This window comes from Neovison vison, chromosome 6 (genome assembly GCF_020171115.1).
Source record: "Neovison vison isolate M4711 chromosome 6, ASM_NN_V1, whole genome shotgun sequence".
Taxonomy (NCBI): Eukaryota; Metazoa; Chordata; class Mammalia; order Carnivora; family Mustelidae; genus Neogale; species Neogale vison.
In genome coordinates this window covers 156,709,015-156,837,614 of record NC_058096.1, presented here as the reverse complement: position 1 = coordinate 156,837,614, position 128,600 = coordinate 156,709,015, and the positions used below count along the sequence as shown (strand labels likewise).

Below are 128,600 nucleotides of genomic sequence, written 5' to 3'. Positions count from 1 at the left end.
GCCTCTCACCCACCACCGGATCAAGGGGACCAGTGATGGAGCGACCGTGGGCCTGTTGCGGCGGGGGAGGGTGCGGGGGAGGGTGCGGGGGAAGGCGGTTAGAGATTCACCTGCGCCTCCTCATTCGTCACCAGGGGGCTCCCGAGGCCCTCAGCGGGGTGGGTGTGCGCCTTCGTTCTGCACATCCTGTGGCTCCACAGAGGCTTGGTGCCCGGCGACTCCAGGTTGCGCATGCGTGTCTCGGTTGCGATTCGCTTCAGGCGTCAGAGCTGGTGTGCGCACGCGCGACTGCAAAAGGTAAGGTGCGCTGGTTAAGATGGCTGCCAAAAGTTTTGCTTCCCGCCTCAGAGGCTCTGGGCGCTTTTTGAGTGTCTTCGTGGCGGGAGGTGTGGTGGGCGTCGCGGGAGGCGGGTTCACGGCCATGCAGTTGTTCCGGAGTCAGGGCGCTGAGGCAGCGTTGGCAGCGAGGGAGCCCGACGGTAAGTCCGTAGGCCTCTTCCCTGGCCCGGGTTTTGGGCAGGATTCCTGCCTTCGGCATGAATCGTAATCCTCTGTCCGCGCTTTTCTCCCTTTGCGGGCCCCGAGCCGGGGGTCTCGGGTTTTCAGCCTTTCTAGTCTTCCCAGCCGGCCACCCCGCTCCACCGGAGGCCTCGCCTGCCTCTTTCGCATACTTCTCCATCTTCATTTTCTTTTCTACCCCCGAAGCAACTTACCACAGGTACGTCTTAATGTCTGTGACCTCCTTTAGGTCGTTAGCTTCGTAACAGCTCGGACTATGTTTTGTTCTCCACCATATATACAGTCCAGCACCTGGTGCTTAGTTGACAGTAAGCGTGGAAGAGTGAATACATTAACACCTGGTTTTAGCAGATTAGCTAATTGTCCTCGTTTTGTCTTCATTCAAACGAAGGGTGCCCGCATTAACGCTAAGAAGAAATCTGTCAGGCTATCCTATCAGCAGAAAAGTGGGCTTCTTTCGGAAGAGTAGTGAATTAGTAATCCAGAACAGGCAAGCCATGGCAAAACCGTAGGCAAGTCCAGCAGCCAAAGGAGAGGAACTTCACGGAGAAGACGGAGGAACTTGGGAGGGTTGTTTTGGAAGGTCCATTGGACAAAAGCCACGGTTCAGGGTGTTGAGTTTCTCATTAGCTGAGTTGCATGGGCAGTCAACTTCTTGTAGAGGTTGCACTGTCGGGCTTTCCCTGTTGGGGGCCTGTCGTTGACGGTTCTTTCCTCTTGACAGTTCTTCTGTCAGGGTCTGTAATTGACAGTTTTCCTGTAATTGAGATGGGGTTGAATGGCTCTCCCTTCCAGCCTCCCCTTCTAGCAACAGAGTCCACTTTCCTGAGGTTTCCCTTTATTAATTTTCACACCTGCAAGCCCTTCTTCGAAGGATATAAATCCTCAAGCTACCAGGGGTACCTCATATTTAACAGTGGAAGTGATCTCATGCTCATTTTTTACACTTTCCCTGATCTGCTGATTTAACTTGCTCCTTGTGGTACTTGGCATTTTAGCAAGAGAGCTATTCTGGTAGGTCCAAGACCTGGAGAAGGCATCAAGAGAGGGTTATTTTGAAACAGAGTCCTTGTTAAATGTGTGCTTAGTTTCTCTCAGTAGGAGAAATAAGACAAGTTTTACCACTGTCTGGCTGCAGTGCACATCTCTGCTTCAGTTCCAGAACAATGGATGATAGTCTTTTAAAACGTTTATAAAAGGCTGTTTTTGTCCTCATGCTAACTCTTAATGTGTAATGAGGAAGTAGGCTTTCCCCCATTAAATCATATCAGTGGCTAGTAATGACTTGTTTTTCCTTTGCTGCTTTTGTATACATGGTACTTTATGGGGCAGAGATTTGGACATTTGATGTGAAAGACCAGTAAGATCAGGTCCTTATTTAAAAGTTAGTGAGGGGGCGCCTGGGTGGTTCAGTGGGTTAAAGCTTCTGCCTTTGGCTTAGGTCATGGTCCCAGGGTCCTGGGGTCCAGCCCCGCGTCGGGCTCTCTGCTCAGCAGGGAGCTTGCTTCCTCCTCTCTCTCTGCCTGCCTCTCTGCCTACTTGTGATCTCTGTCTGTCAAATAAATAAATAAAATCTTTAAAAGTTAGTGAGATAGCTGCAGTTTATCTTGTTAAAACTATAGGACTGATTATAGGCAAAGCCTACTGTCTCTTTTCTCTGCGTTGGAAATAATTGCAAAATGAGATCTGGTTGATTAGACGTTTGAGTCAGTCCTTTGTAAGTCTCACCCCTCTCTCTTATAATTTACTGTTCCTAGTAAGAATTACTAATTATTTGTTATCCCCCCCCCTTTTGCATTTTTAGGTTCTGCAGAAAAGGCTCTCTTGGAACAATATGGAGTCCCTTTAACTGGAACAGAGACTAGGCATTACACTAATCATGCCTTGTCTTATGATCAGTCAAAGCGGGTGCCTCGATGGGTTCTTGAACATATATCCAAAAGCAAGATAATGGGTAGGTGGTTAGAAGTAAAGGCATTGATGAAAGGTACTTCCAAATTTAGAACAAGGAGGATTATTGATTCAACCTTTTTCACATTACAACACATTTAGAAAATGATGATGTTTGTATGAAGCACTTAGATAATTGGACCTACCTGGTCTCCAGTGAGCTCCAGACCCTTCCCAGCTTTCTAAGGGGCTGAGAGGATCAGTATCTTGACATATGAGTTGGAGGCTCTGTCAGTATTGCTACAACTAGCACTATTCATGCATTATCTCCACAAATACTTTTAAAGTGCCACATGTCTGGCACTGTGCTGAGCCTTGGTATCAGAGCATATGGTCTCTCATTCTTGGCACTTTGAGTTAATGTTGGGGAATGAACTGGCCTATCAAACAAATAATCGTGAATGTGTAATTATTATTGGTAATAACTGTTCTGAAGGACAAGTGATTGTAGGTTGGGTTAGTATAAACAAGGAACAGTAAAGAATGTGATGAGCAGTGATGTAGGAGAACCTGATTTTGATTAGCAAGGTTTCTCTAAGATAAAGTGGCTTGGAGGTAGATGCTGTTACCTAGACAGTGGAGTGGAATGGTCCATGGATTGTGGACAGGTGCATTCCAGACAGAAAGAAAAGCACAGGTGCATCTTTGAAGGCCCCAGTGTGAAGATTTTGTTCCTTTAGGGAACTAAAAGGCCAGAGTAGCTGGGGCAAGGGAGAATATATGAAATGAGATTGAAGAGGTAGGTGGGCATGTAAGTCTGCTCATGGTTTTTAAAAAAAAAATTTTTTTTTAAATGTCTTGGTGGATTCCTATAATTAAGATGACCAGACCTTGATATTTAACGTTAAATTGGTTTCTGTGTAGATTATTCTAGTTTATACTATCCACTGTTAACTACTTGTCCTGTCTTCCGCTCATAATGAACATTACCAATTTAATAGCTGATTTTATTTCCATTTATTGGATACCAGTGAAGATTAATATTTTCTGAATTATTCTTTCTTTGTGAGTTATTTTTACCATTTTCAGTTGGGATATTGTTTTTTAAATTGATTTAGGGAGTTCTTTATGTGTTAGGGTATTACCTTTTGTCATAGTTGTCTTATTCATATTTTATTTGCCTTTTAATTTGTTGTAAGGCCCACACATTATTTCTCCTTGCTTTAAGTACCTGCTCTGTTTATGTATATTAAAATGCTGATGTTTAAATGAGTATGTGCCTTCCTAGGGTCAAACCACCAGCAGAATAGCAGGAGCCTTGGGCTTTGCTTGCTGCTAGGAGACTGATGTAGTTGGAAACTTTATCATAGTAGTTGAGAGTTGATTATAAATGTATATCAAGGGAAACTCATTTGATATAGTTTCAAGCCAGTGAATCTCCTTTAAATGCAGAACTTTTCCCAAGATGTAAGGGATTTTGGCTTTACTAATTTTATCCTGCTCTTTAGAAAAGCATATAAGAAAAGTACCACATTTCACTTTGTAATGTGTTATTTGAGGAGGTAAAATAATACTATTTGAAAACAGGAAGCAGTATACTTATGATTTACTGGATATTAGTCTAAAGAGACTTCTGTTTTCAGTAATGATAGACTAGATTACTCAGACTGACTCTCTGCTAAAAACAAGAAATGTTATTAGCAGACTGAGTGTCTGCTAAAAACAATAAGAGATATGTAGGGAGAAAAAAAAAAATCACTTAAAAAAAAAAAAAAGTTAGCATGATAGTGATGAGTTGCCAAGCCACTATCTGGGGGAAAGCCAGAATCCAGAGAGATAAGGGCAGTCTTGGTAAACCATAGCAACATACATTGCTTTTGATTCCACCTTTGTAGGGTGAGGGAGACTGAAGGGGAGACTTAGGGCTCACCCAGAGTAGATTGTTTTACAGGACCCTCCCCATATTAGCCTGAAACCTCCAGAGGACTGAGCCCTGGGGGAGGACAGGGGAAGCGGAACTAACCTGCCTGCTCACTGTAGGGGACCATATGGAAGGTTATCTTGGCACTGAGCAGAAAAGGGTCAAAAGGAAAATAAAAAGCTTGTTCCAGAAAAGTGGAGGCCACAGACTGACTATCATGCAGACTTAACAGCTGGAGTCATGGATCCTGTGTAGATCAAGCAAGGAAGCCCTGATCTTGGTTTAACACAGTTCTCCACTGGCAGTTCCGCCAGGTAACCTGATAGAAACAAATTTATATCCATCTCAAGGAAGGCATATTTATCCTAGGCCTTTGGAAATTCCCACAGATGAATTTTCAAGGGTGGTGAGCACCAGGCAAAGACAACCAGGCATGTAAGGAAGTGATTCCAGTGGTAATGACATGCAAGAGAAGCTTACTAATAATTCTTTTGTTTTTTTCTTTATGAAGTAGCTCTGAAAAACTCAGTATCCAATAATCTATTCCGAGTTTTGGGGTCTGATCATTTAAAATTTTCTGGCCGAATGAGATGACACTGGAATTGGTAACTTTATGGGTCTCTATTTTAAACGTTATTGAGTAGCAGTCTGAATATGTTCCATTTATCTCTATTATTTTTGTAATTTAACAAGATCTGGCCTAATGACAGTGGAAAATATAGTATTAGGGTTTGCTGATTGGTGTGGCCAAACTTTTCTAAGGTGGGAAAATAAAAGCGTTTTTTTTTCTCTCCCATGTGGTACACAGATATTTTGTTTCAGTAATTTCTGGATTGAGCTCATAACCTAAATGTTTGTTTTGTCATGGCTTAAGAGGCAGCAAGCAAGATACCAGAGACATTCTCCCCCTCCTCTAGGCTGTCTCTGCCCAGAACAAATAGTTTTGTGTCTATATATATCCATTATTTCAGTACATACAAACTTGTCAAATATAGTCGCACAAAATACAATACATGAGGGTTTTTTTTTTTTTTTTAAAGCAAGAGTTTATTTAGTAGGTAAGCTTTTTATATAGTTCAGCTATTTGGTTATTATTTCACTTAAATACTACCTGGGGGATTATTTGCCTTTAATTTCAGAGACTAGGAACAGAAGTATATGAGATAGCTACCCCATATGAAAAGCATTCTTTCCTAGACTAGTCCTTGCTAAATTCAGATGAGGCATCTGAACTATCCCAGGAACTTGAGACATGCACGCAATCACTAAATACTAGCTGCTCAGAGAGGTAGTAGCCAGCCCGAAACAGCTTGCCTTGCTTAGAGAATTTTGAGGGATATTTGTCCACTGATAACTTACCCATTTTGTGTGTTTTTCTTCAGGTGATGCTGACAGAAAACATTGTAAATTCAAGCCTGATCCCAACATTCCTCCAACCTTCAGTGCTTTCAACGAAGACTATGTTGGGAGTGGGTGGTCACGAGGACACATGGCTCCAGCAGGAAATAACAAATTTTCATCTGTAGGCATATTTTTTGGGTGGGATGAGAATACGGGACTGGATGTCTGTATACCATGGGACTTGGGTATTAAAAATATAGGAGGCAAACCTTAATATTTGAGAATTTCTGCACTTGTATTTTGTATTTCCTTCCTGACTTGAATTCCTTTGTTTGCTCAGATAGTGAGAAATTTCTTAAACAGGTTGAAAAAGTAAAACTAAATGCTTTGTAAAAGAGAACCAGAGAGCTCTTAGGAGCTATTCATTTCATTCATTCATATTTTGAAAAATTTTAGGTATGTAGAAAAGTTGATAGTATAGCAAAAACATTTTTAACTGCAGAAAAATTGAAAAAAACATTTTTTTTTTTTTTAAGAGAGCGGGAGGGGCAGAGGGAGAGAAGGAATCTTAAGTAGACTTCACGGTCCATGGTGTTCAGTATTGCTCAGGATATTGTATCATCTAAGAATGAGGATATTTGTATATATGACAGGAGTATCATACTAAGAAGTGTGTATGTATATGTATTTTTGAAAATTTGTCCAATAACATACAGTTCATACTCAGATTTGCCTCATTGTTGCAGTTGTGATCTTTACAGCTTTTTTTGATCCAGTGTTCAGTCATGAATCACATATTGTCTTTCTAGCCTCCTTTACCTTAGGTTAAGTTCTCTGCCAAAAAAGGAGAGAAATGTCTTTTATGACATTTATTGCATCAGTTGTTGGTGATTATTGTCATTAAGATAGTGGTTTAAGAAAAAAAAAGATAGTGGTTTTTAACCTTAGACACTCACTATAATCACCTGGGGATGTTTTAAAAAAAATCCCGATGCCCAAATCCGGAGTAGTTAAATCAGAAACTCTAGGGGGTAGAACCCAGGCACCAATATTTTTTAAAGGTCCCTTGGTTATTCCAGTGTGTATTCAAGGTTGAGAACCACTGCTTGAAGAGAAGTTTATTGATAGCATTCGTGGTTAATACAGGTCAGTGGAGGGGCGCCAGGATGGCTCAGTTGGTCAAGCGACGGCCCTCAGCTCAGGCCATGATTCTGGAGTCCCAGGAAAGAGTCCTGCATCGGGCTCCCTGCTCAGCAGGGAGTCTGCTTCTCCCTCTGACCCTCTCCCCCTCATGCGGTCTCTCTTCTCAAGTAAATAAATCTTCAAAAAAAAAAAAAAATACAGGTCAGTGGAAGGAAATAATAATGATAGCCTTTCAGGAATATGAAATGAATGAACACCTAGTGGCCAGAAATTCAGAAGAACAAGGAATTCTCTGCCACTTCTTTTTTTTTTTTTTAAAGATTTTATTTATTTATTTGACAGAGATCACAAGTAGGCAGAGAGGCTGGCGGCGGGGTGATGGGGGGGGGGGGAGCAGGCTCCCCGCTGAGCAGACAGCCTGATGCAGGGCTCAATCCCAGAACCCTGAGATCATGACCTGAGCCGAAGGCAGAGGCTTAACCCACTGAGCCACCCAGGCACCCATCTTCTCTACCACTTTGAACCAATATGTTTGTACTGTATTCCTTACATAAAATTTCTGAAAGTTGACCTTTATGGAGAAACTCTTTGCTAGAGGCTAAACACCAGAATTTATCCTTTAGCTTTATATTGGAAACTTTGCTCTTAGAGTCTGCATCACTGGTTTGAATTTTAGGAAGTACAAAGAAAGCTAGCACACCAGACTACTTATTTTGTTATACCCCTGTTATGAATAATCATTATTGAGCTTTCTGACCTGGAATAGCTATGGCTTTCATTTATTTGAACAAGTAGTCACTGTAATTGCCTTGAGCTAACATGGAAGGAACTGGCTTTCAGAGTTTCTTTGTAAAATCTCAAAGGAGGCATTTCATTGCAAGTTACTATTTTTATTTCTTTTCACAGAAAGCCATGGCTGAAACCTTTTACCTTTCTAATATTGTGCCTCAGAATTTTGATAATAATGCTGGATATTGGAACAGGTGAGGGGTGAGAATTTTAAAATACGATTCTATGGGAGAGGAATGATGTGCCAGGAGAATGTACTAGTGCACCCATCAATTGTTTCTCTGTTTAGCAAAAGCTAGCACTACTGAAGGTAAGTACTTTGGACTAGTTGTCTTTGCTATATGCCAGGAGTACGGTTTTCTGTGGCAGTACTGACTTCAAAACCACCAGCCATTTTGATCATACTTGCCACTGGTCAGACGTCAAGTTTTGGAAGAAACTATTCAAAATATTATTACTGAAGCAGTAAGAGATTTTTGAGTATGTCCAGAGGACACTGTATTTTTTTCTAGTTGTATTTCAAGAGTTGCTGAGCTTTTTAAAAAAGTTTTGGTACAATTAAACATAACCAGTTTTTCATAGAACCTAACAATAAAATCATGGGATTTTTGCGGGTTTTTGATACTTCTGAGGAGTTCTGTTGGGGGATCTCTTTAAGCATCTAAAGCTAGCACTGACTGAGGGTGTTTCAGGCCCTTGCATTTTCCTTAAACAGTACTTATGGTTTAAAATAATTAAGAGAGTACCCCACATTGAAGACTTGAGCAGTTATCAGTCATGACTCCATATTTGTTCTGTCTGCATACCCTCCCTTACCCAACTCATTATTTTAAGCAGGGGACAGCTGTATTGTTCTATCTATAAATGCTTCAATATATATTTTTAGAAGATAAGGATTTTTAAAAAACAGAGCATGATTAAAATTAAACAGTAATTCCTTATTGTCAATTTTATGATTAATGTTCAGATTTCTGTTATTGTCCTTAATTTTTTATTTCTGGTTGATTAGTTTGAATCAGAATTTGAACAAGGTCCACATATAGATATGTTCTTTTAATACTCTTACTAATCTATAGGTTTCCTTTTTTTTTTTTTTTTAAGGCCTTGCAGATTATGTATTGAAGATCTGGGATATTTGTCTTATGGAGTTTCCTTTTTATTTTGGCTGGTAGCATTCCTGTGGAAGCATTTAACATTTCCTTTCCCAAGGGATATATCTTTGGGAGAATAATTTACCTGATAGTTAGGCATATATGCTGTGAGGTGTAATACTGCTGATTTTACTTTTTAGATAAGGAAGCAGAGTGATGATGACTTGCATTGTTATCGCTCGTAAATCTTTCCCAACTGCAGTATAAGTGCATATTAAACCTACTTGCCATTTTTAGCTAGTAAATTAGCAAAACCATTTTTAATTGATAAATCCCAGTGTTATAAAGATTGCTATGAAACTGTGGTGTCATATTTTGTAGCTTATATAGTAAATTGGTACAATACCATTAAAATATTACTTTTACATATAACCAAGTGTTACTGAAATATGTTTATAAAGCAGTTCTGGCCCTTGAAATTTATCCTAAGGAATGTTGCATTATATAATAATTGTTAGGATAAACCCAATTACCCCACAATAGGAATGGTTAAATAAATAACCATGTATCAGCTTGTTGAAATGATATCTAACACTTCAGAAAAGATTGAGAACTACAACATAGAAAGAGAAGGGAGAAGACAAAACAAAATTCGAGTTCTAAAATGTACACTGAATGCACACACAGGAAAATGTAGGTAGTTGTGTGAGTGCCTGTAATTTTTATGTATTCTTGTATAGCGAAGAATTTGGGAGATAATTACTTATATGCTACTAGTGTTTTGTGTAATATTCGCTTGTTCACATTCATTTGTCAAATTCAGCATTCCTAGGTATCTTTCCTAGGGATTTGATATGGTTTTCTTCTTTTTTATATATTTATGTCTGTGTGAATATCACACCTCTTTTGCTTTGCTTTTCAGAATGGAAATGTACTGTCGAGAACTGACAGAAAGGTTTGAAGATGTTTGGATAGTATCTGGACCGTTGACCTTACCTCAGACTGGAAGTGATGGAAAGAAAACAGTTAGTTACCAGGTAGGGACATGTTTTAACATTCAGGCTTATGTTATTTGTATGAGATTATAATTTCATTGTGTATTTTTCTTTTTACTTATTTATTAAACGCCTGTTGGAATGATAGGCACAGGGACTATAATTAATGATGGATTAAAAAGTAGCTACTGACTCTAGGGAGCTCACAGTTTAGAAAGGGAGAAAAGGAAACAAAAAAAGGGAGACAGATGTGTTACTAGTTAATCACTAATATTAAATTCTGATGTGCTGCACTAGAGATAAATACACAGATGCAGGGCTCTCACTAGAGCACTGACCAACTCTGTTGGTGTGGTTTCGGAAGACTTAACAGAGGAAGTGATTTTTGAGCTAGATCTTGACAGATGAGTAAGAGTAAACAGTCGGTGAGTCACTGTGTTGTATACCTGAAATTAATTTAACACTACATGTTAACTATACTGGACTTAAAATTTTTAAAAATGGGAAAAAAGAGTGAACTGAGTCAGGAGGGGAGCATGGGAATTTCAAAAGCTGGAGCAGTGTCAGCAGAGGACATTTGTGATTGACGGCATAGTTCTGGAATACAGGTATCATTGATAAAGATTGGAGCTTAGATTGGGTACAAAAGAGTATGGCTGGCCCACAGGGGATGAGGATTTCTACAACAACAGGACAGGGGCCAGATAGTAGAGGGCTTTGTACTCCATGAAGGCTTGGATTTTACTTTTTAGACAGTGAGAAGTCATAGATTTAAGCATGGGAGACGTGATTTGTTTGGGGTTTTATGAAGACTATTCTGACAGCACTCTGTAGAGAGGTGGGTGAGAAAGGAGTGTTTGAAAGAGAAGTCAGAGATGAGGTGAATGGGACATTGCTTCCGTGGTTCATATGAGAACAGACACAGGACCCAACTCAAGCAGCTGACTGAGGATGATAGAGGAATAGAGGAAAGTGTAATAATGAATTCGCTTTTTGGCTGAGGAAAAAGGAAAATTTCAGGATCACATTTAGATGGCAGTGAGTGGAAAAGAGGGAGGACCAGCTTTTCTTTTAGATGCTTGTTTTTAAAAAGGTGAATGTTTTTCATGCAAGATATTTAAGAAATTTATAGACTGAAGGAAGGAGGTTAAACTAGAAGAGTATAATGAGTGGCGTGAGGGCTTATGCATCTGGTGTTGATGTGGAAGACAGGTTTGCGCCTGAAGGGTAGCTGAATTGATACAGTGATATTGTGAGATCTGTACAGGGTGGGGGGGGGGACTGGGTGGAGTGTGGAAGACGTGATGGAGTAAGTTCAGAGGGATTGAAGGACTTACCTCCAGATCAGAGAACACCTGGAAGGAACACCTAGTTAGCTCTAGGAATAAAGCAGATACTTAATAAATACTGGCTAGGTTATATGATTACTTCAGAGAGTCTGTGATATAATTAAATGACCTGAGAAACAGATTTAGGGGGAAAAAAACCCTCACAAAACTGTAGGGTATGTTCTGTCCCTCTTCACTTATTTTTTATCATCCTGTCTGAATCAGATGCACAGTGATGTGTAAGTAGCCAGGGTGTTCACACAGGCGCTCTCACCCTCAGAGTATTCCAGGAGTTCTTACGGGAGGCCAGAAGTAACAAAGGAGTTAGTATTTTAAGCAGATTAATTTCTCTCCTCTGATCAATTTGCTAAATTAATTCTAGTATTTTTTTTGTCACATTAGAAAGAACAAATGGCTTAAAGCTACTTATATTCTCTTATTTTTAAAATATTAATTATTATTATTATTTTAAGTTTTTTTTTATTTTTTGACAGAGACACAGTGAGTGAGGGAACATAAGCAGGGGGCATGGGAGAGGGGGAACAGGCTTCCTGTGGAGCAGGGAGCCCGATCTGGGGTTTGAACCCTGGGATCATGACCTGAGCTGAAGGTCAGACACCTAACAACTAAGCCACCCAGGCGCCCCTAAGTATTAATTATTCTTGAGCTTTGTAAATCCTCTTTAATTTTCCCACTAGAAAAGAGGTTCTCCTGACTTTTAAACCTTAAGTGATCAAGTTAGTTTTATGTGTGCTTTGTTTTCATAAAATTGAGAGACTTATATGCTAGCTTACTGTGTAGTGGACAGAAAATTTATCCAAAGTTTAAAAGGAAAGATTAACCAGTAAATAAGAAAGAGCATTTCACTAACAGTTTTTTTCGGGTGGATATTTTTGTTAGGTATGTGTTCGCCAAATGCTATAGTGGAAAGTATACTGCTTTTCTTAAATTGGATAGAATTTTAAAAAATATAACTTACACAAAATATTATGTATTTGGCAGGTCTTTCTGCTAAATGGGCCTAGAAGCAGTGATATGCAGTTAGCAGTGAACATACCTTGACACCAGATCTCATCTCTAAAATACCATCTCCTACTGGAAGAACTTGGCACATGGGGAAGTAGCTGATTCCAGGGCTGGTTCAGGGAAAGTACAGAATAGAGGGTATGTGTCAAAAAGACATAGACATCAGCTTGCAGGAGTTCCACCTTACCATGTCTGGGGCTATTTGATATCAAAATATAATGGGCTATAGACCTACTGAGTTGGATAAGAATCCTTACTTCTAACACATAAGGAAATACATGAATGTAGGGAAAAAATTCTGCTTACTATAGAATGTCAACTAACAAATTTATAAGAATCACAGAGAAAAATCATTTTGTAGCCATCATGGTAATAAGTGATTCACACAGGAATCATCAGTGGATGCTAAAACTAGTGAGTGAAAGTTTTGTGGGAAAGAGGAAGTTTATATAGTTAAAAGAGTCTCTCACAAATTATTAATAACAAAGCAAGAAATGGTTAACTGTACAGTGGAGAAACTTCCCCTTAATCAAGTGATCAAGGTTAATATTGTCAGTAACAGGATTACTGATAAGCTGTGCTTCATGGTGTGATGCATTGAGAAGAATACAGGATCATTTCTCTGGTATTTTTGCCAAAATGCATAGTAGTGAATCTTACCATGCAGAAATAGGCAAACCCCACCAGGGGCCATTCTATGAAACAGCTGCCTTGTACTCTTCAAACATGTTAGGGTCATAAAAGACAAAGGGTGAGAAACTATTCCAGATTAATATAGTCTTAAGAGTCCTGAAAACAAGATCTGAGTTCAGGTCAGATCTCAAGTCAGCATAGAAATATTACTAAAAAGGACGTTATTGGGACAGTTGGCAACATTTGAGGTCTGTAGGTTAGATCATCATATGATATCAATGTTAAATTTCCTGATTTTGATAATCATACTACAATTTATATAAACAGATGTCTTTGCTCTTAGGAAATACATCCTGAAGGATGTGCCTATGACTTATTTTCATAGGGTTTAGAGACGGAGTCCTGTTGGGACCCCTCGCACTCTTTTTCTGTATCTTCACTTAAAACTCTTATCACTTTGGGGTGCCTGGATGGCTCAGTTGGTTAAGTGACTGCCTTCGGCTCAGGTCATGATCCTGGAGCCCCAGGATTGAGTCTTGCATTGGGCTCCCTGCTCAGCAGTAGTCTGCTTTTCCCTCTGATCTTCCCCAGTCCCGTGCTTACTCTCTTTCATTCTCTCTCTCAAATAAAGAAATGAAATTGTAAAAAACAAAACAAAACAAAAACAAAAAAAACCCTCTATCACTTTAGTTGCAAAAACAATGAAGCAATAAACAAAAACACAAAGGATTTAGGGAAAAGAAAAATACAGAGGAAGAAAGAATAATCAAGGAAGTTGGGCAAAATGTTAACAGTTGATGAATCTATGAAGGGCACACAGGTGTTCTTTGTGCTCATCTTGTAAGCTCTGTATTTGAAATTAATTGAGAATGAAACTTACATAATGTACATATACTTTAATATATCTTTTCTATACCGGAATTCTTCATTACACTGGAATATATAAAAATAACCAATAAAAAGACTTACCTTGCTTCTCCTAAATAGCTTATCAGTGACTGCTATTCAAGGCTTAAAGAGTTTCAAAAGAGACCTGTCAGCTTTCCTTACCCGAATTAGTGTCAGGGTGATGAAATGTGGGAGAACAGGCAAGATCAGCTTCCTGAAGAGTAGACTCTGAATAATAGTCTTGTTTTCTGGTTTTTCTGTGAAAACCGCATTGGTCTTAGGTCTTTATTTTCAAGTTCTGGGTCTCTGAACCTGTAGTGTTAGTTTCCCATATCTATAGTAATTTCTAGGACGGGTACATGCTTACTGGCCACTCTTGAATCCAGCAAATCTTCCAGTGCCTGTCATGTGGGAGGAGGAATGTATACAGAATTGTAGATGACATGCCTTAAAGCATACTCTTGATTACTTTCTCCCTTTCTTCCTGGAATTCACATCCACAAGTCATCTCTCCTAATTTCTTTGAGTCAACAACTGTTATCAGATCTCTTTCTTAATAACTTTTACTCAGATTTTGCTGAAGCTCTGAACACTGCAGTATAGTAGAGGCTTCCAGTGATTTTCTCTGCTTCCACTTCTGTTGGTGTCAATTTGCCTGGAGTCCAGAAGTCATGACAGAGAAAATGTACATTTTTGCTTTTTTCATCCTCAGAAGCATCAGAAATGAGTAATACCAAAAGAACAGAAAAGGAAACTTAATTTATACTGAAATCAGGAAATGTCCATAGTCATATCAAGAATTTCAAATTTCAGTATCTGAAAGATACAGTATATTTAGACTATAAATTATATAAGGTTATTTTTTTGAGAGTTTATTTATTAGAACAAGTATGAGCAGGGAGGGGGGCAGAGGGAGAGAGAAAGAGAAGCAGACTCCCTGCTGAGCAGGGATCCTGACATGGTACTTGACCCTAGGACCTGGAGATTATGAACTGGGCTGAAGGCAGACACTTAAGCAACTGAGCCACCCAGGCTCCCCAGGTTATTAATTTGACATGTGTTCTTCTATCAAAGCATGGGGCAGGGTACTGGAATTAGAAAGATTCTGGTAAGGAAGAATTTCTTAGATTCTTTTTTTTTTTTTTCCTTTCTCTTACACAGAACTTTAGAGAGCAGATGCCTTTCTGTTAGTTTGAAAACCAGTGAATCTATTCTTCATTAATTATGTATTAGAAGTTAGAAGTTATGATATTAAATACTTATATTAAACGTAGTTTAATTTTGATGCTTTTGTCCATGCCTTCTCTCCATGGCATTGAAGCCATGATTGCCAGTCTTTTTATTTGTTTTTTTAAAGACTTTTTTTATTTGAGAAAGAGAGAGACAGAGTGAGAGCATGTGAGCAGGGGGAGGAGCAGAGGTAAAAGGATAAGCAGACTCCATGCTGAGCACGGAGCCCCATATGGGGCTCGATCTCAGGACCTCAAGATCATGACCTCAGCTGAAATCAGGGGTTGGATGCTTAACTGACTGAGCTACCCAGGCACCACTTTAGTTGCCAGGTTTTTTTTGTATTTTTTTTTTTTTTTTATTTGAGAGAGCATGAGAGAGAGAGAACATGAGCAGGGGGAAGGGGCAAAGGGAGAGGGAGAAACAGACTCCCTGCTGACCTAGGAGCCTGATGTGGGACTTGATACTAGAGCCCTGGGATCATGACCTAGGCAGACATTTAGCTGACAGAGCCACCCTGGTGCCCTAATTGCTGGTCTTTTAATGAGCCTTGTATTTAAACTTTAAAAATATGTTATGGAACTCTATGTACATAGTAATGAAAATGTTAAACCTTAAACCCTAAAGTATATGACATCATAATGAAATTCAAATAGTGTAAGGTATGAGAGGGATAGTTAGCTCCTGGTCCTAGTCCCACTGTGTAGTTTCCTAGTTATGCTGATTATCTCTCTATCTGGGAATAATGGGTGCTAAACTGTATTTCTTAATTTTGATTTTGCCCATTTTAAATAGGCTCTGTTGGTGCTATCACACAAAATAATGAGATTTCTTCAGTTCACACATTGTTCCATTATCTGTCATTCATGTTAGTTTTAGTTCTTCTATTGGTAAACTTTACATCATAAATTTTATATAATATACTTAAACCTTTACTTGTTGATCTGTCACTTACGTATTATTGAGGTTCATAGCATTTACATTTGTTTGCTAGCTATAATTTGGTCTGAGTTTCGCCTGTAGCTGACATCTAAGGCAGAGGCCTCCTGTGGCACATCCAGCCCATAGATGCTTTGACTTGCTTCAGATAGTATGTTGTTTTTGAATTATGTATGTTGAGTATGAGTATGTTGGTAATTTTTTCATACTTGGGAGATTTCACATAAAAGTCCAGATATTAGCTTCTCTTAAAAACAGAAGACTCAAAACACTTGGCACAGATTCCTGTAGGTGTATTCACTAGCTACAGTAGCAGCTTTCCCCTTCAGTGGAGCACATGTTCTTCCATTCCTCATGTCTTCTCCTGGCCCAGTCCATCCATTCACATTTCCTGTCTAGCTCTTATTGGTCTTTGAGTTTTATAATCCTGGCTCTGTTGAAAATACAAAAGCAATATGTATAGTACCATTAATGTTTAAGTAGAACATTTGGATCTGTAAAGCAGTAGGTATAATCCATATTAAGTCTGTGCCATTGGAGAAATAAATGTTACCACAAACAACAAAAGTCTGAGAAGGGGAGGAAAGTAAAGGCGGCATGGTATTATAATTGCTACTTTAAAATGTAGTAATTGCTTTCACTTTCTATTTCGGACCATTTAACCTTACTATCATACTATTTTTTAAAAAGAGAAATCAGTTTCTTCTTGAAGACATCATTCTTGGAGCCCTCTGACTTCTGTTCTAATATGAACCTTTTGTTTCCTCCCTGCCATCCCTTCTTCTCTCCCACCCTCCCTTCTCTCCTTCCTTTTATTCAGCAAATATGTATTAAGCTCCTCCTGTATACCTGGCCCTGTTCTAGGCATCTCTGATAACAGCAGTAAACAAGGCTGTATGTTTTAGGGAGCTCAGGTTATAGTGGAGGAGATGCATAATAAACAAAATGCCATAATTAGAAGAAGAGAACACGGGGGTGGGAAAGAAAGACAGGATAGGCTGCTAAGGGGTAGTGAGACTAAACAGACACCTGAGTAAAGTGAGAGAGTAACCTCTATGAGGAGTTCTCCAGCAAGTGCAAAGACACGGGGGTGAGATTAGCTTGGTGTATTCAAGGAGTTGCAAGAAAGCCAGTGTAACAAGGGCAGAGAGAGCACTGAAGGAGGGCAGTTAGGGGGAGGCAATGGAGAGAAGTCCAGATCGCAGATCATGTTCAGGAGCTGTGACACTGATCAGGAGAGTGGCACAATCTGGTTTAGATCTGCAAAGCCCAGTCTGGCTGCTCTATGTGAGGAATAGAAGAGTAGCCAGTCCACTTAAGAGGCTGACGGAGTAGTCTAATGAGAAGTAACAATGGCTTGACTAGGGGGTGGTAGTAGAAATGGGGAGAAATGCTCTGATTTAGGATGTGCCTTGCAATAGAACGGATGGTACTTTCTAAAGGGTAAGTTGTAGACTAAGAGGGAAAGTGTCAGGATAACACTTAGGCTTTCAGTCTGAGGTCATGAAGACCAGAGAGAAGCAGGTGTGGAAGCTGCAAGGTGGGTGGTTTTGGCTATGGGAGTGGGAGATAATTTGATGTCCAGGGCAGTCTGTGAGTTTGGTTGTCAGAGAGGAGAGGTTGAAGTGGCGATCTGCTTGGGAGTAGTCAGCCCTAGAGGTGGTATTTAACACTAGGATGAGATCATGTAAGTGAGCACAGGCAGGAGAGAACAGATCTGTGTTGAACCTTGGGGGGGTTCAGACATTTCGAAAGTCAAGAAGAGGAGGGTCCAGCAAAGGAGACAAAAGGGACAATTTTTGAGGCAGGAGAAAAATCCAGGGAAAGTGGTGTCCCAGAAGGTAAGTGAAGAAAGCATTTCAAGAAGGGAACGATGAGTGGAACGTTGAGGGAATAATGAGGTTGGCAACCTCCGTAAGCTGTTGTAGTTTTCAGTCAGCTACACATCTGTCTTTCCTTAACAGTACCCTCCTGGCTTAGGTCCCTTTTATCTTGGGCTCCCTCTTACCCCTTCTTGGATTCCTTTTTTGTTTTGTTTTGTTGGAGTACATCCTCAGATTCTGGAAGAGTCATTGGATGGTAAACTTCCTAAAATGTCCTAAAATCCTGGCCATGGGACTCAGGAATCTGCAGGTGTGACGGGCTATCCTGGGCAGTTTTACATATACTGTAAGGTTTGAGAAGCATCCCTTTAGAGAATATTTTTCTAGCTTCATCCTGGAGGCAAGACAAAGGCGTGCTGCTTTTTGTTGGTTGCACAATAATTCTGTAGATGGATTCTTCAGTCTCACACCTTGATTTGACACCCTTTACTTACTGGATGGAGCACAGTGTAAGGGGCTGTGACAATCCAAACTTTGACTTCTCAAGTTTTATCTAATTTGTCAGCTCCTCCATCTTACAGAAATTAATGGCACTTCTTAGTCCACTAATACATGACTCTGCCGTTCTCTGCACTTGCATGAGTTGGTTTTGTGTCAGACCTTTTTGCTGCCATTGTGTGTGTATGTGTGTATTTTCTAAATGGGGGGTAGGGGGGAGAGAAGCAGAAGCCTGGGTCCAGGTTGCCATCTTGAACTGGAAACCTTTATTCATGAATTTTTGCACATCCTTGGCAAAGCACGTTGATAACTTTTTAACATTTCACATTGAAATAATTTCAAATTTGTAGAAAGGTTGTCAGAGTGGAGAACCCCCTAATGTGTTTTGCCTAGACTCACAAGTCCTTAGCATTCTGCAGGTCTTGTTCCTTCTGCTCCATGTGCACACCTCGTTCTCAGTACTTTCTCAGCCATTCAAGCCTTTGTCTTGATACTTTGCCTTTGCAGATACTTTGTCTCTTTTCCCCTAGATGCTCCGTTCTCTCACGTAACCACTGTATAGTTGTCAAGTTCATGAAATTCAACACATAAGAATATTAGCCGTAGTACGGTCCATATTCACATTTTGCCAGTTGCTCCAGTAACGTTCTTCATGCAGTTTTTCCCCCCGATTTGGAATGAAGTCCAGGACCACACATTGCATTTAGCTGTCATGTCTCCTTAGTCTTCTTTAATCTCAGCCTTTTTGTCTTTAATGATGTTGACATTGTTGACAAATATAGGCCAGTTGTTTTGTAGTATGTTCTTCAAATTGGGTTTGTCTGTTGTTCTTCTGATTAGATTCAGTGATGTTTCGGGCAGAACACTGTGAGCCTGTTTGCCCTCGGTGTATCGCATTGGCTTGCGTACGCTGTCAGGTTTTCCTGTTACTGGCGATACTAACTTAGATTCCTTGATAAAGGTGTGGTATCCTTTAGATTTCTTCACTGCTGCTATCATTTCCCCTTTGAAATTAATCTGATATCTGTGGTCGCCCTTTGAGACCCTGTAGGTATTCTTTTTCTCTTCAAATTGTCACTTGCGAGTTTTAGCAGCCACTGAAGATTCTGGCCTGAATCAGTTATTACTATAATTGTTGCCAAGTAATGCTTTTCTAATTCTTACGTCTTCTGCTGTTAGTAATTGACATTCTACTGTAAGAAAGAGCTTCTCCTATTTTTTTTTTTTTTTTTTTGAGAGATACAACAAGAGAGGAACACTGGCAGGGGGAGTGTGAGAGGGGGAAGCAATCTTACCACTGAGCAGGGAGCCCGATGTGGGGCTCGATCCCAGGACTCTGGGATCATGACCTGAGCCAAAGGCAGATGTTTAATGACTGAGCCTCCCAGGTGCCCTGGAAAGAGCTTTTCCTTCTTATTATATCAGTATGAACTGATGGATTCTTATTTCATTCAGTTTTTAATCAATCTGCTGTGTATTCATTTTGATGCTCAAATTGTCTTCGATTTGGCCAGTGGGAGCCCTTTCAAGGCTATCTCCCATGTGCTTTGACACATCCTCATCATGTTCTTAGCACTTCTGCTTTATGGCATAACGTGATATTCCAAGCTCATCTTGGCCAGACTCTGGGATCAGCCGTCTCTCCAAGGAGCCCTGGTTCCTTTTAATGGGAATTGGTATTTAGAAACCAGGATCTGGATGACAAGTTGATTCTTGAGTGCTCGGTCTGTTGTTGGCGTGTCATGTGTGTTCACCACATTTATTTTTAGCCTTTTATAGTGGGTGGAGAGAGCCCCAAAGAACATAGTATACAAATTCTGTTGCCTTTAGTGGCTCACCATTTTTTCTTCATCTTTATTGTTCCTTTGTGTTTTTTTGAGATTGATAGACTCTCGTCATAAAGGAAACACTTACCTGTGAGTGTGTTTTATGTGTGTGTGTATGCAAAGGTGAATGTTGATAGGAATGTATCTTCCTGGAGAGGGATATTGTTTTTTATTCTTATTTTTTAGAATTGCATCAAAGTGGTTTACTTTTTTATATTTATGTTTTTCATGAACACCTTCTCTGTAGTAATGCAGCTTTTGTTAGATGTGATGTTATTTTTTCAGATCAAATGCTTTCAGGTGGAATTTTAAAGTTAAAAATCTGTAGTGTATCTTTTAGCATGAAAGCAAAATATCCTTTGGTAAATTAAATTGGAAAAATGGTTTCAGCCTGCCATATATATATTTTTTTTTTAAAGATTTTATTTATTTAGTTGAGAGAGAGAGAGACAGTGAGAGAGAGCACTAGCGAGGAGAAGGTCAGAGAGCGAAGCAGACTCCCCATGGAGCTGGGAGCCCGATGCGGGACTCGATCCCGGGACTCCAGGATCATGCCCTGAGCCGAAGGCAGTCGTCCAACCAACTGAGCCACCCAGGCGTCCCCAGCCTGCCATATTAAGAATTTAGTTGGGCCAAACATTTTATACATAATGTGTATACACACATACATGCACGTAAACTTGGGAAAATTTGGTTAAGGAAAACAGACATGGGAGACAAAACCAAGAGAGGAAAATGTAGGATTTGTGCTGAAAAACAGTAAGTTCCTCAGACAGCTGGGTTAGAGCCCCATATAGGGAGGAAGACAAAAATAAAAGGAAAGGTTAGGGCTGGGTGGGTGAAACCTTAAATGCCCAGCTCTAAAGCATTCAGGCTGTTCTCTAGCTATTCATAATAAAACAGTTGTGGATAAAACCATGTCCTTTAGTGATGCTGAGAAAGGGGACACAGCATGGCCAAGCCCTAGAAACCATTCTGTTCCTCTCAAGGAATAAATATTTGAATTGTGAATTCCTGTTTTCAAGGGAATGTCTTGCAATTATGTATGGCAGTTCAGAAGGCCGGGGGAAGTGTTTTATCAGATCCAGCCATTTAATATTTGTTGCTTGTTTACAACTATATTCTGTTGTTACAACTATATTCTGAACCTGATTTTAGGAGAATATAAAAACAAGGATGTTTATTTAGTTTTCTTTCTGGGCAATGAAACATGTATGTGTATACTGTGGAGAAGGTGAAGCAAGTGAACTGGTGTTAATGGAGGGCTGTATCTACCATCCAACAGACAAGCAGTTTTAGACATGCTGTCTCATTCAGTCCTCACAGGCAGTTCTTACAAGGAAGTAGTGGCTATCTTTTATAGGTAAGAAAGTTGAGGTTTATAAGGGTCAAGGCGAAGTCACATAGCTGGTCAATATCAAAGGGGAGATCCAAACATGAGTCTGTCTACTTGTACGAGAGCCACCAATTCTTCTGTAGCATTATTCTTCAAAGCTCTCGAAAGTCTGCAGGAGAGGGGTTCTGTGCTCTTCCCGTACATCAGCTTAAGGCCAGGAGGTAGAAGATGGTGAAGAGGGAGAGCATTTGCAAGTGGTATCTGCTAGCATGCAAAAATAAGAAGGGAAAATGGGCCAAAAGGAGGATCCCTTATAGGCAGGCAGAAATGTCTGTTAGAATATGCAGGAAAGGATCACCGCTTCATAGGACTTGCGTGAATGCGAGCCCAGGGGAAGATAAGTAGTAGTGATTTTATCAGAAGTGAGTCTTCTGACAGCTCTAATCAGAGTCACCCCCTTTATTATAGCTGAGGTCATCCATGTGCTTTCCCTGATGGGCCTGTTTCAAGAAGAGATTGATTCCAGACAAGTGAACATACCTGAAGATTCTGGCCTGAACATTTTAATTGACCTGACAAGAAAGTGAGCTTTAAATTTTTCAACTCGGTGGTGGTGGTGGTAATGTTAGAAGTGCTTAACAGTCTGTGTTTTCATTTCGCAGCATACTCTCCAAACTAATTCCAAACTGTTCCTAGAGGGGGAGGAAATTAAAAACATGCCTCCAGGAATCATGAGGCATTACCTGAAGTGATCGGGAGTAATTTTTTTTTTTTAAATCTCCTGTTTTCTCTTTAGGCAGAGCTTTTGTTCATTTCTGTGTTTGTTCTATTGAAAAAAATAAATGATTTTACTGGCTAAGTATCTCCTTACTCCCACCCTCCATCTCCAGGTAGAATCGACAGTCTGAGAGGGTGGTGCTTCTTATCCTGTGACTAGGCAGTCAGTCTCCAGCCTCCTTACCTGGCGTGGACGCCCCCTGTGAGCAGCACAGTTTCCCTTGGTCTCTGCTGCTGCACAAGCTCCTCCAGAGGCTTGTGCCACACAGGGTTGACCACCTGCCTACCAGCTTGCCCACATGTCCTGACTCCCTTCTTCCCTTGTTCCTCTGTCCCCTCAGGTGTGGAGACTCTGTTTATCACACTGTCATGATTTCTTTCACTTGATTGGCTTGACTTTTTAAGGGCTTGGTCTCTTGATGTGTCCAACAGTTTTTTATTTTTGGATTTTCTTTTTTGGTCCTACCAGGGGAATGTAACCAAATATATCTATCTGATTGTAGCAGGTACATGTATTTTCCTTGTGCTGCTGGTTAATTTTATTTACATAACAGTTGCTCTGTGTATATGACCGGCACACCTAGCCTGAATGTCCTTTGTTGCCAGGCTCTTTTGGCACTGAGTCAGTGTGAAGGCCCAGTCCTGTGTGTGTGGCGCTGGGGCGGGGGAGAGCAAATTGTTGCTTCTGTCTCTTGGACAGAAAGAAACCTCAGGCCAGCTGGTATGCAGACTAACTATAGGTGGTGAGTGCATGCCACCTTTATGGCTCTTGTGTATATTGTGTTTCCTAGTTACACACAGTTGATTTCCAGTTTTTTGTTACAATCCTGACAAGAGTTCTGTACTTTTTGCTACTTTAACAGCAGTGAGGATTTCCTCTATAAAGTACTTTTATATCTACATCTTCTATGACAAAGATTGTTGCTGATTTACTGATACTGAAGACTTGGTATGTGTTCAGCCCCCAAGTCCTTTGCTGAGGGTGTCATTTGTGTCCATTCTGCTTCCTCTTGAAACCTGTTGTCCACCTTTAACTTGTCTAATTTTGCTTGATGCTGTGTTTCCCCAGAGTCCCTCAGCAGAACCATCTGTTGTACCGAATGCAATTACATCTTATCTTTTGAATGACATCCACTACAAAAATTGCTTTTTTCATAGGTCTTGTGGATTTTAAAACCTTTTTTTTTTTTTTTTTGAAACTAAAGTGTCTTTGTTTCATCATAACTGTTTTGTGAGACGGGGAGCATGAAGGTAGTTATTACCTATTTTATGAATGAAGAAGGAAGATAGTGGACATGACTTGCAGCCTTGTGGTAAAGCCAGGACTTGACCAGGTCTCTGGGGTTCCAGTCCCTAGCAGTTTCTAGAAACATTTTATGAAAGACTTCTAGTTTTCCCAGAATTGGGAGAATTTTATTACATAGGTTGAGTTGTCTACGAAGAAGATAGATTGAAAATTAGGATTTTGTTTAAGTCATAAATTGAAGGAAAAAACAGTGGCTTTTCTGAATTTCCAAATGTTGCCGGTTCCTATTTAACAGGTTACAGATGTTTACTTCCTAAGAACAAAGCAAATTGAATCAGAGAAGATAGGGGCTAAGTTTTCATCTTTCTCTTTATTTTTAGGGATAGTATTTTGCAGCTCCTTGTTGAAATACTGTAAGGTCATAGGTGAAATGATCCTGCCTTCTGGTTCTTAGTAGGAATTTTTGTGTCCCATGAGAATTCTTAAAAGTAGTACTGGGCATCCTCTAGCTATTGTGTGGGTTTTTGAAAACCTCATAGAAATGATTTATTTTTATAAATCTTAAAATGTCAAACTTCTATACTTCTGGCTAGAGTTTAATTACTCTGATTAGAAGCCCTGGTTGGCAGCCAATGGGCGTGACCATTAATTATTCTTGAATATGTAATTTATTTGTAGGCAGAGAGTCCAGAAGGAGAGAAAACAATCAAGTGAATGGTTTGGAGGGCTCCTCATACTTGGGAATCTGAGGCTGTGATGCAGTGATGAAGGATGTCCACCAGGTGGCATCAAGGATTTGCTTAACTGTTGGCTCCCCAGCTAACCCTGGAAGCCCAACTAAACTTCTTTCCCCCTGTGAACTATGGCTTAGCTGTAGCTGTGCCCTCAGGTCCGGTCCCTTGCTTCCCTTAGTGCTGTCTTGTGCCCTGTATTGGCATCTGACCACATTCTGCCTCCCGTGAAAGCAGCGGGGATTGACTCCTCTAGATGGGAAACTTCTTGAGACACTAGGGCATTCACTGTAAATCTTTCTCCTTTCTGTGTTTCCAGCAGTGCCAGCCATAGCCCCTCTGAGTTGTATTGTTGCAGTAACATCTGTTGGTGACCTGTGGCCTAACTGTGGACCTCCATAGAATTCACCTTCAGTATTTTTCTTGGAAGAGTATGTTCATTTTCCTAGCTGCGTAAATGACTTGTTGGAGGACTGTAGGGTTTCATGCTTATAGATTGTGTATGTTCATAAGCTTTACTCTCAAGTGAGCCCTGACCAGCTGCTTCCACTAACTTGAGAGATAGTATTTGGAGAAATCAGTCCTGTAGATGGGGCTTCCCTGCAGTCCCACAGTTGGTCTTGGCAATGGAACCTTCATGCGTGCCAGACAGCAGATAGCCATGGCATTCTTGGGCTGTGTGCCATGTAGGTAGAAGCTGGAAAAAAGCAGGAAAGAATCCTTGTAGCTCTCATCCCTCTGCCTTATCTGGGCTCCCAGCACAGCCTCTGGCAGCAGTCAGGTTTGATCAGGAGTGAATGCCCATGCAGACCGAGGAAGGGCCTGGGAGGGGTAGTAGTACATATGCTTATTGTAGTTGGATTGTATCATTTTATTGGAGACCATTAAGGAAATGGATATTCAGTTTTCTTTTTTCAGAAAACAGATACGGCTTTTAAGCCAATTGGAAGGAAATTTGAAAAGGTTCCATAATAATGTTATTTCATCATTAGAGCCAACCTACATAGGCAAGCAAGTTGTTTGCAGGCCTGACCCTGGCTTCTCTGTTGTCTGGATATCTTTCCAAAGTATTTGGTTTGAGGGCACATTCAGAAGTTCTATGTTTGATAATAGGCCCAAGAGTGTGCAAAACTCTTGAGCAAGCAACATTTACATTTACTTAATTTAATTTAAAATGAGCCAGTCTAGGCGAAACTGGAGCTAGTGATACCGATGTAGTATGTCTGGCTGCTTTTCTGAGAGCTATTTGTTTAGCTCCCTAGCGAATTTGATAAACTAAGGCCATATTTTTATATCTCAAGCTGGGAGTTTTGACCTTTGAATGTTGAGAGCACCAGAAGTTGTGATTATGTGATGAAACAGCTTTTCTTGCCTATTCTTTTGGGCATTCTTTTGCCCTTTGTCTTACAGTCAGAGCAGAGGATGTGACCTCTACTCTTTGGGGTGGCATTATTTTGAAGATTTTATTTATTTATTTGACAGACAAGTAGGCAGAGAGGCAGGCGGAGACAGAGAGAGGAGGAAGCAGGCTCCCAGCTGAGCAGAGAGCCTGATGAGGGGCTCAATCCCAGGACCCTGGGATCATGACCTGAGCCAAAGGCAGAGGCTTTAACCCACTGAGGCACCCAGGCGCCCCTGGGGTGGCATTATTTTAAAGATTGTAATCAGAATCTACCTGTTAGATTCTCATCTTCTCTGTGAATCTGTATTTTGGTTTATTATTACTTTTGACAGTTGAATTTAAATTCATTGGTGGGGTAATTTATAAATGGTCTTTACAGAAATGTGTTGAAAATCTTTTTAGGAGAAATTTGGGAACTGCCAGCATTAGTTAGCATTGCTAACACAGCTGCTTTGTTTTTAGGTGATTGGTGAGGACAATGTGGCTGTTCCCTCACACCTTTATAAGGTGATCCTGGCTCGCAGAAGCCCAGTGTCTACTGAACCGCTGGCACTAGGGGCCTTCGTGGTTCCCAATGAAGCCATTGGCTTCCAACCCCAGTTAAGTGAATTCCAAGTGAGCCTTCAGGACCTGGAGAAGTTATCAGGACTGGTGTTTTTCCCTCGTTTGGATAGAACTCGTGCTATCAGGAATATCTGCTCTGTGGACACCTGTAAGCTCCTGGATTTCCAGGAGTTCACTCTGTACCTGAGCACAAGAAAAGTTGAGGGAGCCCGATCAGTCTTCAGACTGGAAAAGGTCATGGAAAATTTGAAGAATGCAGGGATTGAACCAGATGATTACTTCATGAACTGCTATAAGAAGAAACTAGAAGAACTCAAAGCTAAGGAGCAGTCAGGAATCCTGGAGGGAAAGCAATCTTAGTCTTTTTCTCCGAAGATGTGTCCTCTTCAGGCTCATGTATTTTAGTGGCTTTGCTTTATAGAAATGATGAAATCCTAAACTTCAGACTAAATTTCTCCCCAAAAGATGAAAGATCTAAAAAATTCTGTCAGTTTTTTATTTGACACAAGAACTAATTATTAAGGAAACTGTAAGACCTACAGACTGGATGCCGATCTTGTATCAGGTTCACAGAGGACTCTGACCACAGGACAACGCTGTTTTTGTCTCTCTTTGGATGTTCGCACCTGAAGGCATTTTGTTTTCGTGCCACTGAATCATGCATTATCTTTGATGTATCTCCTCAGCTTTCTTGGAGCCCAGTGTTATATGTTTTCTTTCTCTAGGACCCGAGTTGGTCTTGGAGGTGGCTTTTAGATATCCTCTGTGGCTGTCCTATCCACATGTATTACTGTGTTATGTATTCATTTCTTGCTCCTCTGACAGACCTGCTGGTCCTCCATTTCTGCCCTGTAGAAGCCCTCAGTGACCTTTTCTGCTCACCTAGTGTGTTTTGTATATTAAGCTCAGTGCTTTACATGGATTATCTTACAGCAACTCTCTGAGGTAAATACCACTGTCCTCATTTTACATGTGAGGAAATTGAGCTTAAGTATTTTGTCCAAGGTTCACCTTTCCAAAGAAGTAACCCACAGAGGTAGGCATGTGGGCCAAGAAGAAAGACAGCATGACATAGACTGAAGTAATCCAGACACAGAGGTTTTGACTTAGAAATGTATACACATGGGTTTGTTGATTCTGGGCCCACTTGCTAAGAGGGGTTTGGTTTCTTGTCTGCCATTGAGCCAAAAGGTCTTGAATGTTCTCTGACTTGAACACTCTGTACGTAGCTCTTTGGGAAGAAACAATCAAAGATGTTTGAAGATTAGAGGGCATTGCTTTGTGGGGTTTACCAGAGCTCCTACTTGCCTCCAGGGATGCAGTTCTTTTAGTGACCAGATGGTGCCCAGTTGCTAAGTTCTCTGCTTTCCAGGTGAGCAGTTTGTTCCAAAGACTACGGGGCCTAAGAAGGGCCTGTGTCCACAGATTCATGAGCTCATGGTTTGCTTCCCTTGGCCACGCTTGCCTACTTGGGTAGCACCGGGAAGGTGGTGCTTTGGGCCAAAGACTCAAAGACAATTCTGATTATCTTTAAGGGAAACTGGCTATTTTTCTGAGTCAGATCTCTAGGTTTGGGTTTACATTGAATTGTTTCAAGGGCTACCATAAGTATAGACCGCAAAATACCTTAAAATAAGGCCCAGGAGCTTGTCTAAATGTATCCTAGCTCTGCCATCTTTCCAAATGGTGTTACCAGAACAGTTTTTGTGGTGTATTGTGTGTTTGTCTCTAATAGAAATGCCAAGGTTTTAAGATAAAGGTAAGTTGATAATGATTGACCTTGTTTTGCTCCTTTATTTGGATAAAAAAGAAACAAGTTGGGGGCTCAGAACATAGTAGCCTGCTTAATACTAGTCTGTTTTATCACACTGTTTGCCATTAGCTTATGCCAGTCCTTTTGTTCCCAGGGATAAAGAGCCAAAATGTCACTGTGACCAAAAAAATCTGTTACTTTCTCTCCTCATTGGAGATGGAATGGTGGGGCCTCCCGGTCTGGTGTTTCTCCCAGAGCCTGAGGGGGCAACTCGGGGAGAAGTCCTGGGTGCTTGGCATTCATTCATCTCTAGAGGTGAGCCACCATCGCCTTTCCCTCGCGTCTTGCTCCATGCCCTGATCTGGCATGAATTTTCTTCAGCCTTGAACTTATTTCCCATGCTCTTCGCACTCCTGCGAAGAATCTTGATTTTTGGATCAGTGAATTGAAGTGCCTTAGGTTTTTAGTATGAAAAGTGCTGCCTGGTCATTGTGAAAAATAGAGTTCCGTGCTTATAATAAAACATGCGGTTTCCCAGTTTTCATTTTCACATGGAAGAGTTGTGTTGGTCTACAGGAGTGATCTTGACTTGTCTGAACACTTCCATTAAGAGTCCCTCTAGAATATACTGAAATATAAATACTCAGTGGAGCTTGGAATTTTCTCCAGGATCAAATCACTTCAACCTCCCCTGGTAGGACTGCTGATTATTTGGACTTGGATGCAGGAGATCCCTAAGCCACTCCCCAGCACTGTCTGTCCCCCGATGGAATTATCTTCTCATTACCCACCTGAACCAGGCAGCCTCCAGTGGGTCCTACCTTGGAGCCAGCCAAATTCTCAGGTCGGGCCTGGGACTCTGCTTTCTGTCCAGTGTTGCTCAGGGAGTATCTTGGCCAAGGGGAAGGCTGCAGCCATCTTCATGGGCTCTGCTGCCAGAAGCCCAACTGCAGGTGAGGGTTATTCCCCGATCTCCCTGCCCCCAGTCACATCTTTATTTGAGACTCCAGGCTCTTTGGTCTCTGGATTGAGAACATTTGACCAGTGTCATATGCGGCTAAGGTAGGACAGGTGTCCCAGCCTGTTACTGCAGGCCAGCATTGCTATTTTGCACTGGGACCTTCAAACAACTGACAAACAGCTGAAAAACTCTGCCCCTCGGTCAGGCCTTAGAAGCACCCGGAGGGGAGGCATAGTGGGATCTTGAAGGAACATCCCTGCGGGGCTAGGCTCAGCCTAGAGCAGCCCCCACTCTCTTAATGACCCTGCCTCATTCCTGTGAACATGTCGCTGTCTCTCACATCAGCAGCACATCCCTGAAGCTATCCCTGCTCAGTCCTTCATGGCTGCACCCGTGTGCCCTTATGTCTTCTGGGCACACTCCATTATCCTCCTTGGTCTTTCTGTTCATTCTGCCGGAACTGGTCAGGGGGGCCTCATATCTGCTGTGGCACTCCTGCTCATTCCTCCCTCCACTCCCCACCTCATTCCGGCCTGCCTTCCTGGATGTCACTCACGGAGGTTATCCGTCAGGGGGTCCGGTGCTGCCTTTTCCAGTCCAGCCTCTCCTCCAGGAACTGACTTGTCGGTCATTAGTGCAGGTCAGGTGCATGAACCGATCTTTGATGTGGACCCTGTGTAATCTGGGGTGTGCAGTGGGGATGTGTGGATGGACTTCTCTTAGTGTTCCTGGACTTGGCATTATGACTTAGGGGCTGGTGTGCTCCTGTGTGCAGAATACCTCTAGGGGTCACTGTGGCCTAGTGCCACATGGAGGACTCAAGAGTCAGCTGTGACACTGTCCAACACAGAACCTCTAGCTGTGTAAGCCACAGAGGGTGCAGTCTGTTTTGAACTCCAGGCTCTCAGGCCAGATGGAACAGTAGAGGCTGTGTTGTCCAGTGAGCCTCATGTTTGGCTCGTCAGAGGGGCCTAGCTAGCTTAATTTTTCCCAACTTTATTTTGAAAAATGTCTTTCCAGGCAAGTTGAAGGTAGAGTTAAGAATGCCCTCTCCCCTCAATATTTTGTCCCATTTCCTTTCTGTTCTTGAGCCATTTAAAAGTAATTCATTGATTTTTTTAAAAAAGTAGTAGACACACTTTATTCTTTAATACTTTGATCTTTATTATCTAAGAATAAAGACATTCCCCTGTATTGTCAGAATACTGTTATCTAAGAAATTTGTCAAGAATTCAGTATCATTTAATGAACAAAGTCTTAAAAGTTTGCCTTTTAAACTTTTTTTTTTTTTTAATATCCAGGTCTCAGCCACAGTTTGTGTCTTGTATCTTGTCATGTCTAGTCTCTGCTAATCTAGAGCAGTTTGCCTGGTAAGCTTCAAAAATATAGAGATTCTTCAACCCCACCCTTGAAGATTTTGACTCAGTAGGTCAGAAGTGAAGCTGAAACCTGTATTTTTTAACACAAGCCACACTGCTGATTCTGATGACTCTCCAGGGTTTGGAACTGGACCAAGCCCCAATTTGCTGCCACTCCACTGACACACACATTCCCTAGACAGGAGTCCTCTCAGAAGGTGGGCTTTGAGCTCCTGACTATCAAAGAAGAACTTTCTTCCATTGCTTTGGGTGCCCAGGTACCCACTTTCCTTTATTATTGAGCTTCATAACATTAAGCTGAAACTTTCCCTGCAACTTACTCATCAGTGACAGGCCCTAAATGGCCATCCCAGGTACACAGAGCTGGCTGGCACCCGCTTTCACCTGATAGTCCTTTAGAGATAGGAACCTCATAAAGACATCTGGGCATCATGCTTAATGCCCGGGGCATTTGTGGATTTCCAACCTGCCACCATCATGATGTTATGTGGCCTTTATGGTGTGGCATCCACATCTGGGAGAAGCATCAGACACAGTGATGGCAGTGCTGAATTGAGTGCTCCCTTAGTAGGGACGCTCCACTATTCTCACGGTACTGTTGGTCCATGTGGAACTTGGTCTATCTGACAGCTCCAGGTCATTTTCCCGTGGTCTGTTGTTAAGTCGCTTTCCCATCATGCACTCACAGAGTCAATATTTGGAACACAAATATGGGGTTATGTGTATGCCCTACTGTTAAGATTTCATTTCATTATAGTTTCTCCTCATCTTATGTGAGTTTGCATTCTTGATGATCCTGATTTGGCCATCTGACATGTTAGTCTGCCTCCCAGCTTTGAGATTGCAGATCAGATAAACAAGCCTTCAACGTGTCTGTTAAAAACATTGAATGAGACAGAGCCACGGAAGATCCCATTGGTAAAAAAATTCATTTTATATGGCAACCTGCTTCACACACTCACCCAACAAGATTCATGTGACAATAATGTGCTCTGATATTTTCTAAGTTCAATTCTTTTCTAGTTCTTTTTAAAAAGGGAAACAACACTGAATTGATTGCACAATGCAAAAATAAGTCTCTGTCACAATTTGCTTGTGAGTCACCCCAGGACAGTAAGAGTGCTTACTGTATCTCTGGGTGTGCACAGCATGCCTGGACCAGCACTTTGGATACCTCCCTACGTACAGAGGTGCACTTGGGTCCCCATCCCAGCTTCCCACCTACCGCAGCCTCCTGCAACGGACCTCACTTGTCCAGAATCAGGTTCCTCATATGGGAACAGGTTGAAAATGACTGGCAGGATCGTTTGAGAATTGAATAAGCTAAGTCCTCAGTAAGTGTAGCCAGTTACTATGAATTCCTGTTACCAGCGACTACCAGAGACAACGTGTGGCCCCAAGACTCATACCTTGAAATCTAACCCCCTCCTAAAGGTATGAGGAAGTAGAGCCTTTGGCAGGGGAATAGCTCCACCCTCATGAATTAGATTAGTGCCCTTATAAAAGATCTCAGAGACCCCAGACTCCTTTGCCCCTCTGTCATTTGAGGATACTGCACAATGATTGGCCCAACCAGAAGATGGGCTCTCATCAGACACTGAACCTGCTGGCACCTTGATCTTGGACTCCCCAGCCTCCAGAACTGTGAGAAATAAATTTCTTTTGTTTATAAGTCACCCAGTCTGTGGTATTTTGTTATAACAGCCTGAACTGACCAAGACAATGACAGATGAAGGTCATCATGTCCTGAGGAGGTGAAGGACAGAGCCTGATCTTAATATGGTGTTAGGCTCTGGGCCAGGTGGAAGCAATCCCGTCTCCCGAGTCCTGAGACCATTAGATGTGCTGCTACCAAACTTTCAACTCTCACTGCTCTGCAGTTTGCAAAGTGCTTTCATATCAGAGCTTATTCAGCCCACCATTTCACACGTGAGGAAACAAGCTCCAGGAATGCGTGACTTAGGACAGCTTTCGGGCTCTCGCTCTAACATTTGCCCTCCCCTCAACAAAGCTGTTGGAGTTATTTTAATTTGCTTTGTAATCCAGTCATTCATGCTCATCTTGGCCCTGTCAGTCCCGCTAACTTCCTAGAAGCAGACAAATAATGGAGTTGACTCCTTTCTGGGGCCTCCAGAGGGGTCTGGAAATAGTTCATGCTCAAGAATGTTTTGGAGTTTGGGGTGCCTGGGTGGCTTCGCTAAGTGTCTGCCTTTGGCTCAGGTCATGATCTTGGGGTCCTGGGACTGAGCCCCACTGTCGGGCTCCCTGCTCAGAGGGGAGTCTGCTTTTCCCTTTCCCTCTGCCCCTCCCCCTACTTGTGTTTTTTTTCTCTCTCTCTCAAATAAATAAAGCTTTAAAAAATGTTTTGGAGTTACCAACAAGTCTGAAAAGTTGAGATGATCCTGCTCAAGTCCCAGTGTATGCACTGTCTTGGTGAGAGACCTAGGAAACTTGGACACTAGGGTATGGCTGTGAGTCAGTTCTCCAGCAGGGACCCGTGAGACCAGATGAGGACAGTGAGGACAGCTGCGGGGAAGGTGTCTCAGAGGAGGCAGGAAGGCAGGTGCACTGGTCTCCCGCCAAGGCCCAGGTTCTGTGCTTGGGGGCCAGCCGGCTGCGTGAGTAGAGCAGGGCAGGGGCCTGTGTCTCATAACAGCCGCGTGCTGGGCACTGCTTCCAGTAGGCTGGGGTTCCCAGGGCATTTCCCCAGCGGCACCCTTACTCAGGCTCTGCGGGGGCCCGGTGTCTGGTCTGAAGCAGCTCACCCTGCTGGGAAGATGGGAGCAAGGAGGTGACTGTCAGATAGGAGAAGGGGTTTCATGTGCTGGGTCCTGGGGAAGCAGAGCTAAAATTAGGTCTTCCAGCTGCGGGGAATCCCACACTTTCCTCTCCCCGGAACCAGGATCTTGGAATTACCTCCCATCCCCCTCCCCTCTTAGCTCCGGCTCCTCCTGAGGCAGGTGTTGAACTGTCCCACCTCTGGTCATGCCAGGGGCCTTTTCACCCAAATGATCTCTAAGGCTATGAGTGAGGAGATAGTGGCAGGCTGTGGCTTGGCTTCCCTGAGTTTCCCCAGCTTGTCTGAGGCCTCAGCACAGCTGGGGCTCCAGGCCACCTAGGGGAACAGAGGTTTTCCTTTCCTACCACCTCCCAAGCTGGCCTCTCGCTTTTTGCGCTCCAGGCCCCCCTCTCCTCTCCTCTCCACCCCTGTCTGCCCACCAACTCCGAGGGAGCCTTGAATCCCTTGCCATCCACTGCCGGTCCAGCACAGGTGTTGGCGCCTGGGCTTCCAGGTCCAGTATGGCCAGTATGACGTGTGCTCCCTCTCCCTATGTGAGGCTGAAGCTTGAGAAGCACAGCGCTCCTCAGGAAGAATGTCCCTCTCACTCCCACTTCACTATGGCCCTGGGCCCTGCCTTGTGGGTCCCCAGGGTAAGGCTCAGGCCCATCTGTGCTCCGGTCTAGGGCCTACTTCTGGCTCCTGTGTGTACTTCTCAATCTGATTTTAGGTGAGTGGCATCTCCTTAGTCCTGGTTTCCCTATCGGCCAAGTGAGGGGTGGGCGGGACTCTGCCAGATCCCTCCCTGTTTGGGGTTTCTTCACGGTCCAGGACGGAGTCCATGCCTACAGGGGCTGCCTGCTTGAGGCAAGCTGAGGGAGGCTGGAGGCTGCAGCGGGTAAGTGGGCTGAGGGGCCTCTGAGGAGGTGTGAATGAGGGAGGCAGAGCAGGCCGGTGTGGACAGCCCTGTCCCAGCCCTATCTCCCGTCCCCAACACCCTCTCCACACCCCAGCCCTGATAAGCAGGTGTGAGCCACGGCCGCCTTGTGACAGGCCCTTCAGCAGGGAGGGGATGGCGGGGGTCCACTCCACTTCTGAGTTCAGACGTCAGTGTCTTCCTCCCCCACCCCCATTTCCCTGCCAGACTGCCATCCTCCTGACGCTCAGCCCGGCTCAGGCTCTGGAACTCTGCCCTTGCCTGTGAGGCCTCAGCCTCCTCGGGCGGTAGGGGACAGGCCACCGTCAGTCCTTTCTGGAGAAGTGCCTAGAAGGCTGGCCACCCCTAGCCAATCCCGGTCCGACAGTGACTGTGGGGCTGGGGTCTGGTAACCCCCTGCTTCTTGCAGACTGCCCCTCAGGGCTGGTCCTTCTCTGTCTTCTTCTCCTCCCGTCTCCTCCAGTCCCTGTGGCCATCAGCTTTCAGCTATCTTCCTCAACCTTGGCTTTGGGTTTACTGCTCCAGCTGGGCCCGCCTTCTTCTCTCCTCCAAGGTCCCAGCCAGGGTCCAGAAGGCCGAGGCCAGAAACCCCTAATTTTTGCATTTGTGGGCATTGGGGCTGGGGGAGGAGACGCAGGGCCTGGAGCTCTAGGACGGGGAAGATGGGGTGCCTGTGTGGCTCAGCCAGTTAGGCGTCTGCCTTCGGCTCAGGTCATGATCCCAGGGTCTTGGGATCGAGCCCCGAATTGAGCCCTACATCGAGCCCCGCATCAGGCTCCCTGCTTGGCGGGAAGCCTGCTTCTCCCTCTCCCACTCTCCCTGCTTGTGTTCCCTCTCTCTCTGTGTCTTTCTCTGCCAAATAAATAAATAAAAATAAAATCATTAAAAAAAAAAAAGACAGGTAAAGCGTTTAAACAGTGCCCAGCACAGGGTAAGTAGCACGTAACTATTGGCCAGTGTCACGAATTATGTAAATTTTAGTGCATTTCAAATTGACAGAAAAGTTGCAAGCAATGCCTCCATGTCCTTTATGGAGATTTGCCAATTATTCATATTTGGCCCATTTATTTTATAATTCTTTTTCTGCATTGTGTATATATAATGTATTCTATGTTCAGTATCATATATATACTATATATCACATATACACATACACACGCACACTTTTTTTTTTCGAATCACTTGAGAATAAGTTGAAGACACCATACCTTTTTATCCCTAAATAGTTCAGTGTGCATCGGTAAGGAAAAGAATTTTACAAAACGACAGCCCAGTTATCGAAAGCAGAAAATTTAATACTGATATAATGCTGTTACTAATTCACAGTCCATATTCACATTGGATCAGTTGTCTCAATCACATCTCCTTTTTGTCTCTTTTTTTCCTCTTCCAGGGTCACCCACTGCATTTAGCTGTCATGTTAATCGGGGTAAATTCCTCATCCTCTCTTTGTGTTTCTTGAACTTGGCATTTTTGACAAGTCTTGGCCAGTTATTTTGTGGAATGATGTGGCTCAAATTCTGTTCTGCTGCTGTTTCCTCCTTGCCAGTTTCAGGTGATCATTTTTGGCAAGATCACACAAAGAGTGATGCTGTGTCTTCCTCTGAGTATCACATGGGGAGGCTCCCAATATCCAGTCTCCCACTGTGAGGGACACTTTTCCCCACTGGTCTTCATCCATTGGTGGGTTTTTGACTTCATCATTCCATTCAAGCTCCATCAATTGGCCCAGTCACACTGGCTCCCATGTCTCTTGGTGCCTGCTATTCTTTGAGCAGTCTCTTCCTTTCTGGCGCTACATACTCTGTGTTCTTCTCATATTTTCTCTCCTCTAGCAATGAATCAGCCACCTCACCAAGGAGTCTGTTTCCTTTTAATCGAGAATGGTATTTAGAAACCAAGATTTGGGTGCTGCGTGTGCTCATTGACCCAGTGTATTATTATTGGATGGGATGGTGGGGAGAGTGCTGAGGAAGCTGCAGATTAGAGATGGAAGGGGGAAAGGGGCGACATAACCCGGAGAGAGTCCTCTCTCCCTGTCTAGCTCTCTGGGTCTTGTCCGGCTTCTCTTTCCTTCTTTCCCTCTTCATCATGACCTCATCTGCCCTTTCCTGGTCAGAATTCCTCTGGAGATTCCAGCTGTGGGAACCTCTGAAACTGTTTCCCCAGCTACGTGTGTGATATCAGAGGCAGACAACTATGTGACCTTTGTGTGTGAACAGCCTAAGGCAAAGATAATTTATGAGAAAGTTTTTGCTTAGAACAGTCTGGTGACAAGGTGATTGGGGAAGACACATTTGGAAGATTTCCACCTGGAAACTTTCCTTTTTCCTGCGTGAAAAGCACTTAGACCCAAGCCTGTGCTGAGGTTGGGTTGGAGCACTGTTGGAGATCTGCTCTTTAAATAAGCCTCCTCAAGGTTCTGGGGCCTGCAGGGAAGATTAACAGCCCAGTACAGCCTACTTGCTGTGTCTGCAGGTAGCAGGTACAGTTAGAGTTTAAAGGAAAATGCCTGGAGTCCACTTGATTGGCTTTCTCAGTCATGCAAATGTAGGGTGAGTAGGTAGCCTTGGTGCCCCACTTAGAGTTAGTTAACTATTTTGAAACTAGATCCAGGGCGCCTGGGTGGCTCAGCGGGTTAAGCCACCTTTGGCTCAGGTCATGATCTCAGGGTCCTGGGATCGAGGCCCGCATCGGGCTCTCTGCTCAGCAGGGAGCCTGCTTCCTCCTCTCTCTCTCTGCCTGCCTCTCTGCCTGCTTGTGATCTCGCTCTGTCAAATAAATAAATAAAATCTTAAAAAAAAAAAAAAAAAAAAAAACTAGATCCAAGTCTTCTCCTCCCTGAGATCCCTGGTATGCAAAGCTGGTCCCTGGAGGAAGTGCATCAATTTACAGAAGGGGCCCAAGCTTCAGGAAGGGAAGAAAATACCCAGCTGCTACTTCTTGAGATGGCAAGGGAAGGAGGAGATCTGTTGGGGTAGAGTGGGGGACACACCATAAGGGCCTTGGGCCACAGCCTTCTACAATGAAATTAGCCCAAGAGAAACAGAAGTCTGGGGTGGCGGCTGAGGTTTCCAGCAAGGGCCTGCCTCTGTGTCATGGGGTAGGGCTGACTTCAGCATGCAGGGAAGCAGCTGTGGGGAGTTCTAGAGGCTTCACCATGCTGAGAGTTGGCTGGGGCCTGGAGTTTTTTATCCGCAGAACCATCACCTAGAGAGGAGTCAAAGTAGGGGCTCCCACCAGGCTGCCCTTGACTTTGAAGAATGGTACTGTCTTCTGGTAGCCTGGGCTGGACCCCGTGAGGTGTCTGGGTGTCCTCAACAGTGATGTGGTGGTAGACCCCAAATCCTGTTTTTGTTTTTAAGAAATTCAAGCTGAAGGCAAAGTCCCCTCAAGAGGGGGTATGTCATGTAAATTCTTAATTGGTTAATGGGAAAAATTCAAAGCAGCCCGAGGCCACCTTTGTGCTCTGTGCTGTGAGGCAGTTCACGCACAGGGGGGCTGTTCATACAGGTGCGTTCACAGTGACCAGAGAAGCAGACATTGTCCTGTCACCGGCAATGCATGATTGCCTCAAGCAGGTACCAGGAGCTTGTGGTCTTTTTGAGCTCATGCTGCTTATGGTAGACACAGGACAGGATTAGGAAGGATAAGGCCTAGAATTAATTCCTAAATACAATAAGCCCCCAACAAATCATCCATCAATGGAGCAGAAGGAAGAGGACTGAGTGGCAGCCCAGGAGGGGACCCAAAGAGACCCCTTGTGGCTTCTTCCCCACTGTCCTAGCCAGAGCCCAGAGGAGCCTCCTCACCTACTCTTGGGTGCTCAGTCTTCCAATTTTGCATCCGAAATAGCTCCCACGTTTCTCACTCTCCACAGTCCCCATTCTGGTTCAAGTCACTATCACCTCTCCTGACAAAGGCCCCCTGACCTATTTTCCCTGTTCATTCTTGTCTCCCACAAATCTTGTCCTCAGAGCAGGAGGCAGAGTCTTACCAACATCCAACCCATTCAGCAATCCTGTCCTTGCCCAAACAGCACAAAGGAAGATAGTAAACCCAGTCTATAGTCCCGCAGGGCCCCAGGCTCATGTCAGATCCTTCCCCGGGAAGGGCTCCCTGGATCCAACCCCAGGCGCCAACTTTCCTTCTGCAATGGGTCCCTTCCTTCTACATCAAGACCTTCACCTTTGCTCTTCTCTCTGCTTGGAAACATCTGTCTCAGGAAAACAAAAATGCCGTGTCTTCAGGAGATCCTTATTCCCCTGGACTCCACCACCTGGACATTCTTGCTCATGGCCCTTGGTGCTCCCCACTGCTGCCCCCAATCCCCTGTCCCATTTGGGGGGGCTAGAAGCAGCTCTTGTTTGTAGATCTTAAGGTAAACATCTGCCTTGCCAGCATGACTGCGAGTTGCACACGGGCAGGGGCCTTGTCTGCTTTTGCGCATTATTAGAACTCCAGAAGCTGGAAGATGCGTGGTACGTGTTTGCTGAAGGAAGGATGGACAGATGCCACCATTTCCCCAGCTGGTCCTCTGTGTGGGCTGGCATCATTCAGTGGGAGTGAGTGAGGAAGGGGACCCCCTTGGCTCGGAGGCCTCCTGCCACTTTCTCCTGGCGTGAGTCACTGGCATCGGCCTTGCTGGCAGGGCCTTGGCCGCTGCTCAGTTTTTGTTTATCCTGCAAACACGGTGGTCTCCACAGGAGAAAGTGGGGGCGGCTTGGCCATGTCCCAGGTGGAGCTGGCATGGGGCTTCCTGGCGAGGCTGTCCTTGGGCTGAGTGATTTTCGGCTGCGACCTGGGAGCAGAGAAATGAGATGAGGGGTGGGGATCGGGACATGTGCTGGGGCCTGACAGCAGGCGCGTGGTGAGGGAGACTCTGAGGTGGTGACTCACCCTGGGGAGAGGAGGGCAGGGGCGGGCCAGGGCAGTCTTGGGAGGCCGGTGGCTGGGGAGACTGGGTGGGACTGCCTACGACTGAGGTGACAATGAGCGTGAAGAGCTTGCCTAGTGGAAGTGAAGGACTGGGGTGGTGTGGGAGTGGGTGTGGGGGCAGGTAGAGCTTCCTGTCCTCCCCTGCTCTGGCCTCCAGAACCCCCAGCTTGCAGCCCCTAAGCCCTCACAGCTTCCCCAAGTCACCGCCCTGGCAGGCAGTCCCTGGGCCTGCTGGACTGTCCTCTCACCACCTCCTCCTCACTCCGCATGGCGCCCTGGCTCCGGCCCCAGACCTGTGCAGGCTGCCTTCCCCCTACTCCCTCCCCTTCCCCACTCCCTCCCTCAGGAGGGGGCCCAGTTCTCCTCCAGAGGTCACTTGGGGCCAGAGTGGGGCTCAGAAAGGCCTGGCAGCCCACCTATGGTACTGAGCTAGGGAGAGGGCAGGGACGGGAAGCAGGGGTGCGGGGGGAGCTTGTGAGCCACTGTGGGGTACGGGTGGTGTCCTGGCAAGGCCACATCACTTTCTCCAGACTCTCAGGTTCTCTTGGTCCTGTCTGGTGTCATCTGCCTTCCAACGACTCTTCAGACTCCTTCCTGTTTCTCATGGTCCCTCTCACTGTGTGGCGGAGGAGCTGGCCCTAGGGCATGGTGCAGTGTTGTGTGTGTGATGAGGTCCCAGGGCTGCATGGCTGTCAGGGGTACCCCTGGGTGGAGGAAGGGACCTGAGAGAGGTGGGTCAGTAAATGGAACAACTCATGAAACCAGAGGACGTTACTGCAGAAGGTGGGGCCAACCACTCAGAAAACGCAGGGCTGTGAGGAGGGGAATGGGATCGACAGGAGCAAGTCACCCAGGGGTTAGTGACCACACTCGTCTTCACCACACTGGACATTTACGAAGTGCTTACTGTGTACTGGGGATTGCTGTAAACTCTTCCCCTGTCTTAATTTACCCCATCCTTTGCGTTCCTGTTACACCTGTCTCGCCGATGGGGAAAGGGAGACCAGACTCCAGACCACACAGCAGGCCCACGCAGAGCAATGAGATGTGATCACCCTGCGCGGGCCCTTTGCTCCTTCAGATGGCGACGTCAGCATATAAAGCAGTGGTTGAGAGCTTCTTCCCTACAATGGCAGACATTCCACCAAAGAAGAGAACAGGGGCCAATAAGCACATGAAAAGAGGCTCAACATCATCAGTCAACAGGGACATGCAAATTAAAATTATGGGTACACCCACTCCACTGGCCACAGTTGAAGAAAAAAATAAAAAGAGTGAGTGTTCCAAATGCTGGCATGGAGATGGAGGCACCAGAGCTCTCCTTGCTGGTGGGGATGAGCACCAAGCAGGCACGTTGGGAAACATTTGCTAACTAGTAGAGTTAAATGTGCACTAATCATAGGACCCTGACATTCAATTTCTAGGTATTTACCCAAGAGATTAAAAAAAAATGGGTCCACACGAACACCTGTATACAGACATTCTTAGCAACCTCATTCATGGTAACAAGACGCTGTGAGCATCCCAAATGTCCTTCAGCCACTGCAAGCACAATGAACTGTAATGCAATATATTCAGCGGCAAGAAACTAACACTCCAACTAAGGCACAGATGAGGCTCAAATTTATTATGCTGAGCGATGGCCAGACGGGACGGGCTACGTACAGTATTACTCCTTTTATATGACCTTGCTGGAAAAAGCGGATCCACAGGCACAGGAAAAGGCTCAGCCGTTGCCAGACGCGAGGGTGGGGGACCTCCCTGGTGTGATGGGAATGTCTAATATATTGATGTTGGTGGTGGCCCTACTGCTTGTGCATTTGTCAAACTCATCAAGCCACGTTTGTAAAGGGGTGAATTTCGTGGTATGGAAATGATACCTCGCTGAACCCTGATTCAAGTGTAGAAGCAGTGGGCTGCAGAGGGTAGACAATAGGATGATCTTGGCAGCTTCGATGTAAAAGTGACAGAAGAAATCTGAAGAAAGGGGGAGCTGCGCTAGTCTCTAGGGGAAGAGGGTGACCAGCAGAGGACAGCCAGTGCTGAGGTCCCACAGTGAGGAGTGCTCAGCCCGAGATGAAGCAGCAGGGAGTGGGGATGGCTGAAACAGGGCTGTGGGGGGCTCAGGCTGTTGTCTGAGTGCAAGGGGGCCTTGGGGGCCTCTGTGCTGAGCATTCATGGGGTCCGACTGGCTGCCGTGATGGTCTGCAGTGGGGACCAGCTGGGAGGCACTTGTAAGAATCCAGGCAAGAGGGGACAGTGCTCAGCCCAGGGGTGGCCGTGGAAGCTGAGAAGTGGTTGGATTGGGATATATTTTCCAGGTAGAGCCAACAGGATTTCCTACTGGATTGGGTGTTGGATGTGTGTATGTGTGTGTGTGTGTGTGTGTGTGTGAGAGAGAGAGAGAGAGAGAGAGAGAGAGACTGAGAGAAGAGGCAGGGATGACACCAAGATTTTGGCCTGAGCAGCTGGAAATCCAGCTGTTCCCCTGCCTCATCCCCCACCCCCTAGGGACTGGTTTCAACTGTGGACTTCGTCCTGTGGCTGAAGTCAAGACAGAGAGGGAGGGGAGGGGCTTAGCCCTGCTCCTGGCTCTGGGGTTCAGGGGATGGGTTGTACATACTAGTTATTCTATTACTCTCTATTTATTAGCCTTATTGGCTTCTGTCATTTCCTCATTGCCTCCTGTCTGGAGAGAAGACTATAAATGTGATGGATTGATACAGGATACAGGAGGCCCAATTATCTCGGTGAAGCCAGCCTCACATCTTGGTCAACCTCCCAGCCCTCAGCTGTCCCACAGCCCTTCCCACAGCCTTGCACGCAGAGTCAGCCCCATGCCTGGCTTTCTGGGAAGAGGGGGTACAGCTGGGAGGGTGAGTGGCAGACAGATGGTCTCCCAGGAGATACGACTCCTCCAAGAACAAATGCTGGAGGCAAGCTCAGAGCCCTGGCTGGTTGCACCTAAAATCCTGCTCCCCGAGGCTCTGCCCACAGAGGCTGGGCACGGAGCAGGGATGGAGGACAGGACATACCGCCTGCGGCCAGCCCACATCCGGGGAGGGGGGCTCTGTTTCACTTGCATGTCTTTCTGGAATCTGAGCCAGTTCGTCTCTCCACAAGGGCTGGTATGATGGGGCTTTTCTCTCCGGTAGCAGGTGCCTGGCAGCTGCCCGGGGATGCCAGCCCCGTGAGCTGGCATGAGAGGAAGTGCTTGTCATGGGAGGAAGTGCTTGTCAGGGTGGTCATTATACGTGCTGGGCTCCAACTGGCCCAGCCCCCACCCCTGATGTTCAGGCTGACTTGGGACACCTGCAAGAGAGTGGTGTTTCTGGCAGGGTCACTGTGGTCCTCCTGGGGTCCCCAGACAGAACTTGGCCATGTCAGCTGCCTTTGAGCATAGTATTGAAACAAAGTCCCTTGGCTACCCTCTCTGGCCTGTCTGCCTGTCTCTGTCCTGGGAATGTCCTGAGGTCCCTGGTCCAGGGGATGTTGGGACAGGAAGCCTGAGGTTCATCCCTGGCATTTCAGGCATCTTCCTGATGTCACGCTGCTGGCCCCAGAGTGGAGACCCAGCTTACAGTGCCGCGAGTATGCACATGTGTGTGTGTGAATCCTCCTGTGTCTCCATGTAGGTGAGGATGTCAGATGGCCCCATGCCTGACCTGCCAGGGGAACCCAGAGCGGCAGGTGGGACTGCCTATTAGAAAGGGGCAGGGAGCGCAGAGGCCATGAAGGAATCGAGCACAGGAGAGGAACAGGTGAATTCAACAAAGGGTCCCACTAACCCGCTCTGGGGGCACTCAGGGCCGGGTGCCAGCAGCCCCCGCCGCAGGGACACGGTGCTCGCCGCAGGGACACGGTGCTGCGGCCTCCCTGAGCCAGCGGCCGCTGTGCCGACTCTGTCCCAGTTCCGTCTCCATGCCTCCCGCCCTCCCAGCCTCCGGACACCAAGGCTTGAGTCTCGTGGCTGCTGGGGCCGAGGGCGGGGGAGCCATTGGCACGGGGCAGGGTGGCTGCCAAAGCCGTGGCCCCAGGGTGAGAGCTGACGTCCATCCAGGAGCATCTCTCTCCCTGCCAAGGGTTGAGCTCTCTGGGCCACATGCCTTCCCTCTGACACAGGAGCCGGCATCCATCCCTCAGAGCCACCCGTTGCCTGGACCCCAGCCTTACCCTACGGCGGCCTGATGACAGCTGTGGCCCCACTTGGGCCTCCCTCCAGAGGAGCCTGCCCTGTGCAATGCCAGGCGAAGGTCCACTTCAGGCAGCTGGGGCAGACCCTGCACAAGGAGATCAGGAACTCCAGATGCCAAGCCTGGGCTTCGAGAATGATGGGGAAGCCGCAGCCTGGGCCCAGACCAAGCCATCGTGTCCTAGAGCTTGCCAGAGAGGAGGCTGACCCTTCCCAGGTTAGGGTGGGGGGCCCGGCCTTTCTCCCTCCACCAACACGTGCGGGGCTCCTGCCATGCCCACTCCCGAGCTAGGTCCTGGGTGCAGGGTGACGAGACCAGCCATGAACCCAATCCTCAGGCTGCTTTCTTGTGATGGGAAGCACATTTCCATCACTTCCTCTGTTCATGTGGGTGCCCACCCAAGATATATATATCTCTGAAACAGTGGTTTCACATGACAACATTCACCCTTGCTGCATAGGATATGCTGCTGTTTAAAATTCTGACATTTTTTACAACAGTTGCTGATAGCCCACAACACTGGGGTATGGCCTGCCCTCTGAAAAACCTCTGTCTGGTTGGGGAAAGATGTTTAAACAGAGGTGAAGGTGGCCTGCTTCTGCCCCACTTTTGACCAAGGGACCAACACCAAGGCTTTCAGCGTCCCAAACCCCATGTCTCTCATATGCAGATGGTTTTCAAGGGAAGTGGCGCTGCATGTTGGGACCTCACAGTCACATCAAGAATATAAAAAGGGGCCCAAGAAAGTGGAGGGCTGAGGGGAGCTGTGGGAGGGTTTCTTTGGGAAGAACTATCACTTGTTTTTTTCCAGGACCCCGTGTGGCCTTCCATTGGTGTGGGCCCATGTCGGGTATGCGAAGCTCTTCCCCAGGTCCACGGGGGACCTTCTTGGAGAGCTTTGACATGTTGGAGACAAGGAGGATGGGGCCTCACTGGATCTCGGGAAGCTCAGGTGGACAGGTGACGAGACCTGACTGCATGGGACATAGAGGGGAGCTGTGGGCCCCCTGCTCTGGTGGCAGCTGTGAAACAGGCTATGGTTGGGCATGGCCGCACCCCAGCATGTGTGTGTATGTGTGTCTGGGGCAGATACTCTGAGTGCTTCTCCTGGACCAGAGGTGGCAGGTGGCCGAGAGGGACCGTTGTGTGCTACCACAGGAGAGCCGCCTGGGGTGGGGGGGCTGTCACAGGGCGTGGAGGAAGAGGCTGTGGCTGGAATCATGGGTGCCCATGATGGGCAAAGGAAGGGGTCTCAGGGGTCCCTGGAAGAGAGCACACCTCCTGGGCTGAGGAAACCGCAGGGAGAAGGCTCATCAAGGAGTCCCCCCAAATCCCACAGAACCCCCCCTTGCCGGAGGGTCTCCTTGACCTGCCTGCCTGGTGTGGGGAGGAGGAGCAGCACAGCCACCCTGTCTCTGTCCATGGGATGGGCAGTTTTGGGCCCAGGCTAAGATCATATTTACAGCGTGGCTGCAGGCTGCTCTTTTATCCAAGACAGAACCGAATGGCCATGGAATTGGCCTCAGGGTCAGCCCTGTATTCATCCAGGGTCAGGGCAAGATTGTGTCTGCTGAATAAAACGGAATAAAATGGGCTTTGCAGGTGTTTGCAATAGTGGTATTCAGTGCTGTGACAAGGGCAGTACCTAGAGTGGGGGCGGGTGATGGGGAAGGGAGTTGGGTGGTCAGGGAAGGCTCCCAGAGGAGGCGACGTTAAGATGAGGCCCCTGGGTTGAGTGGAGAGGAGGCCAGTGTGTTCCTAGTGCAGGGAACAGCCGCTGGTAGGGTCTCAAGGAAGAAGAGCCTGGGTCCCTGAGGGTTGGAGAAAGAGGTGGTCACGGAAGCTGGTGGGGCTGGAGGCCCAGGTACCGCTTGCCTGGATCCCAAGGCAACAGGAAGCCAGCAAAGGGTTTTATCCAGGAGGCAGCCATCTTGGATGAAATCACTCTGGTAGCTGAGGGGAAAGGAAAGGAAGGAAGGGAAGCCTCTGAGTCCCTTACAGCAGGAGTGAAAGACAAAGACAAGGCAGGCCAGTAGGGCCTGGGCTGGCCAGGCGGTGAGGAGAATTCTGCAGTTGAAGATGGCCGCTGTGGGACTCGGGCTGAGACAGACCAGCCCAGTGTTGGGTGCCTGGGCTTGAAAGCCATGCTGGTGTCCCAGGAAGCAGCTGGACGTGCCAGGCTGGGGTGCAGTGGTAGCAACTGGGCTCCATATCAAGGCTCCACTCTAAGCGTGGCTGCAGGAGGGGGGCGTAGTGGGGAGGGGCAGAGGGTGTTTCCTGCTCTCTCTTCCCGGAAACAGGGCCCAGGGTCAGTCAGATCTCAGAGGATGTGTCCCCTGAAGGAGGCAATGCCAGAGCCTGGAGGAAAGCCTGGACAACACCCCCAGAGGGGGCAGATGTCTGCTGAGTCAGAGGCCATGGAGTGGACCCATGAGATAGGACAGAAAGCCAGCCAGAAGGAGGCCTCTGCTGGCTGTGGAGCACTTTTGGTGGGGCGCTGGGGCACTGGGGCAGCAGTGAGGAGCCAGAGGAAGGTGCCACAGGTCCACCTGTGTTAACTCACAGACCATCTGGCTGTTCTCTGTGGCCTCACTCTTCCCAACCTTCTCCATTATGGAAGCCTCAAATGGCAGCCCTCGCCCTCCACAGTGCCCCAGATGAGAGTTCCTGGAAGGCAGGCCTCGGGTACCCCCACTTTTCCTAGACCAGCCATGCTCCCATCTGTTCTCCTGGGAAAATGAGGGGAAGTCCCACGTGGTTCTCGGGGTCTTATCCTGCCCCTGTCCCCGCACCACCACCGTCCCCCTGGCTGGTTTCAGGGGGAGATCTCCTCTTAGGCTCGGTGGGCCTCTGCCGCCGCACTTGTCAAATCACAAGAACAGAGCCCAGGCCAGGTCATGTAAGCCATTTATTGGTTTGTTTTAAAAATATGTATCTTATTTATACACAGAGTTTGGTGAGAAGTGCTCAGTTAGCTCAGACAACAGCTGGCACTTGATGCTCCCTCCTTTTTCTGCCCTCTTCCCTCTTACTGGTCATCGTGCCATTCTGGGAAAAAGAAAATGAGAGCCACGCTAAAAGCTAAGGAGTCAGGCCTAGCTTACCCAGCCTCAGCCATAGCCCTGGGCACCTGTGTCAGGGCTCCCAGGCCTTATACACACACACACACACACACACACACACACACACACAGACACACAGACACACTCGAAACTACAGCCCCCTTCCGGCCAGCTGGGCGGCCAGCAGGTCTGCACTCCCAAACCGTGTTCCCGCCCCTGCAGTGGGCGCCGAGTGCCAGGGAGGGGCACACACAGCTCCGAGCCTTGAGAGCAAAGCACAAAGAGCTACAAAAATAAGATTTCCACTCGGAGAAGTGTGTCTGGGACGGTCAAAACCACATCCTGCACTGGACTCAGGGGAAGCACGGGAGAAGAGAGATCACTGGGGTGGGTGGGGGGACGGGGGCTAGGGTAGCCACCAAGGGGCAACAGAAAGAAACGTAATACTTGACTCGCCAGCAATGCCCCCTTGGCACTGCCACGAGCTCACGAATGTCCAGCCCTCCGACAGCTCGGCGAGGTAGGTGAGGAGCAGCGTTTCCAGCTTCCGGGGCTGCCCAGAGGTGGGTGGCGGCTCTGCTGGAGAGCTAGGACCGGGGGGCAGCTGAGCCCCTGCCTGCTCAGGCTCCACCAGCCAACACTGTCACTCTCAGGGTGACAGGTCTCTGCATTTAAAGATTTGCATATGCTAAATAGGATTGTCAGCAGCTCAAGAAGCCCTGGGGGTAACTGGACTAGAAAGGTATTTTTCCCTGAAAAGGCCTTCTCACGAGACCTGTGGAGGGCCTGGACCCTGCCCCAGGTTGTCCTGGGGCTGGTGCCTCCGGGACCCCAGGCTGAGCCCAGAGGGGCTGCTCCGGGGCCACACGGCTCCCTTTCCCAAGGTTGCCCACAGTCCATTCCCCTCCCAGGGCAGGGAAGTGTCTGACCCTCCCTAGGCTCCTTCCCGGTACAGGGCCCACGCTGCCCTCCCCACTCTGTCCGGAGAGTTGCTGGGCACCACACAGGAGTCCTCCCCCCCCCGACCCTCCCTCACGCCCCCCCCTCCCCCCTGCACACATGGTGAGAGGCAGAAAGGTCTGGAAAGAGAGCTCCGGTCATGACAACAGATTCCCTGCTGGGGTCCCACGGTGGAGGGCTGTTCGGCTTCTTAGCCCTCCTGGCACGGGGCTCAGACTTCTCTCCCTGGCCTGTGCGGCGGGGTCTGCCGGGTTCAGGAGCAAGGACAAGCTGGGGACCAGGCCAAGCTTGGGGCTGGTTCCCTCGTGCCCTTCTGTTTAATGTTAATACTCACGCAGAAGGCCAGGTTCTCCTGGGAAGAAAAGGCAACGTCAGCGCCTAGGACCAGCCCTGGGACCCCGGTTACTCTCTTCTGGAAGCTTTGTATTTTTGTAGAAATGACCCCAGTATGGCCTGCATAAAAACACAGGGGGCTAACAGGACCCTGGGGACAAGGGAAGGCCAGAGTGAGTCCCCACTGACAAGAACCCTTTTGCCTGAGGCTCGTGTGAGGGGAGCTTGGGCTGCGTGTGGCCCGTGTCTGGCCTCTGTGTGTGGACTCTGTGCAGACGCTGGGGGAGGAGTGGGGTTCAGCGCCTCCGGTGCCACAGCCCACGCAGCAGGGGAACCCCTTCCGGCTCCGGGGCTGTGAGGGCCTGTGGGAACCACACTGGGTTGTACTTTTGTGTTGAGAAGAGAGTTTCGGCAGCTCCACAGACACTCTCGTTGGGAGTTAAGAAAAGGCAGTGTGAACTGCTGCCGATGTCCACGGAAAAAACATTAGTTCTTCGCTCAAGTAAAAAAATATCAAATATAATAAATTTATGAAAGTCCATTCACAACATCTACAGTCTCAGTTTTGTGTTTCTTCTCAGCAGCAGAGATGGTAGAGCTTTTCAGAGCCCCAGGATGTGGCCTGACTGGCCCCGGCCACCAGCATGGGCAGGGCCTCCAGTGACAGGCCACCCCGAATGGTCAGCTCGGCCACTTGCTTCTGGCTGTCAGCGTGGGCGCCACCGAACTCTGCCTTGTCGAGCTGTGGGGCCGAGGCCCATCGCTCACACCCCGAGCCCGAAGCAAGGAAGGCCCAGCAGATGCTGGCTTGTGGCCGCACTCACGTGAGCTGCGAAGCAACAGGCTGCCCCCTCGGCTGCGTCCTGGCCCGCCGGGTTGCCGCTCACACGATGGACTCGCGGTCCCTGTCTGGGGACGGGGGGAAGTCCGCGAGATCCTCGCTGCGGCTGTAGTCGGACACCCGCACCTGGGGGTTATCGCTGGTGGCCCTGGTGACGCTGTCGTAGGAGGGCGGGAAGGATGTGGAGGAGATGGAGGAGCTGGAGGGTGGGCCGAGGCGCTGGGAAAAGTTCTCGTTCATCATGTAGGCGATGAGGCCCTCTTGCTCAGGGGCATCCTCATCAGAGAGGCCGCTGCTGCCTGCCTGCTGGCGGAAGAGGAAGGAGGCATGCTTCATGGAGCGCTGCAGCAGATGCCTCCGGAAGGCCCGCTGGATGATGGTGGCTGACACCTCTTCGTGCTTGCGCCGGAGCGTGGTGGTGATGGGCTCGTAGGAGATCTTGGACGGGTTGGCTGCCATGAACTTCTCCTCCATCTGGATCTTCAGGGCATCCATCTCCCCAGACTCACCCAGGACCCTCTTGGTGAAGGCAAAGAGGATGTCCATGCAGTGGATACGGTCCCCGCTCACCATGGGCAGATCCATATTGATGAGGTTTATCTGGTTGGGCTTGGCGATGCGCAGCGGCTCAGACAGGGCATCAGCAAAGTCAGACAGGGCCGAATACTCGATGAACTGGGTGGCCTCCGGGTCGAACTTCTCCCAGATCTCGTAGAACATGTCGAAGTCATCCTCACTCAGAGGCTCGGTGCTCTCCTCTGTGGCCACGCTGAAGTTTTCCAGGATGATAGCGATGTACATGTTGACCACAATGAGGAAGGAGATGATGATGTATGTGGTAAAGAAGAGGATGCCTACGGCCGGACTCCCACAGTTGCCCCGGGAGCCGTTGCTGTTGGGCAGATTGGGGTCACAGTAAGGGGGTCCTGTGTTGAGGATAGGACTGAGGAGGCCATCCCAGCCGGCTGACGTGGTGATCTGGAAGAGGCACAGCATGCTGTTGGCAAAGGTCTGGAAGTTGAACATGTCGTCGATGCCAGCCTCCCATTTGACATAAGCAAAGTTGGCCATGCCGAAGATGGAGTAGATGAACATGACGAGGAAGAGCAGCAGCCCTATGTTGAAGAGGGCAGGCAGGGACATCATGAGGGCAAAGAGCAGCGTGCGGATCCCCTTGGCCCCTCGGATCAGCCTGAGGATGCGACCAATTCGGGCCAGGCGGATGACTCGGAAGAGTGTTGGGGAGAAGAAGTACTTCTGGATGATGTCTGAGAGCACAGTACCTGTGGGAAACAACAGAGACCATGGCCACCTGTGCACCTCTGTCCTCCCTCTCGCCCTGTGTCACTGGATGGGTCTCTGTATGGCAAGGAGCTAAGGGGAGGAAGCCCCTTCAGGAGGACCAAGTCAATGGGGGCGTGCAAGGACCCTGCATCCTCCCATCTCTCTGGGGCTCCATTTCTCATTTATGATCCAGAAAATGAGATGCACAGTACCCACACCTTTTGCAAAGTGCCTTCCCAGATCTCTTGTCCCTTAGCCTTCTGAGAACACCTGCACAGTAAAGACATACTGGGCCCATCTTCTAGATCCTGGGTTCTGAGGCCTCAGGTGGCCTAGCTTGGATCAGAACTCAGGCTTTTCAGCTCTTCATTACTCAAAGTGTGGTCCGAGGACCAGTAGCCCTGGGATCTCCTACGATGATTATCAGAACTGTGGATTCTCAGTTTCACCCGTAGTCCCACTGCATTTTAATAAGCCCAGATGATTCATGTGCTCACTGAAGGGCAAAAAGCACCGGCCTACAAATCTGTGTTCTCCACTACGCCGTGCCTGTCGCAACTCAGCGTTTCTGCCATCGTTACTGTCATCCTCCCAGCCCTGCTAGCTTCCGGGGCTTCCCCTTGGTCTCTATTGACAACTCTGGGTTTGGAGTTTCAAGAAGCAGGCATATAAGTTACAGGAGAAAGAGTGAAAAAAACTCTTTGTATTGGCCCAAGTGACCTTTCTAGATTCCTCATGTAAGCATGTCACCAGCTGTCATGTGTCATGTTTACTGTCAATAAGCCACTGGGCTGAGCATTTTATATCCATCCATTTAGCCCTTCCGGTCACCCGAGGAGGTAAGAGGATACCATCGTCCTCATTTTCCAGAAGAGGGAACTGAGAAGTGAGGTAACTGACCTAAGCTGTCACCTCGTCAGTGAGATGCTGGGATTCGACTCAGACCCTGTGGCTCCAAGTGGAGCTGTTAGCTGAGTCCTTTCAGTATGGCCAGGCACCAGGACCCGTAGGTGCTTCTGAGGTACATGATGTACTTTCTCCCAAAGCTCCCCACAACCACCCCTCATTGGCCCTTGCAGCTGCTGACATCCTGCATTCTCTAAGGCTTCTCTCCAGTCCCACCCGGCATGCTCACCCTCACCCCTGTCTGGGACCTCCCAGAGCATTTCCTGACCCTGCACCCAGCTTCTTTTTTTTTTTTTTTTAAAGATTTTATTTATTTATTTGACAGAGAGAGATCACAAGTAGGCAGAGAGGCAGGCAGAGAGAGAGAGGAGGAAGCAGGCTCCCTGCGGAGCAGAGAGCCCGATGTGGGACTCGATCCCAGGACTCTGAGATCATGACCTGAGCCGAAGGCAGCGGCTTAACCCACTGAGCCACCCAGGCGCCCCCCCCCCCCAGCTTCTAACCATCTCTCTGTCACCACAGCTATGGCAGCCCCTGCCTCAGCCCCCGCGTTTTCCTCTGAGGTCACCAAAGGCATGGGCTGTATGTACATGGGCGGCAGAAAGAGGAAAGTCAGCCACCCCATGGCAGATTTCATGGCGGAGGGGTCAAGAGTTTGGGCTCTGAGCACAGGCAACAAAAAGGAAAAATAACCTTGATGAACTGGGACTTAATCAAAACAAAAATTCTGTGCTTCAAGAAACAACCACCAAGAAAGTGACATGACAACCCACAGAATGGGAAAGAATATTTGCAAATTGTGTATTAGATAAGGGACTGGTATCCAGAATATATAAAGAACTCTTACAATTCAACAATAAAAACGTAAGTAAGCTGATTAAAAAAATAAGCAAAGGATTTGAATAGACCTGTCTCTAAGACATTTCTCCTGTTATAGACCAAGATACACCACAGGAAATCATCAATCAGCACATGAAAAGATGCTCAGTATCGTTAGTCATTAAGGAAATGCACACCAAAACCTCAATGAGATGATCATGTCATACCTGCCAGCGTGGCTGTGGTAAGAAATTATAGACAGTAACAAGTGTTGGTGGGGATGTGGAATCACTGGAACCCTTCTACATTGAGGGTGGGAATGTAGAATGGGGCACCTCCTTTTGAAAACAGTTTGGCAGTCCCTCAAAATCTTAGATGAGTGGTTTCAGGGGCTGGGGAGAGGGAAAATGGGAAGTGACTGCTAAAAGGGTGCAGAGTCTCTGTTGGAGGCAAGGGAAATATTCTAAGATGAGATGTAGCGGTGATGATCACACAACTCTGTGAGTATACTAACAACTACTAAATCATAAACTTAAAAGGGTAAATCTTAAGGTATGTGAATTGTATCTCAATAAAGTTACTATTTAAAAAGGGGGGAGCACCTGAATGGCTCAGTTGGCTAAGCGTCTGACTCTTGATTTTGGCTCAGGTCACGGTCTCAGGGTGGTGAGATGGAGCCCCGTGCTGGGCTCTGCGCTGAGTGGTGAGTCTGCTTCAGATTCTCTCTCCCCTCTCTCTGCCCCCTCCCATCTCCCTGCTCTCTCATTCACTCAATAAATAAATACATAAATAACAAAAATAAAAGAGGATTTGAACCCTGAGGTCAAACAGACATGGACGTGTATTATGGTTTGAATGGTTGACTCTCCTACCAAATTCGTATGTTGAAATTCCAACTCCCAAAGATGATGGTATTAGGAGATGAGACCTTTGGGAGGTGCTATGGTCATGAGGGTGGGGCCCTCATGAGTGGGATCAGTGTCTTATAAAAGAGACCCCAGAGAGCTCCCTTGCCCCTTCTACTTTGTGAGGACATAGTCAAGAGGGTGCTGGTTATGAACCAGGGGAAGGACACTCACAAGAAGACATGACCACGCTGGTGCCTTAATCTTGGACCTTCAGCACCCAGAACTGTGAGAAAGGAATTTCTGATGTTTATGAGTTACCCGGTCTGGTGTTTGGTTATAGCAGCCCGAACAGATGGAATGTGAATCCTATCTCTTCTGTTCCTAGTTGGATGATCTCCTTGCCTCAAGATAGACTTTGTAAGTTCAATTGCACAAGGCGGGTGATGTCTGAAAGAGTCTGGCACACATCTTCGTGGCTAAACTCTAGAATTTTCCATCTCCAGGCATCAATTCTACCCTAGAGTGCTACCTGTTCCCATTCCTGGAGACTCATCTCACCCTAAGAAAGTCTCTTCTTCCTTTAACCTTTCCCTTGGGAGGGCTGGGAAGCCTGTCCAGCTCCCACTACCTTTCCCAGATTCATCCTTGAAGCTCTCACAGAGCATCCCATGGAGGGTGTGCTGGCTCCTCTGTCAGGATGGCCCCCCTGGCCTGAGTGGGCCTTCCCAGACAAGTTCTCTGTGGAGGTGAGTGTGCGTGTGTGTGTGTGTGACAGGGAGAGGTGTGGAATGCCGCGAAAACAACAAAGGAGTCTAGTACACTTGGCATTAAGTACAGACACAGAACTGGAGGAAAGGCCTGCATACCCACCCACTATGGAGAGGATGACAACCACGAAGTCAAAGATGTTCCAGCTGTTGGTGAAGTAATAGTGACGAAGGGCAGCCATCTTGATGATACACTCGCCTGTGAAGATGGCTACAAAGAGCAGGTTGATCTTGGCCAAGATGTTGACTTTCTCGGGGCTCTGGTCATCTGTCTCCACCATCATGGTCACCATGTTCAAGCAGATGAGAAACATGATGGTGACATCGAAGGCCTGCTTAGTCACAATGTCGAACAGGAAGCCCTGGTACTTGTTCTGGAAGGAGGGGCAAAGGATGGGTTCAGCTGGGACCTCAGATAGCCCTATTGCTGCCCCTCAGCCCAGACCATCCACTCTGCCTCTCCACCCTCTGGTGAGACCGTTGGGGTGAGAGGAGGTCAAGAGGCTGAAACAGCCTGGCTCTCCTGCTTCTAGGCCCAGCCCTCGGGCTCTCTCTTCCCTGAAGCCCCGAAGTCTTTTCTGAACCTTCAGGAAAGATTTCTCCTATCCGGACCTTCCCTAACACATCATCGTTCACTGTGCTTCTCTTTTTTGCACCCACTGTCTGATGGCTGAAGGTCAAATTTAAAGTTCAATCCTAGTAATTGGTCCTCAGGTTAACAAATTTTCTCCATCTTTTATGGAATTGATTCTGTTTATTCAATTAACTATATTTAAGTATCTTTAATCGTTAGCCACCTCAGATTATCTGGGGAAAGAGAGAAAACTATAACACACACACACACACACACACACACAACTAACATAAACCAAAGCATGGTGAAAAGCTAGGAATTAGATAAAATTGATGAACTGGATTAAAAACCTGGTACAGTCACTTCCTAGCTAGTGATTTGGGTTATGTCACCTAATTACTTTGCGTACTGATCCCCTCCCCCGCACTTTTTTGAAGAATGGCTTGGTCAGGCAAGGGAGTCAGTCTCACAGGGGACTGAGTGTCCCTCCTGGCACCACCTGCCAGGGGACTCGGGCTGAGTCCGTCCCCTGAAGGAAGAGGCTGTGAATGGGGGTGGGCAGACAGAGGCTGCCTTGCTCTCACACTCTGGCAGGGGAAGAGGGTGCACTCAGAGGAGAAGGACTCCCATGGGAGGGGGCCCTCCTGGTTGGAACAGCTGCCCATGCCTTCCTCACTTCCTTCAGGAGTCTGAGACGCCTGACAGAGCCCCTCCGTCCCTGCATTGACCCACTGACCGATGGCCCTGGTTGATTTTTTTTGGGGGGGGATTAAATTTTGAAGCAGTTTCATGTTCTTTCATTCTTTTACATTAAATACCATCAGATTAAAAATGCCCAAATAAAAATGTTCATATGAAAATATCATATATCATATTTTAAAGAATATTGATTTTTCACAGCCCTGTTTTCAACACTTCCTCAGTCTCTTTGAATAGATCAAATGCATGGTAAGTCTTCTTTGTGGTCTTCCTGGCACTTTTTCTAGCCTTTTGGGTCTAAACCCCACTCCTGACATCGGCAAACTGTTTGTGGTACCATAGAGAAAGGATAAACAAGATGTCAAATCCTGTGTTATTTTCCTTAATACATTCTTGGAGCAACTTTCCCAAACTTCTCAGATTTCCATTTTCTGTAGTGTAAAACTGCTTCCAGTGATATCATCCTATAAAAACCCTATTGATTAATGAATTTGAAAAGTACATATTTAAGAATTTTTACTATTAAGGAAATAGACAAATCTGAGTGGACAGTTTGGGCAAGCTCACTTAGGCTTTCATTGGAAAATTCAGTAGTCCTGGGGTTTGGGGTTTCCCAGGATCCCCCAGCCCAACTCTCCACTCTTGCTGAATCAGAAGCTGGCTCACCAGGGGCCTCGGAATGGGCTTCTGGGGTTTCTTGGAGCCCAGCTTCTTCATGGCGTTGTAGTACTTCTTCTGCTCCTCGGTCATGAAGATGTCCTGGCCCCCTAAGTGCAGAGAGACAGCACCAGACTCATTTGGGGGTTCTCAGGGGCTCTGGCATGGGGCATATAGGGATCTTGCCTCCTTGATTTGGGTGCCTTTGCCAGCCTCCTCTTCACTCCCTCTCCCGGTGGAGAGGAGTATGTCCCTATTCTGCACCAGAGAGTCCTCCCCAAATCTGCTTTTGCAGGGTCCCTGTCTCCCTTTACTCTGAGGCCTCTTTGGCTTTGGGAGGTGCAAATCCAGTCCCCATCCCCCACCCTCTCCTCTGTTCAGCTCAGCCACCTTGGACGTTCTCTCTGTCTAGCTGGTAGCGCTGGAGAGACCCCAGGCCACTGTTTCAATTTTGGATTGGGTGAGTAGTCCCAACCTTCAGCCCAGCTCCTCTCAGGAGCCTCCCGGGTCAGGTAGGCTAGGGCAGGCATGGCATCCCTCCTTCCACTCTTACGGGTTGGGGGGCTGTTATGTCAAGGACACATCCCTCTCCCACCCACTCCAGCAGCATAGGAGGAAGACCGGTTGTCCCCAGCAGGAAGGCAGAATGGGGCCAGGGCCAGAATGGCTCCTTAGTCCCCTGGTACCCAGCCCTCCCCTGCTGGCCCACGGGGAGCAGGTGCTCTACGCATCTTTTTCTTCTGTTGGTTGAAGTTGTCGATGATGACACCGATGAAAAGGTTCAGGGTGAAGAAAGACCCGAAGATAATGAAGATGACGAAGTAGATGTACATGTAGAGGTTGTATTCCCACTGGGGCTGCTCTTCATACTGAGGGGAGAAGCCAGACACGGGTGTCAGGCTGGCAGGAATGGGGCAGGGCTGCCTGGGAGAGAGGGTGTGTCTGGAGCGAGGGCACCAGCACAGGGCTGCGTGTCTGTGTCTGTGCGTGCAGAGCAGGCCGGGCAGGGCCGGAGTTCAGAAGAGTGATGGCTGGGGCTGACACTGTGATGGGCTAGGGTATAAGGACACAGAAGAAACTTGATCTGTGTCTTTATTCCTTCCACCCGGTCTCTTCTTGGGTAACACCAAGATTCACGTAAATTACAGTGAAGTTAATTGGAAAGATATTTGAGGATTTGGGGTTCCTTGGGACATCATGCAACTTTGTCCCAGGGCCTGGCCTGGGCCTTCCAGAGAGGCTCAACTGCAGGCTAACACAGGACACTGGCCCTTATGGGGTGGGCTGTTAGGTGTGGGCACTGAGGCACTAGAGGCCAAGCGTTCTGGAGCCTCAGGTGCCTGACTTGGCGGGAGAGGCCTGCATGGTTACCTACCCCTCTGGAGTCCACAGCAGCATACATAATGTCCATCCAGCCTTTAAATGTTGCCTGGAAGGAAAAGACAAGAGTAAGAATCAGTGAACTTGCATCTATTGAGCTACGAGGGGCTCTTGTCCGGACAGATGAGTTCAGGCAACAGCTTCCTACGAGAAGCAAGCATCATGCCCCAGCCCTTCGGCCGGGTCCACACATGGCTATGTGGTCAGGAAAAGGCCTTGTTCAGGGCTGGAGGCGGAGGGGAGGCTGGCTGAGCTCACACCCTAAGGAGGCCGTGGAGTGGGTTAAGAAGTTTCTTGAAGTTGGCTAGGAGATTGAGGAGGCCTAAAGGAGGTCTGCCTATCAGATCTACCTTCATTCCAGATTCTAAAATGATGCAGTCCTACAGCAGATGTCCGCGACAGAGAGGTGGATCCCCGTCCTGACCTGGTCCCCTCTGTTGTGCACCTCAGAGCAGCCTGTGGCTTCTGCTCTATGGCCTCTCAGGATGGCCCTGAAGCCTCATACTTAAGGGTGTGTTGGTAAGTGGCTAACAAATGGTTTTCCAGAAGAAAACAAAGCCCTGATTGTTGTGTTTGCCAGTTTCTCTGGGTAAACACTCCCGCCACGGTCAGTTTCAAGTTACCAACAGGCTGTTACTGAACACAGATGTGGGAAGAGACACATAGGAGTGGGGCTTTGTAGTCTCCACTGTATGGATACAGCACATATAATCAACCTCAGGGGCATACATGATAATAGGTTGTAATAGTGAATTTTGTTTTTAATTTTATTTTTTAAAGTAATCTCTACACCCAACATGGGGCTTGAACCCACAATCCTGAGGTCAATAGTGGCATGCTCCTCTGACTGAGCCGGCCAGCCATCCTGTGATTTTGTTTTAATATCACTTAATGAATTATAAGTTTATAACATCTGATTTTTAACTACGGCTTGCAAAATATCTGAAAATGCAACAATCAGCTCCCATGAGCCCACACAAGCCTGCTGCCCCAGGGCAGCAGAGGAGGCGGCCAGATGCCACAGGGTTCTGGTGTTGGCTGCGCCATCCATCCCAGCCTGGGCTGCTATGAAGATTCTGGAAGAACTTGAGAGACATGCTTGGTGGTGAGGCTGACTGTCCAGGGGGTCTCACCTTTGTCCTCGGCAAAAGCCAACCCTGCCCCAAGCCTCCTTTCAGGGTACAACTGCCCAAACAAACTTTCATGTCTGAGAGTTCTTTGGACACAGGCAGGGCAGATGGGGAAACTGAGGCTGCCCCAGAGCAGGCAAGCTACTTCAGCTCCCCGTGCCAGGAAGCCCTGTCTGGTGCAGAGAGGGCTGGGTATGCTCTGGAAACCAGCTGCTGGAGAGCACCCAAGGTGACGAGATGCTTGTGACTGCTTTTCTGGACACTATGTCGTTCTGTTGGAATGGACTTTCCTTCCAAGTTCTGACCTTTAGAGGGAAGTCTCTGGGACAGAAGGCTCTCTGGATTTGGCTCTAATCTTGCCCTCTAGGAGGTATTTCAGGGAGTCTTTGGAAAAAGCTACCCCTGGGATTGAAGGGAGAGCTGGAGGAGCGAGTAGATGTGCATTACATTTTCAGATGAGAGCCCACTGAGTGCTCCTCTGCTCTGGGGACTAGAGACAGGTCTCTGGGCTTAAGACTGGGGTAGCAAGTGAAGCAAGTTATGGTTCTCTGTGTTAAGACTCTGTCTGCTGTCAAGGCTACTTGTAGGTTAACTTCATGCCCTTGTATCATGCTCACTGAAGCCCCCAGCCTCACAAACCAATGGAAACTTTGGAAGGACTGGGTGGGGTCACGTGTGTTTCATAATAGAAGGCTGGCATCACTGTGTGGCTAATAGTTCAGTCTCTGTGTGTCTCTGGTCTTTGATTTTTAACCTGTGTCATCACACCGCCAAATTGGTAGTGTGAGGCAGTCAACTTGGCCACTGATGAGCTGGGTCTGCCTCAGTGCTGAACTCCCATGCCATGCTTCTTGGAGAATGTGGCACCTGTTCTAGAATGGAAAATCCAGGGACTTGCCAAGGAGCCAAAAAGTCCTGGAGTATCCTTAGCTTCCTTTGGGCAGAGTGACCCTATTGTGAGGACCCAGAGGGGACCCACTGTCCCCCTCCTGCCCACACTGTGGGTGAAGGAGCCTGTTGCTAGACAGCCAGTGGGAGGAAGGAAGTCCCTCCCCTCCAGGACTTACCACCTGCAGAAGGGCCAGGTACCCGGCCCCCACGTTGTCAAAGTTGACTTTCACCTTGGTCCAGTACAGTTCGCCAGTCACGTTGAAAGACTCACAGTCGCTCTTGTTGTTTACAATGGTGTAGTTCAAAGGTAGGTCTCCCTCAGTCTGGTTGATGCATCTCCCAAACTTCCCCGCGAAGAGGTTCACGCCCATGATGCTGAAGATGAGCCAGAAGATGAGGCAGACGAGGAGGACATTCATGATGGATGGGATGGCGCCCACCAGGGCATTGACCACCACCTCAAGTGGACAGAGAAGAGGCTTTGTTCCTGGGAGTGCCCAGAGCAGATGCCCTTTTCAAGATGTGCCTACCCATGCCCCTACTTCCCCCACTTAACTCCACCCTGCATGGAAGCCCTGATGGGGAATAAAAGGAGAGATGATGGGGGGTTGGTGGGTGGGGGAAGGGTAGAGAACACACACACACTTTTTGTTGTTTTTGCACACTAATGTCTGCTGCAACTCCAGAAACTCTGCCTTTCCCTTCTGGTCCTGCCCTGAATTCATGACCTTCACACTGAATTTTCAACAGGGTCTCTCTAGTTAAGTATGCCAGCAGTCTGATGGGAAAGGGCCTCCAGAGACACATCTTTGAGCTAAGTTTCTGGTTTATTTTAAAATTGCTGTTACTAGGAAGGATGGGTGTTCTCCCTAAAGGATGCCCCGGGGACCTCTGTGAGGCATGTCTGGTGGGGGCATCGGCAGTTCTCCAACATTGTGGTGAGAGCCCAGCTGGGAGGGCGGGGGTGGTGGTGGTGTGGTGTGGGTGCTTCCTGGGCCTCTGCCTTCCCGCGAGCAGCTCTCTGACCCCATGGAGCCCTGGTGTTGGTCTTGTCATTGAAATTCAGAGCAACCCAGGGAGGCTTCCTTGGCAAAGGCATACGGTGGGCTCTGCTCCCCTGAGGGCCGAGTGTCCAACCATCCTGGAGTCAGGAAGGTGTCTGACTGGAAGGGACGCTGGTGTGGGGCCATGTGGTGAGCATGGGGCTGGGACGGGTGATGCGGACACGTGCAGGTGAGGAGGGTTCCCTTGTCCCCAGAAGGCATGATGAACGGGGTGGAAACCATGGAGGTGGCTCCATGGCCGACAGCCCCAGCAGAGGCACTCGTGGCTGCTCGCATCTCCTCCACAGCCCTTGGGAATCAAATGCCCTTAATCCCAAGAGACATTGAACTTGGGGTGGGATGATTTACTTGTGAATGCTTTTGCACCAGGAATAAGTGACTTGTTTCCTTCTTAGGGGTGTGGGCAAAGTTTGAAACCATCAACAAAATGGGGGCTGTGGGATGGGGCCTGCTGAGTCAGCAAGAGACACACAGGTGTGGCTGATGAAGCCGCAGCAGAACTTTGCAGGTTTTGTAAAAAAACAAAAAACACATGTGCACACAAACGCACACACGTGTTTATTTTCCTGCTGTGTATTATGGGGTAATGTTTTTTCTTGGTGAGGTTTTTATTTAATTTTATTTTTAAAAGATTTTATTTATTTACTTGACACACAGAGAGAGAGAGAGAGAGAGAGAGCACAAGGGGAGTGGGAGAGGGCGAGGGCGAGGCAGGTTCTCTGCTGAGCAGGGAGCCTGATGTGGGACTTGATCCCAGGACCCTGGGATCATGACCTGAGCTGAAGGCAGAGGTTTAACCAACTGAGCCACCCAGGCACCTTGGTGGGGCTTTTAAAGTTGCCTTATATGCACATATTCTTTGGTGAAATTTGATGACTTAAAAAACGCATAGGGCTCTGCACTTAGAAATCAGTGTGAAAGAGTTTGCTAAGTAAAAAATCCATAGGGCTCTGCACTTAGAAATCAGTGTGAAAGAGTTTGCTAAGTAAATGCCAACCGCTGTGTGATGGTGAGGGTAGAGCTGCTCCCTCCTTGTTTCCTTCACCTTGACTGGCACAGCCGTGCTGCCCATGGCAGACCAAGAAGACAGCCTGTGTCTGCCAGGAGGAGGGCACACGGGCGGGCTCGTGGAGGCAGAGCACACACACAGATGGCCCCCCCGCCCCAGAGCGGAAGCAGGAGGTGGCAGGCCTAGGGGGAGGGGTCTCACCGCTCTCCACCCTTTGGGTGCCTGCGAGCCCAGCAGCACTCCTCCTAGAGATTTGGCACCCTGCCCCTACAGGCTGGGGGGCCACAGTCCCAGCTTTGGGCTGGGCTCCTCGGTCAGCCAGTGGACCTGGGTTGTCTCAGTGGAGTCACCTCCCACTGCCCTGGCAGGAAGGCAGTCACCCCCCCTTACCCTCATGCCCTCAAACCGTGACAGGGCTCGCAGGGGTCGGAGCGCACGCAACGTCCGCAGCGATTTGATGGGGCCCATCTCGGCAAAGCCCAGGGTGTTGGCTACCAGGCTGATCAGGGAGACCTGTGGGAGGTAAGGTGGGCATAAGTGCCGTGGGGACAGCTCTAGAGACGGGTGGTGGGTCTCCCAGCCCACCTAAAGCAAGGCCAGTGTGAAGAGCCAGCAGGCTTTCCCTGTGTCTAGTCTGTGCTATTTCCAGTGGCATCATCTTTGTGGCCGCCACGCACTGGGCTGGCCTTCCTGGGGCCAAGGAGCCTGGGAGTGAGACTAGAGTGTCCCAGCTTTCAGATCTTTGCTGAGAGCCTGCTCTGTGCACTCACTAACCCGTGGACTTGGGCTGCATTCTCCCTGTTCTACAGATAGAAACCCGAATTCCCAAGCCAGCCACTGCACGGAGGAGCTGGCACACAAAGCCTGGGCTTTTGGTCCCCACCAGCCCTCCTTCAAGTCAGATTCTTGGGCCTGCCCATCCCTCCCCCAAAGAAGTCTCTTCTTGGTAAGGAAGGACGGGCCTGGGCTGATTGTGAGCGGACAGACAATCCTGGGGCTCTCCCCCAAAGCCGGACGTTGCAACATCAGATATCTTGGAAGGTGGGAGATGCGAGCAGGGACTCTGCGGCCCTGCAACCAGCTCTGGCCAGTCTGTCCCCTCGTTCCCAGCAGTTTGCCCTCATTGTCTGTGCCACTGAAGCTTGTGCACCTGCCCCACGCAGAGCCCTTCCATCTCAGCTGAGGGCCACTCCATCCTTCCAGCTGCTCCGGCCACAAGCCTTGGCGTTATCCCTGCCTCCTCTCTGTCTCTCACACCCTCCGTCCACCCCGGCAGGATTTCCTGTTGGCTCTGCCTTCAAAATACATCAGAAGTCCAAATACTTCTCACCACTGCCACTGCCACCATCCTGGCCAGGCCACCGTCCTCTCTCCCCTGGACAGCCGCCACGGCCTCCTGACTCTTATGCCTGCCTCTGTGGGTGCCCCACCCCCACCCCCTGGGCTCCTCCAGTAAGAGGAGTCACTTCATGCCACTCTCATGCTTGGAGTGTCGCAATGCCTTCCCACTTCATTCTAAATAAAAGCCCACGGTTTTCCATGGTGGCGCCCTGCTCTGCCCCTTGCCATCCTGCCTCATCTGCTGTTCTTCCTTTCCCCACTGACTCTGCTCCAGCCACTCTGGCCTCCTTGCAGTTCCTCAAGTATGCCAGGCATGCTCCACCACAGGACCTTTGCACTGCTGTTCCAATCTCTGTGTGGAAGGTTCTGCCTGGCTAACCCCAGCTTCCTTCACATTTGCTCCAGTGTCATCTCAGTGAACCCAACCTGGTCAGCCTATTTAAAGTTGTCATCTATACCCTCCCCCTTGCTGGCGTCCTGGCCCTCTTAATCCCCTTTCGTTCTCCGCATCTTATTTCTCCCTGGTAAACGTCAGCTTCTGAGTGTAAAGCTGGCTTACTGGGTACGTTTATTGTTTGTGGTTGCCTTCCTCTATGTAAGCAGAGGTTTTAGTCTATTTTGGTCCCCGAGATCCCCAGCACTTACGATAGTAGATACCCAATAGTATTTATTGGAAAAAAAAAAAAAAAAGCAGGGATTGATTCTGGAAATAGCCTTTTCCAGACCCTGGGGCCTGAAGATGGCATTTCCCGTGAAGTGAGAGGGCAGCACGGCCTTCATCAGGAAAGCTGGATTCCAGCCTCCACTTCCTTCTCCTCGACCTTGGGCAAGGCCCCTCTCTGCTAGGAGCTTCAGTTTCCTTGTCCACAGGCTCACTCTCCAGTTCTGGGACTGGACGGGAAGCACTGGACAATCCCTTTTGCCCAACCTCAGTCCTGAGTTCCTCAAGGGGGTGTCTTGGGGGCTTTCCCGGAGTCTTTGCAAACTGTCTCCTGCCTTCCCTGAGGAGAGTCATTCAGCAGGCCCCACTTCCCAAGAAGCTGCAGGAATAGCTGGGTGAGGAGCCTCAGGGCAGAGCTGCCAGGGTCCTGGGCCCTCTTACAGCCCCAGGGCAGGAGGCTTCTGGGTCCTCTCCTTCCTCTCAGGGAGGCTCTGAGGACCCCAGGCTATAAGGGCAGCTAGACTTCCCTCCTGCTCTCTGTGCCCCCCTAAGCACCCCTCCCCCCAACATTAGCATCCTCTCAGTCACTGGGGTGATAGAAAGAGGCTTGAACCAGAAGCCCAAGGATCTGGATCTGTGTCTCCACACACGCTCTAGCCCAAGGAGCCTCTCCTGCTATGGCCCACCCATGGGCTGACCTCCCACCTGGGCTGAGCCCCTCCTCCCTTTAGCCTCTGAGTGGGATGTGGGGGCTGAACAGAGGCTTGGGCCTCTTGTGCAACCATGGGAAGGACAGCCCCTGCTGGTGGGCAGAGCCTGAGGCCAAGCCTGGAAGCCACGGGTGCCCTCTGGAAAGCCTTCTGGGTCTGCAGATGCTGACCTACGTTCCATTCCACAGGACCCTCCACCACCAGACGGTGAGCCTCACCGCAGCCCTCCATCTCTGCCTGTTCCCTCTGCCCTCAGGCAGAGCAGATCCCAGGCTGCTCCACACTCTGGTCTCATTTTCCCCTCCGGTTATTCTCCCACTCACCTGTGCTCAGGAGCCCCGTGGGGCCCTGCGCTCACCCTGCTTGGCACCCAGCAGTGTCCTGGGGCCTGGGTGGCTGTGAGGCAGAGGCCTCCCATTCTATCTGCCAACTGGGTATTCAGAGGACATGCCACCTCCTGTCCTAGACCCTCCCTGGACAGGCAGGAAAGCTGTGCCAGCTACCCAGTTGTCCAGAGGAGCAACCCAGAGCCCCTTAGTCACAGGTAGACTACACCCCTCTCTCACCCTCCCCCAGTGGTACCTACTCCCTGAGCCCAGAAGATCCTGCCCCTCCCTGCCCAGAATCCCTTCACCGGCCCTGTCCCCTCTGGCCTTCGGCTCCCTCTCCCCTCTGCACAAACAGTCTCCTACCATGTGGGGACACAGAGGTTCTTAACTGGCCACCTGTCTAGGGGGCCTGACAGACACTTCATGACACACATGGGTAGTGCTGAGATACAGGCTAGTCTGCTCCCTGACTTCTGGCCATCCTGAGGGGGCGGTGTGCGTGGGGGGGTGGGTAGCACTCCTGCTTGGACTGCTCCTCACTTTCCCCTGTAGTGAGTCACGTCTCCCCAGAAGCCTAGGTCTCCCCCTGCTCCTCTGTCTCTCCAATTTGGGGTTCTGATGGCCACACCCAGGTTCCTATCCCTCCCAGCCTGGGAACCTATGGGCAGGCCCTGGGGCTCTCCTGTGACCCCAGATGGCGGCCTCCCTCCCCTCTGCATGCTCTGTGGCCCAGCTGAGTGCCTCACTTCAGCCTGCTGACTCCCACCCGCCCTGTCCCTCCGTCCTCCCGTCCCTCTGCTTCAGCTCCTTCCTGCCCTGGCAGCCGGTCTCCCCACCCCCCCACCCCCCCCCCTTTCTGGGCCGCACTCACATCCACAATGAGGAAGTCCAGCCAGCACCAGGCATTGGTGAAGTACTTCTTAAAGCCATAGGCCACCCACTTGAGCAGCATCTCCAGCACAAAGACGTAGGTGAACATCTTGTCAGCATACTCGAGCAGAACCTTGATGGTCTTCCGCTCCTCCAGGTAGATGTCCTCGAAGGCCTACAGATCAGGCCAGAAAAGGGGGACATGACGTTCCAACCACCACCAATCCCACCCTTCAAGAGACTTCATCTCTAACAGGAGGTGCTGCCCAGGAGGGCAGGAGCAGACCACCTGGTGGAGGGGCCCCTCAGAGGTCACACTGGACTAGAACAGCATTGCTCTCCTGGCTCATGAAATGATCTCACGCGGTATGAAGACAACAAAGCACAGTGTGTGGTGAGAACGCTTCATGCTGGAGAGTGAGGCTCAGTTCTGAGCTAGTGCATCTCTCGAAAACGTGCTTATCTCCCGGGTTAATACGGAGGCTGTGTGTAGGAGCAGCTCAGGGCTTCCTGCGCAAACCCCACCAACCCTCCTTTTGTTGCCATTTTGCTATGTGCTTGATGCAGCTACCTACTTTTCATAGGACACAAAATTGGTCCAATGATAACAATCATTAAAAGTCCCCTTTACAATGTGTTTATGGAAACACACAAAAACCAGGGAGAGCTAATCGAAAGCAAAATCTCCAGTAAATGCTAGCAAAGACAGTTTGTCAGTAAGAACAAGATCAGGTATCCTGGGGAGCCCAAAGCTCCTGCAACCCTCAGAATCCAGGAGTCAAGAGTTTCTAAGATGCTGGCAGGGGTCTTTCTCCACCTCATTTCTGCCTCAACCTGAATTCCTGAGCCAATGGAGGAACTTTGCCGGCTCCCAAGTGCCCTCTGGTACCTCCTATCCTGATCTGTACCTGGGCCTCTCAAGTCACCCCTCCCCCCGCACAGTGTGCTTGGAGACTCCCCGGCTAGGTAACTGAACACGTCACCAGGGGCCCAGGGGAGTCACCTCTGCTTGTAACTATGGGCCTCCCTGCCAGCCTGCAGGGCCCACATGAACCAGTGGCCCGGGTGGTCCATGCCGTCAGCCCTGACGTGCACTACCCAGGCATATGTGTGGCTAATCAGTCAGTGTAGACAGCACGGCAGGATAATTCAGATTCCTAAAATGGACTCTGGGAGTTGTTCAAGACAACAAGTAGGTGGGGTTTTTTTCCTCCTTATAAAAATGAGTGCACAAAAAATTAAATATAGACATTATAAAAAAGAACAGAGTGCTGATTTCATGACATTATAGTAACCACTGCTAATAGGGCAAAACTCTTTCTGACACTATGTGTGTGTGTATACAAGGACACAGTTTCCTAAGATAAACTATTTTGCTTTAAAGTTTTTTTTCCACTAAACAATCTTTTGAGTGTTTATTTACTCTCTAATGTGAACACATGTGATATGTAGTATTCTTTTAAAAGGCTGCCTAATATTTTATTATTTGCATACACCCTTGGGTTTTTAGCCCAAACTTCTATTAACAAACATTTCATTTGTTTCCGATTTCTCACTAGTAGAAACAACACTGCAGTAAGCAGTGTGTCTGATTATCTGTTCAGGATAAATTTCTAGAACTGTGATGCCAGGTCAAGGGTGTAGTTTGGGTACAGATTGGGAATAGGATTTCCGGCTGGGGACACCGATAGACACTCCCTCCAGAGTGCACCAAGTTGGTTCTTTCCTCACCACTCCCCTGACTGTGGTGGGGTTTCTCCTTTGTCACTCTTCTCAGGCTAAAGAATAAAAGTTGTATTTTCTTACATTTTAATTATTTTATTGCTAGTAATGCTGACATTATTGCCTTGGGTATCTGCAGTATCCCTTTTGCAAACTGCCTGTGCCTCTTCATCTAATTTTTTTTTTTTTACTTGAGTATCTGGCTTAATCAGAGATGCTAACTGTCCCAGTTGCGTGCCTTTAAATCTAGTTTACTTTTTCCACCGATTGGTGAATGGACAAAGAAGATGTGGTATGTATGTGCAATGGAGTATTACTCAGTCATCAAAAAGAACAAAATCTTGCCATTTGCCACGAAGTGGACAGAGCTAGAGAGAATTATGCTAAGTGAAATCTCAGAGAAAGACAAATACCATACAATTTCACTCATTTGTGGAATTTAAGAAACAAAACAGATAAACCATGGGGGGGGAGGTAAACCAGGAAATGGGCTCTTAATGATAAGAGAACTAACTGAGGGTTGATGGAGGGAGGTGGGCAGGGGATGGGCTTAATAGGTGGATGGTTATGAAGGTGGAGGTGTGTCAAGCACTGGGTGTTGTATGTAAGTGATGAATCACTAAAGTCTACTCTGGAAACTAATATTACAGTGTGTATTAACTAACTGGAATTTAAATAAAAACTTGAGGGGCACCTGGGTGGCTCAGTGGGTTAAGCTCTGCCTTCAGCTCAGGTCATGATCTCAGGGTCCTGGAATAAAGCCCTGAATCAGGCTCTCTGCTCAGTGGGGAGCCTGCTTCCCCCCTCTCTCTGCCTGCCTCTCTGACTACTTGTGATCTCTCTCTGTCAAATAAATAAATAAAATCTTAAAATAAAATAAAATAAAAAATTGGAAAAGAAAACAAATTAAATAAATTCAACTACTAAAAAAATCTTGTTTACTTTTGTTTACCATACTGAATGTTCACACTTTATTTTCATTTGTTATTATATCATTTAATAGAATTACATCATTTAGTATCATTTTCACCTAGTAAAACTTTCAGTGTCATGTTAAGAAAGCCCTTACCTAGTCTAAGGCTAGAGGGAAAAAATGATGCTTCTTTTCTTCTTTTTAGCCTTTTGAACTTTCATTATTTTATATTACAGTTTTAAAAATCCGACATATTTTGGTGAATAGCAAATATCCATTTTATTTTTTTTTCAGAGTAGCTTTCACCATTATAACACTTTATTAATGGATTAGAAGTCAACTTTACCATATAAAATACATTTTTATACTTACTTAAGTCCACTGGACCTCTCTGTGTGCTTTTATTGCTCTCTGTCTGTTCCTGAATTAGTATGAATTCTCCTGGCCGTTTTTAGTAATTTTCAAGATAAAATTAGCAATGTTTTGTCAAATTCCCTTTAAAAATGTTGGAATTTTATTGTTATTGCACTGAAATTATTAACTGCATTAGGACCTAATATGGAGTTCCCCTACCCAAGACCAGAGTGTATTTAGAGTATACTTATTGGTCTGTCTTCTTTTACAGTGCTTAGCAAAGTTTTAGAGTTTTCCGCATGTACCTCTTACAACATCTCATGTCATATTTATTCCCTGTTATTTTGTGCTTACAATTGCACTGGCTAGTACTTCAAGATTATTATTCAATAATGGAACTACAGCTAAAACGTAGTTAAAGCAACCTTTTCTTACTCATGACTTTCATAAAAATGTTTCAAGTGCTTTACTACTAATGATATAATAGAAGTTAATTTGAACAAATTTTTCACTAAGGAAATATATTTCTACTCTTACTAGAGTTTTAAAAATCAGGTATGCATTGAGATAATTATATTTTTAAATCTCTGTCCTATTCATATACATAGATACCCTAGTATGGCACCATTCTCCCATTTTAGAATATACCTGGTATGACTTATTCAATTTTTAAAGTATATTGCTGGTTCTTATCTGCATGTATTTCAGATATTTGCAACCCTATTCATAAGTATGGTGTATGAAAAGTAATCCACGGTTTTCCTGTTGGTATACCTGAGGTTTTAAAAATTAGCATTATTTAGCTTGTATAAAAAGGATGTGCAGACTTTCCATCTTTCCTCATACACTACAACATCTTAAATAGGATTGGAATTATTTTCTTCCTTGGGAATGCAAAAGAACCCATCCTTGGAGATGTGAGAGATCAGAATTAGCTACTGGTTTATATATTTTATTAACTTTTCAAGGCATCAGCTTTGTAATTTCATATCAGTTTTATTATTTATTTTTAATTGATTAATTTGTTTTTTTAATTTTATTATTTTCTTGTTGTCCTTAAAAGTATTTTGTTGCTACATCTGTAATTTCTTGAATTAAATAATTAATTTGCATTTTTTCTATTTATTAATAAAAGTGTTTAAGTCTATGATTTCTCCTCCTTCCCCCGGCCCCCCCAGGTAGTCTCCATATCCAGTGTGGAACCCAACATGACACCTGAACTCATGACCCTGAGATCAAGACTTGAGTTGAGATCAAGAATGGGATGTTTAATTGACTGAGCTACCCAGGCACCCCTATGTATTTTCCTCTTATTACAGCTTTGGCTGCATTCTACAAGCGGTGCTCTCAATATTATTATTTTCTAGTTTTTTATTCCCCAGCCAGTTTTTTTTTTCTCTACCTCTAATTTTCCTTTCTTATTTTTCTAGATCTTAAGTGGACAGAATTGGTTGAATCATAATCTTTGACTTACAACACACTGTCATCTTTGGCCCATGAGTAGCCTTTGTATTTTATTTATTTGCTTACTTTTTAATAAAATGAGCACCCATGAATGTACCATCCAACTATTTTCTGTTTGATCCACAGTTTAAGAATGACTTTTACAATTCTAAGGATTGTTTTTGTTGTTGTTTTTTAGTCTTTCTATTTTTGCTATATCTAGCAGTTTCCTTATCTGTAAGACAGACTTAATAACAGACTCATTTCTTAGAGTTATTATGAGAATCAAATGGGTTAATCTTTGTAAAATGCTTACGACAGGGTCTGTGGCACATAGTGGGTGCTATTTAAATGTTATTGTTTTTATTATTAGGCTAGATCAAACTTGTTAATTACATATATATACATAATTTAGATCTCTCATAGTCTTGTTCTTTTTATGTGATTTGTCAGGAACTAGTAAAAGTGTGGTAAAATCTCCCTGTATTATTGCATCATTGCCACTTTCTTTTTCTTTTTTTCCCTAATAGTTCTTTTTTTTTTTTTTTTAAAGATTTTATTTATTTATTTGACAGAGAGAGATCACAAGCAGGCAGAGAGGCAGGCAGAGAGAGAGGAGGAAGCAGGCTCCCTGCTGAGCAGAGAGCCTGATGCGGGGCTTGATCCCAGGACCCTGAAATCATGACCCGAGCCAAAGGCAGCAGCTTAACCACTGAGCCACCCAGGCGCCCCTCACTAATAGTTCTTGTTTGATATAAGTGTTAGGCAATCCCAAGCAAAAATATATTCATAATAGTTTATTTACTTTTAAAAATTTATTTATTTGAGAGAGTGAGCAAGAGCACAGAGGGAGAGTGAGAGGGAGAAGCAGACTCCTCTGCTGAGCGACCTAGGTGCCCCAAAAGTTTTATTTTTGTTATAGCTGTGACCTGCTTTGTTTTATCTCACATTTTTTACATTGAATTAAACCTTGCTTAGTATTAACAGACACAAACACTCTGATTTTTGTCATGATTGCATTTGCCTGATATATCTTATTATTTTACTTTTACTATTTCTGAGTGACAGTGTTTTGGTTTGTCATTTAAGAGCACATAGGTGAAGTCTTTGTTTTTTGTTTTTTAAATCCATTCAGATTCCTTTCCTTTTTTAAAAGATGAATTTTATCCAGTTATCATTATTATTAAAACATATTTGCTTTTCCCTTTGCCACCTTATTTTCTGTTTCCTGGTTTAATGTCACCTTGTTCCTTCTTTTTTCTCCTATCTTCTGCTGTAAGAGCTCTGTTTTCTTTAAAAGAAAATTCCCTTCAACAATTTGGAAGGGATATATAGTTTGCTTTCTGTTAACCGAGTTTATAACTTTAAATAACACACTCAGACTTCTTTTTCTCAATATATCATCGACGTGTTTTTTTTTAAACCGTGCTTGGCTGTCTACCCTGATTAGATTCACCATTTGCTTGCCAAAACTCCTCCTCACTTATGCCAGGCTGAGTTTTTCCTCCACAGCCCAGACTACACGGCTCTGGCTGCCCTTGTTTGTGGCTGTTTAAAAACAAAACTCGTTAACATATTGTCAAATCATCCTTCTCTGAAGCCTACAGAGATTTGGCTCTAGTTGCCAATGGTAAAATATGTGGCCTGTAAGTCAGGGCTCTAGGCCCACTCTGGAACAGGGGAGGGGAGTACAGGATGGAACAGGGGAGGGGAGTACAGGATACAGGGGTGACAGCCACGGTGCCTCCCCATGACCTGAGCTCAGGAGGTGGCACGGAGTGGAGGCACATAGCCTTGGGTCAAAGTGCCCTTCTCTTTTGCTCTGGGGTTCAAAGCATTTCCCGTCAGTTGCTCAAACATGGGGTTCTCACCTCCCCAACGATATCAAGTGCTTGCTCCCCTGGGTCAGGAAAGTGATTATCTCCTCTGTCTTCTTGACTGCCCATCTCCCCCGTTCACCAGCATCTTCTAGAACCCTCTCCAGTGCCATCCCATCTCCTCCTAAATGGACTCTGAGAGATCAGAATAGGGTGCTTGGGAACCACATAGGGCATTCCAGGAGGGCCTCCCTGCTACTCTTGGTCTCAGCAAACCTCCTTGTCCTGCATAGCCCAGCTTCACCTGCTATCTCCAGAAAGTCTTCCTGATTGCTCCAGTTCCCCTGACCTCCCAGTCATTTATTCTTTTTCAGTGTTTTCTCACGAGCTGATCTCTGACTACCTCAAACCTACTGAATCTGGTTTCCCCAGCTAGACTCTCAGCCAGTGAGGCCGGGGCTGATGTCTCTTCCTCCTATTTTTGCTCCCCACGGCTCACAGGACTAGATAGAAGGAAAACTTAGAAGAGACCTATTGAACAAGTGGAAGGTCAAGACAAAGGACTCCTGAATCTGACTGCCACATCCGCTGCTTGCAAGTGGTGGGACCTTAAGCAGGTTATGCAATGTTTCTACAAAGGGTTGTTGGGATCAAATGTGACAATGTGTGAACTACACAGCCCTGCCTCTAACCCTGGAAGAGCTGGAATGAAGGGAGCTACCAGTGAAATCTTAGGCAGCATTGTTAACTGCACTGAAATGGCCTAACGGCGCAAGGTGCAGATGGGTGTGTCCCCAGCACTTGGTGGTGGAAGGCTGGTGACCTGTGACCTATGACCTATGCCAGCTGTACACTGTGAAGTGGGGCCAATCATTCCCCTATGGAGGGACACAGGGTTCTGGCCAGGTGACCTCCATGAGCCCTTCTAGCTCTGACTTCCGTTCCTGCTGTGGTGATGGGAGTTTGTGAGCTGACTCCTATGCCAGGGGCCGGGGGAAGCCCATCTACAGCAGAGGCTCTGCCCCAGTTTCTGGCCTAGCTCCCAGTGGCAGACTTCCCTTCCCTGCCCTCCCCGCTCCACCATCCCTCTCTGCACAACCCTGCAGCCCCAGGAGGGTACCAGGGCTCCACTGCTGAGCAGGATCATGAAGATGATGAATGTCTCAAACCAGCTGTGCTCCACGATGCGGTAGCAGGTCTTGCGCAGTCGCCACCAGACCTTCCCGGGGCCCTGCGTGGTGTCCACGGTGCAGCAAGGACAGCGCCGGACGCAGCCTGTGGAGGGGAAAGAAGGAAGGGTCAGGCCCAATCTGGGGCCTGCAGATGCCCACCCCTCGGAAGGGGTGACTGAGAGAATGAGGTTATGACGTGAAGTAGTGAACAGGGTGACATGGTGGGCAGGTGTGTTGGGACAGCAGGGAGCACTGCAGTGCTGACCTCAGGGGCCCATGCTCAACAAGAACTCTGTGGAAAGGCCAGATGGACTAGGCATCCAGTGAGTGGGTAAAGGGCCTGGCAGATCTGAGCAGAGGGAAGGCTGGGCTGGGCTGGGCACCAGTTTCTCCTCTGCTCACCTGGGAAATTCTCCCCCTGGGGGGATATTCTAGAACTCCTGGAGTACTCGGTCCCTGGGTCTTCTCCACGTTTGCAGTTTTTGAGCCATGGCAAGGGCAAAGCCCTCACTGATAGCCCCAAAGGACATGCCATGTGGAGGGGAAACTCTCATTTTATCCCCAGTTGCCTTCTGAATATTCACCACCATTTCATAAAAGCCACAGATGCCGATGACGGGCACATGTCACCACCAGTGAGTATTTACAGAAGGCCTGCAATGGGCCAGGCACCGTGTGCTAGAGGCATGGGGGAAGAGGATGGAGCCCCTGCTGCTGGGGGTCACACACTCGTGTTGTCATTCTACCAATGTAGTCATGGGTCTTCCATGCGGCTGACCCACAGCTGCCCAGCCCAGCAGTCCACGGGCAGGGGTGTCATTAGGTCCTGGGTAGAAGGAGGGGCCCCCCCGGGTCATGAGGAATGTGGAGGGAGAGCAAGCATTGGGGTCAGGGTGGGGTGCAACATGGCCCTGGGCCCCAAGGAGCTGCTGGTTGTTCTGCCCACACACCGCCCCCCGCCCCGGTAGGGCTGAGGCTCTGGCAAAGGGCCACTCAGGGCAGTACCTTCAGTGAAACAGTCTTCCGGATCCTTGACATCCTCACCCAGGTCAGGGATCTGCTCCAGGAGGTCAGCAGTGTTGGTCATGTCTGCTGTGCTTCCCTCCGAGTAGCTGTCCTCGTGAGTCTGTGGGCAGGGGTGTGGGATGGGGTGGATGAGGGTCACGTAGAAGCTCCAGCCTTGAGCCCCAAGTCTGGGGCAGCCAGGGGCTCCCTGAAAGGAGGTGCCCAGACTTCTTCCCACTGCATAACCTGGAAATCTGAGCCCAGGGTGGGTGGGTGGTAACCTGCCCCAGGTTGAACTAAGGTTGGACTTCAGAGGCTCCTGAGTCTTTGGCTCTGGTCTGCTGGGGTCTAGGGTCAGGTGCAGGGGGTACTGGAAAGCACTGGGGTTGGGGAATGTGGCCAGCTGGGAAGAGACAGACACGGGTGGCAACACGGGCACACACTCAGACAAGGACACACAGTGGCAGCTTGGCACACGCAGTGGAAACAGGCAGAATCCGAACCAGGCCACAGGCACACACCGGTGTGGGGTCAGACGCAGAGAGCACGGGCCAGCCACCCAACCAACGCTTCTTGCCCAGTTCATGAGTGCTGGGGTGATGAGCAGAGCCCGGAGTCAAAGCAAGAAGGGCCTGGAGGCTGCCCTGCCTGGCCACACAGGGTTCTGTCAGCCAGCCCTTGAATGATCTGATTACAGAGAACCGTGGGCATGTGGCGTTGCGAGTGTCCGTCGGTCCCATGTAGATGCAGTCACTGGGGGGAACAGTAGTGGTCACTGCCAGTGCTCAGCCCAGTTCCCTCTGGTAGGTCCACCGCACCATGAACACTGACTGTGGAGCTGGCCCCTTCTTCCAAACACGGTCTATAGCCAGGGAGTGGCCGTGCCCCGTAATAGCTTGTGGGTTTCAACCCAAGCCACGGGTGGCTGACACCCACTGTTGCACAGATGTGGGAAAACATGAGGCCAGCCCCTTGCCTGGAGAAGGGGTAGTGGGACAATGCCATGTGCAGTGTGTGCCCCAGGGCTCCCAACTGGACCAGGCTGAGGCCTGAATCCAGGACCGAGCCTTTCGAAGCTTCTTCATTGGTTTCATCCTGCTTCTTGCTCTTCCCTATCAGCTTCTCTGGGGGCACAGGATGCCCATCTCAGGCTCTGCTCCTAGGAGCCCACCCTACAGAAGGCATGGCAGGGGCAAGAGGCTTCTGAGAGGGAAGGGAAGCCTTTGGTGGCCTCGGATCCTGTCTATGGTGCCAGCCAAGTGGGCATGCCTGGGTAGCTCAGCCTTATGCTCCACTTGGAGATGAGCTGGCTGGAGTCCTTGGCCTGCCTCTGCTCCTAAAGCCGTCTTCTTTTCCCTTCTTTCCGTGACTCCCTCTGCTGCTTTCTCAAAGTCCTCTTCAGTTTTGGCGTTTGTGATGGGGAAGGGTTGGACGCTGATGGGAAAGTCAAGAGGGCTCCTGAGTGCAGGGTGGAGCCTTGGCCCTTCTAGGGTCCCCGTAGCTTTGAGGGCTCATCCTTCTGCCCCCAGCTTCGTTGGGCAGCTGAACTGGGAAAGGCACAAGCCAGAGGAGATCTCCACACTATTTTGCTTTTCAGACGCTGGAGCTGCACAAAGTACCGGGGGCATTGGCTGGGAGATAGGTTCTCAGGAACCCGCTGCAGGTGAGATGAGGGGTCCTTGTCCAGGAACACCCAGCCCACCTCTCTCTCCCTTTGATGGGTCCTACCATGAACTGATTTGAGGAGAGGAAGAAGTGTCATCATTCCAGTACGAAAACCCTCCCTCTCCGTGACTTTGGATCCCTCCTACATCTTCCTGCTCCCACATGCCTCTCTGTCAGACCCTCCAGGGGAGAAGAGTGACCTGTATTGTCAGGATGAAGATTCCAGCAGGTGCTCGTGCTCCAGAGCTGATCATGATCACCAAGTCTCCCATAAACCCATTGCACAAAAGGGATAGGGCAAAAGGTACAACGTTCTGTCGAAGCAAGTCACAGTTGCTGGACCAAGGGTTGGGGTCAGGCTGCTCTGTCTCTGAACACCTGCCCTCTACCTTCCACCATGCTTGGCATGAGCGGGGGTGGCTGTGTGGGGTCGGGAAGCATGACCAACGCCGCAGTCCTTTAGCTCAGGGGCTGCAGACTCAAATGCTTATAGGCGTGGAATGCTTGCAAGTTGTGGAATGAAGTTAAGCATGTGGGTATGTGGCAAACCAGGGAGTTCTAGTCAGTGTCATGGAGGTGGTCATCACTTGTCTCTGGTGGGGTGGTTCTTCTTCCAATTTTTTTTTCCATTTTTCCTACTTTTTTTCTGCATTTCAATGCAGATTTTTTTTTGTTTTTTTGGGTTTTTTTATTTTTTATTTTTTTTACATAAAAGCTACCAAATTTTAAATGTTAGTAGTATATTCAAATTAAAATCCTTCTGTAGCCAGAACAAAACCCTAGATTAGGCCTCCCATTTGCAGCCTCGGCCTCAGTCCAGGAGAGAAGCTGCTGGTGGCCAATGCATCAAGAACTTGATCTCAGGGCCCCGCAAAGTCCCCTGGGGTGGCGTAATTCACAGGACAAACATTTGCCAAAGAGGACCAAAGCACGGGAACTGAGTGAGGAGGGATGAGCACACGGAGGGGGTAGGGTTAGCACACGTAGCACACGGAGGCTGGCAGCTTCCAGAACCTTGCAGAAGCTCTGGGCCCCATGCCACCCCTCCCCTATCAGGGCAGGGCTGCCCGTGACCCCCTGTGTGGACGGGTCTCCCACACTGCCTGTGACCGTGGCTATGGCTCCCACCAGCAAATGCAGGTGTGTGCGAGGACCCCTCAGACTGGCTCCGATCCAAGTGTGGCACCCCGCTGGCTTCAGGGACAAAGGCGTGTGTTACCTCACTGCACCCTGGGGCCGGGGACTCCACTTTCCGCCGCTGCCGCCAGTCTGCCTGAGCCACACTGACCTCGGAGGAGGGGGTCTCTGACACCTGGCTCCAGGCCCTGGGCTCTGGGAGGGCCTCGGGGCTGCCGGAAACAGGCTGGGATTCCTGCTGAAGAGACGCCCAGCCCATGAGCTCCCCGGCCGAGTGTTCCCAGGGCCCCGCCTAAGCAACTGGAGCACTGCCTCCTGCCCTCTTCATGGGGCCTCAGGTCACCGAAAATCTCTCCCTCTGGGAGGATCCTGGTCAGTCTGGCCTAAGTCTCCCCTCCTCCCACTCCCCGGAAGGGTGTGGCTGGGGTGCACTGCCCAGTTCCCAAATGCTGGCAACTCCACTTAGGAGGGACATACAGACCTCCTCCATGAATTCCCACGGCACTCTGCATGGCACCTTCCACACACGTATGCACGCACACACACACATGCACGCACACTGGCCCCGGGGAGCCAGCCAACAGCCTCAAGAGAAGGAGAGGAGCAGGAAAGGGAGCATCCTGGAGATAACTGGTAGCCGTGGTCTGGCAACTGCTAGCACTGCCCTTCCCCAGCTTACACTGTCCCTGTCCCACAGCCTGACCGAAGGGGTAGAAGCCGGCCTCTGGGACCACTGGGAGGCAGAACAATGTGGAAGCAACTCCCCACGTGGGGAACAGTGTCCCTTCACAGCAGACCCAACCGGCGCAGGCCCACAGCAAGCAGTGAGGATGGGTCCAGTCAGACAGAGAACCACTCACTGCTTGACCTAAAGACCTAAGGAGAAGCCATCTGTGCTTGGCTCAGGCCACGGGAGAACTGAGGGGGTTGGGGGCACTGTCTCTTTTGTCCAGACTCTGGTCCTAAGTGTTAAAAATAACAGGTTGGGAGATAAGATAGTGCTGTCTCTGACACCTGCCATCTTAGGGATGCTTATTTTTAAATCTCCGAGTTAGCCCTGGGCCTGGGAGGAGGGGAAAGGGCAGTCGGGAGGTCAGGAGACTCCACTCCTCCCTCCCTAAGACATTCTGCCATATTAGTACTGGAGGGGGACGATGGTTGGGGGAAGAGGGGTGTGCGGGAGTGCTGGCTCTGTCGTAGGTGTGCGAGGCACTCTTAGCAAGTCTCTCTCTTGCCATGCCTCAGTTCCCCTTTCTGTACAGTTCGCTGCTCCTGGCTAGTATCAGGCAAACAATGGACAATAGCCCCTTCCAAGGTCCCCTCAGGGCTGGGTTGGGAAGAGAGGGCTGACAGCTGCCCCTAGCACCCCACTGTTACGCTGCCTCTTGAGGGTGGCAGGGTCAGCTGCGTGGAGCAAGGCTGGGAGCCCTGGCAAGCACAGACCCGGGCCCTATACAGGTAGGTGCTGCATATATGCGGGGGGTGAGGCAGTCACCTGCTTAGTGGACTCCTCCTCTGTGCCCAGGCTGTTCTCCTCATCGTCCTCTTGGTCATCCGTGTCTGACTCAGCCACAGCAATGGGCACACACACAGGTTCTGCATCCCCGGGGGGTCCCTGGCCCGGCCGCTCGTCTTCCTCAAACCGTGTCTCCTTGCGGGCCGGAGGCGCCTTCTCTGACTCCGGGGGTGGTGGGGGGCTGGAGGTGGCCATGCAGCTGGGCAGCTGGCTGTGGCTGGCGAGGGCTGTGGGCTTCTGGGGCCGCCGCTGGAGGAGCCCGCAGCAGAAGTCCCAGGTGGTCCGCTTGAGGAAGCGCAGGCCTCGCTGGATACGTGCCAGGGCTAGCTGGAGGTTGTTCATCTCCCCGTCATCGTCAGGGGCTGTGAGGTTGTCTGCACTGAAGGAGCTGAGCAGCAGAGCCAGGAAGAGGTTCAGGACCTGTGGAGGCCAGGGATCAGGCTCATCAAGGCAGGAACCATAGGGGTAGCTAGCCTTGGGGCCATTATGGGGAAATTGAGGCTGAGGGACCTTAAGGATTGCTGATGGCCAACAGCTCTGGGCCCTCATCCTAACCCCACAGTTCTCTTGAATATAGTGAATTTGGCTATAAAATGAAAGACCAATTCTCATCCCTTTTCCCAAGGGCTCAAATGCAGTCTGGGTTGAGGGCATTCGGCCCCAGATCGCGGGTCTTGGCCCGGGGTCTAAGGGAGAAGCATGGGTTCATCCAGGGATGAAGCCTGCTGATGGGGTCTTGCTGCCTGGGAGTAATGGCAGACGGCGGGGTTAAAATGAGCACGGAGTTGCTCCCTGGGAAGTGGGCTCCAACCTGAGATCACCAGGGACAAGGCAGAATCCCACCCAGAAGCAATGCAGAGCTCTTGAGGACTTTCCTGGGAAGGTGCCTCTATGTCTATTGGTGAAAGAAGGGATTGTGATGGGCCTCTGAGCTGTCTCAACATTTGAATATCTAGCACCTTCTACATGTGTCCCCAGGTCTGACTCTGCTTTCCAGGTGAGGGACGTGAGGGATGGAGCAGAGAAGGGGCAAGGGCAATCCTCGGGCCTGACTAATTGCGGGGTCAGAACATGGAGAGGTGGCTGTCTAGGCAGTGAGGGATGCTGGGATGGGTGCTGGGTACAGGACCAGACAACTGGGGAGGAGGTGGAGGGACCTGGGTCGGAGCTGCCAGAAGTCAGGGGAGGGGCTGAGGTTGCCAAGTGCCAGAAGGGCAGTACTTAAGCTATTTATCAGGAGCTAGGGATCTGAGACTCTTTAAGCCGGGTGTGCAAAATTCATCTCTCTCTGCAGAATTCTGGACTACTGCTATTGTTAAACCATCCTGGAAGGGCAAAGCTTTAGCTTTTGTTAAGAAAGAGCCCTTTCATGGAGTGACAAGAGGGTGGCTGTGGGTCCACTTCCCAGCCTCATGGAGGGTAAATGAAAATGACGGTAGGCTTGTTCCTGGGTCAGACGGGCTCTGGAGCTGACAGGCCAGAGACACCCCCTCCCCACCATGGGCTTGGTGCCTCCTTCACCCAGCCAGCCCCCACAGAGAGTTCCCTTGAAAGGGGACCCCTACGGCAGGGAGGTAAGTGAGGGTAGGTGTGCGGTTCTCACTGGAAACCCACTCTGGGCCCCTCTCTGGCTTCTCACGAGCCCCGAAGACACACCTCCTGCCTGTCAAAGAGCTAGGGATGAGAATTCTGAGGAAAGCAGTGGTAAGGTTGGCGCTCCAGGAGTCAGAAACATGCCTTTGGTTTAAGAAGCAATATACATTCAGGAGGACAGAATGGCAAGGGGAAGAGGCAGGATCTGGCATTCTGTATGGGGAGAGGATCACTTTTGACAACTGTCAAAAGTCAAAATGTCATCTTTGGTTGGCAGGGCACATGACATGATTCAGGGTTGCTGTCTACACTGACCTCTGGCCGAGTCCCCAGCCTCGGCCACGCTGGCCTGGGCCTGGCCTGCCTCGGCTCCCAGTTGCCCACCTTGTTTCCTCCACCCTCACCTATGCCTCAGGTCCAGGTATCTGGGGCCCAGGCTAGGGGGTAAGGTGGAGGGGAGTGGTGCATGGGCAGCCTTGTCCGCCCCCACAAGAACACCAGCTCCTCCCTTGTGGCCTGGTGCCCAGGTTTGGCTTCTTCCAGTGCTTTCCCCTTCAATCAGGCTGCTGCTCCCCAGCCTCTGCCTGATCATGACTTCCCATTTCAATGGCAATCTTGCTTCCACCCACGCCCGACAGCAGCCCAATTCCTGAGGCGACCAGGGAGGGGGCAGCATGGGCTGTGTTAGCTTCCCTCCTCCAGCAGCCTCTAATCTTCTCATCCCCAGGCAGATCCGCTAGGAAATGGCAGGGCTGTGTGCATGAGGGCAGCGGGCCTGGCCCTGGTCTGAGAGCCTGGCGTACTCATAAGCCTCCTTAGAATACATAGTCTGGTGGCCCTTGGAGCAGGGCCAGGGCTGAATGAGGCTCCAGCCCAAGGGGAAGCCAGTTGAAGATGTGGAAGAGGGTGCAGCCCAAGAGCTGGATTCTGTTGGCACTGTGCACCGATGCCCTGCCACCTCTCTGGGCCCCACAAGTGGGGCTAGAGACAGCCTGACCACCAACTTGGCTTGGGCCCGCCCTTGCATGGTTAGGGCACATCTGGAGGAGAACTAGGGAGGTTTGGGGAAGGGATCTGTCTGGAAACTGCAGCCCCTGGTACTTGAGGTCTCTATGAGGTGATGGGAGTCTATGCTGTCCACACTGGCAAGAATCAAATCAAGCAGGTGTGAGGTCTGAGCATGTGTGGACCACCTGTGTACCCAGACAGGTAGCTCTACATCCACAGTGGACACTGACTTCTTCCTGAATCACTCACTTGCCTCCACCTGAAGCTTTCCAAAGAAGGAGCTTTTCAAAGCTCCTTCTCTGACATTGGGGTTTTTGATCTCTCTCAACTGCGGAATTCCCCACATTGTAAGGTACAAGGCAAGAGGCACCTGTCCTAGGATGCACAGATGGCCAGGGAAGCAAGGCTGGGTCCCTTGTAACAGGGTACCCAGGGTGACATACAAGTTCCCATGGATCCTGCCTTATCTGGACCAACATCTACTGCACCTGTGCTTTGCTCCCTTTGTTCCTTCCCACTCTAGTATCACCAATCATGTCTACCCCAAACCTTCGTCTAGGAAGCCTTCCTTGATTTCCCCTGATGGTGGGGATCAGCACCCAAGGGACACTCCTTAATGCTTCTGATCATTCTGACCAGCTTAAGAGTTATTTCAGGCCTGTTTGAGCTCTCCACTTCCCCACTCTCCAGTTGGTAAGCCACGGCAGGGCCACATTCAACTCTGTATTCCCAGCTTACTGCCATAATATTTTGCATGCAACAGGGGCACAGGAAGTGTTTGTTAAGCTGAACTGAAAACCTGTGTGATAAATCATTGAACAGTAAGTGACTAATGAAGTAGTTGGTAGATGAGTAAATAAGTAAGTTAATGGATATTAAATGAGTATATAATGAAGAAACAGGTACCTAGGTGGGTGAATGAATGAAGGAGCAAATGAGGAGTGATGGGAATGGATGGATGGGTCAATGAGTGAGTGAGTAGAGAGCTGGATGGATGAATGGGTAGATGAAGAAGACTGGTGAATGAGTGAATGGATTGTGGGTTGACGGATGGATGTGGGGCTGGATTAGTGAGTGGAGGAAAAGATAAGAGAATAAAAACCTGGGTGATGAATGAATGGATAGATGGTTGGGTGGATGAGTGAATGGATGGATGAATAGGTAGGGGGTGTGTGTGTGTGTGTGTGTGTGTGTGTGTTTATGAATGAAGAGGGGTTGACGGATGGGTGGTTGATGGGCAGATAGATGGATGGGTGAATGAATGGGCAGATGGATATGAGAATGAGTAAGTGGGGAGTTAATGGTTGGATGGCTGGGTGAGTGAGTGAGTGAATAGAGAGGAGGACTGGTAACTGAGTAGACAGATTGATGGAGAGGTGGACAGAAGGATGGGTGAATTGGCGGATGGGTGACTGATGAGTAGATCGATGGCTGGATAGGAAGATGCATGGATGAGTAGAGAGATGGAAGAATCAGTGGATGATGGAATGGTGATAAGTGCACAGATGGATGAGTAAATGGGTGCATAAGTGAGTGGATGAATGAATGGATGAGTAGATAGATGGAAGGATGGATGATGAATAGGTGGACAGATGAGTAAATGGATGGATGATGAGATTGATGGATAAATGGACAGTTTGATAGCTCACTGAGTGAATGAGTGGGTGGATGGAAGGAAGTTAAGTGAATGGGCAGAGGGATGACCGGTGGGCTGGTGTATATGGGGCCACTGGCCAACTTACCACGAGGTTGCCAATGACCATAACAAGCAAGAAGACGAGCAGGCACAGTGACTGCCCAGACACCTCCATGCAGTCCCACATGGTCTCGATCCACTCCCCACAGAGGATGCGGAAGATGATGAGAAAGGCGTGGAAGAAGTCCATCATGTGCCAGCGGGGCAGCAGGCCTGAGTCACTGATGCGGTACCTCTGCTCAGAGTAGTTTTTGCCGAAGAGCTGCATGCCCACCACAGCGAAGATGAACACGATGATGGCCAGCACCAGCGTCAGGTTCCCCAGCGCCCCCACCGAGTTTCCGATGATCTTGATGAGGGTGTTCAGGGTGGGCCATGATTTGGCCAGCTTGAAGACCCGCAGCTGGGGAGGGAGGTGTCCTTGTGAGGGGCTCTAGTTCCTGCCGCCCATGGACACCCTCACCCCCTGCAAGCTCCTACCTGAAAACCCAGGGGGCCCTTGGACACGTGTTTCTCCAGGAGCACACACTGCTCTTTCTCTCTACAGCCTGAGGGCAGCTCCGCTGGGCTCAGCTCTGAGTCAGGTCAACATCTCCAGCTTCATCTCCCCAACTCAGCCTTGCTCTTCATCCCCATACCAGCTTCCTACCAACCCCAGGCTCACTGCCAGGAACTTCCCAAAGACTTCTCCAGCATGGAGTGTTCTTCTTCTTCCAGACTCATCTTCATCAGGTCAAACCATCTCTGACTTGCCCCATTCCCTCCAACCTTCTCTCTGCTCAGTTATCACAGAAAAGGGGGACAGATGCTTAGCACTTATTGAATACCTGCTGTGCCAGGCCTGTGCTTAGGATACTCACGTCATTCAGAGCTTCCGACAACCACATGGGGTAGGCACTGTTATTGCCTCCTTTGGCAGGTGAAGAAGCCAGCCCTTCTGGTGAAGTAACTTAATCTGAGTCCATTAGTTCATGGCAGTGGAGTCAGGGTTAGAGCCTATAGCTTGGACTTTCTCTACTGCCTCTACCATCCTGCCTTTCAAGCCTCCAGTGAACCTAACAACACTGCCCAGACTTCCTCCAGGAAGCCTTCCCTGACCTACCTCCAGCCCCATGTGTGGACCTCTCAGGCATTCTGCACTCCAAGAGTGGTCCAAAGACCAGCAGCTTTGGCCTCACTCGAGACCTACTAAATTAGGCACTGCAGTTTAACAAGATCCCCAGATGATTTGCGGGCACATTTGAGTTTCCAAAGTGCTGACTCTGAAACCAGCAGGCAGAACCCCAGGAGAGCTGTTGGCAGGCCTGGCTCCACCTGTTATTTGCCATGTGGCTTTTGGGAAATTCATTTCACCTGGCGTTTAGTCTCCTCATCTGTGGAATGGGTATGTAGTAATACTAGTTCCTCTCCTGGGATACTACGAGGGCTAAAGGGGGCATGGTGAGCCATAAAGGGCTTTGCAAGTCATCAGATGGCCATCCCCATAGCTTCCCAGAGGGATATCTCCTTTCTTGCCCCCTCCCACCACCCGCATCACCAGCATTGGGGTACCCAGCAAATAGCTGTTGGGAGAAGGCATGATGGATCACAGTAGGGGTGACTGAGTGGTGACCTCAGAGGGCATTGCCTCAGTGCTCTAGGCCCCCTCCCCTCCCTCCTGCAGAGGGCCCAGCTAGGTACCAGGCGGAAGGAACGCAGCACTGACAGGTTGCCCATGCGGGACAGGCCCAGCTCCATGAGGCTCAGGATGACAATGATGCTGTCAAAGATGTTCCAGCCCTGCTGGAAGTAGTAGTAGGGGTCCAGAGCGATGATCTTGAAGGTCATCTCTGCGGTGAAGATCCCGGTGAAGACCTGGGGTGGAACAGAGAGACCGGGGTTCCCAGTGTTTGGGCTGGAAAGACCATCGGGCCAAAAGGGGTGCCCCGCTTTTTGACTCTTGCTCCTGCGGGAACCCCCTCCTGGGTGCCAACTCTGACTGCACCCTGGCTCCCAGTGGGTGCTTGCTCAGCCATGGACCAGGCCCCCGGGGACATATGCAGCCTGAAGTCCCCACTCCCTCTTCGGCTCGACACCCATGATCTGCCAGCATGGTCCTCAGAAACAGCCAGGCCCATCTCAAGCCCGGCAGAGAATGATAGCTCTAGGAAGCACCTGGGGGCAGGGGAGGCTGAGGTGGGGGTATCACAACCCAGCCTGACACCCTCCAGTCCCGGTCTCCACAGGAAGCACTCTTACTCCTTATGTGCCAAATACACGCATTCCCACGAACACTCACGGCTTCCGTGTCTCAGGGCCTCTGCCCATGCTCTTCCTGCTCCATCTTGTCCACACACTGAACTCCTAGCTCTGTAATAACAATCACCCAACTCTTCTTGAGGGCATGACCATGTGCCAGTCCTGGGCTAGAATGCAGTGCATATGCCCAACAACCCCATGAGGAAATTATCATCATCCCCATTCTACAGGGAAGGAAACTGAGATACTGAGAGGTTAATAATTTGCCTGAAGTCACGTAGCTGGTACATCTGAGAACCAGGAAATGAACTTAGGGTTGTCCTTCAAGATTTAGAGCAACCCCCTCTGCCTTCTGGAAACATTCCTAAGGTAGACAAAGGCTGGGTTTCCCTCCATTTGTTAGACACAGTTTGGAGCTCTGCAGCCTGGGCCAGCAGAGTCCTGTGGTCAAGAAGCCCATCATGTGGTGGGTCATGCAGCTGTGACCATTTCCAACTGCTCCTCAGTGGGCCAATAGCCTGGAGGGGCCCATGGTTCCTGGAGGAGGGGACGCCCTAGGAGGGTGTGGCTGGCAGGAAGTTGGACCTGCTTCCGAGGCCTTCTTGGATCTCAGGGGGTTGTTGTGAGGGTGGGGAGGAGTCATTGAGGTCTTCTGTGGGTGAGGGCTGAGGTCAGAGGGCCAGACCATCCCTAGAGATAGCACCAGGCCTGTGAGGGAGGAGAGGTCAGAGACAGCGAGACTGAGTAGCTTGTTGGGGTCGGCAAACAGGGGTGATAACCCAGGCCTCGGCAACCCCTGTCCGGGGCTCTGTGCTGAAGGGAGGTAAAGTTAATTCCTAGGCAATGCAGGGATGCCTGCATTAGCCCTTTCCTCCTCTGCTCATATAAGGCCCTGTGGCGGTGGGCTAGGGGGCAGGGATTGCTATGGGTCTGGGGGCAGGGCAACAGGACGGCTGGTGGGGGGCTACCACGGCACTGCCACACTGGGCATCACCAGTCAGCCAGCCCTCGTGAATTCAGGGATCTGCTCAGGGCTTGTACCCAGAGAGAACTGTTCTCCCACCAGCTGGGGTCTTACGGAAAGGAGGGCCTGCAACATCTCTCGGCCTCAGCTCCAATGCCTGGGCTCCCTCCTGTGTGGGGAGGCTGGGGTTCTTCTCCCATTTCCTCAGCACCCCAGCCTGTCTTGGGGTTCTATACCCATAATTTTTCCATCCTTCTGACTCCATCCCCTACTGCTCTTCCAGCCTGTCTCCTCACTGTTCCTTCCTCAGGGCCTTTGTACCTGCTGCTCCCTTTCCCTTGCACCATCTCCGCTCTCCCCATCCACAGGGCTCACTCCCGTCAGGTTTGGGCTTAAAAGCCACCTAATGGATGAGGCTTCCTGATGCTTAAAACCATGGCCCCCTTCCACCAAATCCCTCCTCCCTCTTCTCTGCTTTATTTTTCTTTCCCTCACTTACCACCATGTAACAAACTGTATATGTAGCTACAGATTTGGCTAGGCTGTAAGCCCCACAGGAGGGACCTTTTCTGTCTTACGTTACAAGAATGATGCCCAGCCAGTAGGCAACCACCCAATATTTGTTGAATATAAACATACAAATAGCTGGGCCTTCGACCTTCAGCTCCGGCGTGCCCTGTGTCCTATCAGCCACACTCCTTGCCCTGGGTCTCCCTGAGAATCCCTAAGGGTGGGGCCTGTGAAGCCCCTTCCCCTCACCCCTGCGGCCCTCTGGTCTCCCTCATCACCTGTCTGAGGACCCCAGGGTGGGTGTGTTCTTAAGGCCAGTTCACCAGACCCATGAGTGCTCACATTCTTTTCAGGGACAGGAATGAGTGTGAGTACTCAGGAGAGATCCTGCCTCCCTTTGCCCAAGTGCAAATCTGTCTTGGCAGTAAGAGAGCACATATTAGTTGGCATTGGAAGTCAGAAGAGCAAGATAGCAGAAGCTCTTGGGGAATGCCTCTTGAGGGAAGTGATAAGGAACCAACAACATCACCTGGATGCTTGAATCTTGAAGACACCTGACCCTGCTCCAGCAGAACCTGTATTCTGACTAGATACCCAGATTCGAAGTTTGAGAAAGGCCATTGGTTTTCAAATGTGGGGCACTTTGGAATCACCTAGGGAGCTTTAAAAATACAGATGCTTGGGTCCCACTCCCAGAAATTCTAGTTAAATTGGACTGAAGAACAGACCAGGAGTTGAGTGTTTTTTGTTCTTAATTTCCTAGGTGATGCTAGTATGCAGCTAAGCTTGAGAACCACTGATTTATAAGGGCATAAATTTTGGTGCCAGACTCCTCCTTCCAAAGGACCAGCCCAGGCTTTCTAAGGCCATGTGATCAAAGCCTGTTAGTTTAAAGACATGTAGAGAATGGCAGCCAGACTCAGTTTCCAAAGCTGGGTCTGCTGCTGTGTGATCTCAGGCCAGTTTCCTCATCTCCCAGAGCCTTCAGTGTCCTCATATGTAAAATGGGGATAACTAAGAGTTAGAGCTAATGGATGCAGAGCAGATGCTCCCCACCACAGGCCCATTATTGTTACCATGGCAGCATTTATTATAACTGATGTGAGAAGCCAAGAGTGCCAGGCTCAGGCAGGGGCTGCCTTCAAACAACACTGCATGTTTTATAGGCTCACTGGGATCTGGCAGGCAGAGACTGGAGGGTGGGGACCTACTTCCCCTGACTCTGGGCAAGAGGGCCACTGAGCAGCACTGATGGTAGCTTCCCAGGAAGTGGGGGTACTTTGGGGAAACTTTGAATTCTCCTTGACCATATTTCTTTAATATCTTTAATGTAAACTTGCTTTTGCAACTTAATTCCTGGGAACATCCTTCAATGTCAATTAAAAATGATCTACAGCATCTCTTTTCTCCTTCCTTCCCTTCCTTCCTTCTACCCTCCCTTCCATCCATCGTTCCTTCCTTTCTTCCTTCCTTTCTTCCTTCTTCCCTTCCTCCCTCCTTCCCTCCCTCCCCTTCCTTCCTTCCTGAATAGTTGTGGAATATTCCACTGCACAGTTGTGCCATAGTATTTCCCTGTGATGGGCCTTCTTTTGTCTCTATTAGAAACATTACCATAATAAATATCCTTCCACATACTTGTTTTAAAACATCTTGTCCAATTCTTTTCTTAGGATACATTTCTGGAAATGGAATTGCATAGACAATGAGCATTTTTAGAGATTCTGACACATACATTTTAATTGGGCAATGGCTGGAGATTGAAGGTTGCACAATAGCCTATCTTTGCTGCGACTTGCTTTGAGGCATAAAATGTGGTCATTTTGTAAATGTTCCATGTATGATTTCTTTAACTACTGGGTGTTGTGCTCTGTACATTCATTAAGTCAGGCTTTTCATTTCTGTTATCCAAGTCCTCTAGATCCTTGGTGATCTTTTGTAAGCTTGACCTGTGAGTTATGAAGGGTAGTCTCCCACTAAGATTGTGGTCTTGTTAAATAGATCTTTCTGTCTGCTTTATATATTTGGAAGCTATGTAATTTAGTGCATTCAGGTAGAATGATATGTTCCTGGTGAGTTGTTCCTTTCATCTTTATGTTTTGTATCTCTTTATCCTTTAATAATACTTTTTCTTTAAAGTTTATTTTGTTTTATATTAATATAACTCCATCAATTTTCTTTAAAGTATTTGCCTGTTCTATCTTTTTCCCATCTCTTTTTATTCATTCCCTTTTAGGACTCTGGATCCCAAAATATACTCAGGTATCTTCTGTAAAAAACATATAGCTTCATTTGATTTCTTTACCAAACCAACAATCTGTCATTTAACTGGTGTCTGTGGTCCCTACCTTTATTTATTATGATTCCTGGTATATTTGGACTTCTGTTTTTATTTTATTTTGTATCTTGTATTTTTTCCCCTTTGTTTTCTTCTATTAGATTGAGTTGTAAAATTTCTCCATTTTCCTTTCTTCTGGCTTGGCAATTAAGACTTCCCATCCCTATTCTCTTAGAATACCCTAAAAGCTTTAACAATCAGGCTTGAGTTAAGAGTGTCTAAGGTAATATTTCAGAGTGTACATGAACTTCAGCCCCTCTTACCTCCAATCCCTGCTCCATGCCTATTTTATATGCTACTCCTGGAGGGAGGGCCACTGAGCAGTGCTGATGGTGGCTTCCCAGGAAGTGGCGGACATTTTAGTTCCAATGTTTTAGTTTCTACTTTTTATACCCTGCGATCAGGACTCTTCTTATTCTTGTGTTTACAGTCAATGCTTGCTTAGCTTTACCCACATTCTTCCTAATCCTTTCAGGTTCTTCTCAAATCCTGTTTCTACAATCATTTTACTTCTTTCTGACGTACAGATTTTTGTGTACTTTGTGTGTGTGTAGACTCTCAGTCATCAGTGTCTTTCAAAAATGGCAGGACAATGGATACAGAATTCTAGGGTGTCCACTGTTTTCTCCCAGAACTTCGGAATGATTATTCCACTGTCTTCTGAATTTTGTTGAAGCTACTGTAGAGTTTGCCATCTATCTAACTGTTGTTCCTTAGTAAGCGATATTTCTTGTTTTGGTTGCTGTATGATGTCTTTGTTTTTGACATTCATGGTGTCTAGATATTTTATTTATCCTGTGAGGATGTGATGTAATTCCTGAATCTAAGGGTTCATTTCTTTGATCAGTTCTCACTTATTCTTTTCTTGAACACTCTTTTGCCCTCATTGTCCTATCTTTTCCTTTGGAACCCCAAACAGCTGTGTGCTTGACCTCATTCTGACTCCATGTCTCTGAACCTTGATTTCATATTTTCTATCTCTTCATCTCTCTACATTCTGGGAAGCGTCCTTAGATCTAAAATTATATTAATTTGATTATCTCCCTAGCTATATGAATGTGCTATTTGATTTATACATTGAGATTTTAATCTCAGTGGCTATATTTTCCATTTCTAGAAATTTGATTTGGTTCTTTTCCAAAGCTATATTATTCTTTAATGTTTAATTCCTTCTTCTATGTCTTTAGTTATTTAGTGAACATTCTTATTAATAATCTGTATTAGACAGTTATATTATGTGATGCTCTTAAGAAGATAAGCCTGTGTGTGTGTGTGTGTGTGTGTGTGTCTATGTCCATCTGTCCGCTGACTCTTCCTCATAGTGGTTTATTTCCTTGTGTGTTTTGTAATTTGGAGAATACGCTCGGCCTGGGTTAAAAGTATGTCTTTCCAGAGAAGATTTGTGATTACTTCTTGCGGGGACCCCAAGATATCATAGGATCCGTTTTATCTGTTAAATTTTTAGGCACTGGTCCCAGAAACACTGAGCTATAAATTTGAACTCCAAATCTATATAAGGCCAAATTCACAGTCACAAGCTTCCAGAGGTTACTTTTCCCCTCCTCTTCAGCCCTGGATGAGAATGACAAGCTTCCTTTATCATTTCCCAACTTCAGTGTCAGGAGTTTTTTCTGGTTAACCATTCTACTGAAAATAGGGTTATATTCTTATGGGGCTACTCAGTTCCAACCCTTACTCACATTGTTTAAAGACCTGCCTTGTCTCTGTAGTTACACTAAAATCCAAGTCCCCAGATTACCCAAATCAGCAATATTACCTGCTCTTGGCTCCCACCGGGGCAACTACAGAACAGTTTCACATGATTACTGCTATGGTTTTTAAGTTCCTCTTTGTTTCTGGCACTACGGGATTTTTGTTACCTTCTCATGAGCTTTGATATGCATTTCAAAGAACATTTGCTATATTTTTAGTTGCTTCCTAGTAGGGGACTTTTCAGGTTTTTTGGCCCACAATATTAGGAATAGAAGTTGCATTTGTTCTTCAGATGAAGGGCAAAGTTCAAATTTACTGATCTTCTCTTTTATGGAAGTGGTCTTTAATGACATGCTTAGAAAGGTTTTTTTCCCCCTACCAAGATTATTTTCCCATGCTTATTGTTGTGGTTTTGTTTCTTTACATGTAACATTTAAACCATGGAGAATATATTAACTTCAAGACAATCAAAACCTTACACAGTAGCAATAAAGCTATCCAGATGAAACAAAACAAAGCTATATTCCAAGAACATGACCTCTAACAACAGAACCCCAAGTTTAATACAACTTCAATTCAGTCACAGCTCAGTGATCCAGGGAAGCCACCGGAGATCTTTATCACCTTGACTTGCTGCTCAATGCCACCCAATGGTCATATTCCTATAAAACCACATTCAACTGCAACCCTACATAGCCGCCACCTGAGGACCAGCCCACACAAGGCTGGAACAATTGTGCCATGAGACACCTGTAGACTGTAATACAGCTTTCCATTCTGTTTGCATATAGAAGGAAAGAAAGTAGATTTGTAGAAAAATGGACTCTGGTTTGTGAAAAAGAATTGAATAGACCCCGAGAAAATGATCTCGAGTTCTAGATATGGAAAGTAATAAAGGAAAAAAATCCTCACACTCTGCAGCATAGGAGACCTGCCTGCCTGGGGGGGTCACCTGCGCCATAGGGACCAAGATAGGGCTGGCTCTGCAGTAAGAGGAAGCTTGGACTTCCACTTCTCTTAGCAATAGCCTTCTCTTCCACCCAACCTCAGTGATGGTGCCGGAAGCTCCTTTCAGAAGCCACCAGGCTCTCTGCCAGGCTTGACCCGGGATCCCCTAGAGAATGGCTGTCTGTGTTTAACTGGACAGAGCCAGTGGGGCCCTGTCTCTTATGCTCAGGAGACAGTAGTCACATGCCCAGCTCTGTCACCACTATGTCACTTCTTGAGCCTCAGTTTCCCATCTTTAGAATAAAGAGGTAGGACCTGATTTGATCTCAAGGAAAAAAAAATCAGAATCAGAACCCAGACGTTCTGACTTCCAGGGGCAGCCTCTTTAATAACAGCAACAGTGATGATAACCACAGACCACAGCTATCATTTATCTTGAGTGCTTACTGTTTATCAAACTCTGAGCCAAGCCCATTATACACATTATCTTATTCAATTCTCATTAGCTTCCTATGAGCTTGCAATTGTCATACTAATTTTACATTTATTAAATTAAACAAATACTTATTGTGCCAATGACTGAGAGTAACTAATTTGCTTGAGGTTACATAGTTAGTAAGAGCTGACTCAGAATTCAAATCTGGCTTTGCCTGATTGGCTCAACTACACCCAACTATCCGTCCATCCATCCATCCTCTCTCGTCCATCCATCCTTCCCCTGAGAGAACTGCCTCTTATTGCACACACTCTCCTCTCCCAGTACTAATTGCCATATCTCACATCCCTGCACATTTCAAGTTCACCCTCAACTCACTTTTGTTTTCCAGCCCTTGGGCATCTTTATCCCCAACTCGCTCCCAGCTATAGCTCTCATCTCCTTAAAACTTGATCCTGACCCTTCCTGTTCCAAGATTCTTCCACGGTGACTCCCACCTTCAGAAGATCCTTTTGTGCTCTGCATCACCCCCCCTCACTACCCATGAAGGCTGTGCCAGCTAGCCGAGAGCCCTTCACACCAGGATGCCCATCTGAGAGTGAACTGCTGGCAGCCCTTACCAGGTTTCCAACCTGCAGCATCTCCTCGAATTCGGTTGTCATGTTGTAGTGCTCCAGAGCCATGAAGAGTGTGTTAAGCACGATGCACATGGTGATGGTGAGGTCAGCGAATGGGTCCATGACCATGAACTTCACTTTCTGCTTGATGGACAGCCACAGTGGGCAGCACTCCCAGATCAGGTAGCGCTGGGCAAAGCGATGCCAGCATGGTGGACACTTGCGGTGAGACTCTTCCAGCTCTAGGGGCAGGGGCAGCCAATGAGCTGGTTTGTTTTTTTGTGAATTGACTCACATATAATTTGGTATCCCAGAAAAGATGTTTGACTTAGCTGGGGAGACGGCAGGGCTCCTTTGTGACAGGGGGACTGTGAAAGGGACAGGGAAGGCTAAGGGAAAATGTGGCTTATGACCTGGCCCCTTACTCTGGAAATAGGATACGGGAGGGCCACAGGGGCAGGAGGTCAGGACGGATGTGGGGACAACTCGGGCAAGACAGATTATGACAGATAGGGGCTCTCTTGAGACAACAGTCTCACACAGACATGGGGACACCTGGGGAGGACAAGCTGAAAAGGACAAGACAACATCTGAGACAGGCAAGTTTGGATCTAAGGACACCCAAAACAAGAAGAACAGACGTGGGCATCTGGGACATGTTAGGACAGATGGCAGGTGCCTGGAACAGGCCAGAAAAGATGTGAACACATATGGGACAAGAGGAAACAAGATGGGGGTGGTGGTGCCAAGTTAAGACTGGAATGCCTGGGGACTTCCTGGGGGGTACTGGCTGGGACAGATGTGGGGTGCCTGCTGGAATAGGGCATAGGCTATTCCAGCTAGGATAGCTTCCTATCCCAGCTGGAATAGCCTATGGTGGGCATGGAATGGGTGGTAATAGGCTAGAGTTGGCGTGCCTGGGCCAGGCTTGTCCCGGGAAGGCATGAGGATGCTTGGGAAAGGACAGGGTGAGACTGGGAAGCACCCAGGACAGGCCAGGACAGCTGTGGGGATGTTTGGAAGAAACACAGACATGGCTCGGGAGGATGAACAGGCAACAGAGACTGGAAAGTCTGGGCCCACTGTGGGTATGTCTGAGGCAAACCTAGAAGCTGGGGGATGCTTGGCTCAGGTCAGGTTAAGTGGGAGGGGGCAGGATTGGGAGCATTTGGATGACATCAGGGGAAGCTGACCTTCCAGGGCGCTGGTGAGGACACTGACTGCGCTGAGGGCCCGCTGCCGCTCTCCCGGCTCCTCGAAGCCATCCATGCACGGAGCCTGGCGGTTCAGCATCTGGGGCCGGCCCGGCTCCTCCGACGGGGTGGTCTGGGAGCAACCAGGAGATATGCATCAGCCCGGGAAGGGGGGGGTTCTCCTGAACCTGGGGTAGCTGCTGGGCCTGGAACAGCGGTCCCAGACTCGGGATTGGGGTGGGGGGTCATGGGGAGACAGGATGGGGGTCTTAATGGGACACGGATGCTGGGTTTCTCTGCTCCCAACTCCTTCCCTGTTCATAACTTTCCCCATCTCTCTTGCCTATCATCATCTCCATCCTCCTTTCTTCACTGTCTCTCATCAGTGGTAATTCTTGAGTGTGGACAGGAAACTACATGTACCAAGTTCTATTAACCAGATGCTGTCATTGTACATTAGTACATGCAAAAACAGTCTGGGAGTCTTAATTGACCACAAGCTCTCTGGAGTCAAGAGCATAAAGAAACGTAAAGGAAAAAAAAAAAACAACAACCCTGCTCTGAGGTGACATTAATAGAAGCATAAGCACAATACTTAGACATAGCTGGTGGGAGCAGCTGTGGAGGCAGTTTGGCTCTATCTACCAAGAAAATTTTAAATTGGCTCAGCAATTCCTCATCTAGCCATCTAACTTCATAAATAATTATACACGTGCACCCCAAATATATATGCAATGATGTTCATTGCAGCATTGTTCCTACTCCCATAAAAACAAAACCAATCAATAGAAAGAATATTAAAATCAATTATGGATACAGTCCAACTCTGGACCCTGATACAGACATAAAGAGAGGAGGCAGTCCCATGTGTGTTCCCATGGGAGCACCTCTGAGACAAACAGTTTGATGAAAAAACAAGCAGAAGCCCTGAAAGATACACATGGAACCGTCAAGGTGAGGATATCTGGGTAATGGGATTGTGGCGGGGCGGGGGAGCAAAGGAGAGGGAGAAGTCTTGCTGTGCTCATATGTTTCTGCACTGGCATCATTTTTGTAAGCAAAAGAGCCAGATCTGCAGACAGATGTGGTGTGTCTGATAGAAGGAGGTGGTGGCAGGAACTCTCCAGGCTTACTCAGAGCCCTGCCTCCCAGTGCGGGGGGGGGGGGGGGGGAAGGGCGGGGCATGAAGCCTTCTCATCAGCGTGGCCCTCTATGACCACACTGCAAGAGCCTGAGCTGGGGCTGCAGAAGGCATGGGGCTGTTCAGTGTGCAAGTGTGAGGCCCTATGATCTCTGTAGGTCAGAAGGAAGAGGGGCCTGGGTTACCCAGGGAGGCAGAGTCAGGACTTGGGGTGGTCACCAAATTGATCTGCACTCCAGTTAAAGTCAATCTTTGCCATTGGTGGGACTGCCCTGAAATGTTGCCTAGTGAGGGAGTGAGCTCCTGGTCATGGAAGTATTCAAGCAGTCTACCTCCTCCTCGACGGTGATAGTCTGAGTTATTATTTAGTAAATATTTCCTCATTGCTCTCCCACTGTGGGGAAGCACCCTTCCCTGTCTCACTAATGACACACTGGCTTTGGCTCCAGTAATCATTTATGAAAACAGTTTCCCCAGGTAGCTGCCACACGTTCGACCTAAACCTCAGCACTGAGGCATTCAGAGCAGCCCTCAGCCTGACCCATGGTGAGGAGTCAAGCCAACGTGCAGCCAGAAGCAGAGCTGCCCAGCCAAGCCCGACCTAGACCAGCCAAAACACAGGCATTGGGCAGGTAAGTCAGCGTGAGAATAAAGGCTTATTTTTAGCCACTGACTTTGGGGGTGGTGCGTTACACAGCATTATGGAGCAGGAGCTAGCTGTTACACTGCGCTAGTGCATGCTATCATCTCTTCCATTTTCCCAACGCAGCAGAAAGGGATTCCCTTAAAAAGGAAATCAGGCCACTATAATCTGTGCCTCCCCTCTCCCCATGCTTTCCATCTTACTCAGAGTAAATTCAAACCTTTTATTACCTACGAGGCACTGTATAGTCCAAATCCTAACTCACCAAAAGTGTTTTTGTATCCCTCCTAGCTGTTTCCATCACACCTGACCCTACCTGGCTCTCTCATGCCTCGAACACGCCAAGCCTCCTCTCCTTCAGGGCCTTCATACTTGCTGTTCCCTCTGCCTGCAACATGGTTCTTCCACATCTTTGTAGCTGGCTCTCTCAAATCATTTGCCTGCCAATTTTAATGTCACCTCCTCAGGAAGGACTTCCTGAGGATTCTAAGAGCCATCCCCAACCACCCCCCCCAGCAACTGTCTGTCCCATGACCCTTACTGCTAACCTGGAAACGCTGACCAGTTTGCCATCTGTCTTCCTGACTACAAAGTAAACTCCATGATGTTGGCGCTCATCTGTTCTGTTCACAATATCCCTGCAGCCTCCAATTCAATGTGGCAGGCTGGCATTGGACAAATGTTGGCTGCATGGATAATTACTTGAGAATCAGAAGGCTTGGATTAAGCTCTAGCCCTGCCTCTAACTAGCTAGATGGGGGTGCGGGGGAGGGGAGGGAGAAGACTGTTGCTCCCCACCCCTATCTGGCCTTCTGGGCCACATGCTCTCCTGTAGACAAAGGAAAGCTTCACCCTCTACCCCTTGACTGGGATAAATTAAACATGAGCTGTCTGGTGGGCTGGCCCTTCTTCCCCCCTCTTATCTTGGTTGAGTGCCCACTATGTGTCCCACACTATGCTCTGTCTTCAGTTTTAGAACTGGGCAGACAGGCCTCACTGGGGACCGGGTGGAGGCAGAGAAGGCATTCCCCGGGGCCTACAACCCGCTAATCTCTTTAACTTTACAATGTCTCCATCTAGGTCTGATAATTCCTTTAACTTTGCAAATAAGCCCCTCTGCCGGCTAATCCCTTTGAGGTTACAAATGGGCCCCACAGAAGTGAGAAAGGGTGAAGTCAGAGTGTCCGGTAATGAAGTGTTTGAACTTGGATTCCTTCTGACATGTGCAGCACAATGAGATGATTTTCTCCCTAATGAGATTAGAAAATTCTATTAGTGTTCTGGGCTGCTAACCTGATTCCACACACCGGCTGAAACCTGCAGGAGGGCCTAGGCCACTGGGATTCAGTGTTCCTGAAAGGCCAGAAGTCCCACCCTCCAGGTGACTGCCAGGGCCCTCCAGGCGCACCTGGAAGGGGTGGTCTGTCTCCAGTGCTCTCTCAGGACCCTCTCTGACTCCCTGCTCTAGAGGACTGTGACTGTCCCAGGAGTCTTTACTCCTTCCTCCTCAGTAATAAAGGGTAACAGATAATAACAGCAATGACTCGAACATGAGGCAAGTACCAGTCTAATCACCAGACAGGTCTTAACCCTTTTAGTCCTCACCACAAACTGTTGACGTGGATATTAATTTCATTTCCACTTAACCAATAAGGAAATTGAGGCACAGAGTGATTCATTAACCTGTGCCAAGTCCCGTAGCCAGAGTCTGTCTGAGCTGGAGCAAAACAGCCCATTTGGCTGTGAGCCCTCTCTCTTCAGCCCCACCTTCCCAACCAAGGCTCCCTGTCTTATTCTAGCTTCCTCAGGAAGTCTCTTCTCCTCTGTCTCCTGCAGGCCTTGGGTATAAACCACACATGTGCCCTTTCCCTGGGTGGGCTGCTCTGGGCACTGTGTTGGGGGCAGGGGTCAGCAAGGACACTCCAGGGCTGGCTGACTGATCTGAGCTCTGGCTGGCCTTTCATGCTCTGCCCTGTCGCTCTGCTGCCTTTTTGATGATAACGCCAACAGTTTTCGCCTTTGTTCCATGGGTTCCAACCATTCTGACCTCATGGAATTTCCTTCAATAGGCTGGGCACTCTCAGGGCCTCAGTGCCTTTGCACTGGGTGCTCTTGAGGCCTGGAACATGCTTCCCTCAGATGATACAATGATGGTGTATAATTATAACATTATCACAGCATCAACATACTCATGATGTCCTGATTGCTGTACCCATAGGAGATAGCAATATGAGATGGGTGTTTTTAATTCATTTTACAGATGACAGACACACAGAGAAAGAAAGCAACTTGCCTACGGCCATCCAGCTGGTAAACTATGAGCTGGAATTCAAACCCAGCTTGTGTCTAGAATCTGGGTGCTGTATCACCCCCCATGCCCAGTTTCAGAAAGCAGCCTGGGCTCCCACCCTTGCCTCCTTTAGTTCTTTGTTTAAATGCTTCCTAATGGGTAAGGGTTCCTGCTCCCCCACCCTTACTCGTGCCCTCCCACAGCACTCATTACTTGTGCTAATGTTTACCATTTTGCAAAGTACTGAAATATTTAGGCTTGATGAATAACTGTTGTCCAGAATGCCGTAAGTATCCCCTGGCCATTCTGGCCTCTTTCCTAGAAGCCCCCGCATTGCCCAAGATCCAGCAACTCCACAGGCTAACCCCTGGCACACACAGAGCCTTCAGGATACCAGTCCTGTGCCACGGTGGCATCTCAGTGCCTGGGCCTTACCAGTTGCTAAATATTTAACTCTCTTCCCTGTTTATCAACATTACACACCGTATAGATATATATACCTATTTTTCTTCTTTGATGTTTGCCCATCTGCCTCCATTATCAAGAAAGTTCTACGAGGGCAGAGAAATTTTTTTGGCCTTTTTTTTTTTTTTCCCCCCCGCTCTTCACCCCCAGCGCCCAGCATACAATAGGTGCTCAGTAAATATTAGGTGAGAATTTTGGACCTGTCACTGGTGACCAGTTTCGGAGACCAGATCTGGCCTGGGGCTGCATTGTGGGGCTGGCTCACCGTGTCTGGGGGGCGATCCAGGATCACAGGGCGGAGGAGGTGGCTCCCTGGGGAGGTAGCCTCAGGGTCACCTGCCCCCAGCAAGGAGACCACCCCGTTGCAGTCCACCGTGCTGTTCCTTTTACCATTGAGGGCGTGACTGAGAGCCGAAGTCCCCGGACTGAGCTGTCCCTGGGCACTAGGCTGGCGCAGAGGCCAGGGCACCAGCAGTGACGTGCGGTGACTCTCGCTGTCCCCCGCTGTACTGTTTTCATCATCTGCAAAATCTGTCTCTGAGCCCAGGTCTCGCCTGCGAAAGGTGAAAATGCTCCCGCGGCTGGAGCGCGGCTTCATGGATGTCCTGCTGAGGCCATGTGCGCTGCTCAGACGATTCTGGGGGCACAGGGAGAAGGCACATGACCAAGCCAGCTCTTCACGTGCTCGCAGCCTGTCCCCTGTGGTGTTCTTTGAGACTGAGATTGAGAAGTTCTCTCACAGCAATGAGAGTTGGTTTTTTTGTTTTTTGAAGCAGGCTCCATGCCCAGTAGGGCTTGAACTCATGAGTCTGAGATCTAGACCTGAGCTGTGATCAAGAGTCAGATGCTTAAGACTGAGCCACCCAGGTGCCCCAAGCATTGAGGGCTTTTCTTGGCCACTCAGGAACTGGGGTTGGCGGCGGGGTGGGGGGATGGGAATTGCTGACCTAATCTGTGTTCAGAGGAGGGGATAGAGACAATCCTGCTTCATCTAGGACTTCTGCTCCCTTAAAGCTTGTGCCTCTTGGGCTTTGAGACTCAAGCTTGCCTGTGCCTGAAGATGTGCCTATGGCTGGGCAGGGGGAGAAAAGGAGGCAGGAAAGCTCTTGGTGGTACAAACAGGTTTGGCCTGAGCAGGACTGGGGGCCATCAGCCATGCACCTGACTCATATGGCCATGTCCTTGGGCACCCAAATCCACACCACAGGGTGTCCCCCAGTCCCAACCCCAGTCCCAGTGCTGGGGACTTCACAACGCCCAAACCTAGTTCGTCTCTCTGCCCCGACCTCCTCCACTCCAAGAACGGTCATGGGAAACAGGAATGGCCTGGAGTGGCTTTAAGGAGACTTTCTCTGAGGAGCAAACATGGGGGGCTCTGATGTTACCAGGGGTCCAACATAATGGGCTTTTGATGCCAACCCCCCACGAAAGGGCCAGAGCCACCACTGGGGATTACCATTGCTTTGGGACCATCCTCTGAGTCGGACTTGGGGAACCTGTCATCCCCACACTCCTCTGTCCCTGAAGACAGTCGTTTTCTCCTCTTGCTTCTTCTCTCATGGGTGCTTACTGGGGCTAAAGGGGACATCTCCAAGGAGCTGCGGGACACGGTGTCCACACCCCTGATGGTGAGGGCCTGGAAAAGGTGGAAGAGGGATGACTTTGGTCATTGAGACTCTGTGCAGCCTCAGGCTACGGCAGGCCAGGCATCTCTCAGTATCTCACTTTCCCCATCAGGAAGTAGACTTGCAGACTTAACTGCCGACAAGGGTGTCATGGAGACATGAGCTCAAACAGATCCAGGATGTTTTGACAAAAATCAAAGTCCAGGGAAGAGGAAATAAGTGGCTGAGGTGAGTAGCTCTTGGAAGAGGGGAGTGTGAAGGACAGTTGAAGGGGGAGTGTTGACAAGCAGAGGAAGTGATAGAACTGGAGGGCAAGAGATCTTCTAGAAGCTTCCGCCGGCCCAGACTGGTGCTGAGGGTGGTGGCCTGGGGCAGTGAGAAGAAAGTGGATGTCTAACAGCTGGCTCAGTAGTTAGCCTGCAGCACCTGTGTGTGGGGCTTTGGGTAACCAGTGCTGCCATGCTTACTTTCTGGGCTGGCTCAGGCCTCCAAACTTGGACCTTCCTCATCAAGCTACCAGAAGGCATCCCTTGACTAGGATAAACTCAGTGCATAGACAGGTGGTTCTCTTTTATTCAGCATGCACTAGGCTCCTTTAGCAAGAGCTACCACCTTTACCCAGAGGGCACCGTTTTCTCTCAGAAGACACCATGGTCAGAGGGAACACTTCCCTCAGCAGGCCCCACACCCACAGTGTCCACCTGTACCCAGTGTGGACCATTTTCACCTAGCAGGCACCTCATGAACAGGCACTGTCTTTACCCAGGTACAAATTTTTACCTGGCAGACACCATAGTCACATGAAATATCTTCACCCAGCAGATGCCAGCTTCCAGCAGGAACTGCCTTTCATCTAGCAGATGCCATACTTAAAGGTACCAGCTTTACCCAGCATGCCTCACACCCACAGACACCAGCTTTACCCAGCATGCATCACACTCACAGACACCAACTTTACTCAGCACACACTATGCTTACAGGTACCAGCTCTGCCCTGTAGGCAGCAGGGTTATAGGCACTGGCTTTACCCAGCAGGACCTGCCTTTTATCTAGCAGATGCCACATTTACAGGTATTAGCTTTACCCAGCAGGACCTGCCTTTTATCTAGCAGATGCCACGTTTACAGGTATTAGCTTTACCCAGCAGGACCTGCCTTTTATCTAGTAATGCCACGTTTACAGGTATCAGCTTTACCCAGCAGGCACCAGCTTTACCCCACATGCACCAGGTTTATAAGCACCAGCTTTGCCCAGCAGGTTTATAGGCACCCACAGTTAGGAAAGGGCTTGGCTTAGAGGCTCTTTGGCTGGTGCTCACCCACCTCATGCTCTTTCTTGAGCATCTCCATGGCCTCCTGGAAGCGCTTTTCTTTCTCCTCGGTCTCAGCGATGGTGGCTTGGTTTTGCTCCTCATAGGCCATGGCAACCACAGCCAGGATCAGGTTCACCAGGTAGAAGGAGCCCAGGAAGATGACAAGCATGAAGAAGATCATGTAGATCTTCCCTGCAGACCTCAGGGTCTGGGGGAGTAAGACGATAGAGGTTATCTTCACTGGGACCCCTTCTAGGTCATGGTCATGGAATTTCAAGATGTTCAGTCTGCCTGTGCCAAGGGTTCAAATGGCCACAGCCTGGGGAGGGAGTAGAGCATATCCTATCTCTAGAGGTAAGTGTCCTAACCTACACACAGGGGATAGTGTCACACCCACAGAGGGAGGCAGAGTGTTCCAATCAACAGAGGAAATGTTGCATGCATAGAGGGGACTATGCCATCACATAGGGTGAAATGTTGCACTCCCAGAGCACAGTGTCCCACAGAGAAGGATGAATACTTGTTTACCAGCCAAGTTTCTTTGCTGTGTCCCATCCCTCAGACACAAGGTCCCTGTCTCTTTCTCCTTGAATCTCCCCCAGCTCTTGCCAGTGGAGAAGCTGCTGGGGCCACTTCTGGCTAATCACCTGTACATCCTGGTCCCTGATGTGGGTCCCCAGCCTGTTCCTGGTGTTTCTGCTGCCCGGGCACCCATGTACCTGTTGGTAGAGGCGCTCCCAGCAGTCCTGAGTCATTAGGCGGAAGAGTGCAAGGAACGCCCAGGCGAAGGAGTCAAAGCTGGTGTAACCATGGTCAGGGTTGTCCCCTGCCTTTAGGCACCGGTAACCCTCAGGACATGTCCTGCAGTCAGACACACAGACTCTGTTCCATGCTGTGAGAGCCCCACCCCCCTTGAAGATGCCCCCTGGGCCTGACTCTTATCCCTGGGCAGCCCAGCACATGCCCCAAGTCTTCGTGAGGCTGAGTTCCACGAACTTAGTCCCACACTGCTTGTCCTGCTGCCATGACTTTTCCTGCTGTGCCTCCCGCTTGGGACACCATTTCTGTCTTTTCTCTACCCATCTGTATTCATCTTGGCCTTAATCCATCTCCCTTCTGCCCACACGATACCCATCCCTGCTGCTTATGTGAATGACCTCTTCCCTCACGGAGGAAGAGCCAAGGGCCTGGCTCACGGTCTTTTCCTCTGGCTGTTTACCCCACGGGGAGATGGGCACAGAGCTGGCATGTGGTGCAGAGAGGACTTGGGGGAAGAGTACAGAGCTGAAGAGCATGGAGACCAGGGCAAATGCCAGGCCACGGGCTTGAAGGATGATGTGGGGGTGGATGGGCCGGGGCCTGGCCAAGTCTGGAGAATGTGCCCATTTGCACGACGGTGCACATAGGCGGAGTGAGGCGGACTGATGTTTCACAGAGCCAGATGGGACAGCCTCTCTCCCAAAGATGGACCACTGGGCTGGATTCACGAGTGTGAGAGACAGAAGGTTTGGGGAAGGGGACTTGGCAAGCGGGAGGAAACAGCCTCTGTGCCTTGCTCATGTCCTAAGACCTTCCAGACAATCTCTTCAGCTACAAGAAGGACTGAAGCTTCCTACTGAGATATGTGGGACTGCAGCCCCACAGAGCCCCTCCCTCCCCAGACTCACATGGGGTCTGGGGAGGGAGGGTCCCACCCTTCCCCAAACAGTGTCACGGTCACACTGATCCATACTCCATCTGTACAGGGGCCTGGGAGCTGCCCGTGATTACGGGGCATCTCTGGGCACCCCACTCAGGCTGCAGGTGTGAGCTCTGCTGGCCCTGAGGAGAATTTAGACTGCTGGGGAAAGCCACACTTACTCCTGACCCAGAGGACAGATGCATAGGGAAGGAGAGAAGACTGGAGTGGAAGGGAGAAGCCCTAGGGGGCTTCCATGAGGGAAAAAAGCCAGGACTGGGCTGGCAGGAGGCCCTGAGCTCTGTCCCCCTCCCTGCAGATCTGAGGCCTCATCTGTTACTGCCTCAGAGCTGCCTCCCCTGTGGTGGGGGTGGGGTGACAAGATGCCAGGGCCCCAGCAGGGAGCAGAGGCAGGGGAAGGCCTGGGGTCAAGGGCATAAACTGAAAGCACAGTCAGCTGAGAAAGCACCGAGGAGCGGGGGCCCTCGCCTGCCGCCCTCACCTCACCTCACCCTTGCTGGGTGAGGTGGCCCCGGGGGGCGGGTGCCACATACCCGGCATCAGAGCTGTTCCCACACAGTAACACGTCAGAGGTGCCATTCTTCAGCAAGTAATTTCCTGAAAGAGGAACAACCGATGGTGAAGGGCATGTGTGGCCCAGACTCCCGGGATTCCCGCGCTGTGCCCAGGCCTCTGGGGAGGCAGAAATGCCACTGGTGGTCTCTTCTCTGCCCCTGCCCTGACCCCTACCCTCTGCCTGGCCAGGCCTGATGCAATTCCAGCTGCTTCCCCGGCCTGCCTTCTGCTCCCCCTCAGACATTCAGCTGCCAGCATCCCCCCAGCTCTCAGAAGACTCAGGAAGTCCCCACAGGGAGCTTCTGTACCCTGCCCTGAGCCACTCAGGAGGACACCCAGGGCCAAGAGAGGCCCTGAACCAGGAGGCAGGGGTCTAGGCAGAGACCCATCTTGGTTACTGAGTCCTAGCATGGTCTTGGCAGGCTACTGCCCAGCTCTGTCTGGGTCCACTTCTTCGTGCAAGAGGTACAAACTATGGTCACCGTGGTGATACTGTGGTCTGCTTAGACAGGGCTGGGGCTGGACTCGGTGACAGATGGAACACTCAGTCCTGTCCCTTACCCTCTGGTCATCACCCACCACTACCTGCCTTAGTTTAAGGCAGCAGTTCTCAAACTGTGGTCCCTAGCCCAGCGGTGGCAGGAAATCAATGGGGACCTGCTGAGAAAAGTAACTTCCCGAATGCTGCCCCAGAGCTACCGACTAGGAACCCCGGTGGTGCTGCCCAGCAGTGCTTTCTAGAGCCCTCAGGTGACATGTGGTACATTCCAGGTACATGTGGAAGTTCTGGAACCACTGCTCTTTGGCCACAGCTGAACCATAAGCAAATGGAATCCCTGAGTTGTGGTCTGTTTCTTTTTCCAGCGTGGACTACTGTTGTAGGGAAGAAGCCCTAATTTCAGAATGTCCCTGGCCTGGAATCTGGCCTTACACCACTGTCTACCTTTGAATCCGACTGATGGCATTACTTGAGAGAGGTGTTGGCCATCAGCCTGGAAAGCAGAAAACCACATATCAGTGAAATGACAGGGGCAGCTCATGTGATTTTGTACAATCACTGAGCTTGCTCTGACTCTCTCTCGGGGTTCTGGGGGGCACGTGCATGGGATTAACATTCTGGCAGGGAACACAGGAGCTGAATGCACCATCCTATGCCCCACAGGTGGGACCTGCCCTCTGAAGCCTCACAGATTACCCCAGCGCCATGTCCCATACTCGCCAGCACTCCTTCCCAGGCAGGTAAGCTGGTCTTCTCCCCGTGCCTGATTCTCTAGCGTCCATCCCCGCCTCTAGCCACGGCAGCTGCCATCCCTTGTCTGCCTCTCCAGCTAACTCCATCCTCCCTTCTCCTCAAGTGTCCAGCCATCTAGCTTCAGAACTCTTGAGGGCAGGCCCAAAGTCTGCTCCTCTTCTGTCCTCTCTTAGAGCTCCAAAGGGTAGGGGCTGGAATCCCCGAGCAAACCTCTGGGTCTCCAGGGGCTCAGATAGGGCTTGAATGGCCACTGGGAGGAGGAGGTCTGACCTCTAGTGAGGCCTGTGTGGCCTTATAAAGCCCTGCCCAGGCCACAGAGTGAGCCTGCACCTGGGTCATTGAGGTAGAGGTCCAGTGACTCCCAGACTAGGCCATCAGCCTCCACAGAGCCATTGGTGTCATTGAGCGTCGTGAAGTTGCGGACACACTTGTGCCTCAGGTTGCCCATGAAGAGCTGCAGGCCGATGAGGGCGAAGACGCTGAGGCAGAAGACCGTGAGGACCATCACATCGGCCAGCTTCTTCACAGACTGGATCAGGGCCCCCACGATGGTCTTCAGACCTGGGGAAGGCAAGAATGAGCAGGGGGATAACCATAGGCCCCGTGCTCCCTGCTCCATAGGGTGGGGGCCGGGCCTGAGGGGGTGCTGGGAGAGGTGGGCAATCGTGAGGTGGGGGCAGGTGAAGGAGGCCTCTCTCAGGTTTTCCAGACCAAAGCCCCCATTTCCTCTGTCACTGAGATTGCGTCCTGATTCTCCCGGGGGCAGTCAGAAGGGCCCAGGCCTCTTTGCTCTCCACTAACCACATAGGAAATGGGAAATGCTGCTTTCCTGAGGAAGAAAACGCTCAAAGCCTGTCCCCATCTGGCTGGTCCCAAGGTAGACCTTTAAATGTAATTTGTGGGAAGGACACTGAGTTCCAGGCCCATTCTCAGGCAATGGAATCTCCCCTGATCCTTGAAACGGGGAGAGACAAGCCATTCCTGGTAGAGGAATGTGGTGTGTTCCTGGAGGACAGTGGGGGTAGAAATCAGGAGGTCTGGCAAGGGTATGGTAGGTAATGTTCTAAAGCGTCTGCTCTGGCTAGGGGCCTCCTTTTGGAAAAGCTTCAAGGGCAGGGAAGGGGTTGACCTGTTTTGCATTTTCCTCCCCTGCCCTGTCTGTCCGGGACCCATCCCCTTCCAACCCATTCCCAAAAGCCAAGGCCATGATGTGTTAGTTGCACGGCCCAGCTCCCTGCAGAAGCCAGCACCACACAGCGGAAGTGATAGAAAAGCACGTGTAGACGCCTTTGGTCTGACACTGAGCTATTGTCCTATGACAAGTCTGAGCAGAGCATTGGGAGGAAGAGGGCTTCTCTGCCAGCAGCACAGCCCTGCCTCCTGCCCCCACTCCCCACCCCACAACCAAGCGGCCAGATCTCAGATTAAGCTCCATCCATCCATCCATCCATCCATCCATCATCCAGCTGGTTAATGTGTTAGGAGCACCTGTGGTGGCCGTGCCCACAGCTGCTGTGCCCATGACCTCGAGACAGGGAGGCAGCAATGGGCAACCATGGGATTGGGGAGGAAGTCCTCCCACTGTGCCCCAGCACTGCTGCCTGCCCACAGCTCAGAGGCACTCAGTGTACTCGGTAGAAATTGTCCTGGCAGATGTTGGTAACTGCCCTGGGCAGGTGTGAACCCTGCAGGGGTCTGGGCCTGGGGAGGTGGTGGCGGTAGGATCCCCATTCTGTAGCCCGGCATACCCCATCTCTAGCAGATGTTTGAGGACCCCCTCAGTGAGCACACTCTGGTTCTGCTCACCGGGCCTGGAGACCTGGCCCGTACTATATGCAGCAGGGAGCACAGGGCAAGAGGTGGTGGGTGCCTCAACTAGCATCCAGTTCTAGGCCCCCGTGAAGCCCTTTCTGGCCTGTGGACATAGTGTCCACAGGGACAATCAGTTGGTGAGCACAGATCCAGTCCTTTAAACATTTCTCATACTGATGAGAGAGCTTACTTCTGGCAAGAATGAGTCCAATGAAGTAACAGGATTTTTTCAGGAAAGACCCAAGAAGGGAAGGCTCCTGGGCATCAACTGGGAAACACTCCTGCCACCGAAATTCTAACAGGCTGGGTGAAGAGCCCTTGGGAAGCAACCATTCTGATTTCCTTCCCATTTTGTGGGAGAGAAGACCGAGGTCTGGAGAAGGCCAAGGCTCTTTAAGCCTCCGGTCAAGGGACACCTCCTCTGGGGAGACTTCCATAATGCTGACCACAACATTTTTCTAATGACCACTTTCAGGGTCTGCTGTCTGCTTCCTCACTGGGTTGCTGGCAGCTCTGAAGAAGGCCTGGGTTGAGGCTGGCAGGCTTCCTCCTTTACTCCGAGAAATATTTTCCTTTGCTAGCCTTTCTTATAAAACAGACTGAAACCTCCCTTTTCTCAACTGCTGTGGTCGGTGTGCTTCTCTAATCTTGTGAGCAGATGATGTGAGGTTGTCCCTGGGACCTTAGAGGATAGACCTTGAGGCTTCTAAGCATGTCTGTGTGCATCCAGGCCAATGACAAAACCTGTCTCAAAGGAGGTGACTGTGTGCACTGGGGGCAGACTATCCCACTTGCTACTAACTCTTAGGGGAGGGGTCTGGAGCACTGGCAGGGAGCACATCCTATGGGGTTCAGAGGCTAGGAGGAACATTCTCAGGCTCGGTTTGAACACAGCATAAATGGATGGGGGTCCTCTTCCAAGATAATTAACCCCATCAGCGGAGAGACAACTCCTCCAGAGCAGGGCCCCTGCCTTTCTGGGGGCAACAACAGCTACACGGAGATGAAGGGCCCAGGACCCACGGCTTTCCACATCAGGAGTGGATGCAACCATCAGCTTCATTTAAATCTTCCCTCGGCTGACACCTCCCCAGATCGGTGGTATATACAACCTGTCTCCAGCTGCCTTCTTCAAAGAAGGGCCTTCTCCTGTTCTGAGTGTGGCTGCATTCAGAAGAGGCTCTGGAAGGAACCTCGGGGCACTGCTCTGTGGGCTGTGAAATCATCATAAGCCTTTTGAGAGTGTTCCTGGATGGCTGGGGTAGGCCGGCTTTCTAGAGAGGCCGCCTGAGCTTGGATTTCCCCGGTGCAGTTGCCAACATCTGCCAAGGAGAATTGCTTCCCGAGGCTACCATGCACGGTCCACTACGCCTCTACCGCGCCATGCAGCGAGGGCTGGTAGACGCCAAGGCCTGATGACGCCTGTCCGCAGAGTACACTGTTTTACAAAATGGGGCTGCGGCGGCAGCTGTGCCCTTGTCACCACAGGGGGCCCAATGCAGGGACTGGGCCCTCAGCCCCGTGGGCCTGTGGTTTCCCTCAAACTCAGTTCTTTGGTTTCCTTATTAGAGCGTGATGCTTCTGGCCAAAGCAATTCACATATAAGCTTTCAGCTCTTCAAGGCGCTGAGTTCAGTTTGGGAAGGACCTCACCATCTTGGGAAGAATTGGGGTTCAATTCAGGACATGCCGTGGGAGCTGTGTGCCCCCTGGCATCTGTGAGGGTGGGCTTTGATGGGGAGGGCAACCCGAAGCCCCTCGTGAGTCTTTGAGGGGACAGCCATGTCCGCCGCCGACAGCCCCCACAGCCGAGCTCTGGGAAACGTATTCTGGTGACAGGCACCTTTGGAGGCGCCTTCCCAAGGGCCGCCTTGGGCCCAGCTGGCTGGGAAGGCCTGAGCGTGTCCCTCTGGCCTTGGCGTTTAACCTGATTTTTCACCTGAAATGACTGATATAGTTTTCAGGGCCCGGAGGACTCGGAAGGTACGTAAAGCTGAGACATTGCCCAGGTCCACAAATTCAGTTGTGTATCTGTAACAAGGGAAAGTCACACACGAGACAGTGACAACACGCCAGTAGGAGACACACGATGGGGGAAGGGGGGAGGGGAGACAGAGAGAGAGTCACTTGTAGCTGAGATCTGAGAGGCAAATCTGGGCATCTTACCTGGGATAACTGAAATAGTTTTTAGAGCTCTCAGGACTCTGAAAGTTCGAAGAGCCGACAAATTGCCTAGTTTTATATTTTCTGATACATACCTGCAGAATTAAACCACAGTTATTGGGAATTACAAGGCAGCACCTCAGCCTGCCCTCCCCGACCCGCCCAGTCCCTTCTCCCCCTCCCACAGGGAGGGCTGCCGACAGCCCAGGGCTCCCTCCGGCTCTCTTCCTCCTCTCTACCTTCCTGACATCGGGCCCTCGGTGAGATGACCTAAGGATGTCCACACAGGAAGCCCCCACACGGGAGGCGGCTCTCTCAGCAAGGTGCTCCTGATGGCCGGGTGGCAGAAGAGCCAAGGGGCATTCTGGTCCCAGCTTTGCTCTGCATTTTCTGTTGTCTGTGATCAACTCGTGCCTGGCTGCCCCGGTATCTGGTTGAGAGCCTCACACAGGTGTAGTAAGGTCTCTGAAGGCTGAGTCCCCCAACTCAGTCTCATTCTAAGACCTCTGGAGACCTCCAAGGATGGTCCTTGTTCTTCACAGGAGGAGGGACCTCAGGAGTGAGCAGCCCTCTAGGTCTGCTTGGGTTCAAGCGACGCTTGGCAGAGCTGAGTGGTCGAGACATTCCAACCTACAACTGGGACAGTCACCCATCTGTAGTCTTCACAGGCGCGGGAGGAAGGAGTTGGTCCCTGGGGAGCAGGGAGCTGCCCAAGCAAGTGTGAGGGTGTGTGTGGATGGGCCACGTGACCAGGATGTCTAAGAGCTGGGTGGACAGTGTGTGACCAGGACCATCGGGACAGTGGCAAGTGACTTGTGATATTTAACCAAAGATTTCACATCCAGGGTACATGACATTTAAGCGAAGGCGTCTGATGTTTAACAAAGGACAGTGGACTCAGGATGTCTGGTTTTTAACCAAGTGTGTCGGACCTGGTGTCTGAGTGACATCAGACCCAGGACTGCAGACCGATGAAGCTGGACAAGTGCCAACGGTGGGCTGATCGTGCAGCTGCACTCACTGCTAGTCAGTCTGAACCTCCAGGACCTTCCATTCCACTTAGAGTTTCTGAATCTGCTTTCAAGCTGTGGGTATTTGCGGGGAAGGACTTGGTAGGCTATGTCAAGGGATTCAGTATCCTGGAGTCAACCGGGTCCTACCTTGTCCAGCTCTCTGACTGGGCTGACACCAGATTCCTCTGTGTCTCCTCATGGGGCCCTGTGGACCATGCCTGCTCTCTTCTTACTCACCACATACCTGCAGAGATGAGAAGTCAGCAGACACATTCTCAGAGCTTTTCTTCTGGCTACACAAGATCCTTTTTGTGGTGTGGCTTCCGTTCCTTCCCCTGGACTCAATTCAGCTTGTAAACTTCCGATGGGGAGTAGATGTCACCTCCCTTATTCTGGCCCATATACAACTATTAATTTGGTTCAAGCTCCCTCTCTGCTTTTGTTGGCTATTCCATCCTCTGTGATGACTCAGATTCTCAAACCTCTGTCCCACATTCTTCTTTCAGGCTTTACTTTCCATCTGGATATGGGGTTGCCACAAGACTTTCAGGTTTATCTCCGAACGTTGCTCATGTTGCCATGAGACACAAAGCCATGGGTTCAGCCTGCAGTGTCCCTGGGCCCCATTTCCTGCTGATGGACTAGTAAGTGTGGCCTGGGACAACAGTCTTTCTACTCAGGACACTGGTTCCAAGAGTGTCTCTTCTGGTCCCAGGGAGTGAGTAGAGCACTGTGCACATCAGAGGGAACCAACGGTCCTTGCTTTTCCCTTCTTGTCCCTTGCAGACCCTGTCTGTCCCCTCGCATCTCCAGGGAAGCCCTGCCTGTCTGAAGCTTGGACTCTGCCTGTCTCTGCCTGTCCCAGGGCAGAACTTGCCTTCCCACACCCTCAGGCTTGCCCTCCATTCATGGTCCGCCTCCTCAGCAGCTGGTACTGAGCACAGAGGAGCCAAGATCCCACGGTGTGTGCTCCTAGCAGGCTTGCAAGGCCAGCTGAGTCGCTGAGAACAGGAGCAGGGCTGGTGGTCACCCATGAAGTCAGGACACATGTGGGAGAGCAATGCTGAGGAGAAGGAAGTCTCAAAGGTAAGATACAGGGCTGGGTGAAGGGTTGGCGTGTCCGTGACCATGCCTGTGACATGGAGGCTCCTGCCCTTTCAGCTGATTCGGAGCCTTTGGCCTGGCTGCTTCCCACATGGGGGCCCTAGACACCCCAGTGAGGCCTCTCCTGGGGCTCCAGGATGTGTGCCCGGAGAGACCCTGTATTTGGCAAAGGGCCAGATTTGGGACTGGCTGGGTTGGGGGTAGAGAGAGCTCTGCCCCTGTGAGGCTGGCAAAACGTTCCTCCAGGCCATGTACTTCCACACACCAGCCCCAGGGCAGGGGAAGCCCTTCTGGAAGCCACAGGAATCTGGAGGAAGGGCAGATCCCCTCCTCCTCCACCCCCATCTTCCTGTGCGGCCCTCCTATTCAATGCAGCGGGAGCCTCCCAGGCTGCTGGGCATAGAGGTACAGCCCACCCTCTCCTCTCTGCCCTCCCTCCTTTCCCCTCCAGGTTCAGTTTCCATAACAACCCCAAGAGGTGGGAGGCTGTGCTAACGGGCAGGTAATGCCCAGCCAGGGAGGAGCCCTGGGAAGAACACTGGCTGGAGGGTTGCCTGGCAGGCCTCCTGGCAACCCAGACCCTCCTACAGTCTCTATGTTGAGTGGGAGGGGGGATCAGGTGGGAATGTTAGACCTGGCGTGCCTCTTGAGCAAGGGGACCTGTTTTAGTTTCAGCAGGGCTGCTGATTCATTGCACAAATTTGGGCAAGAGGCAGGCTCTCTGGGAGCCTCAGTTCCCCATCTGTAAAATGGGGGAGGGGGAATTTCATTGAATCAACCACTTCTGCCACCCAAGGCTCCCTCAATTATTCTAGAAGCCCCTGCCCCAACACCTTAAGGAGTCATTTGACCATAGGAGGATGCATTTCACTGCACTACCAGGGCACCACTGTTCTCCGAAGGCAGGGCTACCATGAATCAGAGCTGCCAGGCCAGTCCAGCCCACAGCAGATCCCTGACATTCCAGAGGGTCCCTGCGCCCCAGGGGAAGCAAGTGCCGTTTCCCGGAGATGCTCAGGAACTTGGAAATGGTCTGCTGGCCTCTAAGGCTCTGTTCTGCTTTGTCACCCCTGGTTCTGGTCCAGAGCAAAGGCAGGCAGGCAGGCCTTGGTGAGGAAAGCACACCTGCTCTGTGATTCCAAGCGGAAGAAGCAGTTCCCTGTGGACTCCCATGGGGACTGAGACAGAGACTCTCTCATGGGATAAGACAGCAGGACTCACTAAGGGCCTGAGGTCATTCAGAACATCTTTCAAAGACCCACGGTTAGGTAAGGCACCCAGGGTCTGGGAGCGTCCCTACGGTGGACACAGTCCTGCTAGGGCTCCAGGATGGGAAGTAGGAAAGACATAGGCAGATGCTGTGTCCTGTTCTGCCACAGCCTCCTTCCTGTGACAGCAGGCCCCCAGTGGCACAAAGAGCACTTCTCCCCTCCTGTAGGCACTCCGGAGCCTGGGCCTGGCATAACACTCCTGCCCCCTTCCAAAGTCAGTGCAATGTCCTTCCTCTGCGTGGAGAGGTTTCCTTCTCTCCTCAGGAGCAGGAGCTTCCCAACTCCATGTTCTCAGCTGATGATCCCACTTCTTACCATGGAGAAAATACGAGCGATCAGAAGAGAAATTCTCTTTCTTTCATCACCGACTCCCAGCCCACCTGAAATTCTGCCTTCCCTGCTCTGACGGCCAGAGTCCCACGTGGGCCCTAGATTCCTGGCCCTCAGGCCAGCTCAAGGGCTTTGCTCCTGCAACTCACCCTCCTCTGCCATCAGGCCTCCCCCTCCCTGCACCGCATCTCCTTTACAAAGACCCCTCCAGTGGTGCTCTGCCTGTCTTCCCCACCCCCGGCTCCTTGTTTCAGTCCTGTTTATAGCTAACCCCACAAAGTGCATGTCTATACTTGCCCCAGTCTCTTGAGCCCTGTCTAATTAGGTGTCTGTACCCCCAAGTCGGGTCAAGGCAATCAGCGGGGTTACGGTCATCTCAGTGGCATCAAAGTCATAGGCGGTGTCACGTCTTGGACTGCCATGGTCTATGCCTTGGATTTCTTCAGCCTCTTCAGGGCATCCTTCAAGGGTAGCCACACTCAACCAGTCCCCAGCCCAGGTTTTTCTCCACCTTCCATAGCGGCGCCCTCCGGACTCCTCGGCTCACCCCTTCTCCGACCTCAAGATGTTGGAGCATCCGAGGTACAGTCCCCAGGCGCCGTCCCTTCTCTGGCCACGCTCACTCTTGATGATTCATTCATCTGGTCTCCTGGCTGCCAGTCTCATCTGCGCCCTGATGGTTTCTAAATACATATCCCTACCTCGGACCTCTTTCCTGAAGTCCAGATTGGAATATCCAGTTGTCTATTCCACATCTCACCCTGGATGCTTCCAGGCATAATGCATTCCAATCTAGTTGCTCGAGTCCCTTCCTCCCTCGGCCAGCTCCTCCCGTCAGCCTCCATGTTAACAAATGGGAACTCTGTTCACCCAACTACTCAAGCCAAACCCACCTTGGGGTCTCCCGTCAGCCCTACCCTCAAAGTACATTCAGAATCTGACCATGTCCCTCAGCTTCTCTACTTAAACCCAAGTCCCTACCATCATCTCTCTCCTGGCTAGGAAAATAGCCCCCTAGCTGCTGTGCAAACTTATGATAAATAGCTCAGGTCTTGTCACTCCCTGCCTTTCAACCCCTGATGGCTCTCTTCATGGCCCTCAAGGCCATATGGCTGTCCCCCACCACCCTGCCTTCTCTCTGGCTACACTCTCCCTTGCTCACTCGGCTCTGCCCAGGCCTAAGTCTACAACGGCTTTGGGCAAGTGGCAGTGTCTCTCGGAGCCTCAGTTTTCCTGCCTGTAAGGCGGTGGTGGGTTGGTGTCAGCTCACAAGCAAAGTACCGAGAAGCAGACGTCCCGATGGATTTTCTAACCAGCAGACTCTCCCTCTCACCGGAAAGCACCCCATCAGCAGGGTCTGGCTGCCCGCTCTCCCTTCTCTTCCCCACAGCATGGCTGAGCTCATAGCCAGGGCTGCTCATGTCCTGGGTGAGGCGGACTTTGTCCGGCATGAACAGGTGCATTCAGTGAATCCGAGAATCCTACAAAGCAGGCGCTGAACTGAACCTCCAACACCACCGAGGCCAGCACTATCCTTCCATTAGTCAGGGAACAGGGGCCCTGCAAGGGCAAAGTACTGGGCCCACCAGCTCCACTCCCTGCCAGGGTGTGGTGCCCAGGCCCGCACACACATCAGGCTTCCAGAAAGGGTTTGATGGCTGAGCCCAGGCCACAGCTCCCACTCGGGAGGCCCACCCTGATCAGTCGTTGCCTCCAGAATGCAGCTTCTGTTGTGGACACATCCTGAGGGGAAATGCCTCAACCCAGTCTCAGCGAGGATCTCTTTCCAGACAAGGACGCTGCATGGCAGCAGGCCGGGGATATTACCATTCACTCTCTGGCAGGCTCCTTGTAGGTCCTTGGCATCTCTTTTGTCATCTGTAAAATGGGGACAAGGACTCTCCATCCAGGATACCTCACTGGATCATGCCAGTGACCAGGTGCCTTAGAATGTGCCAAATATGGAGTTCGTGAGTGGAGAGAGCAGAGGTGTTGGTGTGCCCAGAGTGGGCTCCTGGGGATGCCCGGTCACTTCTCCAGGCTCCTTGTCTTTCCTGCTGACTCATTCTTAATCACCTTGGAATCTAGGTCATTGATCACAGTGCTCCAGAGATCTGGGGCTGTAACACTGGTTTCCCACTGTGGAAGGGGCAGAGGATGTTATGCCAGAATCTTAATGGATTCTGAGCCCAGGGCTGCACTGAGCCACCGCTGAGCCAGCGGGCTTGACTGCCATGGCCCACCAGGAGGGACTGGGGGCCTCCATCCTGTCTTCCTCTTGCCATAGCAGTGAGGCAGCTGCTCCCCAGCCATATGCAGCCTGCAGTGAGGGAGTGAGAGGGCCTGGTGGCGCAGGGCCAGGGAGGACGCCCACGTCCCTGACTGCGGCCTGGCAAGACACAGTACAGCGCAGAGAGCAAGGTACTCACGCCATGACGATCACACTGAAGTCTAGCCAGTTCCACGGGTCCCGGAGGAAGGTGAAAGCATGCAGGCAGAAGCCCCGGGCCAGAATCTTGACAAGAGACTCAAAGGTGTAAATGGCAGTGAAGGTGTACCTGGGAAGAGAGACCCGCAGGGTTTTTCAGGGAGGCTGCAGCCCGCAGGCCAGGTTGGCCAGGTTCCTCATGTGCATGCCTGAGCCCTGGATAGCTCTGCTCTCAAGTAGCCCTCAGGCCAGACCCTTGGCCATGCCCCCTGGCCTAGCTGGAGGCTTGGTCCAAACGTGGGACTAATTATGGCATCTTTGCTGTAAGATGATGCCGTAACATGATGACTCAGCATTGCTGAGCGCCCACCATGTGCCCCTCTGACCTTTCCATGTTCCCTCTTGTCTTGGTGTAAGAAGACCCTCGACTTCTCTCCTCACTCCAGCCCTGGGGGCCATGTACATGGGCATATGGTGGTCACAGGGTCTACCCTGTAAGGATGCTCATGTCATTCCCTCATCCTTGCTGGTCGGTCCTCAGCAACTAGTGACAAGAGCATGGTGTATTCTCAACTACCTACAGGTGGGTGGGTACAGCTGTCTCCAGTGCACTCGGGAAGGGGGCTGAGGTTCTAATGCCTGAAGCTAGGTGGGGTGAAGAATCGTGGTGCCTAGATGCCGGGACCCTGAGCTGCTTCCTTCATCCCCGCAGTCCTGGGCGAACGCAGAGAGCCACAGGGCTAGCCACTTTGGTAAGAGAGGCTGTCCCTGACATTTCCGTCAGTTCCCCAAAAACAGGCACCAACCGCCCCAAGGGGCTATCGGGTCTGTTTGAAACTTAAGGGTACCGTACTCTCATTTGAGAAGGATGGACTAGAAGCTGTTTTCTGAAATTGAGCAAATGGTCCCAGGAGGCAGCAGAGGTAGTAGTGAAGTGGGGACACCCCTGGACCATGCCCTGCTGGACAAGATATGCCTCCAATTTCCAGCTTCCTGTCCCTCAAAGGGGGACAGTGGCTGTCCTCATCCTATGGCGCTGCCCAGAGGGTCAGAGGAGATATGGTTTACTGTTCCACGGCAGCGCCCGGCAGACACTAAGTGCTCGGTAAGTCAGGATTTTATTTCAGAGCCTTCCTCAGCCAGCTCAGTGCTCTTTAGGGTAGGTCAGGAAGAAATCTCCCACTTGGCCAACCTGGAGAGCTTCCTCCCTTGAGGACATCGCTCAAGGTAAGGAGCCAGCGGGACCAAGAGTGGCCAGAGAGGGAAGGGGCCAAGCCAAGGACCCTTCAGGTGGGTGAGTCCTGCCGGTGACTTCTGAGGTGACTTTCGGGGCCACGGTATGGGACAGAAAGGGAGGGAGGGAGAGGCCAGCCACAGAGGCCCTGAAGATACTCACTCGACGTACTTGGTCCAGGGTGGAGGGTCGTGCTGGGCCATGAACACGCAGTTGGTCAGGATGGTACACATGATAAGCATACTGAACAGCGTGGCGCTGAGGTCAAGGAAAGCTGCGTGCAGTGGGCCAGCGGGCCACTGGCGCCTGAGGGTCCTGCCCTTGCGATTGTCACTGCCATGCCACCACCTCCAGGTCAACCAGGTGGGGGCTCCAGGGCCCAGGCCCTGCCCACCTCTCCCTTCCTCGGCACTTGCAGCAGGAGCCCTGCCCTGCTCTGCAGTCCCTTCAGGGACCAGACAGCTGACATGGCACCATTTGCAGAGTTCCACGTAGGGTCTGTCCTGGAGGGCAGGGAGGAAGACCCCCAGAGTAGAGAAGTTTTGACCCACAGCCTCTGGGAGGGAGATGGGATTTGGAAACTGCTCCTCAGGGGCCACTTGCTTGCAGGGAGAGGAAAGCCCTGGCAGTGGGGCTCCCAGTTCTTTCCCCTACTTCCCCCGGAAGCTCCTTACCTTTGGTCTAGGACCTCTCTGAAGGGTTCTGCTGTCCCAACAACCCTGAGGATGCAGGCGATGGCTCCTCATACTGCTTCCTGCCCTTTGCACGTGCCCCACCTAGTGCTCTCCTCCCCATCCTTCAAGAAACTCCTCAGTAGGTGCACCGCCTCTGAGCAGGGGCACCTGCCCTTGCCCTCTAAGTGGTAATGCCCATCTGTTCCCCATCAGAAGGGGAGCGCTTCAGATGTTGGGTCTTGGGCATCCTTCTGGGCCCCTGACCTTGAACTGAACTACCCCAGGCCTCGGTTCATCCCTAACTTTCTGGCTACCTTCTCTGCTGCAAATGAAGCCCTGACTGACCTCCTGGCCTCTCTCACCACCACAAGACCTACAAGGGAGCAAGGGGGCAGACCCTGGAGCCATGGAGGGACTAGGGCAGGGGACCCCCAAGGGGCCTGAGTCAGAACGGGGAACACTCGGCTGCTCTCTCAAATTCCCTCCCCAGCCCAAGAAGAGAAGCTGGGCTTCCTGCCCCTTGAGGCTGCCCCCAGGCTCATGGCGACATGGTCCCCGGCCCCAGACCTGTGCAAAGTGGCTGCCCACCTGAGATTCCCTCTGGCTGCCAGGGAGCTGAAGTAATTGAGCCCTAGGGGCCTGCCTCTTTCCTCCCTAGCAGAGCTCCTCCGATTTCCAAGGCCTGGCCCCGCCTCAGGTCTGAGTGCAGTCAGCCAAGCCAGGGTGCAGACTTCTGGGAGAGTGTGGGGCTGCCCCAGCTGGGGAGGGAGGAGAAGTGAATGAGGCCTCTCAAAGAATGCAGGCATGAGACCTCCACACTTCTAGTCCCCCTTCTAGGGAACTGAGGGGATTAAGAAATAGCCTGCCAAGCCCCACCCCCAGTTTATAATGAATTCTCCAATTTCTCACCTGAGATGAAAGAGGATCAGGCTTTGGGAACCTCCCTCAGTTAAAGCAGATGGCTCCAGGAAGACTTGATTCCCCACTGGTGGGAGGACACCTCTCCAGGCATGGGGTGTGGCTGGGGGTGGGAGGTGGAGGGAGCAGGGCGGTGGGGGGGGTGTCCCTCCCGCTGGAGAGCTGCCCATCCCTCTGCCTGTGGGCAGGTCTCCCTGGCTAACCCTACTCCCTTCTCCCTCACACGTGGCACATGTTCCCCACACCCAGACTCTGTGCCAAGGCTGTCCTTATTGGGCAGACAGTTAACTTGCCCCTCAACCAGCTTTATTCACCAATCTCCCACCTGATCCACTACTAGGGATCCCAGGTGATTCCTGAAATATGAAAGTAATGACCCTAAGAGTAAATATTTATTGAGCCCTTCCTAGGTGCCAGGCTCTGCTCTCTGTAACCATTAACTAATTCAATTCTCCCAACAACCCTATGTGGGGTCAGTGGAGGGGAGGGACTTTGTCTCCATTTTGGACCTGAGGAGACTGAGGCACAAGGTAGGCTGGAGATTCCTACAGCCGGTAGAATAAGAGCCCTCTCTCCTCACCCCGCAGACAACCGCATTCGAATCCTGGACAAGCACAAGTGTTAATTTATATGACAAAAGGGATTTGTGGATGTGATTAAATGATGGGTCTTGAGCTGGGATATCACCTTGAATTGTCTGGGCGGGCCCGGTGTCAGCACAGGCTCCTTCTAAGCAAAGAAGGTAGGCAGGAGGGTTGGCAGCGGAGCCTTGTCTGTGGGAAGAATCCCACCAGCGGTTGCTGACTTCACACACGGGGCTATCATAAGCCAAGGAGTCCACAGAGCCTCTAGAAACTGGAAAAGACTAGGCCCAGAGTCTCCCTGGTGCCTCCAGGGAGGAAAGCAGCCCCGCCTACACGCCCTCAGTGAGACCCTCCTGGACTCCTGACCTCCACAAGTGTATGATGCTACATTTTGTGGTTTTAAACCACTATATTTGTGGTGATTTGTTGAAGGGGCCACAGACTGTCAGTACAAAGCCGGTCAATGGCCTGGCCCTGCTCCAAGCCCCCCCACTGCCCAGCGCAGTCCCCCCTACTCTGAGCCCTGTCTCTGCATGAGAACACCAAGGGGTCATCCTGCTGCCTCCAGAGAAGGTCTGGGGCAAGTCACACTGCCTCATGGGTATTGCTACCTCATACTTGGTCTCTGTCACCCACAGGGCAGTAAAACCAATGAGTGAAAGGCTTTGTAAAGTGTGTGCAGACTGCCACCCTGCCGGGGTGGGGGTTAGGGGATGAAACTGTCATTTTTAAGAACATACCTAAAGAGCATGTGTGCTCGGCCCTGGGTGGGAGACAGGGAGGGAACAGCTCCAAGATGGGACATTATGAGAAACCGGGCCTGCCTAGGGCTGGACAGGAGGCTTCCTGGAGGAGGTGTTTAGACAGGCACCCAAGGCTGGACAGGGTTCCTTTAGCAATCCATCAGCCTGCTGGTCACGGTGAAGCAAGCTGGGCTGCCTGGGGAGACCCCTCTCAACAGCTCTCACTAGAGCGAAGAAAAGGCCCCTGGGCAGAAAACAGCAGTGGACAGGCTGCCTTGGACCAAAAGACTCGGCTGGAGCTCAGGTGAGTTGAACTCTGGCATCAAGACTTAGGGAAGAGCCAGAGAAGACGGCTCGCTCTTTGGAATGCTGCCAGCCATGGTCTGCGTCCCATGGTGGGGAATGACAGGAGTTGCCTGCCTAGGTTCTGGCTGTTTGACCAAAGGCAACGGCTTAGGGGGAGGTGCAGCAAACCCTAGACTGTGAGCTGCTTGACCACTGGAAACCCTGCCTGGCTCTCCCGAACCTGAGGACCACCTTTCCATTATTCTCCATCACTATGTGTATGTGTTCTCTTCCTGCCTACAGGTGCCTCCAGTCCACGTGACTCTGCTCAGAGCATCCCTGGGTCCCCCATGGAGCCCGGCAGGCAGCCAATACCGGAGAGATGAGTCAAGTGCACTCCAGCCCTGGGCACACCTGTTTGCACTGCCTGGCAGTTTCAGGCCAATGACTGAGCTGGCCCCATGTGTGGGCAGAGGCAAAGGCCAGCTCTCTAGGTCTGAGCTCTGCTGAACATCTTCAATCCTGTCATGTCATTGTCCCCAAACACCCACTCCCAGCCTCATGATTAAAATGCCAGCAAGGATTGCCTGCATGGGTGGTGGGGAATGCCTTAAACTTGGCCTGCCTAGACTGCCTGTCTTTGGATCCTGAGGAGTCAACAACAACAACAACAACAACAACGAAACCTCGAGAACAGAAGGGATACTGTGGGGGGCATTTTCATCTATCTGTGCCATTCAGTGAACATGCACACACACGCACACAAACACACACAAACATGTGGTTTGATTGCCCATTTGAATCTGCTAGAGAAACGTGGGAGGATTTTGTGAACAGACCCTGTGCACCCAGGAAGGCAGAAAGCTTCTCGGCGTGAACGTGATGCCTCTCTGAATGTGACTGCAGCAGAATTGGGAATTCAGTTGGTTTCTTTTATTTAATCCTGGCAGGAACACATTTTGCAGGATTATAACAAAAATACATTGGAAAAAAAAATAATTCTACATACCCATATTTACTTTTTAGGCCACTTCCCAGGGATGCTGAACAAGCGTGGCGCTCAGAGCAAAGCTGAGCGGAATTACGGGGCACTTGCTAGCAGATCGCTGGGAATGCCTGCCTCATTCCTAGTGAGTGGGTTTTCTTTCTTGAGAGCAGGGGCCACCCTTCTGCCCCTTGCTTTGTTCATCTCTGCCCCTGACCCTTTCCAAAGGGCCGAGCCCCAAAGGGCACCCATGGGTGGCTCAGAAGTATCTGGGTGGATATAAAAACATAAGCCAAGCATGGAACAGAGTTTCAGTTTGGCAGAAATGCTAGATCTCTGCTGCAGGACAATACGCACACAAACCTACTCCACATAAACACCACTGCACCCTACACTTAAACGTGGTCACAACAGTGAATTTTATGTTCTGTGGGTTTTTTTTTTTCTCACTATAATAGAAAAGAATGTAAGCAGAGTGAAAGTTCACTACTCAGAACACGAAATCTGTATGCAGATTCACAGTGACTGCTAAGGGGCATGAGGCTCCTTTTTGGGGTGATGACATGCTCTGGAATTGGATAGTGGGGATGGTTGTACCACCGTAGGAATATACTAAAATCCACTCAGCTGGACGTCTCAAAACAATACGTTGTATGGTATGTGGATTACATTTCAACTAAGAAAAAAAGAAATACATGAAGAGTTTGTGGATTCCTAGGCTTCACACTGGAGCTTCTGGTCTGGAAAGGGCCAAGAATCCGTATTTTGAATAAACTACCAGGTGAGCCGGAGATGACCCTCAGAGACCCACACCTGGAAACACCTGTCCAGGGAGCTGTGTGCGAGGATCGCTGGGCCCTCGAGAAAATGCAGGTCCTGGGGTGGGGCCTGAGACTCGGCAATTCTTATGAGATCCTCATGCTGCTGTTGCTACTTGTCTGTGTGCCACACTCTGAATGGCAAGGCTCAAGGGCACAGAGGGGCGGCTCCCAAACCTCACATATCTAGACCCTTCCTCTCCCCACTGCCCCCGAGCCCACTAAGGGGCGCTATTGAGGGCCATCAGAGTGCTTCCAATCCCTGGCAGCTGGAGGATCCAGGCAGCCCCTGGGAGCCCACTTCAGGGCCTCAACCATGGCAAGCCACCTCCCTGGGGGCAGCTGCCCTGGGGAACACAGGCCAGCTCTGAGGCCTCAGGGTCGGTCGTGCCCAGAGTGGGGGTGGGGGTGGTGGCGGGGATGGGGAAGCAGGGGGGACACCAGCAGCATCGCACAGCCTCAGTCACTGCTCAACGGACCCTCTGGCCAGGCTGTGGGCGCCAGTGCTTCCCAACCACCTCCCTGGCCTCATCTGGCCTCCCCCACCCGGGGCCCAGCCCAGGGCCCTGCAGGAATCCTGGGGCTGCCGCAGTATCCCTGGAGGCGCCCCAGCTGCCAAACAGTGTTGGGTTGGTTAGATACCTGAAGGAGAAACCCCAGGTGGGAGCAAGAGCATGCTTTCAGGGAGGCCACGCCCTCGGAGTGAGGCGGAGACCAGCTCTGAGCTGGAACGGAGGCCGGCCTTGCCTCCTCCCTCTGCGCTGTCCTCAACAGCCGGCGCCTACCCGCTGGCAGAAATGACAACTATTCCTGTAGCTGTCTTATCAGTCTTAGGGGACGGTACAATTCCCAAGGGGGCAAAGACAGGGTCTTGTTCAGCTCCACGCACCCAGGGTGCCCTGCAAAGTGCTGGGTGTCTCCAAGGAGTTTAGAAACAGTTGCAGAATGGCCCAAAATTAAATCCCGAACTACCCTTGCCTCACAAAGGAAGACACAGCTAGGAAGGGCAGGCTGCTCCCTGAACGGAACCGCTCCCCTCAGTGTCTGTCCACTCTAGAGACCTCTCCGAGGCTGCCACGGCTGTGGCTGTACGTGGAACTTTGCCTGGACACACACATCTAGCAAGCCCTGGGGGAAAGGCAGGAGTGCGCCGGAGGCGGGGAGAGAGGGTCTGCATGCAGAGAACAGATTTGGCACTGAGCTCCTCCAATTAACCCCTGGGGTGAGGACTGGGCACTGGGGCACAGGTGAGTGGAGCCTGGAACGGGCATCCCTCACCCCTGCCTGGCCAGGAAAAGCCCCTGAGCTGTCAGCATCTGTCTCCGGTGACTTAGCTCCTCACGGGGCAGCTGTTTTCCTGAAGCCTCCGGCCCTGCTCAGAGGTTAATGGGTCTTTGCCTCAGCCTCGGAAAAAGTCCATCCAGAGTGGGGAATGGAGGGGGGGGCCTTGGGGAGCTCTATCAGGCCAGCCTGCCGCGCCCACGGCTAATCACTCTGCAGAGCCCAGCAGCACTGATTCGATTAATGGCCCAGCCAGCTGCCAGCCAAAGGAAGGCTGCCCAAGCTGGCACCATGAGACACAGATACCTCTGACTGCATCGGGACACCGGCCTCCCCACCCTCCCCACCGCTGCCTCCCCATCTGTGGGGCCCCCTTTCTGAAGTCCACAGAACAGCCGTGATTGGGTGCTGGCGTCCTGTCCCACATCCCACGCGGCCTGAATGAGGCCCCCTTCGGGCCCAAAGGCCAGTCTGTCCCTTGTCACACTGCAGCACTCCCAGGGCGTTCCGCCGCAGCTGGCAGCTTTTTTAGGATGTGGTTTACATAATTTAATGCTAACCAGAGTTCTTTGAGAGAACTCTGAAACTGCAAACATTTCGTCAACACCTAATCAAAAAGCAAGTGTTGCCTCCCTAGAAGGGTGCCCACGTGTGAAAAAAGCAGAGGTCTCTTTACTGGAAAGTGGTTTCTCCTCGGCCCAGCCCTGATGCCCTGTTTGAGGTCCCTGCGCGGGGATGGGGAGGCAGTGGCAGGGGACTTGGGAGCCAAAGCAGAGCCAGGGGACATTGGCAGAACTCTTGTCTTTTGGGATCCTCAATAACCTGGCTGCCAGGGTGCTTCTCTACTGAAGCTGGGTTTCCCAAACTTTCACGTGCCCAAGAATCCCCTGGGATGTTGCTGAAATGCAGACGCTTATCTGGCAGGTCCGGGGTGGGGTCCAAGGGCTCTACATTTCCAACACGCCTCTAGGTTATGACTGTGATGCTTGGGTCTTCAGAGACCCGCACCATTCTCAGCCCCAAACCCCCTGCCCACTCCGTGTAGGGCCCAGAGGAGACACCCAGCAGGGACTCACTGCAAAGGATATGAATGAACCAGAATCTTCACGGCAGCTCTCCGAACAGGGTGGAAGGGACTGAGGACATACAAGGCATTGGTGGCACTGAACCGGAAGATGGTCTTGCCTTTATTCAGCACGATGAAGGTCTGTGGACAGAGAGCAGCTTTAAGTTGGGGTGGTGGCTCCTAGGCCCCTGTGCAAGGAGGATTCTGGGGGGCAGTGGTTGACTCAGAGCCCTAGAACCCTGCCTAGGGGTGGAGTGGGAGGAAGAGAGGGACAGAGAAAGGCGGAGGGCATGAAGAGGGCAGGTCAGTGGCCCCTTACGGTGTTGCCTGTGGCTGTAGTGCCTGTGGCTGTAGTGGGATAAGGTCAAGTTTAGGGGAATGTCAGGTTGGGTGGGACTTAGTTCAGTTTCAAAATGACAGTCCTAAGAAGGGGCCTCTCGTGATTCTAGCTGAGCTGTTTCCACAGCAGAGGCCAGGACCTGCCTGATGCCTGCTCCTCCCCCTTCTCCTTTCTGACCCCCTCCCCCTGCTCACTAGTGGTGATGCAATAATGAGGGAGCTGGGTCAGTGGAGAAGACTAACTGGTGAGAAGTAGGGATGGGAAAACAAGAGACCTCTGCCCAGAAGAGAGAAGCTTTCCCTGAGGCCCTGTCTCGGGGTCCAGGACAAGTGTCAGCCCTACCTCACCCCAGAGGAGATGACCAAGTATCTCCCCTGGGAGGATCTTGAACCAAGTATCTCCCCTGGGAGGATCTTGAGCAGCCCAAACTGGACCCTCTCCCCAAGCTTCCAGAAGATGCTGTCCACACAGTATAGCGGGACATGGGGGTGGACGGTATGCGCGGGAGGCTGAGCCCCAGGCAACCCCAGCTTCCCAGGCTAAGGCTGGAACAGTGGCGGGAACACAGCTCTGGGGTTGGGCTTCTCCAAAGGTTGAGCTGGTGAGACAAAGTTCTATTTAATCTGAGCTAGGAAGATAAGCTGACTAGGCATATCAGGACCAAAAGTTCTGCTGGGCTGCCTGTGCCACCCCTTGGGACTTGGGGCAGTGTCACCAGGGGTGAGCAAGGAGAGAGAACTTTAGAGGCCAAAGTCATACCTGGGCCATGGTTCAAGTATTCTTGATCACAGGGATAGAAAACAGTGTCCCTGACCCAGGCCAGCCTTGACTCCATCCTCAACTGGGTCCTCCTGCCATGCCTTCTGCCTGTCCTAGCCAACTCAAACGAGGCTGCCACTTGGATTTGCCACTGAAAGCAGGACTGGCCACTGGCTTTGGCCTTCACCTCGATCCTAATTGTTACTTCCAGCTGTGACCAACCATGACCTAGACCCACCTTCCCTGACGGATCCCAGCTTCCAGACTAACTCTGACCCCACCCCGACTTGAATCACTTGAACCAGGTTCAAGGTCTCTTCTCCCACCTCTGCATATAGACTGGGTGGGCTTTCCCTTTACCCACACACCCACAGGACTCACACTTGCCCTGGGAGCACTGACCCTGTCTGCCCTCTGGCTTTTTCCCAATAATGAGAGCAACCACCTTCTTCCTCTGTACCTGGCCTTCTGGGGAAAGGCTGCTACCAAATGCAAACCCGCCTTCCTCCAGCAGCGAGGCCTGGAAGAGTGGTCAACCAGCTGGGGACCAGGCCTCTGTGGGAGCTTCGTGTGCCTGTGGTTTGAGCGGTGAGGCCAGGGCAGGGCACCCAGATGGGGGAATCCAACTCCTGGGTAGAAATCCCTGCTGGGAGGGAGCCCGAGTCACCCTGCCTCGTGGACAAAAGCAACTTGGTCTCCCTACACTCAGAAGGACAACAGCAGAACAAGTTCTCTTCCCACCCTTCTGAGATTTCCCGTTGGCCTTCACTGCCCCATTGCCAGCCTGCAAGGCCCAGGAGCTGCGGCTGTGGCCCCCGGCCTGAGCTACCCAGGCACAACCAGGCCCAGTGAACCCCCTGGGCTACATCTGTCCCTAGTAGTAGCTGGGACCACATGCTGTGCTCTGGGGTCCAGCTCCAAATCATACACCCTGCAGGATGGCTGGAGTCTGACCAAGGGGAAAGTCTAACTACAGATGACCCCCACAGCTGGCACTCCCCAAGGAGGCAAGATTTCAACTGTGGCTGCCTGCTCCTTCTCTTCTAACACCAAACATTATCAGGCTGCATGATTCTGGCTTTTATTCAGGAGTAAAATGAAAATGATTGGAATATAGATCCCCAGTGACTCACTCCCCCAAAGCCCAGGGAGCCCGCCCCAAACCTAGCCCCATATGGAGGTGAGGCCCTCTCCCTGTCTACTGCACTGAGAGGGGAGCTGCAGGAAGTCGTGGGCAGGGAGGTGGGTGGCAGTCACCTTTTGGGTGCTATAGAAGGGGTCCAGGTCCTCCAGGGGCTCCCCGATGAGCTCTCGGGGCGGGTTGCCATAGAGATCTGGCAGCTTTTTGGAGGCCTGCAGGTCCAGCTGGGGCCGGGGAGGCTCCTCCTCGGGCAGCCCTTCTCGGCTCTCCTGTGAGGCGGCCGAGCCTCGGGCTTGCTTCTCCGCCATGCGTTTCTCGATGGCCGCCAGGGACTCCCGGGTAAACCTGCGGAAGCTGCTGGTGCCCCGAGGTAACAGGAAGTCTGCCATCTTCTCATCCTGCTTCTGGGGCCCAGGCAGTCCTCGCGTGGCCTGTGGGGAAGCCAGAGAACATGGGCTGTGCAGGTGGAGGGAAGGACGCGAAGTTCGCAGAGAGGGTCCCGGCCACAGTCCCCAACATCTCCAGAGGCACACCTTGCTGGTGCTGGCCTGGGCAAACCCATGTCCTCCAGGCTGCGGGCTCTGTGTGGGGACGCACAGGAGGGTCCCTTTCCCGTCCTAGCGAGCACATTTGATGGCAATTAGGCAAGAGTGGCTGTGTCACTGAAGTCCTTTGTTCTGCCCCACTCAACACAAAAGGGAACACTTGCACTTGTGGGTTCCTTAACTGAGCCGACTGAAACACTTCCTACAAAGGTGATGACTCTCTCTGGACAAGAAGGGACACTTTCTGGGGCAGCGCTGGGACCTGTCATCTTTTTGTCCCAGGGCCTTGGCAAGGCTGGTCCTGAACAAATGAATGATGGAAGGAATGATGAAGAATGTGTAGGTGAGGGAAGCGTATGGAAAGGTACCCAGTGCCATCCCTCCTCTCAAGCTTGTCCCTTCTATAGGAAACCCTGGAGCCCTGTGGAAGGTGATCAGAGGCGTCCTGGGCCAATGCCCAGGCTTCTTTTCTGGGCAGAGGCAACCCAGGCAGTGGGGCCAAAGGGTGTGGGGGGGGTACTCTGTCTATCTCCCCACAGCACCATGTGCCTGCAGGCAGAGGGTGCCCAGACTTTCCCTGGGGCATGGAGGTGCCAACATCTGGCACCTGAAGGACCACCTGTGTCTGCCGAATCAGACCCAGGCAAATGCCAGGGGGTTTGAAACAGCAGGGGCAAAGCTTCAGAGCTGTCATCCAGATGTCAGCACCCCGTGTACACAACTGCAGTAATGTCCTGCTGGAGAGCCCCCTGCCCAAATGCCCAGGGCGAGCATTCTTCCCAAGATAGGAAGCTCCAACGGAGCATCTCGGGCTCTTCACACCTCTCCACGTGCTCCCCTCCTCCCAAATCCGAACAAATGAGGGCTGCCCCTGGTGCTGGCAGAACCAGAAAACAGGGACCACCCTCCACAGGGGTGTCTGAGAAGCACACGCACGGGACTCACGCCAGACTGCGAGAATGTGGGCCCCCGTGGCCTCAACTGATCTGGGACCTGGTGTGAACATGCTCTGCCTATGACATGGAGACCAAAGAATGTACTCCTGACTGTCCCAGCAAAACAGGATGTGGTAGGCACAGAAGCTCCGACCGGGATGGCACCGGGAAGGGGGAGGCAGTGTCGCTAATTACCACATCAAACCCAGGAATGGCCGGGCACCAGCTCAAGGGGGCAGGGTGGACACCTGTTGGAGATCTCTGCCAGGACAGAATCCCTTTCCGTCAACCAAAGGCAGGCTTTGCCTTGATCTCACTCCCATGAAATAGGTCACCAATGACCCCGGCGATCCGCCGCACCAACCCTTGCACATAGCTGGCAAAGGTCCCAAGGCCCGGGCCCAGGATGGCTGGGAGGCAGGCACCTGGCCAGCTGACAGGTAAACGGTGAGCAAGCATAACACAGCCAAGCCTCCAAAGGGCACCTCTGGTCCCCAGGGAAGGGCAATGAGGCCGGTGTGAAGGGAGGTCAGAGGAGAGGTCCTAGGACCTAGCACTCTAAAAACCACTCCGTCCTTCGGGGTCTTGTTCCTCTGTTTCATTCAAGACAAGTTAAAGGAACCCTTTGATAATAATAGCAGGTGAGGGAGTAGGTTCACCTGTTATAAAAGCGTGTCCCTGTTCAGCTTCCATCTTTGAGTGAACATGAAAGGGGTCTGTGACACTCATTGCCAAACGTGAATGGCGATTTTTTTTCCTAAAGATTTTTATTTATTCACTTGAGAGAGAGAGAAAGAGAGACAGAGAGAGCACAAGCAAGGGGAGTGGCAGAGGGAGAAGACGACTCCCCACCGAGCAGGAAGCCCTATGCAATGCAGGGCTCCATCCCAGGACCCTGAGATCATGACCTGAGCCGAAGGAGCCTGACCCACGGAGCCACCCAAGCGCCCCATGAATGGTGATTTTTTTCCTTTGCTGGTAAAAATGTGGGTCATGGTACACTTTCCTTTTTGTACTTTTCTTTAGTGCTTGAATTACTTAGGATGATCTTGTATTGTTTTTACAAAAACAAGGGCCTTAGTCCTTACTGAAAAAAGAAAAAAAGCCGGCCAGGATGACAATGGCCCTTTCCAGGACAATCCTCTCCACCATCAGCAATCACTATGTAAGTAAATCAGGAAGCCTCCTCTTTGGCTTGGAATTTTTTCCTAAAAATAGTGTTCTCTGTCTCATTGTATCCATCTGTGTCCACATGCCTGCAAGGGTTCTGGGGACACGTGTATGCCCATGGACTTGCAGAGGTTCACTGGTATATATGGGGGAGTGTGTGTGTGTGTGTGTGTGTATGCATGTGTGTGTGTGAGAGAGAGAGACAGAGAATGTGCGTGGACATACAAGCTCACACCTGTGTAGCTGTCTGTTCTAGTAAAGGTGTTAAAAAATGTGTATTGAAATCAATTGATTCACGTAGATTGGCGCACATATTCTAAGTATGCAGGTGGATGAATTTCCTCAAACTAAACACAGCTGGAAAGAGCACCCAGGTCAAGGAAAAATTGTCCTCTGTCCCTCACACTTGGATTCCCCTCCAGTCACCAGCTACCTCCCTGGCCAAGGGAGAACACTCTCCCGACTGCTAATGGCAGAGACAGCTTTCCTTGTCTGTGGAGTTTAGGGGTTCCTAAAAGCCTCTTGGACGGGTGGGAAAGATTTCAGCGTAAGAGAAAATGCTCGTTGTTCTTACTAACCTTTAAATGCAACTTCCCTCAATCACGAATACAGGCAGCAAAGTGATCGTGTTAGCGGTGCTGGGACCCATAGAACCTGCTGACTTTCTCCCGTTCTGTGACTGGTGCCCCCAGGATCTCAGATATCATGAACACTCACTGATACTCCACAATTAAAAGGCTTATCAGACCTGCTGCCCAATCTTATTATTTCACATGTTAATAAAGAAGCACTGACAATGGGGGCCTAGGTCTGAGGAAGGGTCTTGTTCCCTGTGGCCTCCAGTAGAGCACTTGAATCCTTGGGACTCTGTGGTTCCTGAAACCAGGTGAGGTTCCCAGCAGCCAGGCAGCCTCAGGTTCCAAAGTAAACCAGTCAAGAGTGTCCTTTGTCTCTGGGCCTACAGGCGGTGCAGGATGGGTGGGCAGGACGGATCCTTTTTCTCCCTTGTTCTCCCGCTGCCTGCACCTGGCTTTGGCCTTGCTCTTCCTTCAGCAGCTCAGGGCCCATGCCCTGCCTGCGGCCGAGACTGGCTGCTGGCTGCAAGGTTTCTGGTGATGCCAGAGTTGGGGGGCTGGGGTGGGAGGGCCCGAGGACACTCCAGGCTCAGACCCAGCCATCTCCGGCAGGCCTAGGAGGTCAGGCCCCCAGCAATCTGGGGAAAGAACACGTCTCAGTCTTACACAGATCCAGTGTGTGGAGAAGCCTGGCCTGATTTGATTCTGAGACTGCTCCTCTAGAAGCAGCACTCTCATGGCTCTCTTCCCTCGGCCAGGCCAGCTTCTTTGTCCCCATCAGTCCTGGAGATGCTCCCTGGGCTGGAACGCCTTCTTCCAGCTGACCACCCTGCCCAACTTGGTTGCCCCTGTTCTGTCGGCCTGACTCAGGCTCCAGGGGACCCCAACCCAATCCTGTCCCAAGTTTATCAGTTTCTGGTTACCGGGGGCTTCTCTGTCAAAGCTCTGCTGGCTCCTGAGGAAGCCCAGCTTCCTTTTCAATCTGATCCCTTCCTGCGATACTGGCTACACGCCCCCACCCCCATCAACCATTCCAGCCTCCAATCCCGATGCTACTGCCCAGGGGCAGACCTTGTCCCCCCAGCTGGGACAATGCTGACCTCATGGCCACTGGCCCCCTCCCTCTTTCCCTCCACTCTGCAGTTCCACCACTCCCTGGCCCAGCCCTTCCCAAACACAGCCCCTGCCCTGTGCGATGACAGGGCCACCTCAGGCTCTCCTCACGACCCCCTTCTCTAGGACACCTTCTATGGTTGCCCACCCACGCTGATCTCCCTCCTCTGGGCATCCAGCCCTTGCCTGCTTCCTGGCCACAAAGGTTCCCTGATAGTCAGTCCCTGGGTTTGTTTGGGACCAAAGGGTATCGCCTCTCAGGCAGTCTGATTTCACCAAATAGCCCAAATACCTCTGAGTCGCTGGCCTGTACACATGGGTATTAC

General features: G+C 50.0%; 2 protein-coding genes across 3 annotated transcripts; one reads left to right on the top strand and one right to left on the bottom strand.

Moving 5' to 3' along the window:
* The first annotated feature begins 250 nt into the window (after positions 1 to 250).
* On the top strand, positions 251 to 28,239 carry EXOG (exo/endonuclease G). 2 transcript variants are annotated; one of them, XM_044252665.1, is made up of 6 exons: positions 251 to 297; positions 2,324 to 2,473; positions 5,713 to 5,852; positions 7,721 to 7,797; positions 9,617 to 9,731; positions 25,835 to 28,239. In XM_044252665.1, exons 2-6 carry the CDS (start codon positions 2,470 to 2,472, stop codon positions 26,294 to 26,296), a joined length of 798 nt encoding a protein of 265 aa, XP_044108600.1. In that variant the 5' UTR covers positions 251 to 297; positions 2,324 to 2,469; the 3' UTR covers positions 26,297 to 28,239. The 2 variants fall into 2 exon arrangements, with proteins under 2 accessions (XP_044108600.1, XP_044108599.1); XM_044252664.1 differs by lacking the exon at positions 251 to 297 and adding an exon at positions 302 to 479.
* Positions 28,240 to 48,114: 19,875 nt separating this feature from the next.
* On the bottom strand, positions 48,115 to 124,325 carry SCN5A (sodium voltage-gated channel alpha subunit 5). Its single transcript, XM_044252661.1, has 27 exons — positions 124,053 to 124,325; positions 121,719 to 121,837; positions 114,505 to 114,594; positions 113,110 to 113,238; positions 106,966 to 107,057; positions 103,319 to 103,549; positions 101,715 to 101,778; positions 100,202 to 100,343; positions 99,493 to 99,690; positions 98,002 to 98,181; positions 96,811 to 97,182; positions 92,007 to 92,139; positions 90,817 to 91,055; positions 82,733 to 82,906; positions 81,099 to 81,455; positions 76,735 to 77,175; positions 75,322 to 75,477; positions 72,438 to 72,558; positions 71,381 to 71,535; positions 64,013 to 64,186; positions 60,491 to 60,613; positions 58,204 to 58,485; positions 56,002 to 56,055; positions 55,358 to 55,495; positions 54,636 to 54,740; positions 52,800 to 53,070; positions 48,115 to 49,355 (listed from the first exon to the last, which is right to left on the bottom strand). Exons 1-27 carry the CDS (start codon positions 124,323 to 124,325, stop codon positions 48,115 to 48,117), a joined length of 6,054 nt encoding a protein of 2,017 aa, XP_044108596.1.
* Between the last annotated feature and the right edge of the window lie 4,275 nt (positions 124,326 to 128,600).

Excerpts from the sequence above, each read along its gene's own strand:
- EXOG (XM_044252664.1), top strand. The coding sequence starts at position 317 with ATGGCTGCCAAAAGTTTTGCTTCCCGCCTCAGAGGCTCTGGGCGCTTT. Across the intron at positions 2,474-5,712 it reads ATCCAAAAGCAAGATAATGG|GTGATGCTGACAGAAAACAT; the intron begins GTAGGTGGTTAG and ends GTTTTTCTTCAG. Across the intron at positions 9,732-25,834 it reads AGAAAACAGTTAGTTACCAG|GTGATTGGTGAGGACAATGT; the intron begins GTAGGGACATGT and ends CTTTGTTTTTAG.
- SCN5A (XM_044252661.1), bottom strand. The coding sequence starts at position 124,325 with ATGGCAGACTTCCTGTTACCTCGGGGCACCAGCAGCTTCCGCAGGTTT. Across the intron at positions 121,838-124,052 it reads CCTTCTATAGCACCCAAAAG|ACCTTCATCGTGCTGAATAA; the intron begins GTGACTGCCACC and ends CTCTGTCCACAG. Across the intron at positions 114,595-121,718 it reads GTGAAGATTCTGGTTCATTC|GCTGTTCAGTATGCTTATCA; the intron begins ATATCCTTTGCA and ends CCTCAGCGCCAC.